Raw genomic sequence first — 129,108 nt, 5'->3', positions numbered from 1 at the left:
GTACTTAGAAGGCAGAGGAGATGGTGAATGGAGTAGAGCTATCACCTTTACTCTTCCTTTTTACATTTTGATTCTGTGCACCACTGAAACATACATAGGAGCCGTTGGCTATATTCTTTCTCAGACCACTCGGAGCAAAAGTAATAGGTGACTAGATAGAATATTTATTTGACTAGTAGTGTACAGTATTTTGTCACAGTATTTTTTGATATTTCTACAGTTTAAAATGATTACATTCCAAGAGCCAAAGTACAAAAAGAATGAAAAAAAATCATGGGAATTATGAGAGAAATTATACTACATATAAATGATTACATAATTACTTTGTACAATAGTTCTTAGAAAACCCAGTTCTAAGAAGCAAAGATCCAAATAGCAATTGATCCATGCACGTGGGCCTCATTGTTATGAAAGTCAAAGAGAAGGAAATTGATACCTTGTTTGTATAAGATCAAGTCAAGGAAAGTTGCAAACAGAGAGAAATGAGAAAACTCTACAATTGGTGAGATTAAAGGGAACTGAATAAACTTTGAAGGCTAAGGGAAGCTTAAATCTATAAACAAAAAAAACTCAGGTCACAACAAAACCTCACAATTAAGAGAAACAGTATTAATACCAGTAGAATATTACTTTATAAGAATACACTTGGAATAATTTTCTCCCTGATACTAACACAAACCTTTAAAGGTTCTTTATAGAAAAGAGACACTACTTTTTCTTGCAGAGCATGGAATCTCTCTGCCAAGAAACATGGGATAGACATATGCCTGTTATTTAGCAATGACTGGAGTAGTTTTCTTTTGTTGATGTCACACGTGCAAAAACCATGAAATCAGTTGTGTGTCTAAAACAACCCTTGCCCAGCCATTTTAATGTTACAGCAACCAGCCATCTTCCCCATTTTTTTCTGACAAAAGATGTTGCTTCTTACTTAGGTAAAAGTGAATGAAGTAACTCTTTGTATATGCATAATAGTACATGTTTATTTAAAATACTAATACAGCTCCATTCAATGTTTCCAGGTAAATTTACAAAAACAAAGTAAAATACTAATTCAAATAAAACATAATTTAAAATATGTTAAAACAAAGCAAACAAGCAAAGCAAACACACCCCCCCCAGCACTGTTTGCGTCAGATTAATTTTCTGGGCGGGAAATTCCATTCATGGCCATCACAATCAAAGTTATCTAAAATTACTATACCTTTCAGACTTTGGATAGCAGGGAGACCTGGATGATAACTACGTATGCAGTTTTTTGTAGCAGCAAATATTCTTAAAGTAACTGAGTCCTGAGTTATACAGGGTTTAAAGCACCAGTGTTTTAAATTAAATTTGAAATAGACTGGTAGCTAGAGAATTTCTAACAGCATTAAGTGCATTAGAAATATAATTGTCTCTCTAGTTTTTGAGATTTAAAACAAGATATTGATGTGAAATGTATAAGAAATCTAGTATCACTGTAAATAAGAATAATTGAATACTCATGGTTTTAATATTCCAAAAAAGAATTTTACAAAATGTGAGCGCTAGACATTTTTGGTGTTTCTTGTTTGGAGGTGAAGAGAGACATCTCAAGTTTGCCAAAGTATACATCCATCATTACCAAAATATTTTGCTGCATGGGGAACGAGGAAAACAGCAGCACTTGACTGTCCCTACTCTGCTTCCGAAATCCCTCGCTGTGGTATTAAGGGAACAGGGAGACACCAGACTCGCACTTCATCATCTGTCTTTCTAATAAGGGAGCAGGTGCTGTTTATCTGCTTTAGCTTTGTGTATCTGCTTTTCTGCCTGAAATAAGTCTCTAGCCAGACACATTAATGGTTTCACCCTGGGAACCACTACAGAGTGGAAGTTTGAGTGTAACTGCTTCTGCAATGGGGATGTCCATTTTTCTTTTTTCTTTTCTTTCTAATCCAGATAATGAAGACAATATAACTTCATATAACTTTTTTATCCTGAGTGCCAACTACTACTTTGCTTACCATCAAGTATTTAGGTAAATTTAAATGCTGCTTTCAAGGTAAATGGCTAATATCCTTCTGTATGCTTGTGAAAGACTAAAGACTGCAAGAAACTGGTGCAGTTCATAGATTATACTCCACTTCCTGGTTACCTCACTAGCCAACAGCCCCCACAATTTTGCATCTTATGATAGGCAATTTCTGTATCTTTGCCCTAAGTGAATGCATTCTTGCAGTTCCCACCCCTCCTTTGTTATCATAGTCCTCATTTAAATACTTGGTTCACTCCATTCATTCTTTGCAAGTAAGTTACATGTGGCACGTATGTTTACATCCATGTTAACTCTGAGGATGGGTTTTTTGTATGATCCAGAACACTGCTATTTCAGGATCCCATTATAAAGAGAAACTGAAAATTAATAAGCACTCCACAAGTGATTCTGCATTTAAGAAAACCTTATGGTCTCCTGTAGTACAATAGCATTTCCTATTACATTTACATAGGTAAAATATGAACAGATGCACGTCTTTAAAACAACCATATAACTGGGAGGCTTCACTGAGTTGTACTAGAACATGTACACAAATTTTATTATTGCATTCTTTAACACAGAAGTTGATGAGAGAAACATTAATTTCTCCATATAAACTTAATTTCTGGTTACATGCAGTTGTTTCATTTTTGAGAATCACATTACCGACGTTGATGACTCTCCAGTTATGTAGGCAGTCTGCTATTTTAGCAGAGTTTAGTTCACAATGATTAATTCATCCCTTAAATTTTCATGTTATGCTTTTATATTGTTAGTATTCCTTTAAACATACAACTGGTAGCACACTGTGACTGATTTGGAACATCCACAATTTCTAAGATACTATTACATTCATCCTCTCTCAAGTTTTACACAGCATGTGTATAGATACATATTATAAATACTTGTAAATAAACACAAAGTATGGTAATTTTTTATCCTTGAAATCAAGAATTTTTAATTATGTATGTTATTTAGATGTGGTCTTGAATGTATTGAGATAGTTGTCAACTAAAATAATTTTGTTTTCATTCACACACACACACACAAAATAAAACTAAATTGTTACAAGATTTCAAGCCTCCTGAAAGCATTTTCTTCCACATAAGGATTTATGAAGAAGTAGCATTTATCAATAATCAAGGCCAGTATTTCCCAACCCAGTGCACCCCAGATGAGTGGAATTTCAACTTCCATAATCCTCAGTTCAGCATATCTATTAGCATTTAAAAGGTATCAGTTTGGAGAAGGCCACTCTGAGCTATTTTTGATTCTGTTTCTTGTTCACTCAGAAAATATAGTTGAAAGAGCCATCATTATTGCCAATGTCCAATGTCACTAATTTAGACCTAACTGCAAATGCTGAATGTGAAAATAATCCTGATACGTTATCCTGAAGCTGAATATTAACATTTTTAGCATGGATTTTAGGCCATTAATGACTTCTGTTTAAGAGGACACATGCTGGAAAAATCAGAAACATGCAGTTCTTGATTCCTAATGTATGAAAAACAGGAAAAGTCAATAGTGGATATGAAAGACACTGGGTTCTTGTTATGTTTTTGTTTTATTGCTGTTGTGAGCCACCCAGAACTGTGTTGTAATATAGGCTGCCGTAAGATCTTTTAAATTAACAAACTAGAAAAGGATTGTATACCCACTCCTTGTTTAGCGATCAAGTTCCGTTCCAATGACCAGGTCCTTAAGCAAAATGTTTGCTAAGTGAACATGTGACTGTGTGTGGGGGGGGGGAGGGAGGGAGAGAAAGACACTGCAGAGATCACTGGTTGATGCTGTCTTATTCAGATAAAGTTGTCATATAGCTACATTAGCGTTACTCTCCGGCATACGTTGTCAGGCATAAAAAATTTGGTCATAAATGTGTGCATTGGTTGGAAAACAAATTTTTTATTACCGTTATATTTGCAAATGGTCACTAACTGAGGTAGTTGCTAAACAAGGAGTGGGTGTAAAGGAATCCACAATTCTCCCACTGAAATTATGAGTGACAAGTGGACATTTTAGGAAACAGTTGATAAACACTTTATACAGTACTTCTGAATCTGTTTTCTAGAATTATACAACAGGTGATTTACATGTGAAGAGAGAATTCTGTCTTCAGCTTTGAATACCGCTCTGCAATATACTGGTCAGGCAATACTAGGCAGATTTGCTATTTTTCCATTCCTAAGGTATTCTTACATGTTTTTTGTTAGCAGCTGATTAAGATTGAAAACTAAATTAGGAGACTTCAGAAAAACACTACTTAAAATAGTTTGCTTAGAATTTTTCATTCTATTATGATTTATAAAGGTCTGAAGCTTTGAAGTTAGCTGTCCAACTCTCATCCTTTATTTAGCTTTCCTTGGGCTAGTGTTTAGGAAAGCAAACTATTAATCCTATACATTTATACAACTGTATGTAAAACATTATTTTTCTACCAAAAGCTATAGAAAGACCTAATAGCAGTGACAAGAAGAACATGAATGAAAATTACTGAAAATGACAAGGTAGCTTGTATGGTATGAATGAAACTTGACAATAAATTTGGGAATATTAGCGTTTCAGAAAAGTCTGTTGCTGCACTAAGAATGGTTAAGAGAGAGGTTAAGGAGCTTTCATTCACCAGATGATCATGTACCACTGGAAGATCTGGGGACTGTCCTGGAGTCACTGCTTCTGTTCAAAGAGCAGGTAGCTGTTGTGGCCAGGAGGTCGTTGGCACAGGCCCATCTAATGCACCAGTTGCACCCATTCCTAGAGTAGGAGCACCTTCAGTACTTATGCCCAGTCACCTTACAAATGGACTACTGCAATGCACTCTAAATTGGGCTGCCCTTGAAGACTACTGAGAAGCTACAGCTGGTCTGGAATGCAGCAGCATAGCAGTAATGGGCATGCCATAGTATGCCCATGTGTCATCACTGCTTTGCAAGCTACACTAGTGACCATTTGGCTTCTGGGTGCAATTCAAGGTGTTGGCTATCACCATAGGGCCTTGTTATTTGAGGGACTTCCTATCTCCAATAATTTCTGCCTGCCCAATAAGATTGGGCAAAGTGGGTGCACACCAGGTTCCTTCAACAAAATGATGTCACCTATCAGGCTCTAGAAGCACATTTTTTTCTGTCATGTGCCTATCCTTTGGAACAGCATCCTTCTGGAGATCTATGACTCCCAGCCTGCAGTCATTCTAAAAGTCTTTGAAAACCTGGCTTTACTCCCAGGCCTGGGCTAGGATAGTTGTCAAGCCTCTGTTGGTTACCTCCACCCACCCCCCATACATTGGGCTTGTTTTCCCCCCCATGTTCTCCCCTGTGTTTTTTTGTTTCACACTTTTAAAATGTAAGCCACCCAAAGATGTCTGGGAGTTGGGTAACCTTTAACTCCAAAAATAAAAAAATAAATACAATTGAATTCTATGTATTCATGTACCTTCAAGTGTGCTTTGAAAAGTTGGGTAATTCTCAGAAGATTTGAAATGCGCATGTGGAGATAGAGAGTAATGGAATTCCAATTATAGGAGCTGAAGTCTTTTCATGTGATGTTAGATGTAGCTCAATAACAGGTAAAGTACTAAAAAATGCACACAATTTCTAAAGAAATGTCTGAATTTCTGGTTTATCTCTCTCTTAATTACATGAGGTTTGATGGGTTTTTTTAAAGAAACAAGCCTTAACAACCAATCAGAATCAATGACTGGTGTTGTTAGAAGTGCCAAGATACTAAAGAGCAATGAAATAGCAGCTTATATAAGATAGAAGGAAGACAAATAGAACATTAAATGTAGTTCGTCTCTCTTTAGATTTTGATAAAGGAAATGCAAGGCACCCCATCAAACTTAACTTCTGTTCTATTTTCTTGCATTAATAATTCATTTACATTATGTTTTTAATGTTATAGCTGTTTTTATTTTTTTTCCAAGTTAATTTTTTTGCATAAAATATGAATAATTAATTATAGAATACAGATAATAACTGAGTATAGTGTTATTTATACAATAGAAACTGGAAGCTCTGTGATGATTTAGATAAATTAAACCTTTAAACATGAGACAAAAAGTTTATATCAATGTTAAATATGAGTTCTAAGAAGTTGATGAACATAAGGTTGCTTAAGTTGTGCAATTAATGCTACATATGACATTGATAAAAAAGTTGCAAAATGCATTATATTATTTTATAATATAAAAAGGTTTAGATCTTTAAGCTTAATACTTAAGTCTCCACTGTATTATTTACTGTTATTTATGAATATTAAAACAAAGGAAAAAAGAAAGAAAAAGAAAAAAAGCTGCTTGGAAAAAGTAGATAGATATTTAATCCCTAACTTCCCCCTTCTTTATACTTCGACTGATTTACAATATAATTCATTTATATTCTTCAACTGAACTGCTTTCTTCTTATTTATATCCAGATGACTGAAAATAGTAGTATGATGAGCTCCTGCTCTGCATTAACAATTGCAGGGAGTCCTCAGTTAACAATGGCAATTGGGACTGGAATTTCCATCACTAAGCAACACAGTCATAAAGTGCGACATCACATGACTGTGCTGCTTAGCTATGGCAGTTCCCGCACATCCAGTTGCTGTTAAGCGTGACATCACAATGGTTGCCATTTGTGCCCTCCTGCCAGCATCCCCATTGATTTTGCTTGTTGGAAGCCAGCAGTGAAAGTCACAAATGGTGATCATGTGGCCACAGGACACTGCAAGGTCATAATTGCGAGCTGGTCACCGAGCACCTGAATTGCAATCATGTGACTGCAGGGATGCTGTGAGAGCCACAACTATGAGGATCAGTTGTAAGTACCACTCTTTCAGCGCTGTTTGAAGTTCAAATGGTCGCTGAACAAGTGGTCATTAAGTGAGGACCACCTGTACTTAATACTGAAAAATAAATGTCTGTGCAACTATTAAAAGAGTTTATTTTCAATTAATGATAGGATTGTGAAAAAAGTATTAAAATTTGTATTTCCCAACAAATAATGGTATTCTGTATCATATACCAAACTGGGGTGGACCTATTAAGTATTTGGTATGGGAGAACACCAGGAATGTCAAAACTGTAGGGTAGACTGAGAAGTTGAAAAATATCCTGGAAAAAGATAATGGCAAACCACCATTATACTACTGCCAAGAAAACCACATGGACATATCTATGTAGTCACCAGGAGTTGAGCTTGATCCAAGGTTGTCTCTGTCTTTAAATAAAGCATAACAAATTATTCCTCTGTCCATCAACTTCAAATGGGAACTCCTTTTGAAATTAATGGATTTGCTTCCCAATGATTATGTTTATGACACATTGCTTGATAAATTATTCACCTCAAGATCTCATTTTAGTCTCTGTTCATCAGGTAATTTTTATCTAGAAGAAAAAATGCCAAATTGGAAATGGATACATAATTAAAACTCATTAATTTTACGATTATTTTTGTACTTAGTGCCTAAACAAGTGATAGCTTGAAAAAAGGTTAAAGACTTCTATTGCTTTATTTTACTCTAGTTCACTGCACCTAACATTTGAGAACTTGGTGCCCCTTTCAGTTCAGTTCAGAACTCAGGGCAAGAACTTAGCTTGCTAATGCCTCTGATGACACTGTGACCATACAATGCGTTACTGTAGCACTGGTTTAATGACTTTAAAAAAAAGTGAAAGAAAGCATTATTAAAGGGTTTTTGAGAATGGAACTTACTAGTCAATCATGTAATGAAACAAGAAAAAAGTAGCACCATCAGAAAGTAATGATAACATTTAGGGCATTTAGAGTGGTGCTTTCTGCTAAGGCAAAACCACAACTGAATATCAATTAATCTTATCATTCACTCTGCAAAGAATACATTTATATATAAGTAAAAATGCTTGACCTTTTGGATGAAAAAATACAACTAAAATCCAATAAAAGAGGCAGAGGCAGCAGATTTCAATTTTAAAACTGTATATGTTTTGCAGTTGCATAATACGTTTATGTAAATACACTGAACAAGCAAAGAAATAACCTTTGAATAAAAATGCAGCAATTAAGACTATCAAGGAAGCTTCCAATACAGATAAAGCAGCACTTGAGAGGCTGCTCCTTCTTATTAGTGCATGGATGTGTATTGTTAGGACAAGGACAATCTTAATGCATTGATTACTAACGCACATGCACATTTAAAATACTGTGTTTGAACTGCCCACCAGGGATACACATATCTTACTGTATTTTGTTTATATGTGAAATATATCTCTAGTTTTTCAATATTTTTTGCACTGAAAACCTATGTTTAATATATAACTGGTAACATGCACTAAATATTAAAGGCACAGTTCTTTAGTGATATTTTAGTTTAGTAAGCCTATAGCACAGTATAAAAAGAAAATACTAAAATGATTATTAGAACAAGCCACCACTAAGATCAAACTAAATGTTCTCAGAATTTCTTCAATATTCTAGGGGAATTTCAAAGATATAGTATATAAATATACAGATTTATTTTAAATTATTTGGTTAGAGATCAGTTGATTAATTGCCTAACAAGCTTTAATGGGTAGATAACCCCATATATAATTGATTCCATAAACAACAGCTGTAGGAGTTAAATCCCCAAAGACAGCAAAAGTACACAATAGAGCCAATAGCAATAATTGATTTTTCTCCACAAATATCTTGTAAATCTTATAATGAAAAATAAAGTATTCTTGCTATATAGTTTATTTTTGGTATATATTTTATATTTATATATGATCTTTATTTAACAGACACATAACAAGCATTTGGAAATGAGCTTCATATTTGAAGGTACATGAATCTGTTAGTGTTCTAATGAATTGTAAAATAATTAGAATAGACTTCAAGATTTCTGGTATATATTTTAAAACCTGGTGACTTCTAAGAAATGGGTTAGATAGAATCAGTTCATACTATATATATAAAATCTTAATTTAGGATAAGAGGTAAACTAGGATAAGTATTTGGTTATACTAATATATCTATACCTAAGGAAAAACCAAAGTGAAATCAGGCTTCTTCAAGCACTTGTTTGGCCTTGAAAATATGCAGGTTAGTATGTAATTTGATGGTGAAATCTGCAGGAAAACATTATTCTACTCATGCTTTCAAGCAATCTGTTTCCTAGGTATGTAAAACTTTGGAAATATTTCTTCTCAGTTAGGGAACGCTTCACTGTCTACAGAAAATGTTATTTTTATTTATTATTTCAATTTTGAAGCCAGAGCCAGTTTGGTCTAGTTAGTTAAGGCTCCAGGCTAGAAACCAGGAGACTGTGAGTTCTAGACCTGCCTTAGGCATGAAAGCTGGCTGGGTGACTGGGCTAGTCACTCTCTCTCAGTTCACAACATCAGGCTTGGGTGACAAGCTGGTTGGTCAATTCCTATTGTAACCAATAAATCAACATTTGATCTGGAAAAAAAAAAAAAGAGGAGACCCTGTACCTACGGAAAAAACCCTAGGAAGGAGGGGAAAAAAATCAATTTTGAGGCCGCCCAACTCTGGGCAGCTTAAAAGTAAAATTTAAAAGAAAACAAAATACTTCAAGATGAAAAAAAAAAAGAGTTAATTAGACTGTGTGCCATAAATCTCAACATTTCAAAGTTTAAGTTCTATGCAGAATCAGATAATTGATCCAGCAAACTTTATCATCCTTATTTATGTAGAGACTAAGGCCTATTAAGAGGAGTCTTAGGAACTCATAGGCCCAGTAGTTCCCATTCTGTGGCCCTCCCAAGTTTTAGATGCTGTTCTACTCTTCTCCCAAAGTTGCCACAGAAATACAATTTTAAATGTGACAAAGATATTAAAAACAATGAAATAATCATATTAATTATATTTAATTAAATTTAAGTCAACACTTGTCCTGACCTCACCTTCTTTCTGGAATGCAGTCACCTTTCACTAAAAGGTCATAAGCAACCTCTACCTGAAAAAGATTGTCTCTGTTCTATACACACTACAAATGTAATATCTGAATTATCTCTTCAAAAAGCTATCCATATGATAACTGATTCTTTATATATTTATTGATTCTATATAGATTCTTTATATAGAAAGTCCACCCAACTATTTAGAGAATGAAGGAATGAAATACACTTGAAAACATTACAGTGATCAGGTAAATAATTCTTCCTAAATTAACCATGATTTATAAATATGACTGCTCTTTCCCCTTGCTTCCTTCCTCCACTTGTATGTTAGCTCAGATGCTTCAGTCCTAACGTGTAAACCCAACCAAGACATTCTGACTTAATACCAGATACAGGCAGTTTATGAGGCTGAAAGAGATCACTGAAGCTGATGCAACGAACAGATTATATTACTAATCATGTGAATAAATTTAAATCACAAGAGTCAGTGCAGGACTTCCGTGTTACTTTGCTATTACTGACAGTATGCAGTAGAAACTACTGATATATGTAACACCAGTATAAAATATCATAATGTTCTGTTGCATGATACCACAGCTAAATGGTTGACCTCTGGGCCAAGCCAATCATTTAGCCAATCCTTGGAAAGATTGAAAAATGCTGAAAGATTTAAGATACACGAATGTGACAATTATTTTAAAATGTTTAAAATTTATCAACCTTTTGTAAAAGGTAAAGGAGTTTTGGATTCACTTCTCCTTATTTAACTGATAAAGACCAACTTTTTTGAAAAAGCTTTCTAGACATGTTAGAACAGTTTAAAGAATGATTCTGAATTGATTCTGAATATAAAATATCTCAAAAACTAAGCAATAGATATTTGAAATTATTTTCTATGGCTCAGTAACTTGAGACTTACGATACAGTACTGTAAAGCTAAGAACTAGATAAACTTGGCTTGTTTTGTTCTTTGAATTTATTGGATAGAAGTGTATGATTTCATTTGACCTGCCCAGAGAACACTGAATAAGCATACAATATAAATTACATAATAAACAAATAAATAAAATAAAGGCCTCTTTTCCCTCATTTCTGTTGCTTTGAGAGACATTTTATGACTTACAGAAAGCAATATTTTAATTCAGGGTTCCCTTCAGAAACTTATGTTAGTAAAGGAAATCCCCCTCTTCTCAGGGGAAAAAAAACAACTTAGTCTTGATTTAAAAGCAGATATGCTGGACCAGGAAACATCAGAAACACTTTATTATATATTAAAGTCTTTATCATTATAACTTCTCATAATATTGGTTTACTCTATGCTACAATACACTGCTACTTCTTTAAATTGTCACAAAGTTTTTTGTTCCTTCTGCTTTTCTAGTAACCACAGTGAAATAAGGTAGGCAATTGCAAGAGGCAAAAGCGACAGCATGAATCAATCAATCATTCTTTTCACAGGTACATCATTCTATAAATTGTAGATCACCTGATCTACATATTGCATTCACAAACCTTGTGAAGAGAAAAAAAAATAATGTAAAAGAAAATGAAGAAAAGCTAATTTTGTATATCTGATTATGTAATTTATTTATTAAAGTAAGAGATAATGCTTCCAATTATGCGTAGTTTGGTTGTTTTAATACCTAACAACAGCTTGAACTATGCAGTTTGACTATAACAAAGATTTTATTGGAGAACATGATAAACTTCTTATTGTATACTTAACAAATTTAAGAATCTACACTTGCAATCAAAGATACTTAGTATTTTATTAAATTCACTCCATTTGTTCTTCCTTATAAAATGTGAAAGCTCAGAAATATAATACATTCCAGTTAAAAGATAAAAATAAAGAACAATAATTTTTAAGAAGTTACAGCAACAATCTTCACTTCACTGCTTTGTACAGGATTGTTTTTGGAAATACATATTTCAATGCACTAATATAATAGTATATCTGAAACCAGTTTTGTAATCTTTGGACTAAATCGAATGTATTAAAACTGGACCTCTAATGGTATGTAATTATTAATATTACATATTATATATGTATGTCATTTTATTGTAACATCAGACATATTTTACAGAAACCTAGACCCAAAAATATCCATTTTACTTATGAAAGTTTATAATTCAGTAGAAACCTTTTGTAAGAAAAATTATCAGAATTCCAGAGAAATGCTTTTGACAACTCAAGTCTTGAACAACTGTTTAAAGTATATACTGTACAGCAGTTTGCAACTTTTCACTACTGTAATTTCTCTAGATTAAATCAGAGGTCCTAGAAGCTGAACTGAAAAGGACAACCAGTTGCTACAAAGAGAACAGGGAAGCATAATTGATTCTTGCTGGACTACCTAAACATCTGGTATAGAAAGTTAGGAGTTTTGTAAAACAGCATGGGATATAGGGCAAAAGGGCTGGAGAGGGAAGTGGAATTGGCAACAAATTTCTCTCTTCATTCTACCTTCAGGATCCTCTAGTGGATCAAAGTTCTTCACAAAAAGGCTTATTATCCCATATATTTAATAGTTTGCTGCTGATATCCTATTCATATTAGCAAAGCAAACCCCAAAAAATTAGGTGCCACAAATTCCCTATTGCAAAGCAAGCCATAATAGCTGAGATGTAATTACTTCTGCACTGGAAAGCAAACCATGCAATGCACAACTGTACGGATCCCAACTGTTAGTAGGACTTTAGCAATAGACAAAGTATTTAAGCCAACATTCTTATCTGTGGCCTTACAGAACTATCACATGTATAAGTACGACATAGTTACATACTATAACTTAGACCACTATCATGTTTTGCATGATGGATCAGGTATTAACAGGGACACGAGAGTTCATTAAATTGTGCTAATAAGTGAACACGTCCATTCATGTACTTTATTTTCTGAAGAATATTAAGAATACCCTACTTATGGAAATCAATCACTCAGAGCATTAATAAGCAAATATAAACAATATTTAATGCTATTTTATGATTAATATTTCTAATTTCTTACAAAAGATAATTATTTTCTTTATAAAGTAAGCTGTTATCCTTTGGCAGTACTATCATGGATGGGAGATAGTAGGTTTCCTGAGACTACGTTAATGATAGAAAATGTGAGATGCTCATCTTTAGAAAACCAAAACAAAATATGTCAACAACAGATTACCATAAATACAATATGATTTTGTAGAAAAAAATCACTATTATATTTTGAGCAGCCATTTTAATTTAAAAGGGACAATGTTATTCATATAAAGCATGCCTCATTTATAAGAGAATTGGCTCACAAAGAATCATCTCATCACAATGAACCAGTGCAACTAAAACAAGAATGACAGAAATAAAACAGTTCAAAAGCATTACTATGCAAAGAAACCTGGAAAATCTTACTGAGATTAAACCTGGAAAATTTTACTGAGATGCACTGCTAAATTATATTGAAAACCAGCTAATAGAATATGGTTATACTTCAGAACTAAATATCCCCAGTAACCTCAATTTGGTACAATACCAAAATAATGCTTAACCTTCTGTAGAAGAAAAAATAGCTTGCATACAATACAGTTTTAATACAGAATAAAAGTTTAAATGAAAAACTACATTCTTCACTTAGATGATTAGTATTTTTTGATACAGAATTATTTTTGTATATGAATTCAAACAGAATTATTATGCACCATATAATACTAAAATAGTAATTACAGCAGGACAAATCTTTTCAAAGTAATTTTAAATCTTTCCATATTAAATAATGAAATATACCCTCAATCTGACTTAAACATAATTTGTTAGAACAAGCTTATTTTGTATCCATACGTAATTATAAAAGCAGGTAGATACATTTTAAAATCTATTAGCACAATTTCCTAGAATTGCTTTTCACATTCTGTATCCTAAATACAAGGTTACAGAATATTTTATTAAAAGTAAATCGTTACATAAAAGAACAATGGAAGTAAAATTTGTATTCAATATATATTATAGGCAAATAGAACCTAGACTCAAATGGAGGCCATAGAACAGACCTGGCTATGTCACCAGGCTGGGGGTCCCAGGGAACCGGAGACCTCCTTAGATGGCTCCACTGTGGTTGATCTTTTTACTCCTTCCTCCTGGTTTGCATATTTTAAAATTTTGATAATATTTTATTCTTAATGACTTTTTATATTTTTATCATGACTATTTTTTATGTATTTGTATTTGCATGTATTTGTTGTTTTATTGTTGTATGCCACCCAGAGTCACTTTTTGTGAGATTGGTGGCCATATAAACGCGATTAATAAAGAAATAATAGATCAGTAATACAAAAATGATGGATATAGTGGGTCTATTATAGTACCAAAACTAGTTAAAATGTTACAAAAGTAACATTCAAAATATATGTAACTTTATTCTATATTATCATATTAATCAAGGTACCATGAATGCAATGTTTACTTTCTTTCACATATGCAGATGCAACAGCAATTGTGTTGGAGTAGCTACATACAATAGTTTAATCTTTCTATACATATTTTAAGTTTTTCTAGTGTAAAATGAAGCTGAAACATTATTGCTATAATTCCTGTTACTACAACAGTTTCATGCTTAAACAGGCATATATGTAGTAACTGTTTCCTTTTGTGGGCCCAGTTCTGAGTAACTTGACCTGTAACTTCATCTTTAAATCATCATAAATAAAACTTAGACTGCAATACTATAGATGCAGTTATTAATTAAATGCTATATAGCTTGTATCAGTTAAACAGCTTCAGTGATCAGGAAAAAAGAGCATTTTAACCTAGTTTTACTATCTCTTAAATATACACTTATAAAAATTTTCTGATAAGTGGCCTTTAACTAAAGTCAATCAGTTATTCCAATGGCTACATGTCATTCTTATTGGAAGCAGAATACACAAGAAGTCTTATTTTCAATCTACAGTCATGGATTTTTCACAGAACCAATAGGTACTGCTATGCTTTTGAAAGAACATAAATAAGCCTGCTGTCCTACTATGAAACAAAACAGGTCATTTTTGGCAGATTAAATCTATTCATTACTTATATACGGCATGAAAGACAAAAAGGAAATGTGACTATTAAGCTTGCTTGTACTGAGAACCTTCTGTTATTGATCCAGCTGTAAATTATCTCACCTCAAATCCAACCATACTTCCATCCAGTTCCATCCTTCTCAATGTATTCATTTTTATAAAACTGTATTGTTCCTACAAAATAGAGGGATAGCCCACCATCTCCCACGAACTGGCAGTGACCAGGAAAAATACTGAGGCTAAAATTAAGCACAGTTCATAACAACAGGATATTATCCATCATCTCAACCAGAGAAAAAACAACAACAAAGGACAATTTACAAAAAAACGCTTAGCAAAACTCGTCATTTTTTTATTTGTCACTCACCCCGATTCTCCCACTCATACTGAGGAACACTCACACAGGAAAAATATATATATATATATATTTATATATATACATATATAGATATATATTAATACATGACACGATAACTTACAAGCAGATGGAAAGCTGTATCATTTAAAGGCGGCAAGGAGGGACATGAAAGCAAGAGAGCCTGGCAGGACCCTGCTCAACCTTCCTCCCTCCCTCTTTCCAAAAGGCCCTGATAACAAGGGCTAAGTGGAGCTCCTCATGCCCGCCTCACCCAGTGAGGCCTACGGTCCCTGGGGGCATTTTTGCCTCATTTGGTTCCTATTTCGGCTACATTGAAACTGAGCAACTTCCAGCGCCACCGCCGCCAACGGGCCTCTTCCCCTCCCCCTCCCGCGCGAGGTATCCCTCCGCCGAGGCCTCCCAGCTCTTCACAGAGAAAGCGCCTTTCTGCCGAGCGAGCTTACCCGCCCACCCTCCACCCCGCCTCTGCCGCTCCGACATCTTCTTCCCTCCGCCGTTCAGCCGGCACGCGAGTGCTTCCCGCCCGCCCCAGCGCGCCGAGGACCGGCAGCCAAGCCCTTAGCGTGAGGGGGCGGCGGCGGGGAGGTCGAAGGCGACGCGGCCCGGGCTGCGTGGCCGAGGGGGTGTGCGCGCCCTGAGGGAGGGGGCCGGGACTCTTTGTCGCGGCGGAGGGATCGCGCTCGCTGGCGCTGAGGCGAGCGGGTTGGAGCGGCGGCGGCGGCGGCGGCGGGTTTTGCTGCGAGTTGTTGTTTCCTCCTCCTGCCCGGGGCTTGAATGGTGGAGCTCCGACTCTCGTTGCTGCTGAACAAACCGTGACAGCTACTGGGGGAGCGCGCTTCTCAGCTCGCAGGGCCCCGTCGCCGAGGAGCTCGGCCTGAGCGAGCCGGGCTCCTCCGCTCGCCATGTCCGGGGACGGCGGCTCCAGCAGCGGCGGTGGCGGCAGGCACACGGCGGAGCTGCGAGCGGGTAAGTGGGTGCCGGGCCGGGACTGCCGCCTTGCAGGCCGCCTTGCCTCGCGCCTCGCCCGCGCTTTCACGGTATGTGTGTGTGTCTCCCCCCTTCTCCCCCTCCCCTCTGCAGAGCTTTATTTCCTCATCGCTCGCTTTCTCGAGGACGGACCCTGCCAGCAAGCCGCGCAGGTAAGGATTGCCGCCGGGGCCGGGCCTGCGAGTGGGGATACTTCCCTTGCTCTGGCGGCGCTGCCCCTGACCCTCTCCCCCTTTTTGTCGCTCCTCCAGGTCCTGATCCGAGAAGTCGCCGAGAAGGAGGTAAGTGGTGCAGCGCCTTCCCCGCGTTTCTTCCCTTGCCCGCCCGCTTGCCGGAGTGCCAGCGGCTGCGGCGGCCTCGCCTCCTCCCCCCTCGCCGGGGGGTGGGCAGGCGCTCCGGGGGCTGTTTCCTGGGGGGGAAGGGGTCGCTTTTAGTGACCGGGCGATATCTTTTTTCTCCCCCAGCTGCTGCCCAAGCGCACGGACTGGACTGGAAAGGAGCATCCTAGGAGCTATGAGAGCCTAGTAAGAGAAGCGGCCAGGCGGCGTGGTGCGGTGTGATGTACTAGGGAAAGTTTGCAAGCAGCCCTTTAAAAATTGAATTTCCCGCAATTTTTTTTAACAACTTAAAAAAAAAAATAAGGGCAATTTTTAAACTCCTGGTTTCTGCCCGCGAATAGGCAAGTTTGTTTTGTTAGTCAAGCAGGTGCTGTCTCAGGAGTCATCTGTCTGGGGTCCTGGAGTTAGGGTAAATAATAATAATCCTACTAATGCGAGAGCCGTAGAGTTACTATGCTAGAAATAAAGGTACGTCATGGATGTTGTGCAGGGAGAGCAGGAGGCGGGAGGGGAGGAGCGAATAGAGAGAGCTTGCGAGAGCCAACTAGGCCTGTAGGAGCGCTCTCTTGCATGCAGTCCTAATTCACATACACAATAGGGCTGTGCAATTATTGAGGAATTATAAGCAGTATTTATAGACGAAATCTCTCTGTATTCCGTTTGTTATTTTGCTCAAAAACAAAGCAAAACATGTTCCAAGAAAAACTGCTTGTCTTAACACTGGCTGATAGTGTTAGTTATGATTGCATAGCTAACTCTGAGTTCTGATGGGAGCAGAGTATTACTCTTAAGCTGATGTCTTTTTAACAAAAACAAACATGAACTGTTGTGTTGTTTTAAGGCACACTTAGCTTGCAGTATGTAGAATGTTCTCTCTGATCTGTACGTGGTTCTACTTATCAGTTTTGGATAGAGACATTTTTTGCTTTACATTTAGGAAGGAACTTCTATGGAACTAAGGTAGAGAAGTTATAGATCTGTGACAGGCTACTGCTTAGGATAGTTTTGAGGAGGATTTTTTGGTAGTTCAAGGCAGTTTTTACTGGCATATAGTATCTCTTTCTTTCTCTCTTTACCCCCTTTGCAGGAGAAATGGCAGGGAGTTTAGTTGATTTTAAATGAAGGGAAAAATCAAAAGGCCAAAAGCAAAACATCTCACTCACTTGTAGAGCGGGCAGGAAAATCTGATTATGGCTTTCTCAGCACTTTTTTCCTTGAATTAGAATTAATCCCATGTCACATTTTTAGACAAATTTTATTTCATCCTATATGGATGACCTATGGGTTGGATCTAGACTTCTTTCTGCCCACAAGAATGAAGAAAGAGAAAGGCAACTTTGGTTGATTATTTTTTGTTTGGTATACCGATGCCACTTTTGACGTCTTCAGAGGATCCCTCAGTTTTTTAGCGATATATGGGACAGCAAATTGAGAAAGACAAGTTTCTCTCAGGATTAACATGTAGGACAAGCTTTGTTGCGTTAAAAGTCCCTAGCCTTACTAGATTCGCCCCCCCCCCTTCTGATTCACTGTATTGCCCTTGTCTGACAACTGGAAGAAAGCAGCCCCAAACTACTAGTTCATGCAGAGGCAAAATGATCTGACACCTTTGAAGACAGATACAGTGTTTCTGCAGCAGAAATCATTGGGTAATTTAATAATCTCTGAACTATAGGTGCAGAAAAATTCACATTGCAAATTTTATGCTAGTAAAGGCTGATTGTAGGATATATGGCAAGGGCAAAAATTATGGAGGTAGTTTAAGTGCCTCCTTTCGAAATGGGCATCCTTTTCACAAAAGCTTTTAATCTATTGTTTGTGACAGTGGTTTCCTGTGAGCTAAGTTTGGGCATTGTTGGTAGAAAATACTTGTAGAACATGAACAATTTAGAGCTGCTTGCTAAAAGTAAGTAAAGTTAGAAGGATTGTGTTTTATTCTGCATTACATTTCAAACTTAAAGTATGAAGTTAAACTATATGTTTTTCACACATTAGATTGTTCCAATTTTAAGTGTTGTATAATTTCACAGTAGACTAGAAGAGATAGTTTTTGAATTGTCCAGTGATAATGCTACTTGAATAGGATATGTAGCTATAAGGAATGCAAGAGGATCATTGCAAGGTAAAGTTTATGTGCAGCTGCTTACATTTTTTAAGCAAGCATTTTGTTGGGTGTTATCTCCATCAATTTCTGAAACCAGTGGTTGCTTATCATAAGGGTGTTTATTTAATAAGGCATACATTTTTATTTTATTTACGGATGGTATTTTACCTCTGTCTAGATGGCTTGGCCTGAACCAAGCTGATTGCAGGGTATGTGTTAATGTTTATTTAAAACTTAGCTTATTAAGAATTATTAGAGCAAAATGTGTGGCTAAAGTTATATATTTAGTTTGATGGGTCAGAATTTGTACATAGAAGCTTTATCTTTTACATTTTTAAATGCATCTTACAGAGCCATGCGTAAATGCTGCTAAAAGTGGTCTTGAATCTTGTTGAATGATAGTTTTATGCACCATTAAAGAGACATTGTCAATCTCTATTCTAGCATAATTTTTATCATTTATCATTAGTTTAGTGCTGAATTGTGCTGTTTATGTTAAATGTTTATATCGGTTGAACAGCATTTTTATTTTGATAATTTCTTTCTTATACAAATAGCATGTTCCTGAGTATAAAAATCAAATGAAGGAGCATGTCTTGCTTTTTAAAAAGATGATTTCTGGTTAGCTAAGATCTTTACTGGTGTTTGGACTGTCACAAATGAATCAGTAATGTGTTCTAAGGCAGCAGTGCCCAGCTCTACTAGCAAACTTTAGGAAAGTTAAAAGGATGTTGGTGTGCTATGTCTATTAATTTCTTTTCAACTGTATAAGTATTTTACTGATCATATTACAATGAAATCATATTACAGAAAAACTTAAATCTTAGTATGTTACCTAAATCATTGATAAGAACCAGTGAATTCCCAGTTATGTCACTGGGGCTTTTAGGATGTGAGGACAATTTTTAATTTTTTTTTATTATTTTAGATTTGAAATCATAGAAATCTGCCAAATGAAACAGATGTAAATACAAGTTGTTGATAGATGTGTGTCATTTCAGATCTGAATGATTTTACTTAATTTTTTTTTTTTTTTTTTTTTGCCCAGTGACCTGGTTCACATATCATGCTGAGCCATAATATGACTTCTCTGGCTTGGTATGTTGTGGAATTCAGCCACTATAATTTGTAGCTAGTGGTGTAATGATTTTATGTTGTGCAGTAGTTTTGCCCTGTAAAGTTCATCAAAAATTGAAAGAGTTCTAATTTTTCTCAGGATTTAGGCACCCATTTTTCTCCTCAGTGCCTCCCAAACTTGGTATGACCACCCACTCCAGAACATGTTATTTTTTAAAAATAAAAGCAGAATAGAAATAGAAGCTCAAGGTGACATACATGGCACTTCTTTCTATAATTATTCAGGTCTTCGTATATCATAATTGTAGGGGCTGAAATTCAGAAGGGATTGTACAATGTACCAACAAAAACTGTCCATTCTTTTTTGAAACATTGGAGAAATTCCACATGCACTGGAGTTCTTCTGTCTGGAAGAAGTGTTAGATAAATAGTTGCATGCTTTTAATGCAACATCTACCATATTGATCAGTTTTTCTGTTCTTCAGTAGGCAGTAAATACATTTTGCTGCCTGAAATCTTTCTTGAGACTGGGTACATTAATGTGGTGAAATGAAACTAATGCAAAATAAGCTTTTAGATAGTGTTATCAAAGTTAATTTTATTACATGAAATTCAAAAAGTACAGTATGATAGTTGGTGGGTACCTATCAATAATGCTATGAAGAGTTTACAGAATTTTGTTACTGCGTATTATATTAGTTGGTTTTCAAACATTAAGTATTTGCAAAATAGATCCACTCCAGATGTATTTGGTATTTCTGTGGAGCAAATATGGGAGAATCATTAAATGTTTTCATACTTGCTTCAAGAGGCTAAATGTTCCAATTTGAGAACGGAAATCCATTTTGCTGATAATTCTAAATGTCTAAAGGTCCTTTTTTTTTGTCCTGGTGGGCATATTTATAACTTTCAGAAAGCCATCAGTATCCTAACAAAATGGCTGCCATAATGGGGCTGGAAAATTGGTAAAGACTAAAAGAAAATAAAGCTAATTATAAACTTGAATTCCAAAACACTATTCTTTTGAAGAACATGAACCAATGAGACCCAGAGCCAAGTAGTTTGTCTGTGCATCTGAATATGAACAGAGCTTGGGTATGAAAGCCAAAAATCAGATCATATAAAGCCGAGTAATAGACACACCCAGGCAAAATATGTACTACCACAAAAAACCAAATATGACTTTTATCTCTAGTGGCCCACAGAGACAAAACCTAAGTATACCTCCAAAGGCTAAATGTATACTGCACAGACATAGTCTCCTCCCCATTATCATTTTTAACCTTTCAAGATGTTTTCTACTATTTCCCAATGTACCTTGTTTTCCATGTACATTTCAAAGCAAAAGGCTTGTTCACACCCACCTACCTTTTTTATATTCTAGAATTGTTTCAGGCTCCGTGTGGGACCTAGTAGCATGACTGGAAATAAACAGCTTTAGACTTGTGCTTTACTTTGATGTATTCCATTTACCACCTAGTTGTTTTAATTCAAGAAATTTAAAAAAATGTTCAGGAACTCTATTAGGATCAAGGGGGAAGTGCAAAGATACAGTGTTGCCCATATGCACCAGGTTAAGTCTATGTTTGTGAATTGGAGACTTGTTACATTTTATATAATATTCAATGCTGTTAAATTCTTTACAAAGACATAAGTTACATTGTAATAATAGGAAATTATGGAGAGTATTTTACTTATTTTATTCTAATTAAGAGAATAAAATACTGCTATAGTTCATTTTCCTCTCACACTATGATAGATTAGTTCTAAGTATAGTTGTGAAATACTAAAATTCCATATACATAAATAAGTTAGCAGTACTTTTTTCTGTTAGAGGAAGTAGGATATAAATTAAATGCTGTAACTCCCTATACACTTTTAAAATTTGAAGTTTCAAGAGATCATTTTGACCATATTTTGAGAGGACATGTAAAGAAGAAATAATTGTTCTCTCTGGGTCTGTGAGTGGTATTGGCTCTACAGACATTTAGCTTCAATTCTTATTTAACTTAGAACTTTTCTAATAGCCAGCAATTTTTGTTTATAAATAAAAATAAAAAGGTAAATATATTATCACTACAATCCTACATGTCCACATTATTTAGAACCCATTTCTTGTAAGATAAGACAGTTTAATAGTATGCACATACCATTATTTAGTTTTTCTTGAAAAGTTGAGCTTTGAAAATGGTTAACATTCTGAATGTAGTATGCACAGGTAGAATGTTTCCATATGTAAGCCATTTTGGTCCATACATTAGATTAATATGCACCTTGATTCTAATATCTATGGCCTAATGTATTGAACTGGCTGTTGAAGTCCACTTAAACATTTGTCTAAGTTCTGGCTAATTTTTTTTCCTAATAAAACATATTTGTCTTTGAAAGTAATGAAAAACTATGTAACCAGTTCCTGCTTTTCATTGCTTAGGTTAGGCCTTCTGAAAGCTTTTAATTGCTTTCCTCCTTAAGCAAATTTGTCTCTGAAATTAGGTCTGTATGGTTCAAATTGGGGCTGGCAAGCCCATGGTTTCTTGTAGTCCTAAACCTCTTTCTTTGAGAACCTTAGAACCCCTCTTACTATTGATGCCAAAATATTGATCATGTCAGTTGTTGTTTTGAAGTAGGAAAAAATGCCTGACCACCCACTACAGCACAACCAACATAAGCTATGAAAAGGATAACACTGCCATACATCAGAAACATCTCAGAAACAACCAACAGACTGTTACAACCACATGGCATCACCGTAGCACACAAACCAATGAAGACCCTCCTAAACATCTTAAGTAAACCAAAAGACCCAGTAGCCCACAAGAAAAAAAGGGAGTCATCTACAACATACAGTGTAAGGACTGTAAAAGCCACTATGTAGGACAGATAGGCAGAAGACACCATGAACACCAACTAGCAGTCAGAAGACATGATGAAAACTCCTTAATCTCACAACATGTGGACAGGTTCAGCCATAGTTTCAACTGGGAAACTGTCAGCATCTTAGACCAAGGTAAATCCAAAAACTCAAGGGAATTCCTGGAAGCTTGGTATTCAGACAAGTCAGCCGTCAACAGGCACATAGAGATAAACATTTAAACATCATTCAGAAGAGACAATAAAAAGGAAACAAAAAGACTAGAATACCTACTCACCAGCAGTCAACACCTGGAAAAGTAGGGATTAACACCAGGATTAGCACCAGACAAACAAGCAGTAAACAATACCCTAATCAGAGAATTATCAACTCAGACAAATAAGCAGTAAACAACAGCTTTTTCCAGCTGGCCATTTGCTTACTGTGACCATTTGTTTAGCGACCATTTGAAGTTATGACAGCACTGAAAAAGTGACCAGTTCTTGCACTTACGATCGTCACGCCATCCCCGTGGTCACGTGATCAAAATTCGGGTGCTTGGCAACTGGCATGTATTTATGATGGTTGTAGAGTCCCAGGGTCACATGAATGTCATTTGCAACCTTCCCAGATGGCTTCCAACAAGCAAAATCAATGGGGAACCACGTGATTCACTTAACAACTGTGTGATTTGCTTAACAACCACATGATTCACATAATGACCACAGTGATTCACTTAACAACTGCAGCAAAATGTGTAAAATTGGGTGCAGTCATGTGATGCCTTGCTTAACAACTGCACTGCTTAACAATGAATTTTCTGGTCCCTATTGTGATTATAAATCAAACACTACCTGTATGAATGTGGATGGGAAATTCCTCTTTCAGTTTCCAAGATTCTGTTTTTATCCTAGATTGGTATTAAAGATACATTGCTGAAACCTGTAGCTTGTGCTATCTTGGTCATGCCCAACTGTGAAGTTGTTTATTTGATTGTATGAACCCAACTATTATGGTTTATGAACTGGTATATAGCTTAACATGTTATATAAGCTCAACCAATTGTGGTTTGGCTGGTGTGGGTCTTCCGGGCTGTGTGGCCGTGTTCTGGGAGTTTTGTTTCCTAACGTTTCGCCAGCATCTGTGACCGGCATCTTCAGAGAGCAGGAGCACAGACAGGAGCAGTTCTCTCTGTGCCCAGAACTGCTCCTGTCTGTGCTCCTGCTCTCTGAAGACGCCGGTCACAGATCCTGACGAAACGTTAGGAAACAAAACTTCCAGAACACGGCCACACAGCCCGGAAGACCCACACCAGCCATCATATTCCAGCCGTGAAAGCCTTCGACAATACAATTGTGGTTTATTTAAGTAATCTAGTCATTTTTTCTTTTGGAGCTGTGTGTTAGAATTATTGATGTACTCTGCACATTGAAATATGTTGGTTATCTTTAGTTGCGGGTGGATACCCTCTAATTGTGCTTTTCGTGGCCTGTGAGCCTGGTAGGAGCTGAACCCACTTTTCCTCAGTGTCTAATTGAACAGTCATTAGCTGGACTTTGGAAAAATATTGTTCAGCAGGGTTATGGGGGGATTGGGATGTAATGAAGCTCCATAATCACTATTCCTTAGGCCTAGAGGTTACCACTGCATTTTATCTATGAGAGTTGAGCAGGGATGACTGCAAAGAGCAGTAAGTATAGCTCTCCTCCCCTCCCCTCCCCTCCCCTGTACAACAGAAGGTCTGTTGGTGTGGTCATAGCATGTTATGGTCATGGATGGTTACATTAATTCTTTTAAAAGGCCCCCCATTTTTTTTTTTAAAGTACTTCTTTACTCCAGAACAGTGGTGGCAAACCTTTTGGGCTTGGCGTGTCAAAAATTCAGAAAATGTCTAACTTGACTCTGCTGGCATGTCACCCCCTGCCACCCCAAACAAAAGACAAACAATTCTTTACATATTCATTTATTTAAAAAAAATACAGTCCAATCTTGTATGGTGCTATGTATTATATAAAGAAACATCAAATAATTACAAAAACGAAATACGAGTAAAACAAACAGTTTCTTTGGTAACTCAAACAGGGAGAATAATTGTTGGATGTTGGTAAATGCTGGTGTATCCCCCAAAACATTGTGGTGTGTCACCTTTGACATGTGTGTCATAGGTTCACCATTACTGGCCTAGAACAAGCCGTGGAAGCTAATAAGAATCAGGAATAGAGACTAGAGCCAGGGGAGGCCTTTAACTTCTTCCCTAGCCAGAAATGGGCATGGATGAAACAGTGTGGAAGGGTGTGTAGAGTTATTTCACTTACAGATTTCAGCTGGCCTGGCACTGACTTTTTCCATTCTCTCTTGCTAAAAGGTTATGTTCAGGAAGAAAGAATTAGCCTAGAAAACAGAAATATTTGTCTAATAAAAAATTATAATATATTCTAGGAAGAATCTGGCTCAAGAGAAAATACCAGTGGTCAACAAATGACTGTTAAATTACCTAATGTGAATATTGAAAATAATTGTCTAGTTTCTTGATCTGAAGAAGTTATAGGTAGACTTGCTTCTTATTACAATTACTGACATTCAGCCTTATTAGGCTAATAATAACTATTACTTATTAATTCAATTAATAATAGGCAAGCAGTGTAGTTTATCTTATTCTTTTATAATGAAATTCCAATTTTCCTTTTTTTTCCCCCTGTACATTTCTCTTCAAAGCTAGTTCTAATATGGCCAGTAGGGCTTGTCTACCAGCTTTTCATTTTGTGTGTGTATACGTTTATCTGACATAAAAATATTAATTGAATTTATAAATCAAAATGATCTGTAAAATGAGGAACCCCATTTGTAAAATTGACTCCTCATGTGACCATTCTGTTTCTCATCTACGCAGAAACTGTATATAAACTTACATGTGCATACTCTATAATAAGTCCCATTGAGTTTAATAGTTCCAGCTGCTTTTATGTTGGGAGTGCATCAGTTTAATACAGATTCTCTTTTTAGTAGCTCTTTTGCAGTTTGAAAAGATGCAGAAGAATGATTTCACAAGCAAAGTGCCTTACTGATTTATTTGTATTTGCCTAATTTATAGTATTCCTGTTCTTCAGAAAAAACTTACTCCAGAAGGCATGGTAGAAGAGAAAAAAGATAAGGGAAGGGAAGAAAACAAGTAAATGTACTGTATTTTTAAGGTTTTTAAAGCAGTTTATTTTGTAGTTTACAAGAAGAAAACTTGATACTTCACATTCTTGAAAGTCTAATGATGTTACAGATGGCCAAATTCCTGCAGTATTCTTGACATCTAAACTAGCAAAAGGAATAATTGAAAGTTTGCTTTGGGTAGCAAAGATTAGATTTTCCTGTATTGCAGAGCAAAAACTACTTCTTAGCAAGAGTCAGTGGAGTGTAGTTCCCCCCCCCCCCCATCCTTCCCATGGCAGTATTTTAGAGGAATTGTAGTCTTTCCTTCCTATACTTTTCTATATCCCTATCCATAGGGGCCATTCTTATCTCTCTCCACTTGGCTTTAAAAAGTGAACAAGTGTACAAATGAAATTTCTTTTAAACCCCTGATTGATACGTGTGGAAGAGTCCTGAGATGTGTTGAGAATGGCTGTTTCTGTTATATTTTCATCCAGATGTGGCACAAAAACTACCATTGTTGCTGATGCCTCTGCCTTTAGAGGGGCTGCCATCACTCTCATTATCTTTGCCCGTCCTACAGTTGTTTCTTTTGATGCTGGCAATCAGAGAATGCTCTGGGTTTTTTTTGACCACCTGACAAATAGTAGATTAATGGATGTTGCAGTATGACTGCCTAGGTAGCAGATGTGCACCAACAGTACTTTAAAGGCTATGGTTGGCTCTATCACTTTTCACTCTATACCTGACTTTAGTTAGCAGCATCAACCAGGAAACAATATCCTGTATCAGATCTCTTTCTTTCAAGGTTGGAATAATGACAGGAACTTCAGTAGAGAGGCATAAAGCTTGGCTTTGGTCAGAAAGTCAGTCATTCTGGCCAGTGGAAAATGGAGCTCTTTCTTTGTGTTCTGTGCAAAGTCATCAGTGTGCTAGCAGTGTTTGTTTGGCCTAAATATTTCTGTCCAGCATTTTTTCAGCAGTGTGCATCAGCTATTGCCGGCTACGTAATGCTCCAACTTACAATACTGTCAGCTTTTTTGTCTTTATTTTTGTCTTTGGAACCAGTGTCTTTTGAATTTGCTACTCCTGGTTTTGCTTAGTTTTCTGAAATGAGAACAGTTGCATCAGGATATATTCTAGTGTTTTTGAACGTTGGTGTGGGAGGCCAAATTTCTCTTATAGTGGTCAGCTGGCATGTCCAATATTGGTTGTTCAAGTGGTAAGTCCTTTAGACATGAAAGAGGCAATTTTTTAAGTAAAGAAGTAGATTCTTTAAAACCTTGAATTAATGGGGGGAAATCCCAGAGGGAAGGGAATTCAGGAAAAACAAAACAACATGGAAACAGGAGGTATATTATGCAGTGCTTTAAAGATACAGCTGTAGCTACAAATGTCTTCCATACTCCTATGCTTTGAGGCCTAGAGGAGTATGGGAACAGAAGCCTATGAGCAAACAAGGACTGGGTTCTTCATTCCCTTGTGAACAGTCAGTGCCCTTGGGAGGAGGAGGAGGAGGAGGAGGAGGAGGAGGAGGAGGAATACTATTGCATTCAGAAGTTTTACCAAAAAGCTTGACAACTGTGTATGGGAATTTTTGTGATGTCATACTATCAAAAATCTTACATGAAAGTCTTCATGTTATGTAATTTTGGTTGTGTACTTTATGAACATTTAACCATTTTGTGTATCTTTTAATAGAAAATACAGTTTTTCTTAATGTTTCTTTTTTGTGGAAAAAATATAGAAAATACTGAAGGACCCCCCCCCCGCCCCAGTGTTTTCATAGCAGGCAGATCTTGATTTCTATTTCTCTTGTAGTTGAACGTGTCTCTGTTGGCTTTCTAAATCTTGTGCTTTTACCACAGGAGTTAGGATAGCTCTTCCTCTATGCTGGTTATTTTTGGGAGTATGAAAATCTGTTCAAAAGAGACCTCTAGTTCATTTCTTGACTATCTGCCCCTAAATTTTGAAAACATGAAGGTTACTCAAGGAAAGTTGTGGTAAAACCTTACTTGATTTTATCAGATTGAGATAGGCAAAGTTAGCCTCTGTGTACAGGAATTTAAATTTGCAGCTGCCAAGCCTGCTTGTCCTCTTAACAACTCTTTCTTCTTCATCTGATGGTGCTAATTCCAATTGTCATGGGTAATATGATAAAAGTTTTTTGTATTCTTTTAAAATGTACAAATTCTTTGCATTTAATACATTGTACATACAGTATTCTCAAAAGAAGTTACTTTATATGCTGAATGTCATGTGATTTTTATACAACAAAGAGTTTGTGGTACTGTTTCAATGGGCTTAAATGGGAACACAGTGAAAATGTTGCAAATATATATTGTTCAATTCTTAACTAAAAATTTCTCAATGTTTTAAAAAAGTAGCTATCTTGAATGAACTTTACCTAAGCTTATTTTCCTCTTAGTATTCATTCAAATTAGGTTTGATCGAATTGAGTCATTGGGGCATGCAATTCAGTGAGTAAATGTGAGGAAAAAGTGCTTGGAATGCAAAAGATATAAGAAAGGGATAAAGATACCAATTAAAACATCTGTTAGGTGTTCCCTTTTGCTGCAATTCTTCTACGTGGGAGAGCTTAACACAGCCAAACTCTTAGGAGGGGAAAGCCCTTAAAGAAAAGGCATAACACTTCTTGAGCAGAGAGTTACTGATTATAATGTAAACTGTCTTCACTAGATATCTGATGCACTTGGATAATTACATTTTCATGTGACAATTAAAATAATAATGAACATTTTTATCTGGAGAGAAGGGTTGCATTTTCTTGGATTCAGAATACATTAACCTCAGAACTCTTATGTTGTTGGGAGAAGATACATGCAGATGTGTACACATTTTTTTTAATATTTATTTTTACATAATTATTCAGTTGAGGAAACCATTTGTTAAAAGAATATCACACCAAATATTATTCAATGTATATAAATGGCATAATGCCAAAGGGGATGAGAAAAAATAGTTTCTACAGAACCATATTCCAAGCCGAATTTTCTGAATACAGCTAGAATCTAATTAAAATCTTCTGTGATTTCTGAAGCTTACATTTAAGGGAACTTTTTGCACTTGAGGTTTTGTATGGAGAACCAGTTGTAAAATAAGAAGATGGCATTGAATCTAAGCTACTTATGAAAGCATGGGTACCCACAAGAGGGAAAGACATTCCAGTATTACAACACAAATTCCACCCCTTTTGTAATTACATTGCAACCTAACACATATATAAGAGGATGGAGCTTGTGTTGTGACGTCACAATGCAGATTTTTTTCACTTCAACAACACCTTGCTATTTTTTACTTTTTTAAAAAAAGTAATGACTGTAATTTTAAGGAATAGCTTGAATCTAATTCAATGTCCTGTTCCAAGTATGACTAAATATGGCTCCAATCAAATATTTTTGGAGTAAGTTTCACTTTTCCTTTATACTATTCAAGTACACATTAAACAATGGCTCATCTGTGAATGGAAATCTTTGTATAAAACTTAGTTTTAAGATGTTATACTAGTCTGGTTGGGGTAATTATTTTTCCTGTGCACATAGTGCTATAGTGTTAGATATTATTGGGTAAATGACAGAAATGTGTGCATTGGATTCTGTTGAATCTCTAGTTGAATTGGTCTGTTTTGACTGAATCTAGTATAATTTCTATAAGGCAACCTGAATTGGTTTAGAGCCTTGACATGCAGAAAAGAAGGCAATCTGTTTGCAAAATCTTCTATTGTTTGTGCTTCTGTTTATAACATCAGGATGAGGAAGAGAGAGGAGTAAAATGACTGACATTTATCTTCTAATCACAGTTTTTTGCAGCTCCTTTGCATATAACTAACAGGGACATTTAAAAAAAAATAGAGAGACAGAGAATCCCTATTGTTCATTCTCAATGGCTGTACTAAGCTAGTGGAAGATATTAGGTGTCTTGAAATCAAAATAATTTGTTTTAGTTGATATAACCATCAGGTTCCTGACTCATGTGGAAGCTAATATGGCTTTTCTCCTGCAGATATTAATGCTGAACTCACCAGTGTTAAGAGGAAAACAGATGGCATTAGATGACATAAATGGGTGTATGACATTTAATTATTTCAAAAACCACTGAAGTGGCCCTCTACATATTGTTCTCTAGTTTGGTATGCTTGTTTGCTTTTTTGAAGGCACTTTTACAATATCTGCCATTTTCATTGCTACTAATAACTTTTTTTACCACCCCAAGTTAGAAACTCTCTTATTATAATCAATTACCTCCCTTTCTTCTTAGCTGAAATTCAGCAGGATATGTCTCCTCAGAAGGGGTAGATATGCCAGCAGATATTGTCTAATTCTGTCCAAAAAGCATACAACTATTATATATATTAGCAGCTAATAATATTTTAGAATTTAAATGAAAGTAACTTTAAATTCTAGTTCACTTGTAAGTGGTTATGCTTCTGTTCAAAGGGCACATTTACAATATATAAAATTTTCACAAGCATTACCCTCCCAGAATCAGGCAGAATTAACAACCCTTGTCCAGTTATTTTAAGACTCCCTTAAAAACTCTCACCTGTCTGAAATTTAATACAGTTTATCTGTAGAGGGGGAGGAAGTTTAGCCAGCAGATGTCACTTCATTCTGCCAAAAATCCCCCACAATGATATATATACTTTAATCTTTCAGAGAAAAGCTTTTTTTTAAAAAAAAATAAGTGTGTGTTGCTTTCTCATGCTAGACAATGGAGGACAAAAATCTAACCTCAAATGAGCTTCTGAGTCAAAGGAGGTAGCCTTTGATTTAGTTAGAGTAAAATTCTGCTTATTCACATTGGGTCTAATTGAAATTGCCTTGTCAACACACAGTTTTAATCATAGTTTTATATTCCAATCGTTACTGTAACATATGAAATGTATTTTATATTAATTTATTCACCTTTATAACTTACCCTTATATAACAGTGTATTCCTTGTGCTCATTGTCAAAAGGATTTAGATTGAATGTTGAACAGTGAATTTTATTTTCAAGAAAACAATTTCTGAAATATTACAGAGGAAAGCAAGCACTCTTGTATTATGTAGGACTGTAATTAGTATAGTGTAATTACTTGGAACGTGTATTATAAGCTAGGAGCTTCATAGTTAAAATTCTGCCTTTTCCATGAATTCATTAGATGGCTCTTAGTAACTCATTTTCTCTTACCTTCAGTCATTTGTCTATAATAAAGGAATGGGAATGCTGAGGTATCTTCACCATTTTATAAAGATTATGTATATTCTTTTAATTATACAAATATTGTCATGTTATCGTATATTTGTTATTACTTTTGTAGTAATTCAAATTAAAAAATGGTTTTATACTTTATGAACAATTTAAAATCATGGTTTTTAACAAATTTAGTCTATAGCTTGTTTAAGGATATGATGTTTTAAATTATTCTCTCTCTAGCTGAATAGAATAGAAATTACAAAAACAATGTTTTGAGTGCCAAATACCATATTTATTGGCGTATAACATGCACTTTTTTCCTGAAAATTTGGGGCTGAAATCCTAGCTGCATGTTATATGCTGATACTCAAGCAGCAGGGCTGGGAGAGTGGAGCCTTCATTTGAGCCAGGGCTGTAACTGGGGCAGCTCCGCAGAGCAGGAGGTGAGCAACAGGCGAGTGAGCGAAAACCAGTGCTCCCCATCCCTCGCACTAGTGCCTGAGCTCCGCAGAGCAGGAGGTGAGCGGTGGGCGAGCGAGTGAAAAGCGGTGCTCCCCATCGCTCGCGCGAGCAAAAACTATGTTTCCCATCGCTTGTGCTAGTGCGCAATGGGGAGCACCGGTTTTTGCTCGCTCACCTGCTGCTCACTTCCTGCTCTGTGGAGCTCAGGCGCTAGCCCGAGTGATCTGGAGCACCAGTTTTCTTCGTTCGAAGAGGTGCTTTTTCTTTCATATTACATATTTACCTTGTAAGTGGTATAAATATTAATAAACAAAAAGTTCGGAGCTCCCTTTATTTTGCTTCCAAGTCATTTATTTTAAATTTAAGTTTTTTTACTCAAACTTCCTTCTTAAAGTTAAGGTGCGTGTTATATACCTGTGCGTGTTATACACCGATAAATACGGTACTTGTCTCATTTTCAAGAATTTTTTTCACGTTAAAAAATGATAGTAAAACTTTGTACTTTTTTTTTGCTTGTTTATTAACAGGTAAAATACTATAGACACTTGGCACCTGATCATCTCCTGCAAATATGCCATCGGCTTGGACCTCTTCTAGAGCAAGAAATTCCTCAAAGTGTCCCAGGAGTCCAAACACTATTAGGAGCTGGAAGACAGTCTTTGCTCCGGACAAATAAAAGTATGAGTATGCAAAAGCAAAAATGGCTTGATCGTCTTTTTCACTGTATGTTTCTGTGCTTATATTTGTCTTTTATATTTAAACAGGTTGCAAACATGTTATATGGAAGGGTTCTGCTCTTGCTGCACTGCATTGTGGGAGACCTCCAGAGTCACCAATAAATTATGGCAGTCCTCCTAGTATAGGTAGGAATGTTATTACATAAGTGTAGAATTTTGCCAGTGTAACATTGTATCTGTGACAGTAGTTTTTAGCATGTACCTATTCCTGTGTAGATCTTAAAAAGTTTGTATATGTTAGATCTGATTTTAGGTTTTAAGAAACAGTCTTAACCAGAACTGACTGGATATTTCTGTTTGTATTTGCAAGCTTCTCTTTATGTGTCTTGGAGAATTCAGTATTGCCTGGGAAACTTATAGACAAGTAGCTGTATTGTACATCTGAGAGGCTTTTTTGCTAGTATCATATTCCATGCTTCTCAATCAGCATTACTTTCTAGTGATTTCTGTGGCTTATTTTTCCTTCTACCTGCTTTCCTTCAGTGTAGTTAAAATTGTCATCCCTTTTTAGTCAATAAAATTTGTGTCTAGGGCATGGTTGGGCTGTTGAAGAAGCTGATCAGTAGTCAAAAACAGTGTCTTGGACTGACTCTGGACCAAAAGTCAAGTTTCAGTGAAACAGGCATATAATATATCAACATTTGGTAATGACATGTTTACAAAACCTGGAGTACAAAACTGAAAACTTTTAAGCTTGGATTGTTGAGTTATTTACAGGCTATTAGAGAAGTCCTAGTAACATTCCTATCCATGATCAGGAACTAACTCCTAGATAAATATTTTCTCACAAGGAACCCTGCTTTTTGCTCCTTAAACAGGAACTTTCTATACCTGCCTGCTGATTGAGCCTATATTCTTTAAACTTAACATTGTCTAGGACTCAGCTTCTTCTTGGAGTAAGAAAAGTAAACTTTTCTAATTTGGGGGAAGTAGATCAACTCCTGGTCAATCCCAGTATTTTCAAGATTACATTTTTCCACAGGAAATTCCTGATTCTCCAAAACTTTTTCAGAGACTAATTTATGTCTTCCCAACAAATGGAAGAAACTGGAAAATAATTGGGGTGTGTTGCTTAATTACTATATTTGTCTCCTTATATCCTCACCTCAGCCATTGCTCACTTCAGTTTATACAGCATAAATTGGCTGTCTAATATTTTTCTTCCCAGCGCTTCCTTTTAGGTGGGTGATCCCTAAAAACAAATAGGCTCAACTGCTCCTGTACTTAGAGATAAGAAAGATTGGAAGAAGGCAATTGGAGGTCATTAGTTCATCAAAGAATTAATGTCTTTCCCAACTTGCTGACAGAGATTCAAATTCCTTTTCCATTCCATCTCTGTCTTTAAAAACTTCCTTATTGTGTATTTTAAAAATGTATAAACTACTGTGTGATTTTATCCCAAAAGAAGCAAAGGTGATCATTCAGTATCATTGCTATATACATGTAGTCCTTGATTTAAGACCATTTGTTCAGTGACCATTCAAAGTTATGGCAGCATTCAACGAATGGTGGTAATGACTGGTTCTCAAAATTCCAGCCATCCTAGCACCCCTGCGGTCACGTGATTGTAATCTGGATGCTTGGCAGCCAGCTCACACAACTGTTTGCAGCACCCTGTGATCACATGATCTCCATTTGCGACCTTCCCTGCCGGCTTTCCCAGAAAGTCGATGGGGAAGCCAGTAGGGAAGGTTGCAAGTCACTGGAGTAAGTCTCCCCCACCTGCTCACCTTCCCCCAACCTCTCTGCACTCGTGCCGCGCCAGCCACTCACCCCATGTGCCCTCACTGCGCCTCCTGTGCACCTTCCCTGAGCCTTGCCGTGCCTCCCTCACTACTTACACACCCCACGCACCCTCCCCAAATCTTGCCATGCCTCCCTTGCCATTCATGAACCCCTGTGCACCCTAGCTGCACCTCCTTGCCACTCATGCACCCCTATGCACCCTGTGCACCCTCACCGCATCTCCTTCACCACTCGCCCACCCCCAAGCAGCCTCCCTGAGCTTCACCATGCCTCCCAGAACGCCTGCGCTCCCTCTCGCTCCTTCCCCCACCTTACCTGCCTACCGGTTTGCTTGCAAGCCAACTGGGACTTGTAACTTCCTGCTGGTTTCCCCATTAACTTTGGTTGTGGGAAGCTGGCAGGAAGTTGCAAGGAGGTCCTTGCCTAACAATTGCTGCGATTCAGTTAACAATGGCAGTTGGGACTGCAGGGATTGCCATTGCTAAGCGCGGTTGTGCTTTACGACTGCATCACTTAGCGATAAAAATTCCAGTCCCAGTTGCCATCGTAAGTCAAAGACTACCTGTAAAATGTGTTCATAGTCATGTCTCTCTTAATAGTTTTGCAGCATGCTGGATCTCACTAGGGCTTGAGCAGACTGATTCTTTTCTATGCCTCAAAAGCTCCTTTGGTGTTAATTTGCATGAAGGATGAAATATGTTACGTGTCCTGAAGTAACAATTTTGATGTAATTTATTATTTTAACATGCAATAAGTAATTGTCAATTAAAAAGCAAACTGTTTGTCCTGCTTAATAGCCTACCAGAAATTTGTGGTAAATATGTTGCTGTTAGTCTGCTTTGGAGATGATGGGTATGCAATGATATTATCTGAAAGAAAATTAGGCAACATAGAATGACTATTTATTTATTTGCATTTATGATACAGAGTTGAAATCCTGAATTTGGCTTCTCTAAATATTTGAAAATCTGTCTCTTTACGTGCCTGGGTATATTCTGTGTTTTTCATTAGAGACCACATTTTATACCACATCAGCAAGAGGGTAGATCAGTTGCATATACATAAGGAATATCACTAGGAACAACTCCCTTCCAAAGGAGGTCAGATTAGCTCCATTCCCTACTGGATTTTGACATGTTTAACATTATTCTTTCATTAAACTTGTTGATACCTATGATACATTTTAATATTCTTTTGGTTTACTTTAAATATGTTACTTTATGTCTTTATTTTGTTCCCTTTTATTTCAAAAGTACATTGCTTTTGGGTCCAACAACGTAAATTTTTTTCTGAGTCCTGGTTGAACTGTTATGAAGTTGGTTTTTTATCTTCACTTTTTTCAAAACAATTTTCCAGTTTGCAAGAAAGATTAAATCTTAGTCACTGTAAGACTAAAGGAATGAAAGGCTTATTTATATATCTGAAAGATTATTTCTAGGTCTAACGTAAGAAATAATAGTTTGAAAATGATCTTTGAAAGAAACAATAATGTGCAGAGGAGAATTTTGACATCCCTCCCACAAACAACTTTTTGGTATCAGCAGCCACTTTTATAACACCCATATTTCCTTGTTGACATACTGTTGGTAGTGGATTTTGCAGAATTGTTAAATGAAGTGTATGCCAGTTTTCCTCCTCTAGTTTTGAAAACATCAGGCCTTCATTTTGGAGTTCCCCCAGAACTCTAGAGTAGTGGTTCCCAATCTTTTCTATCCCCCACAGCCCTAGGAAATATTTGATTAATGTTTGCATCCCCTACAAAACTAATATCACATTTGAAGATGAAGAAGTCTAATTTCTAATGTGGGTGAACAAATTGAACTTAAAAAAATAAGTGAGTGCATAACTCAGTGCATAAAATTGTTGACCCCCTGAAATTCTATCTCGCACCCCCTGGGGGTTCGGGCACCCCAGGTTGGGAACCCCTGCTCTAGAAGAATTGGATTACAGGTAATCCTCATTTAACTACTACTCATTCAGCAACGGTTCAAAGTTATGATGGTGCTGAATGAGGGACACTTATAATCGGTCCTTGTAGTTGCAGCCATCGCAGCATCCCCACAGTCACGTAATTGCGATTTGGGCTTTTGGCACTTGGCTTGCAGTTATGATGTTGCAGTGTCCTGCAGTCATTTGATCACCTATACAACATCTTCCAACAAAATGGATATCCATGCAACTTTATCAAAAAGTGCCTAACCACTCAACCTACTATAACACAACCAATACAAGCTACGAAAAGGGTAACACTGCCATACATCAGAAACGTCTGAGAAACTATCAACAGATTATTACAACCACATGGCATCTCTGTAGCACACAAACCAACTAAAGCCCTCCAAAACATCTTAAGCAAACCAAAAGACCCAGTAGCCCAAGAAGAAAAAACAGGAGTCATCTACAACATACAGTGTAAGGACTGTAACAACCACCAACACAGGCAGAAGGCTTGCAGAGCACATCCATGAGCAGCAGAAGACATGATGAAAACTCCTTAATCTCACAACATATGGACAGACTTAACCATAGTTTCAGCTGGGAAACTGTCAGCATCTTAGACCAAGTTAAATCCAAAAATGAGAGGGAATTCCTGGAAGCTTGGTATTCAGACAAGGCAGCCATCAACAGGCACACAGAGATAAACAACATCTACACACTATTCAAAAGAGACAATAGAACGGAAAACAAAAGACCAGAACATCTCCTCACCAGCAGTCATCACCCAGGAAACACCAAGGTTAACACCAAGATTATCACCAGACATACAATCAAGCAGTAAACAATACCCTAATCAATACCCTAATAATCTGGAACTACCAGAGAGAAAAAATAAAACCCACACCTCCACCAACACTGGCAGGGCATGCCACAGTATATAAACAGAGAGCAAACCCCATTCCATTCTAGCACTGAAGATGTTACCTAGCCGGGTAATGAAACCTTGTTTGCAAGAAAACAACCAAGCTCAGAGAACCCCAAGGACTCCACAGGGTAGACTGTATATATCATTCTGAGATATTTTATTTATTCTTTCCTACAGGCCACTGAATGCCAGGAGTTGGATAGCTTCTAGGGCTAATGCATTGTATAGTCAGATAACGTGTATTTCTCCATGAGTTCAGCTTCTGATAGAGAGTTTGAGCCCCACAGAAAAAGATCTGGCTGTGTATATCTGATGAGCCCCAATAAGGAAGAAACAGGTCATGTACTGCCTCCTGGTGGCCAACAAAAATGCAAACAACATCCAGAAGCTGCAGTGGTATGGGCAATACTTATGGGTAAACCTCAGTACACTTGTGCTACCCCTCTGCTCTGCTTTCAGTGGGCTTCTGGGTGCAATTCAAGGAGCTGATTGTTGCCTATAAAGCCTTTAGATGTCTGAATTGGGAGAATTATTAATACAAAGATGACTACCATGACGGATAATCCTGCCTTGGCTGAACTGAATAGGTTTAACTAACCATAGTACATCAAGCTCAGATATCCAGAATTTTTGTTTGTAAAAATTTTTAAGTAGAATGTTTTGATTTTTTTTATTTAATCCTTGCACATGGCAGAAAAAGGTGGGGAGAAGCATGTGTAAACTCATAATAGTTTGTGCCCTTCTGAATTATGCTTTAGGTTATGTCTGAACAGTCCCTTTAGTAAGAGAACAGTTTTGTTGTTATTGTTGCTGCTGTATTTATGTGTGGTTTTAATAACATCCATATATATATTTAATTATATCAGAATTTGCTATACAAATTGAACTAGGGAGGATTCATTGAAATATGTCTGCATCTGTAGTATTGCTCTTAAAAATTAAAACTACTAGCTAAGATAGTTAAAATTAACTTCTTAATAGCATAAATATGCCATTGGAGCTACTCTGTTTTAATCAATTTTGAGGCTGAACAAAAATGTTTAAGATTTTTAGAAACAAATTAAGACATGGCAACAGTTTTATATTGTATGACAGTCTGGAGTGTGTACAGAACACATTATGAAATCAAATATATTAATTGTAGGGTATTCAATAATGTAGTGTATAAACCATTGATCTGTGACACTGTAGTTTGAAAGAGTGGAAATGTGAAAGATCATTTTGCAAATGGGACGTGTCAAAGGCACGCTGCTTATTTTTAGTGAAGATAAAGCAGAAAAAAAATAATAAATTGATGCAACCATTTTAGAGAATAACTTTCCTGAAATTAGCAGAATAGTTTGTCTTCAAATAGTCTTAAAGCTAGGAAACCCTTGATTTTTCTGGTTTTGGTAATTTTTATTTGGTAAATAAAAAAGCTCTGATTTTGCTCAGTGTCCTGCTAAGGTAAGACAAAGAGTGACTATGATGGCTGCTTTGCTGACAACAGAGTCCAGAATAAATTGAGTGACATTAAAGCTGGTGTAATAAATGAAATATTTTGATTTGCTAGTAATTATGCACTATTGTTGACATAAATATTGTTGGTCATATGGAAGAAATTATTATCATATATCACCATGAAGTAATCTGGAATTCATGGCTTAAAATATAATGTGAACTAGCAGTGTGGTAGTATACTATATTTGTTTCTCATTTTACACAAGTAATTAAAGAAAGCAAGGAAGGGGAAATAGCTTCATTTTGTCTTATCCTAGGATTATGTTAAGTGTGTCCAAAGAAACAGAGTTACACAAGCCAGCAGAAAACCTAGTTTATGATCATAATACAAAGCTTAGACATAATATATAAGTACTGCTTCTTGGTGGTTTATCCAGTGACGCATAAGGTGAGGCTGAATAGCCCACATATACTTGTTTATTAAACAAGGTGTTTTGGCTTGACATGGCATGCAAGTCAATAAATAAAAACCATTCATTTTTATTTCCATTGGCCAATGTCTTTAAAACAATAAGTTATAGTAATTGGAATGGCAGTATAAGAAGCAGGAGAAAATACTATGGTAATATTAAGCTCCAAATGCCTTGACAATTCAAAGCATTATACAGGTAGTCATCAAATTATGATGGTAATTGGGACTGGAATCTTTGTCACTAAGCGATGTGGCTGTAGAGTGCAACATCATATGACTGCATTGCTTAGCGATGGCAATCCCATTACCGTTGTTAACCAAATTCCAGCTATTGTTAGGTGAGGGCCCACCCTTATCCAGGCCATTTCTGCCTTGGTCCCTCCCAGCCCCAAGCTTTGGTAAGATAAGGGACTGCCTCCCCTGCCTCCTCTTCAGTTCCCCCTACCTGCCTATCTCCCCCCCATCTCTGCCCTTTTGGCTGCACTGTACAGTGGCACTCCTTGGTGGTGGTGGCACTGGGGTGAAGTAGAGGCCCAGGGCCCTCAGCAGTCTCAGTCAGCCATCACTGCCTTTGGGCCTCCACTTCAGCCCCAGTGCTGCCGCCAAGGAGTTCCGCCTCAAGCCCTGCGCCACGGCCAACCACCATAGTGCAAAGCCCCTGCTGCTCTGTGTTTCGCAGGCCCTGCTGCGCCCAGCTGACCTTTGCTATCTTCTGCTGCTGATGAGGCACGCCCAGTCTGGCCCTATGCAAGGCAGCTCCAAATAGCGATGCTTTGGAAGGCTTCTGAGGCTATCTGAAACCTTGCGAGGAGGCCATGCCCACTGTTCTCCAAACCACACGTGCTGTTCTTGCGATGCTTGGGAAGCCCTCAGAAGCTTTTCGAGGCTTTCTGAAGCATTGCAGAAATGGCATGTGCGGCCTTGCAAGCTTTCAGAAAACTTCAGAAGCCTTCCAAAGCACTGAAAGAATGGCATGTGCTATTTGGAGAATGACACAAGCGGCTTCAGGAAGAAGGCCTGGTGTGGCCAACAGCTGCCTCTGATAGGGCCAGCCAAGTGTGCCTCATCAGCAGTGGGAGGAAGACAGCAAAGGTCAGCAGGCCCTGCAGTGGCAGGGCGGTGGAGAGGCTGGGGCTCTGACCTGTGGCGCTGGGGTGGCTGGCTGAGACATGAGGCTTGAGGTGGCACTCCTTGGTGGCATCGGGGCTGAAGTAGAGGCTTGGGGGCAGTGGTGGCCAGCTGAGACTGCTGACTGTCCTGGGCCTCTACTTCAGCCTAGTACCACTGCTGCCACCAAGAAGTGCCACTATACAGAGTGCCAAAAGGGCAGAGATGGAGGGAGATAGGAGGGGGAGTTGAAACGCCCCGCTGTTGTAAGTGTGGGTGGGCTGCCAAGCACCCAAATTTTGATCACGTGATGGGGGGGGCGCTGCAGTGGGCATAACTTAAGGGACTGGTGTAAGTACCATTTGTTCAGCACCTCTGTAACTTTGAATGTAAAAGAACATAGGAATTCATATAGGGAAAAATATTTCCTATTAAGTTGTCTTGGACCTGATCAAGTAGAGCAAGAACTAAATTGTCACATTTTAATTAGCTGCATTATTTTCCTGAACTATACTCAAAGGTACTTTCACATTGCTGCAGTCTGTTTAGAAATTGACACCTGTTCGTAGTCCAAGTTTTCTTTGCAGGGATGGCTGCTAATAACTGAATATCTTTCACTGTGAAAGAAATACATCTGTCAGATCTCTGTGATTTCTCAAAGTGTAACAATTTTTCTGTTTGTTTCCATTACTAATTGTTGAGTAATATGGGCTAGAACTCTTTTGTATCAAATTCTGAGACTTTCTGCTTTGCACTTGTATTTGTTATATTCCAACACATTGCAATTATAGCAATATATTCTGCCTCATATGAACTCAGAGATTTGGGGAAGATGAGATGCTTTCCTAGAATGTAGTCATGATAGATCTTCTTCGTAATCTACTTAGGTGGCTCATTGTAATTGTTCATTACAAACATAATTTATTTCCATGAATTATGCATTGGAGTAACTGCTTAAATCTTTATTGATATTGCTTAACAAATATTATATCTGTTTCTGAACATATATCTGAATGTATCATACTTTTTTTATAGCTGAAACACTCTTTTCAAGAAAGCTTAATGGAAAATACAGACTGGAACATCTTATTCCAACTGCTGTGTATCAGCATATGAAAATGCATAAGCGAATCCTGGGACATTTGTCTTCAGTATATTGTGTAACATTTGATCGAACTGGTAGACGAATATTCACAGTAAGTGCAGATTCATGACAATATTTAAAAGCATAGCCTTGCAATGTAAGAGGAGTAAAGGGTGATGAGTATGAATTAACAAACAAAATGAAGAAAGAAAAATAGATTTATTGCTTGTGAAACCAACAGAAAGAGGGAGGGTGTAATAGATGTGAATTAGTAGAATTGAAGGATATATGCAATGAAGGTATAGGTTTAATTAAGAACAGAAGGGCTAAAATAGATATAAAGTATGAATTGGTGTCATCTAATTTGTTGTGACTCTGTATGAAAATAGGAATCTATAGGTTGGTGGAAGTTGCAGGTTATGCAAATAGTGATAATGGAAGAGTTGGGATGAGTTTGGGGAAAAACTCTGCAACTCTCTGAATGAATGTGATCCAGGAGAATAAATTAGGATTAGTTGATATGAATGGATGTGAGGAAACAAAATGAAAGAGTACAGAAAAAAATGATTGGGCCGTTCAGAGACCCAGTAATAAACGTGAATGCTGATTTTTGGTCATGAAAAGGAATGAATCAAAAGGTAAGATTGATCTGATTCTTCATAATGAAAGATTGAGGAGGGGTTCTGAATGTTGGACAGACCATAATTTGGCAGGGTCAGGGATGCACCTCTGGGAAAAATAGATATGGAAGAAGAAAAAGAATGAAAGAACCCAGAGTGGAAGAAGAATGACTGCAGGAAGAGAAAGTATGAATCCTTTGTGGAACAGTGTTAGATAAATCTCCCAACAGAATAAATGGAAAGTGGACATAAAGGGAAGAGGACATGGAAGCTGCTTGAAAAGAATTATTTTTAATGCCACAGTTGTGTGTAAAAGTATGAGAAATGTAAAAAGAAGCTGTGAGAGAGGGGAAAAAAAACAGAATGGATGCTGTAAAAATAAGGATGAAGGATACCTTATAGAAAAAGATATCAGCAACTGATGAACTCAAAGCAAGGAACAACTACAGTGGGGCAAAAAAGTATTTAGTCAGCCACCAATTGTGCAAGTTCTCCCACTTAAAAAGATGAGAGAGGCCTGTAATTTTCAACATAGGTATACCTCAACTATGAGAGACAAAATGGGGGGGAAAATCCAGAAAATCACATTGTCTGATTTTTAAAGAATTTATTTGCAAATCATGGTGGAAAATAAGTATTTGGTCACCTACAAACAAGCAAGATGTCTAGCTCTCACAGACCTGTAACTACTTCTTTAAGAGGCTCCTCTGTCCTCCACTCGTTACCTGTAGTAATGGCACCTGTTTGACCTTGTTATCAGTATAAAAGACACCTGTCCACAACCTCAGTCACACTCCAAACTCCACTATGGCCAAGACCAAAGAGCTGTTGAAGGACACCAGAAACAAAATTGTAGACCTGCACCAGGCTGGGAAGACTGAATCTGCAATAGGCAAGCAGCTTGGTGTGAAGAAATCAACTGTGGGAGCAATAAGTAGAAAATGGAAGACATACAAGACCACTGATAATCTCCCTTGATCTGGGGCTCCATGCAAGATCTCACCCTGTGGGGTCAAAATGATCACAAGAATGGTGAGCAAAAATCCCAGAACCACAAGGGGGGAACTAGTGAATGACCTGCAGAGAGCTGGGTGCAAAGTAACAAAGGCTACCATCAGTAACACACTATGCCACCAGGGACTCAAATCCTGCAGTGCCAGATGTGTCCCCCTGCTTAAGCCAGTACATGTCTGGGCCTGTCTGAAGTTTGCTAGAGAGCATTTGGATGATCCAGAAGAGGATTGGGAGAATGTCATATGGTCAGATGAAACCAAAGTAGAACGTTTTGGTCTAAACTCAACTCGTCGTGTTTGGAAGAGAGAGAATGCTGAGTTGCATCCAAAGAACACCATACCTACTGTGAAGCATGGGGGTGGAAACATCATGCTTTGGGGCTGTTTTTCTGCAAAGGGACCAGGACGACTGATCTGTGTAAAGGAAAGAATGAATGGGGCCATGTATCGTGAGATTTTGAGTGAACACCTCCTTCCATCAGCAAGGGCATTGAAGATGAAACGTGGCTGGGTCTTTCAGCATGACAATGATCCCAAACACACTGCCCGGGCAACGAAGGAGTGGCTTCGTAAGAAGCATTTCAGGGTCCTGGAGTGGCCTAGCCAGTCTCCAGATCTCAACCCCATGGAAAACCTTTGGAGGGAGTTGAAAGTCCGTGTTGCCCAGCGACAGCCCCAAAACATCACTGCTCTAGAGGAGATCTGCATGGAGGAATGGGCCAAAATACCAGCAACAGTGTGTGAAAACCTTGTGAAGACTTACAGAAAACGTTTGACCTCTGTCATTGCCAACAAAGGATATATAACAAAGTATTGAGATGAACTTTTGATATTGACCAAATACTTATTTTCCACCATGATTTGCAAATAAATTCTTTAAAAATCAGACAATGTGATTTTCTGGATTTTTTTCCCCATTTTGTCTCTCATAGTTGAGGTATACCTATGATGAAAATTACAGGCCCCTCTCATCTTTTTAAGTGGGAGAACTTGCACAATTGGTGGCTGACTAAATACTTTTTTGCCCCACTGTATGATTAAAAGAAGCAGAAAGAAAATACAGAAAACTTTTGATGGAAAAAAAAAAACTAAAAAAGAAGCCTCTATCAGAATGAACTGAGTTAAAAATAAAAGAGATGAAATTATTTGGGATGAAAATGAAGTGATGGACTGCTGGAAGTGGTATTTTAGGGATTTGTATGGGAATTATAGTGTTGTATGTTTGGCATCTGAGAAGAAATATGTGAAAAGAAAAATGATTAAAAATGGTAAGGCTGCAGATATAGGCAGGATAATAAAAAATGTTAAAATATAGTGTGCTTTGGTTAAGGAGTGATGTGCAACTTGTTTAAGTTGCAAGTTGTACGAAGATAACATCTATGCCTCATTTTTCCCCCATACAAAGGGAAAGGGTAGTAAGAGTGAAGTGTGCCTGGGAAGGTACAAAATTCTGATTGAAAGGATGTAAAAGGCAACAGTGAGCAAAATTTGGAAAATACAGTGTGGCTTTATGCTGGGCCGTGTGTTGTGCAGACAAGATCTTTGCTCTTCAGCACATCATTGAGAAATGTATGTATGTAAGAGAAATATTTGATTTAGAAAAAGCATATGATACAGTGAATAGGCTTGAACTGTGGAACATTCTGTATAAAAACAGTATTGCAGGTTGGTTGCTAAATGAAGTAAAAGCAGTGTGTGGTGGGACTAAGCATAATTGAGAAGAGATAAAATGCTTAGTGGATGCTCAGTGCATTGAGCAGGGAGTAAGACAAGGGTATATATGTGATATCCTGTTGGTAATTAAGTGATGGACAGATGTATGAGGAATATATGCGGTGACATTAGAAGTATATTGGTTAGGATTGTCAGTATATGTCCACATTTATATGCAAATAATGCTGTGTTCTTGGCTATGAACTTGAATAATTTGCAGTGAATTTTAGTTAGATTGTATAATTCAGCAAACAGTATGGATTTGGTAATTAATGTATCAAAGACCAAAGTAGCTGTGTTTGAGAAGAAAAAATGGAGTGAATATATGACAGAAAACTAGAGCAGGTAAAAGAATTTGTGTATCTTGGGGCAATGTTTGTTAAAGATAGGAAGCTTTTGGACAGATGCCAATTTAACAGTAGAGGCCATATCCAGTTATTGATTGATTTGAATGAAGCTGATTTTAATTTTAATTGTATTGATTTTATTATTGTGTTCTCTGGGTTTTTTTTATATAATTTTAAGCCTCCTTGAACGCTTATATAAGCAGAAGGCAGGGCATAAATTTTATAATTAAAAATAAATAATAAATTGTTGTTGATATTCATACTGAATTGGGACAAAATGTGATGACTTTTCCTCCAAAAGGGTTTCTCTTGATAGCAAACATCAAAACCTTGGTATTTGCTTTCTGGAGAAAAAAATTCTGGAACAGTTTAGTAACTTATTGATTTGCTCTGTAACTGAGGCAGGATGATTAGACATACAGAGATTACAATATTTTTGTTGACAGTTTAAAATTATAAACAATATGTTCTGAGATTCAGTGCATCTCTTGGGTCTTCTTTATTCTCCTTAAAAAACACTACTTCCTCCTCCCCCATACCATTGGAGATCACTCTTAGTCTGGGGAGAGACATAGTAGGCTTGGACCATTTGCTTTGGATGGTTGAATTAAATGATGGTAGTTATATTGGCAGATGAAGTTGCTTCATGCTTGCATTTTCTTCTGCAGTAAATGAGAGGAGTGCTTGAAATTGCTTTATTTTAATTTTTACCAGGTATCATTAAGATAGGTAAGCCATTGCGACATTTTCAATAAAGAATGAACATGACACTGAAAGAAACTGTATTAGGCATAGTAGTACTGTCCAATGAAAGTTAGAATTAAAATGTACACTCTGTCTGAAAAGACTTTTATGTTATTCTTTATTGAGCTGCTTCCTACTTATCTGTGGAGAATGTATAAATAATACTAGTGCTAGGAAATCTCTGCCTTAAATAATGCAGAAAATTGTTTCCAGTCCTTGGACAATGCATCTGACAATTAATGCAGTATTTGAAATTAACGATGTTGCTCTTTCTTAGTTTTTAGCATATATGTAATAGCTGTAATGAGCCAGGTCAGCTTTATATAAACAGCTTTTCCTTTTCCTTTCACATGATTAGATTTGTCAGATAAGAAAATTGTAACTCTTAAGGCATTTAAAGTGCTTAGTTCCAAAGAAGAGTAAGCACAGCATTGCTGATACAGCAGACCTTTATTCATGTGTTTTTTTTAACGTTCTCAAAAGCAGGAGAAAGTCTAGTATATTGTGAGAGTTAAAACTGTGCTATACAGTATACATATGGGGGATTTCAAGTAATCTTTCTTACTCATGGGACTTCTTGGATCCAAGTGAGTGTTTCTAAATGAGGATTTCATAGCCTAGCTAGCCTTATAAATAAATACTGATGATTAATCTGTTTATAGGGTTCTGATGATTGTCTTGTGAAAATCTGGGCAACAGATGATGGAAGGTTGCTTGCTACTTTAAGAGGGCATGCAGCGGAAATATCAGACATGGCTGTTAATTATGAGAATACCATGATTGCTGCAGGGAGCTGTGACAAGATGATCAGAGTGTGGTGTCTTCGAACATGTGCTCCTTTGGCTGTTCTACAAGGCCACAGTGCATCTATAACATCTCTACAGGTAAGATAGATTAGTAAGATTTAAGATTTTGGAAAGCAAACTGACCAAAAAGGAAGTACAGTGGTTTAAGCTGCCTGATTCATGTTCTTTTTCATTTGCAATGCTTTGACTAGTTATGTATTTAAATAAGGCAAGCTTGTCTTTGATAAAAAAAAGATAAATGCATTAGATCTAGATACATTTATGATTGAATTACTTGTTGTTTTTGTTATTGTGAAAAAATAAAACCAGGGAAGAAGGCAAAATGTATCATCATACATTAAAAAAAAAAAAACCCTGTGTGTATGGGAGAGAGAACTGTTGCAAGGAGTTTTTTGACAGAGCATTACATTTGGTTGAAACTAGCTTTTTATAGAAGTGGTGGTAATGACATTTCAGTATATTCCAGATCATTTGATCACTCATTTCCTTGCTTGCTATAAATCAAAGAATTACCAAATAGCTTTCTTTGTTTTGCAGTTTTCTCCCTTGTGCAGTGGCTCAAAGCGATACCTGTCTTCAACCGGTGCAGATGGCACAATATGTTTTTGGTTGTGGGATGCTGGCACTCTTAAAATCAAGTTAGTTTATATCTCCTGTTCTTGTAAGAAATGAATGTAATATTTTGAAAAATTGAAGTTGCTTTGTAATGAGCTTTCAAAAGCTAGAAGTTTTTTGTTTTGTTTGCATTTGTCTGTGAACATGAAATATTGTATCAAAAACAGTTATTTAAAACTTGTTTTTCTGTGAAAAGAAAAATAGATATTTCTGATTTATAAGTTTAGGATTTATAAATGCAGTTGGCCATGTATTGAAACTAATTGTGTCAATTATTGTGTCATATTGGTTACTTCTGTGTCTTGGAAACACTAAATGCAACTTGATTATTAGTAGGGCTGTGCAGCGCTTCAGGTATGATATCCAAAATATACTTTGAAGGATGTGCAGTATGAATGTAGTACCAGTCTCCAACACCTTAAATCAGCTGCTTTTGCACTCCCACATGATCTATTATATCTGTTGCAGATTGAATCCTAAGCACTTTATAGCCTACCCTTTCTCCTGAAAACTTCTTGATGCTTAGCCAACCGTTCAACACAGCTAAGTAGCAGCACATAGCTAATCTTGGTTGATCTTGAAAAGCTAAGCAGAGTTGGATCTGATTAGTACTTGTATGGGTGATTATCAGGAAATAGCATAGCTGTTGATTAGAAAAGGAAGTCATATATTCTGGAAAAAAGTATTGGTAACCACTTCCATTTTGTTGCCAAGAAATCTATATGGACGTGTCCATGAAATCGTTAGTTGGTCTTAACTCAAAGGAGACTCTAAGTGGAAATCCATTAATTTTATAGTTTAAATTATTTTCAGTTTCTTGAAAATGGTGCAGTTGTGTTGTGTAAAGGAATGTCAGCTGTATGACCATAGGTTTTAGATTGTGCTGATAGTTTAGAAATACCTTAATTACAAAGCAATACACTCATACTATGCATTCTTGTTCAGGATATATACTAATTATGAAATAGGCTATGTCTGAACCTAATTTAAATCAATGATTTAAGTCAGTACACTTTAGTTTTCCTGTAATAGAGCTCTTAAAAGGTTTGGTATATGTCAACAGGTGTTCAGAGATACACAATAGATAGATATACCAGAGATTATAATGAGGCTGCAGTTCAACAATGCATACCCTTTGTGGATGTCCAGGTATATAGTTCAAAATTTTTATTACATGTGGCAGAAGCCTATGGGGTTTGAGTTTGATTCAACAGGAATAAATCAAGATGGTCAATGCCAGTTGGTGATGTTGACCTCCCCTGCTTCAGCAAGGATGAACAGAAGTGTCTTCCACTCATAAAATGACTTCAAAATCCAAACCAATTTGATTATAAAATATACTTTTTTGAATCAGGCCATTTGCTATGTAAATAATATAAATTTCATTGTGCCACTTAGCATGAATGATAGACAATTCTAAAACAGAAAGATTTGAGGGAGGTTCTCATTCAATTTCTCTCAGAAATGTTCTTTCATATTTATAGTTTAATCTTTTAATAATTACTGTGTAAATCAGTTAGCATTTTAAATTGCTTTTATATATTATATATTTTTAAAACTTTGCAGTCCAAGACCAACAAAGTTTACAGAACGTCCAAGACCTGGAGTCCAAATGATCTGCTCTTCATTTAGTGCTGGTAAGTTGCATAATTCCCCCTCCCCCATATTAATGGTATTACTGGTATATAATGAAAAATGTATATTTGAAAAATGCCCAGTATGATATTCATATTAAATGGCAACATTCTTAACTCATGCATAGGCAATTTACCTGCATTTTTGATAAATTTATATCCTACCTTTCTTCTGAGAGCTCAAGGCGACATACATGGTACTCCCACATTTTTCCCACAACAACAATCCTGTTGGATAGGTTGGACCAAGAGAAATTTTGGCCCAAACTCACCCATTGAGTTTCCATGGCTGAGGGTGATGAATCAGATTGTAGTATAACACCTTACCTTCTGCAACACACTGGCTCTCAAACATATGGTGTCCATGAAAGCTTATAATGTATAGAATTATGTAATAGTGTCAGAGTCCATTTTAAATGTTATATTGAATCCTAATACTTATTTGAAAATCTGTTGTGTAATAGAAAATAATTTTCGGAGGAGTCACATTCTGTTTCTTCATGGTAGAAGCACCCTAGAGCAAATTTGGGGAAATAGATGCATGATTGTAATAGAGAGCCAGTGTGGTGTACTGCTTGTTGCAATTAAATGGAACTAATGCTTAAAAAAAAAAAACAAGATGTAAAATTGTAGTACTACAGTAATTCTGCTTAGCAAATTGACAGTGACATTTCTTTCATTTTTGCTTTTCTTTAGGTGGAATGTTTCTGGCCACTGGAAGTACAGATCACATCATTAGGGTTTATTTCTTTGGATCAGGTCAGCCAGAGAAGATATCAGAGTTGGAGTTTCATACTGTAAATACCTCCTCAAAATTGATTAGCTATTTGTTTAAAGTAAAGTAATAACTTATAGTCATCTTGTTAATTTTTTTTTGTTCACACAGGACAAAGTGGACAGCATTCAGTTTTCTAATACTAGTAACCGGTAAGCAAATTATTTATATAATAACTTCATATTTTTCTCCCACTATGTTTAGGAAAACTGTACTGTTACATACCTACGAACATTTAACATGCTAGTTTAATTATCAAGTTTGATTTTTTTTTTAACCTAATATACCTTGAGCAATTGTTTTGATTTTGCATTCTGCAATGTACTTTATATTGTGTAGAACTTATTTTCTGTTAAATGTACATGATATTGAGCTTTAATTAATATTTGATAGCATTACTGTCTGATTTTAGCCTCAGGCTTGTTTATGAAAAATATATTTATCACTACATTCCCCAACCAACTTTGTTTCTGAAAGGTCTGATAAGAAAGCCTTGATTAATTTCATTGATACTTTCTTTATATTCCTGTATGTATATGTAGGATTATGCCAAGCTTTGAAAGGTGCTTTGATTTGGGAAAGCTTCATTAAAACCACACAATTAAAGTAGAAATCTATTTTGAAGTAATAAATCAGATAGCTACAAAAATATATGAAGATTTGAGACTTTTCAGTATGTCAGGAGTTGCAGTAGACAACGTAGTACATTGTAACATCATTTCTTTATGTAAAAGTTGCCAAGGAAATTTGAATGATGTTATGAGTTTTATCACCTTGTTAAGCCCTCTTCCCACCCAGCCTCTTTTAAGCTAACATTGCTTTGGTCTTCATTCACTTTTTCAGCTCTCAGCTTCTTTTCTGTGGCCTGTTCCAAATCTTAATTTTGCTATCCCTCGGGCTAATGGAATAATATGCTTCTGTGGTGGTCTTGCCACACAACTGGGAATTTAATTTAGCTCTCAGCACTCTGAATATGGGTTGAAGGCTGTTCAACCAGGTCTGTGCTATTGGGTGAGGCCTCACTTAAAAATTTGCCATGATTGGCCAAGGTTTACGTCTTCTGACAAGGAGGGAATGGATGCTGGGGTTAATCAGTGAGCTGGCTTGACCATTTACTTTTTTTTCTTTTTTAAGAATAGGGGTAGCAAGGTAGTGAACACTACTTTCTTTGTGCCAGCCTCTTTTTCTTTGGATTGCCTATCTTTGTGAGATGATTTTCATGGTGCCATTCTACTTCTGCTTCTAACATAGAATATTACCAGTAAATCATAATTGCACAAATTAATTTTAACAGTGATGAGGGGATTCCTCCCAAGAGGTGACTTGTCAAGTCAACCAACCCAAGTTATTAATAAAGAAGTTCTGAGGGTGAGCCTTGCTTTTTAACCAATTGTGTCAGGCCTCCTAGGACCTCATAAAACTTATTGATTGCACCCTACTCCATAAAAGCAAGCTAACGGTCACTATTCACTATCATGCCTAGCATGCTACCCCTGCAAAGTAAGTGGAAAAGAACTTTTCAAATTGTTTTTGAAAGAGTTTGTTTTTAATTTGGAATCAGGCATTTGCTGCGTTGTTTCAGCACAATTTAAATTCTTTGCTGAACAATTTTGAGACAGTTTATTTTAAAAGAGACACGGGGGAATGTTTCCAAATTTATTTCAGGGAAACTTAGAAGATAGCAAGCTAAAATATGGCACAATTAAAGTCCTTTAACTGGTATTCAGTCATGCTGTACTTTATGTGTTGGTAAACGTACAAATATATATTACGTCAGATATATCTAACTATGAACCATTTTTAAAAAAATGTGAAATGGAAATGATCTCTGTACATGTGTGTAGATATATATATGCAAGAAATACATATTAACCGCATCTGAATATGTAAAACAAATTAAGCTATTATAAAAACAAACCAGTAGTAAAAACCATAATAAGTAAAAGCAACAATACTACAAAAACAGATTGATAATAACATACTCTATAAAAAACACATTGCAGATTCTAGAGTTTATTAAATGCTTAAATAAATAGTAATACCTTTGACTAGAGTCTCAAGGTCATCAAACAGGACAATGAATCACTAGGCAAGACTATTTCCTAATCAGTGTTCCGCAGCTTAAAAAAAAATCTTGTGTGTTATAGTCTCAATTCTAAAACTGAAACAATACTGGATAGGATCTCCAATGAAGGGCTAAATAGTAGGGTAGGTATATTTGGAGCAGGCAGTCTTTCAAGAAACTTGGTCTCAAAGCCAGGGTCTGAAAAGCTGTTGAGGGCTTTATTGACTAACACCTGCACTTTGAAATATACTTAGAAAGAAATGGAACCTAGTGATGATGCTTACGAATTGACATTGAATTCTGTTGCTGCCAATTTTTCCAAACTACCAGCAGCTTCACTGTAATTACTACTTACAAATTAATCTAAAAAGCTTATAGATGCTGTCATGTGGGTAAATACCAAAGACCATATCTAGTTATAGCATCTTACCAATTTCATAAATTACACTTTTTTAATTAAAGAAGAATTTTAATTTTTAGTTACCTCATATGTTTCTTAAATCTTTTGTACACAGGCTCACTTTTTGGTACTTGCCTTGTTTATATTAGCTGCTTTTACTTGCTATCTTTCTGCCAGGAGCTTCACTATCTCATGCCTTTTAACTTGGATTTCCTTTTGTTCTAATTCCATTCATTTGGTGTAAAATTTATGAACCTATAAATTAATTATACTGCATAAGTATTGCTAGACTACAATTTGGATTTCTATGATCAGTTTTAAATGTTTTCAACATATTATGCTGAATGAGCAATATTATGTTTTCTCTTTTTTATTAGATTTGTTAGTGGAAGTCGTGATGGGACAGCACGTATCTGGATGTTCAAGAGAAGGGAATGGAAGAGCATTTTACTAGATATGGCTACCCGTCCTTCAGGGTAAGTTATTTTTGTATTTACCTACATATAATTTCGTTTTCTGGTATTGATGTTAAGGTAGAAATAACTTTGTGGTAAGGGAACAAACTATGGCTATTTCCAGAATTGCTTCCAGTTTTGAGTTTGTAGTTGGTGCAGTGAACTCCTGGCTTTTGGGAAACAATATTGTTCTCTTGAAACCATGATGGGTGAGATGGGGACTCTTAGAGAGCTGGAAAGATATGTAGATGAGATTTTCCAAGATGTAGTAGCTTTGTTCAACTTTCAGAATCACAGCTCCCTCACTGTCATTTCAAAAAGAAAGGAAATAGGAAGGACCCAGGGTGTGAACTGGAGTTTACTTTCACTTGTAGTTAATTATATCTATCTATATTTTACTTGTCTAAACTGAAAAAAAAAGAAGAAATGGCTAGAAGAGGTCCTTTGGAGCAGCTGTTAGACAATAAAATAACTCCTTTGTTTACTCCAGTCAGTGTTTGCTGAACTAGGAGCTAAAGTTAAGTCCCTTGAAAAAAAGATAAAGAATCAATTAAGATGATTAACTTTGAAAATGAGGTGGAGACTGAATTGAACGTGGAATTGGAGTTCAAAAAAAATGTTGGACTATGAAGGTGGTATGAATAAAGAAGCTGTGGATTTAAACTTGGATGTAAGATGGCCAAAGGATGATATGGAAAAAGATGCCAGAATGGAAGTACAAATGGAATCAACAGATGTCACAGTGTTCAAAGGGGACATACAAATAATGTATGAGTGATTTGGAAAGATTTGTTATCCTGGACTTGCAAAAGGAATACAGTGGGGCAAAAAAATATTTAGTCAGCCACCAATTGTGCAAGTTCTCCCACTTAAAAAGATGAGAGAGGCCTGTAATTTTCATCATAGGTATACCTCAACTATGAGAGACAAAATGGGGGGAAAAATCCAGAAAATCACATTGTCTGATTTTTAAAGAATTTATTTGCAAATCATGGTGGAAAATAAGTATTTGGTCACCTACAAACAAGCAAGATGTCTAGCTCTCACAGACCTGTAACTACTTCTTTAAGAGGCTCCTCTGTCCTCCACTCGTTACCTGTAGTAATGGCACCTGTTTGACCTTGTTATCAGTATAAAAGACACCTGTCCACAACCTCAGTCACACTCCAAACTCCACTATGGCCAAGACCAAAGAGCTGTTGAAGGACACCAGAAACAAAATTGTAGACCTGCACCAGGCTGGGAAGACTGAATCTGCAATAGGCAAGCAGCTTGGTGTGAAGAAATCAACTGTGGGAGCAATAAGTAGAAAATGGAAGACATACAAGACCACTGATAATCTCCCTTGATCTGGGGCTCCATGCAGGATCTCACCCCGTGGGGTCAAAATGATCACAAGAACGGTGAGCAAAAATCCCAGAACCACAAGGGGGGAACTAGTGAATGACCTGCAGAGAGCTGGGACCAAAGTAACAAAGGCTACCATCAGTAACACACTACGCCACCAGGGACTCAAATCCTGCAGTGCCAGATGTGTCCCCCTGCTTAAGCCAGTACATGTCTGGGCCCGTCTGAAGTTTGCTAGAGAGCATTTGGATGATCCAGAAGAGGATTGGGAGAATGTCATATGGTCAGATGAAACCAAAGTAGAATGTTTTGGTCTAAACTCAACTCGTCGTGTTTGGAAGAGAGAGAATGCTGAGTTGCATCCAAAGAACACCATACCTACTGTGAAGCCTGGGGGTGGAAACATCATGCTTTGGGGCTGTTTTTCTGCAAAGGGACCAGGATGACTGATCTGTGTAAAGGAAAGAATGAATGGGGCCATGTATCGTGAGATTTTGAGTGAACACCTCCTTCCATCAGCAAGGGCATTGAAGATGAAACGTGGCTGGGTCTTTCAGCATGACAATGATCCCAAACACACTGCCCGGGCAACGAAAGAGTGGCTTCGTAAGAAGCATTTCAGGGTCCTGGAGTGGCCTAGCCAGTCTCCAGATCTCAACCCCATGGAAAACCTTTGGAGGGAGTTGAAAGTCCGTGTTGCCCAGCGACAGCCCCAAAACATCACTGCTCTAGAGGAGATCTGCATGGAGGAATGGGCCAAAATACCAGCAACAGTGTGTGAAAACCTTGTGAAGACGTACAGAAAACGTTTGACCTCTGTCATTGCCAACAAAGGATATATAACAAAGTATTGAGATGAACTTTTGATATTGACCAAATACTTATTTTCCACCATGATTTGCAAATAAATTCTTTAAAAATCAGACAATGTGATTTTCTGGATTTTTTTCCCCATTTTGTCTCTCATAGTTGAGGTATACCTATGATGAAAATTACAGGCCCCTCTCATCTTTTTAAGTGGGAGAACTTGCACAATTGGTGGCTGACTAAATACTTTTTTGCCCCACTGTATATTGCATCAGTGAGACTGTTTCTGGGAAGAGTCAAAGAGAAACTACTGGAGATGTTTCTGGGGGAAGACAAGAAGATGATGGGGAATCAACTTGTGGGACATTATATGAAAAGATTAAAGTTTAAGCTTTTTAAAAGTAAACAGAAGGTTTACAAAGTGAATTTATTGGACTATGGTTAGCATATATGCTGAGATTCTTGGTAGTTAATAATGGGATTGATTTTTGTGACCAGGATTGAATGACAGTGTTTTAAGGATCTTGGTATAAAGTTAACTAAGGTTAAAATATATTTGTTATTAAATTTATGGAATTTCTGCTCTTATATATGACAGTAGTAGTAAGGATTTTATATGCATAAAGGTAGAAGGCTATGACTTCTATAATTTTATTTTTATATATGATAACAGCAGCAAGGTTTTTAAATGCATAGAGGTGGAAAGATAAGACATTATCTATAGTGGAAGAATGGTCTATGAAGTCGATGGAGTTGGCTGAGATAGTGAAATTGATGGGTTTGGCTCAAGATAAGACATTGTGTAATTTTAGTGTTAATTGGATTTTTTAAAACTTTTTGTGGGACATAGTAAAATTATGTTGTATGGGTCTGATAATTAGAAATAATATGGGTTAATATAAATAATGGAAGTTATGTTGTAAATTTAGAGTTTGATGTTTATTACTTACATCTGTTGCAGGGTAGATTGGAAGTCAATTATTTTTTTCCATCTTTTTCCTTTCTGTATTTTGCTTTTTACTATTTTCTTTTTTTTCCAATTCCTTCTTTTTTTATTATTTTCTTTCTTAATATTAGTTTTGGTTTTTACTATTCTTTTAAAAAAATTAATAAAGTTATTATTTTAGAAAAAGGAAATAGGAAGGACCCAATATGAAAGGGCTTTTAGTTATGGATGATTTAGATACCAGTAACCCAGAGATAAACCCATTATGATTGTGTCAGTTTCATGGTGATGTGAAGGATGCAGATATCACATACTGCTTAGATAAGATGCTGGATGATGCTGGGGAGGAGGCAGTGGTTCTGTTCCACATAGGCACTGATGACCCTGGAAAATATAGTTGACCAGTTCTCAAAGCCAGGTTTAGCCTGAAAAGTAACAGATTAAAGTCTGCCAGGTTTTCCAGAAATGCTACCTGTTCCACACATTGGGCCATAGACAGTCAGAGCTCACAGGTCTGAATAAATGGATAAGTCAGTGGTGCCAGGTAGAGGGGGTTAGATCAGTTAGGCACTAGAGAACTTTTGGTGGGGGGATAAGTCGAACCTGAAGTGGAACTGGAATGCTGATAGAGCTTAGGTTGCCTGGAGTGGAGATTCAAGCTCAGCATCAGAATTCAGAGTGTTCTTCTGAGGAAAAAGCCCAGGAAAAGTTGCCCTTGGAAGTAGAGAAGACAAGAGTAGGCAAGAGCATCTTGGTGCTTGGTGGGTTCCTTTGGTTGGAGCAGGTTGGGGCTGTACATTGCACATTGCTATTGGATCCTGAATATAACATTAAAAAAAAAAACTGAAGGAATTTCCAGCATATATGTCTAGTTCAAGAATATTCAGAACTCTTTTTCTACATTGGAGTGGAAGGAAGTATTGCTGTTCTTTTGGTGTTACTTTTGAAGCCCTCTCATGCAGACTCTTCCAAACTGAATCTAAACAATTTATATTTTAAAAACTGAAATAAAAATAGCCATATATTTAAAAAGACAAATTAAACAATAGTGTACAGTTGGGTTTTTCCCAGGTCCAGAACCTGAGCTCTTCTTGTCTGTTTTCTTCAAGTTTTACAAAACTGGATTACTGTTTGAAATGATTTAGACCTGATTTCACGAAAGACATATCTAACACAGTCAGATGTTTGTGCTACCCAAAAAATTATAATAATGCTACAAGAGTCAAATAGGCATGTAGCAATCAAAAGATTCAGTTGTTCAAACAGATAATTTGGAAACTAGTTTTGCTGAACTCTTACTGAGTCAAAGACAGACCCCTTTGACTTGGGTCAGAGTCAGATGCAAGATTTAAGAAACTAAACCTTTTCTCTTTGATATCCACCAAAAGTTGATCATGCATCATCCTCTCAGAACTATTATGCCTACTGGGCTCAGAGATATGACTGCAGGGTTTTAAATCTAGCTTTTCAAAATTCTTTTTAAAAATACCCCAAACCAAAAACTGTGTCAGGTGGGATTAGATCACATATGGGACATAATTGCTTTCTGTGAGGATGATTCCTGCCCAATTTCCAATATAGGCATTGAGTTTATGAAGGAAAGTAGACAGTTTTGGAGGATTCAAAAAAACAGGTTTAACCATGTTTACTGTTTGATGAATAATGCTGATGAAAATTGCAGTTATAGCAGAAGGGTCCTTAAGTAAAAAAAACCCTGCCAAATTATGGAAGGATTAGAATATGGATTTTGGAGCTGTGATCTCTCCTGATTAATGGCATATTACGATTAGAATTTCATTCCTCTTTCTTTCCCCTCTCTGAGGAGAAATAAATAATGAAAGTAGTACATTTTTGTAGACATGGAACCTGCTGTCCTCCAGTACCTCTATGAAGGAATGAATGTGCTAGTCTTGCTTAATTCTCCTTTTGTGATCTCTTGGGTTATGGGGTATAGTATTTACAAATCATAAGCCCATGGTAGCAGAAAACTAAACAGCTTCCCCACTTTGACCCATATGAGCCAGTAGGATTTGCAGGGTTATGATGACTTTTCTGTCCAGGAATCTCTTTTATCCTGTTCTTAATATCCATAGGCTTGTTATATTCATCAACTTAATCTTTTAAAATAATCTTTAGATATATTTTGGAAGTTTTCTTACAGTTGTAATGCTCCTATTCTCTGTTAATTCATTCATTGTAGACAACCCCTACAAGGAGTAGAAGACAAAATTACAAAATTGAAAGTCACTATGGTGGCATGGGACCGTCATGACAACTCTGTTATTACTGCAGTTAATAACATGACTTTGAAAGTTTGGAACTCCTTCACTGGCCAACTTACTCATGTTTTACTGGTAATGAGACAATAACTTCAGTTACTTTCTGCAAATAGCCCTGTCTTCCTATGGTATTGATAATCTTCAGTTAAAAACTAGGTGTTTTTACTGTAAACTTAGTATAGAATTTAATTTTCAAAATATTATACAGAAAAGCCTTGTTTTTTAAAAAAGAAAAGCATATAATAAACACATTCTTGAGCTTTTTGCATGATTTTTTTTGCAGATTTTGATAAACTTTAATCAACAGTTTAATGTATGTGTGCATGTAAATAAATATGTGTGCATGTAAATAAATAAAAACAATACTTTTTAAAGATATTGTATATATTGGAGACAAAAGCTAATTTACATGTAATGATAAACTAGCATTCTTCAGAATTCTAGCTTATTGTGATCAAGTAAGTATGTTAGTGTACACTGTTCACTTGATTCTTCTTGGTTGTTCCTGCTAGCAGGAGTAATTATATGAATCATGAAGCCTTGATAGTTGTTAGCATTGTATGAGAATCCCTAGATTGGAGGCCTGGTTTCAAGTTCTGTCTTTTTAGTAGAGAAATTGGCTAGAGATTGTGGTTTACATGATTATTAAACTATTGATAGATTTCCTCTGTTTGCATAGACATTCCTGCTGGTAGGACAGCCAAATTGGAGTGGTTGTGCATTTTACATCAGATTATAGTTGAGGATTCAAAGAACATTCACTACTAGAAATCCTACTATTTAATTATATTCTAGTAGTTCCTACATCTGAAGTTCCTACAGTACTTGCTGAACTGAACAGCATTTTGTTGCTTGAAATTTGTATATTGCAAATAGCAAAATCTGACAATTGATCGTTTTTTTCTATACTGTATTATTCCTTCTTATTTGTTTGTTTGTGGTTCTAGTAAATTGGTTCCATATCTTCAACTAAATTTTATTTTAAAAATTATTCTAGGGTCATGAGGATGAAGTGTTTGTCCTTGAAAGTCACCCTTTTGATCCCAGAGTTCTTTTCTCTGCTGGCCATGATGGAAATGTTATAGTATGGGATTTGGCAAAGGGAACAAAAATTCGCTCTTACTTCAATATGGTAAATATATTATTTATATTAATGATATTACAGAAGCTTGTTCTATCTTTTATTAATTTAATACAAAATGATAGAATTGTGTGGTAAATGTTTAAGCATTCATAGGAATTTGTTTTGTAGCTTTATTAATTTAAATGTTTTGAATAGGTGATTAAACATCTCAAATTATTAATAACAAAAATCACAACAATAAAATTTAATGCTGTTCCTGTTTGGAGCTCCTCTTTATCACCTGGGTAATAATTAATATATCTGAGTAGTTTAGAACAGCTAGCTCTAATTTTGTGCTCTCCCAGAATTTCCAGAATATCTGGAAGGTGCAGATTGAGGAATAATGGCTTCAGATTTTTCTTCATTCGTATTAGTTGATCTTGTGTGGCAGCCCATCCTGTTATGTATATTTAACCCCCAGACTATTCAGATCTGGTTTATAGCTTGGATTAAATCTGAACAAATGTAAAGACATCTTGGGCCTTCAGAAACAAATTAGGAAAAAGGTGGTGAAGTCCTCCCCCATCCCTGTCCAGTAGGTGATGAGGAGGAGCTTCATAGTTTTGCTCATTTAGTGTGAAGATCAGAATGGAGTGTCTTCATTCAAGGTGCACTTCAACCAGTGATGTTTATGATTAACCATAATTAATTATACAGCATATAATCAGAAAACTACAGTTTAGCATTTCAGAGCAAGTCAGGATCTTCAACTATCTTAGGAATCTGAATAGTTTGGAACAGAGGTGTTGTAGAACTTGGATCCAAAGTGAGCATTTTCCTGAGCCCATGCAGCTGCCTTATAGTTCAGGAAAAGATGTAGCTCTTTGAAGGAGTTGTTGACAGATACAGCGAGGGTGCCCACACCAGACCCAAAGCGTCTTTGCTTGCTTTAGATTCAAAGACTTCACACCTCTGCTTTGGAATTTGATAGCCATTCTTTTATGGTTTAGATGGGTCTAGGATATTGTAGGTTGCTTAGGCTTCCTGGATTTGCCACTGCTTATGCAAAAAATGAAGCAAATTAGCTCAATGTGCAGACAAAAAAATAGTTCATACCATGGTTTATTAAGCTAAGATATGATAGACATAGTCATGTTCTATTTGTCTAGAACAATTTTATTTCTAACAGTTATAAACCCTGAGACATAAAGAATCAGGACTATGTATCCCCTTTCTAGTTTGTACACATACTACTTGTGTCTTGATGAATTCCATATTTAAAAGTGTGTTGAAATGTTATAATTTTTTTGTTTAAACTGTCTTTGGATAGTACACTATCTACTAATTCAGAGCAAATGGGTTTTTGTAAATCAAGCAGAAGCTCAGACTTCTGGTGCACAAGGTAATTCCCCATCTCATTGTTACTGATGAAATACTTTGCATTTTTCATTTTGTTTTGTTTTGTTTTTTGTTGAGACATATATACATATGAATAGGCAAAACACAAAAATCTGTATTTTTAATCATAGGATTTTGCTTTTACAGAGTGTGGGTGTTATAAATTTGGTGTAAATGTAGCAGACAGCAGTACAATTTGTGGAAAGCCTTGTTTTAGACATGAACTATTCAACATTTTGATTGCTAATCAGTACTATTAGCACATTAATAAGGAAGCTTGTGAGATGTCACTTAACCTTAAGGCTGTACTCCTATTTAAATTCCACATAGAGGGGAGGCCTTTTGCATTAAATATTTACAGTAAAGATGTCCTAAAGGGAAGCTTGTATGCCAGTGACTAAATGGTCATAACCATATGGTTTTCTTGGCAACAGTGTGGAAGAGGTTTGTTGCTTCTCTCTTTATAATCCTGCATTCCCTGTTAGTCTCTCCCATCCAATCAGTAGTGTCCCCATGCTCTTGCTGCTATCATCAGAATGACAAAAACAGTTTTGCAAGCTCCACCCCTTTGAGGCAGATGTGCACATAACACAAATAGAAAGGAGGCTTGCGCTGTGACTCTGCCTATGTTACTCTGGCTCCCTTGCCTTCCCCCGCATGGAGCACTGCATCCAAGTACTATCCAGGCCTGACCCTGTTTCATCTTTCAAAGTCAGCCAGATATGCCAAGTAAATGTGCATTGTCTTCACCTGCAAATGTAATATGAAGTTGAACTTATTAAACTGGGCAATCAGATGTATTTTCTGAGTAAAATTATCCTGTTTAAATAAAATTTTTAAAAAAACTGTAGTCCTTTACCACCTCACTTAAAAATAGGAACTCTGAAATATGAAGTAGAAAAATGTTCTTAATGATTTTTTCCATGGAATCTACACTGTCAGTATAGATTATTATAGAGGAGAAATATGCTTCACGAACTCATCTGGATGCAAGTCATAATGTATCTGTTGACTTTAGATCAACTTTGCTTGTTTTTAAAAAGTTTCTTCGGAAGTGGATTCTGTGAAAGGGGCCACTGTTTAAGAAATAGCAAATTTAATAAAATGCTTAGAGTCAAAGCAGATAGGTAGGCTTTTGAAATATGGAGAGCAGAACTACATTAAAATGTTGCCCTTATAATGGATAACTATAACCGTATATTTTACTTATGTTAGTGGCAGTAGAATAGATTAAGCCTGCAATATTTCTTAAGATACATCTTTTATATTTTAATTATGGCTTTACAAATAATTTGAGTTATTGCAAGCTTTTATTTTTTAAAAATTTGAACACTTCTTGGTTTCTTCACTGCTTTTTATATTTGTACACTTATTCATTAGATCACGTTATAATAATGTTTTCTTAAATTTCAGTGTAGTAAGTCAGTAATAGTAGTAGTCACTATTTATTACATTTAGAAAAAAAACCAAAGTAAATAGTTTACATATATGAGATGCATTCAGTCTTAATAAGCTGAGACATGAGTAAGCTTCCTGTATGTAGACCTCTTCTCTTCCTTTTGTGTGAATATGTGAACAAAACAAGAATTTGTTTGTTTCTTGATTCATGTTGTGGGAGAAGAAAAGGAGCTTGTTGATATATCAATTTTAGTTTCTAAACATGACTTTAAGAACCTATCTAAGGAGTGTCCATAAGCAGTGCATTATTACTGAAAAGGTGCTCCTCCTGGACTTTATTCACCAATCAGTATAGAAGATATAGTGAGGCAATGAACTTGGTAGAAGGCAATTTCTTACCTTGTAACTCTTTTAATATGAGAAGAGCATGTTAAGGGGGATTTTATTCATGCGAGAAGTTAAACATTTTCATTTAATTTTTTTCATCACAGAAAAGTCAGGGTGTACATAATTTTAAGGGATGGGGAGAAGGCCCTAAACCTTTCCTATTATTCTGCATCTCTATTTAATATATTGTGTACAAGTTAGGTCCCAATTCAAAGTTTTAAGTTGTGTGACAGATTGGACTGGGAATTTTTGGTGCTTGTTGCAATTTTTAAACTTCATATTATATATTAGTGTAGTATAATGAGACCTAGCTGCTGCTGCAACATTTTTGCAGACTTTTTTTTCTGATTTGCTAGGATTAACTCCAGAGTAGGCAGAAAAGCGCATATAGCCTTTATACAAAATAGGTGCACTGCAACAAAACCAACATAATTCAGTTCCTGTCTTTTGTTTTAGAGAGGTAGTGAGAGAAAACAAAATCCTTTCATTTTATTGATTTGTTGAAGCTGTATTGAAATAAAGTGATGTATTTCCTCCAAATTATTAAAAAGTAGTAAACTAGATACAGCCTGTCACATTGCATAAGATGCTGTATAGAAGGCCTATCTGACCATCAGCAGCACATTTTCATAGGCAAAAAATGCTGCAATTGTAAGGGCTTTTTGAAAGCCCTGGTACACAAGAAAAAAATCCAAATATGTCCTATTCTTCCTATTTGAGATTGTGCATGCGTGTGTGCGCGTGCGTGTGTCTTTGAGTCATTCTTGACTCCTGGCAACTACACGGACAAGTCTTGGAAAGAACAGTGAATAGGAAGTTTTTTCTAAACCTGTACTGTGTTACTTGGAAATCAGTTCCATTTGATAAAAGTAGAAATATGGGCAAGTAATGTCTCTTTGTTACTTTGATTTTTTGTTTGTTAATTTGAAGCACATCTAATTTTGTTGCAAACTTCTATATATTGAGATATAATCTAGGATTATTAAGATCATAAAGTTGTAAAATATCTGGATCTGATAAAATATATAACCTAGCACTTTATTTGCTCAGGACCTTAACTTCATAGTCAGACATAGGATTGTTTATTACTCCTTTTTTCTGGGATTTTAATGCTCAGTTGTTAGATTATTTGTACAAGGAAAACTTTATTCCCTTTACATGCATTTCTGCTTCATAGCTTTTCCATAGATAGGAGGAAGAGATATTTGCTTACTGCTACCAAACCTTTTTGGCAACTGGGAATATTAGTAGAGTGTTTAGGGTATGAAAGTTCAGAGTGGTGATTGGTCACCTGTGCTTGATTGACAGGTTACAGGGAAAAACAAAAACCCATTTGTTCTGGATTAATGGAAGTGGAAAACAGAAAATAAGTATCAGGTAAAATTCTTTTTAAAATATTTGCAGTTCTTTAGATGAGTTGCAAGCAGTCAAATATAGAACTTGTATTAAACTGAATAAACAACTAGTTCAGCTATGTACGTACCATCTTACTGCAGCTGGAAACACTGGGCAAGTGTAAATTATACAGAATTCCATTTCTTTCTACTAGAAAGGCAAATAACTATTAATAATTGAATTCTGGGTAAAGTTTTTGATTCAGGTATGCAAAAATCAAAGCAAAATAAGATAAGGCAACTGTTCTGCTAATCAAGGATGGATTTTTCCCCCTCTTATAGCTTTTTATTTTAATAGTCGATTAAATAGCCTGATCCTAAACATGTTTACTCTGAAATAAGTTTAGTGAGATATGTTTACTCAGAAGTTAATTCGATGAGTCTTGTTTATAGTTATTGACCTTTGGTTTGCTACATAAATTAACTATGTAATGGAGAATACTATACACACCCATAGACCCAACACATCATTCCCCTTCAGGGTAAGCAATATTATGCAAAGTGCAGAAAGAGAGTAAGAAATGTAAGTCTAAGAAATTGAAGGCATGAGATAAGAATATGAAATGTAGCTAAATCTGGTTTATACCAACACCATTCATGAAACTTCTCTGTGCCTTCCTATTTTTGTAAATCATCCTTACTTGTACCACCTCCATATACCACTTCATACATTGCCTTTTGTTCTTTGAACTTCTCACCTCTTTCTTTTTAAGGATTAACTCCATGCATCCATTACTTTCTTGGTGTTCCCCTTCCTCTTGACTTATTCAATCTTAGATACATTTTGTCTTCGCTGTTTACTGAATAAAGTATAAATATACTCAGTTAATTTTCAGGTTTCTTAAACTATCAAGAAGATACCAAATATAAACATAGTTTTCCAGATTCTGGGTATTTGATTTCATTTACAAATAAAAAAGTGAATGATAAGTTGATTATTGTTTCTATCTAATAGGATGCTTCTTTTTAATAGGTCATGTCACATTTTGAAAATGGGATAGATTTCTAGTATTTAGTACTAAATTTGTGTGCTGCTGTATTTCAGATTGAAGGACAAGGACATGGGGCTGTGTTTGACTGCAAGTGCTCTCCTGATGGTCAGCATTTTGCATGTACAGATTCTCATGGACACCTTTTAATATTTGGATTTGGTTCCAGTAGCAAATATGATAAGGTATTGTACAGAAAACTGCTTAATCTATAGTTTTTGCATAAGAGTTACAAGCTACTTTTAACCCATTGACCATATAGATTTCCAGTATGACTGAAAGTTATATTCAAATTCTGCTCCATTACATTCAAATGAAATCTTAGTGTTTTTTCTCTTATAATAAATGGCTCAGAAATATGCTTTTGAAGTTCACTGACATCTCAATGCGCTTTTGTTATGTAATGTTGAAGAACAGATATTAGATACGCTGTACCGTTAGAGGAATGTTTGGTCATTGCTTTTAGAGAGATGCTATGTCCTAGGCTGGAGATGGGCAACCTAATGTCTTTCAGATGTTTGGGAGTTAAATTCTAATTAATCCCAGCCATCTTGGCTTAAATCTAGGGATTTGGTAAATTGTAGTCCAAAATATCTGGAAGTGCACAGATTGCCCATCCCAATTTCAGGGTAGAACTATTCAGGGTAGACTTTTAAGGTTTTGTTCCACCGTATCAGATGAACTATGTGAACTCAACTGTTTTGATTTAATCTCTAACTGCTGTTGGTAGAGCAGGCATTTTTCACCCTACCCAAATGTTTACAAGCATTCATCTGTTCTATTCCATTGATCTGACCACTTAGAGACTCTTCAGTATAGAAAAGAAAAAAAAATAGTTATTTTGTCTCCAATCTCTCCAAATGCAGGAATAGTGTAACCAAAGTTCTTTCATCTTCTGCTCTACTTTTGGTTCCTACTGAATATCTTTCTGCACATTGGTGCAGATTTTTAGGAACATTCCTGTTACTTGGTCCCCCCCCATCTTTTTTTCTCCTTTTCTCAAAACACTTTGTTGATCTTCCTTTTTCACCTATTTTTGTGTATTCCTTCACCTTTTGAAAAGAAAATCCTTCTCATTGCACACTCTGACCTGTCCAGTTGTTCCAATATGAAAAGCTGCTTCAGGAGTCTTTTGACAAGAAAGTAAAATATTATTAGAATCCCCATAAAACAAATTGGGTTATCGTTTCAAGAGAAACTTGTCATATGTTCATACCTCTAATTTGAAACAAATGATAGAGGATCTTAGGTGCTTTGTTGCACGTCCCCCAATTTTGCCGTGAACAGAGATCTGAACTGCTTATCTAATATGGATGGTGCTTTGGTTAATCTAAATTCAGAGACTCTCATTTCTCAAGCCTATCAAAATGTCAGAACATTGAAAAAGCAGTTCATGTCATGTAAAAAAAATACATAATAGCCACCAAATGATGCAAAAATAAATACATTTTTTTCATTTCTGAGATTGCTTTTAAAAAAATATCCTGATTCAGAACAAAATCAGGACGTTTTTGGATCAGGTGAGAACTTTTTCTGAGATTGCCTTTCTTTTGCAAAGACAGTATGTTCAAAATATAAAGAAAGGAATTACTTAATGATATTTTAGGAGCTTCAAAAATAAAAAGAATTTTAAATACTTTCACAAACTGATCTATCTTCTCCATGCAGAAATAAGATGATTGGAAGAATCAGGTTCCAATTCTAAATCCAAACATCCTCTAGTAACTGAGCTCCAGTCTGACTGAGACTCTGGATCCTCACCTTCTCTAAAGGGGCAAAAATACATAAACAAACAAATAAATTCCCATCTACAAAATCCTTCCAACTTCAAAAAAGAATCAAGAATCAAATCCTAATCAGGATCTCTCTTCTGCCCTCAGTTTATGAAGAAGAATAATTGTCTGAGTGAGTTATACGCATAGAGGATTTTAAAAATTTTAAATTGTTTAATCATACTCATTTTTTAACTTTTGTTATCCAAAATCACATTATCCTTATATATGAAATGTCATTTTCCCCATATCTTGGAAACTGTATTTTATTAAGTGCTTTTTAATGGCATAGTTAATTCGGAATGGGCTAAATCTCTAAAAGATAAAAATAATTTTAAAACTCTATTTTGCTTAAAAATTCTGTAACTGAGGAGAACAGGGCATAGAGGAGCTTGAGGGGTTTTCTTTCTTTCTTTTTTTTTGTTACTCCTAATTTCATAGGATAACTAATGCATCTGTAATAGCACTGACCAAAATTAAAAAACCTGTATTTGATTATTGCTGTTTAAATATGCCAACTCTGAACTACAAAAACATTTTTAGGGAGCTAGTCCTACCTGTAATTACACTGAAAACTTTGAAAAATTATAGCTAATTACAGTTCATCTGAACTATTAGGTGTAATATAATTTGTTACTAGAACTGTTATAACACTTGTATCAATGAACCATATTTTTCTTGCTAGAAATAATTTTCCATGGTATGCACAATTCAAAGTTTACCTAAATCCAACAGCTTTAGAAAAGGTGTTTTTTTTTGATGTACAGATATTTCATTTAATTATTCCATTATAAAATAATTAAGATGCTAATAATGCTTTTAAAAAGGAGTTCACATAGGAACAAATTTTGCTCCTAACCGAGTATATATCCTTATGCAGGATTAATATGTATGAATGTGTCATTATGGAGAAGTAAATTTCATAGTCTTTGAGGACCATGGCTCCCAAGTACATAATTGCAGCTTTAAAAAACTGTTTTATAAAACAATTGTGTAATTTATAATTTTAGTTGCTACACTGTAATTAGCACAGTTTTTTGAACTGATGGCATTCTGTATTCATTCAGTTCTCCCTGAAAATTAGATGTATTTGGGGACATTTATCTAAAGCAGTCCCAACTTACAGAGGTGTAAGACAAGGTTGCATATTAGCTCCATTATTTTTCAATCTATATCTAAATCTGATAATTCAAGCGCTTGGTGTTTCAGCCCATCATCCACCCATTTTGGCTGATCATGCAGTTCTAGCACTACTGGATGCCAATGATGTAGTTATTATATCTACTTCACAAGTGGGAATGAGAAAAGCGCTTAGGGCACTAGCTTTATTTTGTACTGAACAAAAACTATCAATAAATTATTAGAAAACCAAAGTCTCAGTTTTTGCCTGATACTGTCATAAAATCCACAAATGGCAAATAAATGGAACTCATATTTAACAGGTATGGACCTATAAGTATCTTGAAGTGCAGTTCCATGCTTTCTTATCCTGGAATGCTCTTTTTTTTTTTTTTTTTTAAACTGGGCAAGTGTCACACAGCGTACCTCTACAGCTATTGTTAGATTTTACCATTCAAAAGGTGCCCGTTATATCCCTGCAGCTTGCAAGGTCTTTCAAGCTAAGGTAGTCCCTCATCTTCTCTATAGCTCCCAAATCTGCTCCTTTACAAAGCTTAATATTATTGAAACTATTCAAAGTAAGTTTATTACAGACATATTGATGGTTCCAAAAAGTATAAAAAATGCTATCTTGCATGTAGAAACAGATGTAGTTTCATTGGATGCTAGAGCATGGTTTCTTCTTTTTACCTTCTGGCTAAAGTTAATTCTACTTCCAATACATTTGGCCCCATTTTAGTTTTAAATTTTCATGGCTTTAAAAAGCCCTAGATAAAATTCAGTTGCTGGGTTTCTCTATGGAAAGTCTGTGCTCATTAGGTTTTGATGATGCTAGAACCACCTTTAGACAACAACTTTGGGATACAGATTTCCTAACAAATTTAAATAAGGTGTTACACTCCAATATTTATTATTTTCTTCCAAAGGGGTTCATTCCAGCTTCCTCTTTATCATTCATTACCATTTTGAAATTTTGTAAGGCCTTCATCTTAGCCAGGTTGGATGCTTTGCCCTTAGCAGTCCTTTTTGGACGTTTTAAGGGTATCCCTATGTACCTTTGGTTATGCTTGTGTGGCTCAGTAGAAACGCTAAGCCATATGCTACTATACTGTTCCCTACGTAAGGATTCTAGACAGACCCTTATATACAGGTAATCCCCAGGTTAAGAACACCCAGTTTACAGACAAGCCATAGTTAAGAACGGAGCCTACTGTAGCAAAATTCAAGTTAAATGCACAATAATTTGAGTTAAACAATGGTTTGAGTTAATTACACAATACTACTTATACAGTATTATACAATAATACTGTTCCGGCTTACATACAAATTCGATTTAAGGACAGACCTTGGGAACAGAACTCGTTCTTAAACTGAGGACTACCTGTATCTGATCTTGAAGAAATTTCCAGGTAGGGAGTGTGTTGTCTATTTAATGTTATTTCTTTTGGATAAGGACTCGAAAATATCCTCCCAAGTCACCCAGTTTTGTGCAACTATCTGTAAGATACGCCACACCATTACTTAGGTTTGGAATTTCTTATAATAATATTTTATTTTTATTTATTTTAGTATCTCTGTTCTTATTTATTTTTAGATCCTATTATATCTATTGTTTTTCTGTTATATGGATGGATGGATATATGGATGTAATACTTCTATTAGATATTTTGGTTGTATTACGCCTTAGGGCTGTAATAAAATTTATTTGATTTGATTCAGTTCTTAAATCTCATCTAGATTTAATTTTAAAAGAAGGTTATCTATGAAAAGTCATTTTAGCAATATGCAACTATTTTAATGTTGATTCAGAATTATATTTTGTGAAGCTTTCTTTCAATTATATATAGTCTATAATTCTTAACAAAAACTTTATTTACAGATAGCAGATCAGATGTTCTTTCACAGTGATTATCGGCCTCTCATTCGTGACGCCAATAATTTTGTATTGGATGAACAGACACAACAGGCACCACATCTCATGCCACCTCCATTTTTGGTTGATGTTGATGGTAACCCTCATCCATCAAGATTTCAGAGATTAGTTCCAGGACGTGAAAACTGTAGAGAGGAACAGCTTATTCCTCAGATGGGGGTAACTTCCTCAGGTATGAATAACTTCTAACTTTGTATGGTATCTTACAGTTTTCCAGAATTTCTGAGAGAGGCTTTTTAGCATTCTTACCATCTGCAATTCCAAGGACATAAGAATATAATACAACAAATAATATGTTTTTCTGAGTTTATTCCTGTATCCTTTTTATTTTTCCTTTCCAAAAAAAGAAAAGAAATAAGAGGCATAGTGCCATGTGTGAGATTTGTTTGCTTGTCCATCCAGTTAATCATCTGAAGATCAATAAGTGATAAAATTGGATCTATTTTCCAGCCTTCTTTGCATTTTTAAATGGATCAGTGATAAAATGGCAGTTTCTCATTCATAATCTCTTATGCAGTTTTTATGAAAGAGAAAACTAACACAATTAATTTAACTAAGTATTCATTAGCAGTATTAAAGAGGGAATTATTTGGGAACTTGTGCTCATTTGCTCCAGGCATAAATGTGCAAATAACAAATACTTGATCCATTAACATTTTAACATATAAAGGAATGAACACTTACAGTTGTAGTGGATGGGTGAATTTGTGTCTAAAACTATTCTCGCAATTTTCACTCATTCAGGAACTGTTGAATGACATAAATTACTATACATTATTGAGAAACTAATTATTTTTTAAATAGATAAAGAGCATGTATACAAGCTTAAGTTGGCCAAGTGGTACTGATCTCTTAAAGACGGAAAAGGAATGTCATTTTATTTACAGACTCCTGCATCCCACTCCCTGAGACAAGCTTTCCCAGAACTTCAGTTTCAGACAGTGCCAACAGCCTATTTGGATGGAAGATATAAAGGATTACCAATTACACACCGTTTATTCATTTGTGATAATTCATGGGTGGAAGATCTGATCCATTATGTATTACATTGCAAATTATATCAGGAACCCAGAGCTAGATTTATTATGTTAACCCAACTGAATCAGTCCAGCATAGAAGAAAAAAAATCTATTTCCTGCTGACTGATGTAGAAGAACATGTAACAAAACAAGTTGCATTGTTTGCAGTGGCCTGAAGGAAGATATAAATGCAGATATTGACAGATAGTGCTGTTCGTTTAAGAGGGGATGAATTGAACTGACAGATTGTTGTAATTTTATATGAATTCTGCTAAAAGCTATGGTTGCAAATAAATGTATTTAACATTTGAACACTTACAGTTTGGACTTCATGCACTCTAATGGACTTCATACACGTTAAATGCATTTTAGATCCAAATTCTACTTTTTACAGGACTGAACCAAGTTTTGAGTCAACAAGTTAGTCCTTTGGATAGCATGATACAGAGACTTCAACAAGAACAAGATCAGCGCCGGTCTGGAGAGGCTGGAAACAGTAATACAAATAGAATTGGCAGAGGTAAAAACATTCTTCATTTAATTAACTTGAATAATATAATACAGTGCTTTTCAACTTTGGCAACTTTAAGATGTATAGACTTCAACTCCCAGAATTTATGCTGTCTGGGGAATTCTGGGAGTTGAAGTCTATACATCTTAAAGTTGTCAAGGTTGAAAAACACTGATCTAATAGATTGACATGATTTTATCATGGAAACATAGTACTTGAGCCTAATAATAATGACATTTAAATCATTTTGCAATAATAAAATATGTGTATGTTAATCAGGAATTTTGCTCACAAAACCTTTAGGCCTATGTAATTAGTAACAGCTTTAAATTTCCTCTTATTTACTCAATACCTTGTTTTAAAGTGTTCATTTCTGTTTTGTTTTCTATATTTAGGCTCAGTAAATTCTACCTCAGAAGTACATTCACCACCAAATGTGGGGTTAAGACGCAGTGGACAAATTGAAGGAGTTCGACAGATGCATAGCAATGCCCCAAGAAGTGAAATAGCAACTGAACGGGACCTGGTAGCATGGAGTCGAAGGGTTGTGGTGCCAGAACTATCTGCAGGAGTATCCAGGTATATATGAATCTAATGGTGTTATGTTTGTAAGCTTGCATTATAAACATAAGTGATGCTTTATACTGAATGAGTCCATTGGCACGGCATAGCTCTTTACTGTTTCAGGCAGATTTTTTTCCAGTCCACCCATAATGCTAAAGACTCCATCGTTGAAGCCCCTTCAAGCAACACCAATCCTAGAGACAAAAATCTGTGTAACCTGATTTCTTTCTCTCTGGGCTTAAATTTAGTCTTGATAAATATTCTGTTAACAAGCACAAAATTAATATTAGACTTCACAGTATGCTTTGTGTTTAAATTGATAGAACAAGTGGTAACAAATATATTAAATTAAGAGCAATTGCTACAGATACATTTTTCTTTCAGTTTGGTGTGAGGATATTTCCAGGAATAAGTTAATAACCCCTGTTGCTCAAGAAGGCAAGAATCATATGTCCTATATTTTTATTTCTAGTCTTAGACTTCTTAATTATTTGTCCAGAATAGATCTTGGGTATTTGACTCTTTTCTTGTAACTACTAATCTTTTCTTTTTCTGATTGTATTTTCTATCAGCTTTTAACTTTCCGGTGCTCCATTTTTTAAATAAATTTCTCCTTAGCCTCATTTCTTCCTTTGTTTAGAGCTCTGACAGGAAACTGACGCATGGAATCAGCCGTCCCCAATATCATGCCCTCTACATATGTTGGCATTTCGGACTAGAAGTTGATCATCTTAACTACAAAAACAAAAAAAATTAAAGATTTCTGAAATATTTGTTTTAAATAATATATGACTTTAACCTTGAGGTTTTGATGGTAAATGTCTATTCCATCTGCACTAAGACTATGATCATTCATGTTCTCATGAGCAGGTGGATCTAGTATGTATTACCAAAACTTGGTTGGGCAAAGGCGCAATGTTGCCCAGTCTGAATCTGTCCAGGATTTCCTGATCTGCATGGTGACATGGTATTATCTCATATAATAATTAGGCCCAACACATTCAAGTTATATTTTTTTTAAAAAAATTCTGGCTGTTTTTATTGTTTTTTTATTCTGCTTTAATTGTTAGCTGCCCAGACTCATGTATATGAGATGGGCAGCTTATACAATTATTATATAAAGTTATACATTAGACTTTGCTTTTGACTTGGGGCAGTTATGCAGAGATATGGATATGACACAGGCGTTACCATCTATCTGTTTTTTGTAGTCTGGTCATTTTAGATGAGATTAATTGGGAAATTTCCCAGAAATTTCCCAGTAATAATAAACTGCGTGAACAGTTGGGAGTGCTGCTACTGTACCAGCCTCCCTGCTGCGTGGCAGCCTCCCTGCCTGAGCTGCTGGAGGCCGTCTCGGGGCTGGCAGTGGAGTTCCCCAGGCTTATGGTTCCGGGGGACTTCAACCTGCCATCCCTGGGGCGGTCCTCTGAGACAGCTCGGGAGTTCATGGCTACCATGGCAGCCATGGCCCTGTCTCAAATTGTGCGGGACCCAACCTGAGATAGTGGCCACATGCTGGATTTAGTTTTCTTGTCTGAGCAATGGCAAAGTGATCTGAGGGGAGATGTACAGCTTACCCCGCTGTCATAGTCAGATCACGTCCTGGTGACCCTGAGTTTCTCCTATGCCACTCCCCTCCGCAGGGAGGCAGGACCCATGTGATTGGTCCGCCCCCGGCGCCTGATGGACCCATCTGGGTTTCAGAGGGAGCTGGGGGATATTCCCGTGGACCTGCTGCACGGTCCACCGGAGGCCCTGGCTGCTGCCTGGAATAGAGAAGCAGCCGGGGCCTTGGACAGGATCGCGCCCTTGCGACCTCTCTTGCCACGTCGGCCCCGACACTCCCCATGGTTTATGGAGGAGTTGAGGGTGCTGAAGAGGGTTAAGAGACGTCTAGAGCGCTGCTGGAGGAAGACACGGACTGAATCCGACCAAACACATGTTAGAGCCACTATTAAGGCCTACATTGTGGCGATAAGGGCGGCGAAGCGTCAATACTTCTCCGCCCTTATGGCGTCTGCAGAGTGCCGCCCGGCAGTCCTGTTTGGGATCACCAGGTCCCTCCTTGGTAAGGGGGATGTGGTGGTTCATTTGCAGGGCCGCACGGAGGAATTTGCAGAGCACCTGCAGGATAAAATCGCTTGGATTCATTCCAAGTTGGACTCCGAGCATGGTGCAGGGTCTGGGGAGATACCAGTGGATCGTTCTTGCCTAGTTAGCTGGGAATGGTTTGATCCTGTGGTTCCTGAGGAAGTGGACAGGATCCTCCGGACTGTGAGGACCACCACTTGTCATCTTGACCCATGCCCCTCTTGGCTGGTGAAAGCAGCTCGGGAAGTGACATGTGGTTGGATCCAGGCGATGGTTAAGGCATCCTTGCAGGAGGGAGTGTTTCCAGCACCCTTTAAAGAGGCGTTGGTGCACCCCCTCCTCAAGAAGCCCTCTCTGGATCCTACTGTACTGGACAATTTTCATCCAGTCTCCTACCTCCCCTTCTGGGGAAGGTGGTTGAGAAAGTGGTGGCTTTGCAGCTCCAAAGGGTCCTGGAGGAAACGGATTATCTGGACCCTTATCAGTCAGGTTTCAGGCCCAGCTATGGAACGGAAACGGCATTGGTCGCACTTATGGATGATCTCTGGCGGGAGCGGGATGGTGGTAGTGCGACCATCCTTGCTCTCCTTGATCTCTCAGCGGCGTTCGATACCGTCGATCACGGTATCCTATTGGGACGGCTCAGGGATATGGGGGTGGGTGGCACAGTTTTGTGCTGGTTCACCTCCTTTCTCCAGGGCCGATCCCAATCGGTGGTGATAGGGAGCGAGAGGTCCCATCCTCGGCCCCTTATCTGTGGGGTCCCACAGGGTTCGGTTCTCTCTCCGCTCCTTTTCAACATCTATATGAAATCGCTGGGTGAGATCATCCGTCATCATGGGATGAGGTATCATCAGTATGCTGACGATACTCAACTATACATCTCCATCCCTGGTGAGATAAGTGATGCCATGACTGCCCTCTCACGGTGCCTGGAGGCTGTGAGGGTCTGGATGGGGAACAACAGGCTCCAGCTGAACCCTGGCAAGACAGAGTGGCTGTGGGTTACTGGCTCCTTTGTATCCGGGACATTGTCATCGTTGATCTTGGATGGGGTAGCACTGCCCCAGACAGAACCAGTGCGTAATTTGGGGGTCCTCCTGGACTCACGGCTCCTGCTCGAAGAGCAGGTGGCAGCCGTGGCCAGGAGGGCTTTTTCACAGCTTCAGGTTGTGGACCAGTTACGCCCTTTCCTGGATCGGGATGCCTTGCGAACAATCACTCATGCCCTTGTTATCTCCCAGATAGACTACTGCAATGCGCTCTACATGGGGCTACCCTTGAAGAATATCCGGAAGCTTCAGCTGGTCCAGAATGCGGCTGCACAAGCAATTTTTGGGGCCCGAAGAAGGACCCATATAGCACCTCTGCTCCGTGAGCTGCATTGGGACCAGTTTGCTTCCGGGTCCAATTCAAGGTGTTGGTTATCACCTTTAAAGCTCTACATGGCATGGGGCCAGGTTACCTGAAGGACTGCCTCGCCCCCACGATCTCAACCCGTCCCACCCGATCTCACAGGGCATGCTCCGGATCCCCGCACTAAAAGAACTTTGACTAGCGGGGTCCAGAAGGCGGGCCTTCTCTGCTGTGGCCCCCGCCCTTTGGAACATCTTGCCCCCGGAGGTGAGACAGGCTCCCTCACTCCAGGCCTTTCAGAGGGATTTGAAGACCTGGCTCTGCCATCTGGCCTGGGGCGGGGAGGGAGGATATTAGAAATGGGGTTGGCTGGCCCCTTAGCAGTCTGTGGCCCCTATCGGCCTCTTGGATTTTTTAGTTTTTTTATTTTTGTAATGTTTGGTTTTTATAACTTTTAATTGTATTTCTGATTTTAGTTTGTTGTAAGCCACCCAGAGTCCCCCGTTGTGGGGAGATGGGCGGGGACAAGTCAAAATAATAATATTAATAATAATAATAATAATAATTATTATTATTATTATTATTATTATTATTATTATTATTTAGTAGGTAGTTTGTTGTTCACCTTGTTAGCCACAGGAAGTGACCTGTGGTCTTGATGTGATTGTTCCTGAATGACCTCCTTCTGTTTGCTGATCCTGGTTGGCTCCTTGATTTACTATGGAACTCCAGGAGAAGCAATGCCTGGAGTGCTGGTGGAGAAATATGAAAAGTTAATTTGAATGAGCATGGGTATGAGCCCAAGATTAGGCTTGCGCTGAGTTAGTAAGGGAAGTGGTGCATTCATACTTTTACTTTATTACATTGGCTGGCTTCTGAAGTAGCCACTTTCAGGGTTGCCAACTTCTTTTTAGGGAGAAATGAACAAGTAGATTTCATGCCTGGCTGTTGTGAGTATTTTTCATATCATTTTTCATACTCTTGAAGTTACCTGACTTTTCTTTCTTTTATTAAAAGGGCTCCTTTTCCTGATGGTTGGTAGATGGTTAGTGGCAGTGCCTCTTTGAAGGAGAAGGTGATACCGTTGGACTTGAGAGTGGTACATCATTTCCTTAAAAGGCCCTCCCTGGATCCAGCCATATTTGACAACTATCTTGCAGTAGCCAGTCTTTCCTATATGGGAAAAGTTATTGAGAAGGTGGTAGGAACTGAGTTACAAACTACCTTAGAAGAAGTGGATTGTCTGAATCCCTTTCACTCGGGGCTCTAGCCTAGGCCTGGGATGGAAACTCCACTGACTATGCTGGTTGGGACCTGAATTAGTGTACTGCTTCTGGTTCTATTGAATCTCTCAGTGGCCTTTCATTCTGTCAACCATGGTGTCCTTCTGAATCACCTGCAAAGGCTGGGAATTAGAGGCACTGTTTTACAGTGGTTCTTCTCCTTACTTATTGGGTAGTTCCAGTCAGTGGTTATAGGGGAGGAGAGGCTGAGTTGGTGACTCTTCAGTTGGGTGCTGTAGGGTTCAGTTCTTTCTCCCTTATTTTTTAACATCTATGTGAAACCACTGGAGGAGATAGTCTTTTGGTTTGGGATGCATCATCAGTATGCTGATGATGCTCAGTTTTACATTGCTACCCTGGGCCAGGTGATGATGTTATAGAAGTCTTAATGGTCAGCCTGTGTTGTCTCTCAAGGGGTTCCCCCATCTTTTATAATGTTCCAGAGGTTATTTAAGATGGAGCTGTTCTGGAGAACATTTGGCTGTTAGTATGTTGACACAATCTTTTATTGTTTATTTGTTATCTTCATCAATGATTCTGTCAGTGTGTTGCTAGTATGATGTGATTATTTTATTATTGATTTTAATATTAATTTAGTTATACTATAGATGCTTCCGTTTTTGTTATTATTTCTAATATGTGGGTTCTCTGTGCTAAAAGAAAGGGTACTTTGGGGAACATAATAGCTTAAGACTCTGAAATGTATTTTGCACTGCTCAGTTTTATAGGTAGAATTACACAAATATATTACCTAGGGGTAATAGGCACAGTTTTTCATATTTAGAGTGGATTACACAAAATATGATATTTTAGAATTGTAGAAGCAGCCCTTGTTGCTGTTTGATTTATGTAGACATAATTATTACAAAGTTGTATATTCTCAAAGAATTTTGGATGCAAATGTGTGGCTCCTACCACAAGAATTAGAATAGTGCATGTAATTCTGATACATTGAAGTTAACCTTAATGCTTGAATTTCTGTCCTGTAGTAGGCAAGAAGAATGGCGAACAGCAAAGGGAGAAGAAGAAATAAAAACATACAGAGCAGAAGAGAGGAGAAAGCACGTTATAAGTCATGTTCCCAGAGAAAATAAGATACCATCTTTGCCCAAGGTAAGCAGTGCACTCTTGCCCATAATGCAAAGTATCATAAACTTGAGAGCAAACAAGCTGGATGTGTTTAATTTGACCTCAACAGTTCTCCTGCCCTGCATAAACTGCCGGCTCCATCCCACTGCCTCCTCCCCACCAGACCCAGTGAGTTCCCTTTGGCAGACGAGACTTCACTGCCCTGCCGTGCTTGCCTCTGCTTCAACTCCTTCCACCCACTTATATCCCCCCATCTCTGCCCTTCTGACCAGCCTGCACTCCATCGCCACCACCCCCTGCTGCCCCCAGCTGACCTTCACTGTCTTCTTCCTCTTGCTGCTGGCCTGGGATCCAGGCACTGGGTGCTGGTGCGGCCCTGGGACACACACAGCAAGCATGGCAGGGCAGCAGAGCCTTGTCTGCCAAAGGCAGCTCATGGGGCCTGGCCAGGGAGGAGGCAGGATGGTGGTGTGCATGGTGGCAAAAGGGCAGAGATGTGGGGAGATAGGTGCATAGAGGGAGTTGAAGCACACACTGCAGTCGTAAATGCAAGCTGATTGCCAAGCACCCAAAGTTTGATTACATGACTGTAGGGGTGCTGCAATGGCCATAACTTTGAGGACCAGTTGTGACTACCATTCATAACTTTGTAACTTTGAATGGTTGCTGAACGAATGGTCATTAAGTGAGGACTATCTGTAGTAGGAGGTTGCTTCTTGACTTATGTGAAAACTTTTTCATATGTTACTGATTGATAGGCTTGCATCTGTTTAGTCAGCTATTGAAAGTTAGGTGTTTTCAAACTCTGTTCCACAGAATTCTCAAGTTGTGCAAGGACCTGGTGGGATTTCATGAAAGACTAGGAGCAAAAAGAAGAAAAAAGTTCACTTGAATATAGCCAGTTTTCTATCATTAGAACTTTGCTGCTTGATCAGGGGTTCCAAGAACAACAAAAATCTGCAGCCTGAAAAAGTTTTAAAGGCCCTGAGTAGCTCTTAGGCTTTAAACATCTTTGCTGTCAGGTTGGAAAAACCCTTCAATTACCTGTGGTATTATTTTAATTCTTATTCATAGTTACAATTTAAAAAGTGGTTAAACTATTTGGGACAATAGAAAGTTGTAAAATTTTCTACAATCTTAGTACTATCAGGCTGTTTTTTTTATTGTTCAAGGAATTCATTCCACTATAATTTGTATGTTGTCACAAATATTTATGTAATTTTATACTTGTGTTTTGGTCTTTTGGGGGGTGTTTATTGAATTCTAACCAGTGACCATTAAGATTGTAATATTAATATAAGAGTGTATAAGGGGGAGCAGACTTAGTTTATCTAACACCTTTTCATCTCCACTGGTGGGCAGTGCCTCTGTAGTGTTTCACATAAAATCTTTCATAGTCCTGAATAATATTTAAGGTGTGATTAATAGCCATTTTGTGTGTTTACAGAACCATTCACATGATCATGTATTAGATGTTGGTGATTCGAAAAAACAACAGGCCAACCAACATAACTATCGAACCAGATATGCCTTAGAGGAAACTGTCAGGCCAAATGAAGACATTGAAAATGGAAGCAGTTCCTCGGATGTAAGAATTATGTTATGTTTCATCTTAAATTACAGTAAACCCTTGATTCAGCAAACCTTGGATTAATGGACTGCAGATATAATACATCAACCCCAAATGCATCAGACAGGAAGCCCAATTGATAAATCTGGCAACCAAATAATAGATAATAAACACAGTTGCTCCCTGGTTTACAAATCCTACATTTGCTATTTAGGGAAGGCATGCAGTAGCTCTTTCTCCACTTGGTATAGTGATCTGCATGACTTAAACCTACTAGAGCAGCTGCCTGTGACATCCTGTACCCTGAATCCAAGAGCAGAAAACATTGGTGGATTTGGTGTGCTATAAATATGGACTGCAGGAACAGTGTGAGACAAATATTGCTTCAGAGGGATAGACAGGCTTGAAAAATAACATTCGGATTTAATAGATTTGGTTATAATGGAACTCCCCCCCCCCCATTAATCCATTAAATCAAAGGCTTTATGTCTCTTGTGGCATATGTGTAACTCTCAAGCTTTCCCAAAGCTCGGTCTGTTCTTTTGTACATACAAAGTGCTATTTTGCCTGCAAAAACCTGATTATCTGCAGTTGATATATGCAGTTAGCAGTTAACATTTTGTAGTTAACTTGTGTAAGGAGAACTAATTATCTTGGATTTACACAGTGAAATAAGGTAATATATAAATATGAATTTTGAATGAAAAATGAAATTTCTGTACCATTTACATGATGTTATAAGTTGGATTCAGAACTGGACATGACTGTGCATTGAGGAGTTCTGATATGCTAGATCAGGGTTTCCCAAACTGTGAGGTGACCTCCCTTGGGGAGGTGCAGATGGAGTCCAGGGGAGGTGTGAATATTTTTATTTTTTATGTTTTTATTAAAAATAAACATTGTATTGTTTCCATTGTTCATTTGTGTTCATTTTGGTGTTTGGAATTTAGGGGAGGTGTATACATTAAGATTACTTTAAAGGGAGGTATGATGACAAAAATTTAGGAACCCCTGCCCTAGCTTGATTGCATGCAAAATCATTCATACTCCTGAGGTTACTTGATTTTCCTTTCTTAAAGGGAAGGAAAGGTAAAGAGGGATGATTTTCCTAGGTCTGTCCATAAACATGTAGTGCTCGACTTACAACCACAGTTGGGACTGGAACTTCCATCGCTAAGCATTGCAGTCATTAAGTGAGTTGTGCCCAATTTTATGATCTTTTTTTGCCATGGTCATTAAGTGACTCATGCAATTGTTAATGAAATCTGGCTTCCCCCATTGACTGCTTGTCACAAGCCCCCTGGGAAGGTTGCAAATGGCAATCACGTGATCCTGGGATGCTGCAGCTGTCATAAATACATGCTGGCTGCCAAGTACTGGAATTTTGATCACATGACCACGGAGGCGCTGCAGTGGTCATGAGTGCAAGGACCTGTCAGAAGTCAGTTTTTCAGCACCGTTGTAACTTCAAACGGCTGTTCAACGAATGGTCGTAAGTCGAGGACTACCTGTATTACATACATTAAATGGTACTTGAACTTTTTCAGAAAAAGCTTTTTAGCAAATGTTCAGAGAAATTTTGTTTACCTAGTACTGTGCAGAGGGAAATCTTGCTTCCTTTAGCAGGTATTTATTTATTAATCATGTAATTGGCCAGGTAGTTATGGTGATTTAAACTAAAAATATTGTAAGTCATAAAGCTAAAACAAATCCCAAACAGTGTAAAAGAGAATACAGCAGTCTCATACAGTATGAAAAGACCAGTGCTATATGGAACAATCTACTGCCGGTTGAAAACAGCAAAGAACTCAAAGAAGGAGTTCCACAGGGAATACTTCCCCTGAAATGGGCATTTTATGTATTTCATGTTGTAACAAAACCCTTGGCACTTACAGTATGTTACAGGCAAATTTATATCAAGAAGGTGGCCCTTCAGATACTCTGGTCCCAAACCACTTCAGGTTTTCTATATTAATTATGTTTGGAAACAAACTATAAGCTAATTATTTGTTGTGAGTCTGTGGCTAGTGATTAACGTAGCCACTTTCCAGTGTTTGCCTTGATCTTACTAAGTTTTCAAGAAAGGTGTTTTGTGGTTATTTTTTGTAATTTCTTCTGGTCTACTTTACTGTATTTTGTTGTTTGTATGTTGTTTTTTTAATTTTTAGTGAGCCACTCAGAGTGGCATCAAAATTGAATGAAATAAATAAAGTCACTGAATAACTGGACTCTTAATTAAAAGTACTTATTGCTTTATTAGAAGAATTAGAAGTACTTTATTATTTTTAAAGAAGCACGTTTTAGCATGTCAGAAGAAATGTCTGAGTATTATATTGCTCTTAGGAAGGAGAAATGGTTGTTGCCAGTGGAGGAACATCAGAAGATGAAAGAAAAGCATGGCATAGTGATGGTAGTTCTAGGTAAGTAACTGAATATTAAGGAACCATGCTGTTTAAACTTAAATGTTTGGTAAGATATGTGTTAATTGTTCTGATTCATGCAAATACTTTGAGTAAAAAAAAATAAAATGAGTTTAAAAAACCTTTATGGAAGAAAGAATCTGATAAAAAATGAAAGACTTCATGTGTAAAGTCTTTCAGTCACTTCTTTCCAGTGGGAGTTGCCTCATTTCTGTCCAACTTGACAGTAGGAGGGTTCTCTGGAATGACTTTTTGTGAGGAAGGAGAGGGCCACTCTTAAACTCCCTCCAGAATATCTCTAGGATTTAGTTTTGATATATCATGCATTTTCATTCATTGAAAAATAGTACAATCTAAAAACTTTCCAGAAAAATATAGAACAATATTGACTTTGGGTCTGATTTCTGTTGGAATGAATGAAGAAACCAGCATTTTTCAAAAGGTGTTAGAGTGATATATTTATAAAGCTTATAAACCAGAGGAGACGTTACACCACAAATTGTAAGGTATTAGTTTTGTATAGAGGAGAAACTGTAGCTGTACTGGACTATCATAAGAAATAGTAACATTGATTCCAAATATTTTTAATCTATATACTTTTCAAGCAGACATGAGTTGAATCCAAAGATGTCCTTCTAGATAAAATGTACATGAAAATATTGTTTTGCCTGATTATGTAAGGAAGTGTTTCTTCTATAACTTTGACTTTAGTGGAAATCCCAGAAACTACCTATTAATAGCAACATTTGGACTTTGCGCAAAGGTTCGTGGGATTTTGCTAGTTGCTCCTTTTCCTCAAAATCTTTTTTTTCAGTGGTTTAGTCAGACAGGGGGCTCGTACACATCTTTGAGGGAAAAAGGTCCCCTCTGCTATATTCCAAACTATTTTTCACATTCATTTTTGCTTAAAAAACAGCTTGACATGTAAATGTTTTCTTTTTGACAGTCCCAAGTTCAAAACTCCCTTCTTGGGAATGTAGAACTAATAAATAATTAGAGCATCTGATGAATTAAGAGCATCAAATTAAACTTTTATTATTAAGTAATTCTTGTTATGAATATTCTAGTTCTGTCCACCTGGTTTTATGTTTACGGTTATACCTTATGGTTCTGTATGACGTTTCAAGTAGCACATTTGTTCATGCTTTTCACCTAAAATGTTTATACTGAATGCATTCTAATTCCAGAATAGCTAAGACAGAAGTCACTTGTTTCATCTTGGTATAGCTAGCTAGTTTTTCAATATCATCTTGAAAGTAATACTTTTTGTGATGGATATTAAACTTGCATGTAAATGCATATGTATGTATTGATTAATTTATTTGACTCCTAGTGATTATTCCAGTGATTACTCAGACTGGACAGCAGATGCTGGAATTAATTTACAACCACCAAAGAAAGTTCCTAAAATTAAGACCAAGAAAGTAGAGAGCAGTTCAGAAGATGAAGAGGGTCCTGAAAAACAGAGACAAAAACAAATCAGAAAAGAAAGGAAGAAAGGTATTGAAGATAAAGATGGTCCACCATCTCCAAAGAAAAGGAAACCAAAAGAAAGGAAACAAAAGGTTGTACCATAATTATCAAACATTGTCTAACTTAAAATGCTTCTTATCAGTAATGCTTATTTCTCACTAATGTTAATATACATGAATTATACTTTTAATGTATAGGGTTATATAGAATCTATCAGAAGCTATAAACAATCCACCTTCCCTTAAAATCTCAGGGCAGAGAGATACAGATGTTTTATTATGCCCCCACGTACAGGGTTTTACATGACTTACACACATACACACCTTTCTTGGAGTTTTACACAGTATATATCCTGTGTGGTATTTTCAGTTACACTGACCACCAGGAGGCAGGCGCCATGTGATCAGTTAAGTGGTTAAGCCAAGAAAATCATCACAGAAATAACAGTTCCCTGACAAACCTTGCTAAGATGAGGTTGGGGATGTACTCATATTATTTCATATTGCATGGCTTTCTATGTAACGAGATGAGAAAGTATCTGTCTTTTTCCCAGTTTTACTTTAAACAATTTTTTTTTAAAATCCCTTTGGCCTTGAATTGCCTAAAACAAATTAAAACTCCTGAATGTTAAAATATCCATCCAGCCCAGCCATTCCTACCTAGCAACAAGCTCTTGGAAGTCTATACAAATTTCAGCAGTTTAGAGCTCAAAATAGTGGTTGGATCCAGCAGTTTTATTCCATTATCTTGAAACACATAAATATTAGCACTGTGTTTTAATTAATTTACTATATTTTGATTTGTCTAATAACTGGAGTTCTCTGAGCAGATTAGAACATTATTTAAAACTTTATAAATATTTTAAAAATAAAAACAGTAAAAACAATGCATTAGTAATACCACAGCTAGTAAATTATTCTGTATTTTATTTTTAATCAGTCTAGTAAAGTCCATCTGCATGAAGGATAACGTTCTAAATTTAATCACTGGAAGACTTACATGTGTTTCTGGAATCACTATAACTTATGTGAAAAAGGGGGGTTATTTCTACAAATTTTCTTTTTCATCTTCCATAGTCTTCAGGGTGTCCCAGTTCCCAAGTGCAAATGTCTGGGAATGCTGGGGACTAAGATGGGAAATACAGTTCTTTCAATATGAACTCTGTCCTCTTTCTAGAAAAAAAAAATTATATAGTAGTTGTCCAGTTGTTAGTCAATTAATGTGAGGGATGCTGACATTTTTATCAAATACTTACACTAAGTTCACATTTGATGGGTATATTTATTTTGCTAATAGAAAATTGATTGTGGTGATTGAATATGCATGAGCCTTGTGCATACCCTCTTTCCTACTCTAATGTGGCTGCAAGAAAATTATTAGAAACCTTTGTTTTCATTTTTAACATGATGCAGCTGATATTTGTGCTGGAAAAGGAAAGAGGAGTACACAGACCTGAGGTTTGTTCCTGTATTGCTAAAATTGGTAATTCAGATGCTTTTGAGAACAGCTAAGTTTAAGCAAAAGCTTAAAATAAAATAACAAATGCTAGAGTTTAATTTAGATAGATGTGTGTGTTTCTTTAGAGGTTGGCTGTGGGTGTGCTAGCGGAAAATGGCTTGACATTAGAGGAGTGGCTGCCTTCAGTGTGGATTACAGATCCTGTTCCTCGACGATGTCCGTTTGTACCACAAATGGGAGATGAGGTACTTACTTTTTCTTTCATTTTTATGCATCACCTTGGGCTGCACTTTCATGGTCAGTTTATTAAATTTCCACATTAAGAATCTCTCTTTCTCTCCCTCTGTCAATCACTTTGGAGTACTGTAATTTAGAAAACAAACCCTTATACCTTCATTTTAAACCCTTATACCTTCATCTTAAATTAGGCTTTTCTATTTCCTTTTTCCTTTTGTCAAATATCTTACCTATTTGCCTTCTGTCATCACTAATTTTCCTTCTGTAATTTTCCTTAAAAGCAAGCAAAGATTTTCCCTCTTTTATTTCATTCTACACTTTTTCTTTTTTTTTTTGGCCTCTTTTCTCTGTTGGATGGCCCCAAGGAGTGTCCCTCCAGCAAACATCTGGACAGAAAAAGTAAACTAAGAATTATAGAATTATAATTGGGCTGGTGTCATGGACTAGGAGCAGGGAAACATAGGTTCAAGTCCACCCTCAGTTGGGTGACTTGGGCCAGTCTTAGTCTCTAAGCCTGACCTACTTCACAACATTGCTGTTGTGGGGAAGAATGAAGAGAAATCCCAGAGTAAGCTGCTCTAGTGAAAAGTGGTCTATAAATTAAAGAAAGAATTATAAATAAGAAGAATTGCCAGGAAGGAAACTGCAGCCTTTTGTGTTGTTCCAAGGAAACTCTCCTATGCATTTTCTCTTTGTTGAATGTAAGAAATAGTAGGGAGCCATAGGCAATCATACCTAAACCTGCTAATCTCAGCAAGGTTGTGACCTGGGATGCTCAATTCACATATCCTAGGCACCTTCCATATTGGATAGGCAAGACTCAGCACCTTCTAAAGATGATTGCCTGTTTGAGAACTTTTCATAACATTAATGATGTTAAGAAGTAATAATGTTCCAAGCATGAAACTCAAATTTAATTAATTATACCAGCCCCTGAATAGCACAGAGGGGCCTTATAGGCCCCATTTGAGTTTTCTTCAGCTTTTCAGGACATTTGTAATAAAAAATTCCTAATGCATCACTGGATTGTCAAGCCTCTCTAGTTTTCACTAAGTGTTTCAAAGAAGCTATTCCCATTTCTGAATGTTCTTTGTTTTTCATTTAGACGGATTTGGAAAAAGGCTAAAAGAAATGATAATTATGTGATGCCTTCTAAAGGTTTCCAAAGCAGGGCATATATGTTTCTTTATCTTCCTTCCTATTTGTTATATTTTCTTCCTAGAAGGGACTTAATTCCAAACTTCTGCTGGAATCAAGAAATCTAACTGGCTGGATTGTCACTGTCTGTAAGGAACAACAGCAATATAAATAAACCCCAAATACAGTGTTCCCAGGGCTGGTTCATAAAATGACATCAATGTTTTTATCTTTACTGTCCAGATTTGCCTAAATATTTATTTAAAATAAAAAATTGCTAAAAATTCTATATCTTATATTAATAAAAGAATGATGAAAGTTCTTGTAACCATTCCAGTAACCACCTTGTTAGGAGAATGATAATTGAACCGAAAGTTTGAGATACTTTTGAGATTTAAGTAAGAAATACATGAATTCACCTTGAAATAAGATACATAGAGCCCTCCAAGTGTCTTCTGAATTATTATTTTTTGCTAGAGATATATTCCCCAAGGTGCATTTCCAAATCTAACCTAGACGGTATCTTTTGCAAGTGATGCTATTCTAGATTCAATGTAATTTTCTATCAGTGCTGTAGAAGTGAATGGGATATCAAGATGTGCTCTCTGGGTTAAAGTTCTGGAGTGTGGATATTGCCAGTCTATAACCAACTTTTCTTTTTTCTTCAAATAGACACTTTTGAAACAGGGATTTCAGAAGTGCCAAAGAATTATGGAACAAATCCAGATATTTGAAAGAAACAATAACTTCATAGTCATTAAGGCTAATGCCCAAGAAATCCAAAAAAAGATAGGCAGCAATATAAATTCCTTCAGAATTTAGTGGTATAAGCTTCCTAAACTTACTTCCTTTTTGGAAGCTTTGCTATCAGCTTAATGAGCTCTCAATTGATATCTGTCTATCTGTGAAACAAAGTTTGCTCATATATCTTTCTATATCTAGAGAAGCAAAATAAAGTAACTCATATTATCCACTCTTAATCACTTAATAGGGATACAGCAATGAGGGAATTGGAGTGGAGCTTTATTTAGTTCTCAAGAAATCTGTACAGTATTGCTAGTACTATGTGAATTTCCTGATCACCATCCAAGAAGCCTGTTGCCAGTGGGATTTTATGGCTTCAGTACACTTCTAGATAAATCTGCAAACTCCTGCATTTTCTGTGTGTGGTGCTACTGTTCAGACTTGCTTCAGCTTCACACATCTTCAGGACATTGGTAGCCATTCCAGTAGCTTTGCTCCAGCTATAAAATATTCACTTACTCCCTTACCTTGCCAACTTCCTTCTGTAGCCACTCTTTTTCTTAAAAGCAAACCAGGAACTCTAGGTTACATTGGCATACCTGTAAAATAAAATATTTTAACGTATTGGTGGCACTCACAAAGTACTATTACATTTCAGCAGTCTCTCTCCCTTGCGTTCTCACCTCCAGAAAGGGCTAGAAAACTGCAGCTAACCAGGTTTTCCAGCTCTTAGCCAATATAATGGACCTGGCCTGTATCTTGGGTATGAGTTATTTTGTGCATTGAAATTCTGTCCTGATACAATCTTTACTCATTATCTCTGAAGTGGCTGATTTTTTAAAAAGTGAGTGCAACTACCTCAGGAGCAGGTTAAAATCCACAGACCACTATAGATACTTCCAACTGATCTGAATTAACTCCAGCTTTATCCAGTTAAATTTTCTTTCCAGGCACTGATCTAACACAACTGCTTCATCACTTAGCACCAAAAGAGAAGAAAAAGCAGCTCACTGATACCATGAATATTTTTACATAAACACCAATCCAAACATGAGAAGAGCCACTGCAAAATAATTCCACTCATGTCAAACTTGGACAGCCAATTCAGAAAGATAACTCTGATCAAGGGAATTGAACTCAGTTGTGTAAGACACACCTCTTGTCTCTCTCCTAACAGAGATGGTCTCACAGGGCAGTTAAGACTGACTTGGGTGACAAACTGCAGTGTGTCAATTGCAGTATCCTCAAATGCACAATAGCTGAGGTATACCAATAGTTGTTGGCAGACACTTTCAGGAAATGTTGCTTAATGAAGAGACTACTGGTGGCTGTTAGGATTTGCTACTACCCACTCTCCCTTCCTAGTGCATCTGCACTTCCAGGTTTTTACACAGGTGTGTTAGAACCCATATCTGATGCCTCTCACATTAAACAGAAAAAGAGTTCATTTTACTCTCTGAAATAAACAGCCCTTTAGGACAGGTGACCACTCACAAACTGTTAGCCCCAAAAGCTGATACTTCACACATTCATCTCAGAGTTTTTGTTGAGTCACCTGAGTTATTTTATGCTATGAACTGGCCCTCAAAACAACTGAGAAGGAGCCAAAAGGAGAGGGAGTAATTCTTTAAAAAATTAAGCTTTTTAAAAAGTAGGCTACGAGTTGCACTTCCCAAGTACTAATAGTATGAATATCTTTGCATATCATGTATGAAGGAACTTTCACAGAGAATACCAATGTTCAGCACTCTCTGCAAATTATCTTACAGTGGTCCATATACTGTGAGTCACTTCATTCATGTTGCTGAAGTCTTTCCAATATGTGTAACTGACCAAGTAAATAAATAAGTATTCTAATATATGAGCTAAAGTTAATTAAGCTGTTTAGATTAACATTGACAACACTGATAAATTGTGTCTAGGAAATTGAAACGTAGTTTTATCCATAAGGTATGTTTGTTCTGATTCTAGCTCTATTGGATAGAATGTTTTTAGAGGGCTTTCCTGTATCGTACAGAGATGTAAACTTGAATAGCATTGTTAATATTTTACATACAATCAGAGATCAGTTGCACAATTTGGAAACGTTTTTATTGGATATATTTGTAGATCCCACACAAATATCCCAGTTATGTGGGTGATAACTTGGTCATTGGAGCTAAAGAAGACGACACACTATTGCTTCATCGTTGTAGGTAGCTTCTAAGCATTGTAAAATATGACAGAAATAACCCTTCTGATCAGTCAGTGGTCACATTTTAGGATAATTTTACTTCAGATGTTCTGTGTGCTAATAAACATGATGCAATATAAAAATATAAATTACAAAATGCTCGGACAATTGAATCTTGGTTTATTTCCAGTTACTACTTTATGTCAGTAATGAAAATGTGCCATAAATAATGTGCTGCTCTAAACAAAATACAACTCCAAATGCATATTTATCATTGTTATATATAAAATGTATGGATTCTTGTTCAGAAAAGGTACTTTCATAAGATGCTACTGAGGATTCTAACATTTTGAAAAGTTAATTGGCAACAAGTTATTTTTAATTATTTAATTATTATTTTTAATTGAAACATTGAAAAGATTGAAAGTGGATCAATTGAAATTGAAAGACTGAAAAATAACTCTGGTTTTGAAATAATACTTTCAGTTAGAGAATGTTAATTTTTTTTTAGATTTACAGATATTTCATGCATTAACTCTGGTGTTTAATTTCTTAAGGTTTACTATTTCCGGCAAGGTCATGAAGCATATGTTCTAATGGCAAAGAAAAACAAAATATATAGCATTAATCCTAAAAAACAGCCATGGCATAAGATGGAGCTACGGGTATGTCTCCTCCTCACTCTTTCTTTTTACATTCTTTGTCTATATGTAAAGTTGAGATCTGGTACATTCTTACTTTGGAATAAATCCTACTGAACTAAGATTTAACTTAGGTGGTACCATGCATAGTTTCAGCCTTTAAATCTAGCTATATGTGTACTTGTAAATACAGTACACTGTGTTTAATGGTAATTACCTGATCATATTTGAAAGGTCAAAACAGTAAGATAATAGACCTATTACACTGAGCTACAAGTGGTCCTCATTTAATGACCACTCGTTCAGTGGCCGTTCAAACTTATGAAGTGCTGAAGAGTGGCAGTTACAACTGGACCTTGTACCTACCGTCCTGCGGTCACGTGATTATGATTTGCAACCTTTCCTGCCGGCTTCCCACAAGCAAAGACAATGGGGAAGCCAGCAGGAAATCAAAAGTCACAGGTGAGGTTCTTGCTTAACAATCTGTGTAGACTTCATTTAATGATGGCAATGGGAACTGTCATTCCTAAGCGGCACAGTCACATAGTTTTTCGAATTATGACCGTGTCACTTAACAATGGAGTTTCTGATCCCAGTTAGTGTCATTAAATGAGGACTACCTGCATTTCTTTCTGCACCGGGAATTCAGAATAAACCTCTTGTTCCTCAACTGAGAACCACAAGAATGAGCATAATAGTAGTCCATGCTGACTGCTAGCAGCCTGCCAAATTGCAGAAATAAAGGATACAGATTATTTTAGAAACATTTTTGAAAACTGTTACTTTAGTAACTGTATGGAGGAAATTTGTTTGCTGTACTGAAACTCAGGTATCCTTCCTTTGTCTTGTGCAAGTAGTAATTAAAAAAATATGTGAGAAAAGATTAGTGTTCTATTTGATTATACCCTCCAGGGCTGCCAGGTAGACAGATAGACAAAAAGAATTCCAGTCACACTGCTGGCATAATTTGGCATGCTTTGCTGTAGATTACCTAAGCATTGCAAACACCCAGTGACATCAGTAGCAGATGTGTTTACAGTTGGGGGATTTTGTGGGGGGCAACATATTACTGACTGGCTGCTAAAACACCCAGAGGTTACAATTTCTGCTTGGTGGATGAGAATATTAGCCAGAGGGGGAAAAAAAGGAATAAGTGCTATTGTCCAGGAGAGAACCCTTTCCTGCCTACCTGCAGTTATGTACTAAAACTTTAACATCACAGAAAAAAAGAGCCCATTCTGAGTCATGAACTGACTGTTGCTCAGTGAAGGAAGTCCTCTTTTTACAGCTGAAATGTGAAAAGATGAACAACTTCAGAAAAAGGACACGTAACAAGTCCAAACATGACATTGTAGCAAAGTGCAGCATGGACTACATCAAAGTGTACAAGCATAAGCAGTGTACATACTATATGAAAGCTTTGTCTAGCATAGCTTCCATTCTGGTTCTACAGCAACATGTGGCCTCACACTTGTCATGTAAATAAGTAGCTGCTTGAACAAGAGATAGGTAGAGTTCCACAGGGTCTTGAAGTTGGGGGAGCCTGGCCTGGCATTGATCTAGCATCTGCCTCCTCTTTATACATGTGGAGGACTAGACCTAGTACTAAAATCAAGCCTCTCCCTTAACCAATAGATCATAATTTGGTTCTCTTACTAGCCCTATGTCTCTGACTTGTCTATTTTCAGGCATGGCTTGTTTGAGTGTTTTTTTTTTAAATAGAATATTAGGTTGGAGCTAATTTAAGACTAGCTAGTCTTAAACTGAGAATGGGTGGGTTGAGGTGGGCAAGCTGCTATTTAAAATGTATCTGTATGTGTATGTGATTGTGTTTTGTGATTGTATGTGATTGTGCATGTGTATGTAGCATAAGACAGTACTATCAGTACCAGTTATATATGCGACACTTAAGTAGAAGAATTAATTCTGCTAAATAACTAGGCAGCCCTTATTTAGAGAGGGGAAGTTTTCTGGCAGAAGGGAAATGTTGTTTGAAATTTAAAAGGGGGCCAAGCAAAGGGATGGGATGGAGCAATGACTCTTTTGTTTTAGTCATACACTGCACTACATTGCTTTAAAAGTGGATAAAAAGAGAGACCATACTTGAAATAAAATGGGGTTGCAGGTATAGTGGTTGCCTCAGGTAGGGAACATATTTTCAGCAATACCAGTAGCAGAAGCACCAGCTTTGAGTCCAGTCAAGTACGGGGTCCCTTGTGGAATTCTTAGTTTTCTTTTGCCCACAGCTTTCAGGTCTGGAATGGCTCCCTCAATACCCCATACACAAAAAGGCTTGCTGCTTCATTCTAAAACTCACCCCATTCAGCCAAAGTCAAGGGACGTGCTGTCCCAGCCTACGTAGAAAAATGCAGAAGATTACTCTCCAGTTTTTAGGCTGAATACAGCACCACAGTTACACTCCCTGGAATTCCATTGAATGTTTGTAATGAGTATATTTGGTCTTTTTTTTTTTTAAGTGTTTTATCCTAAGCCTGAAAAATTTTGCACATTCTTATAAGGAAGATATTCATAGAATACCCTGCTACAATTTATATTTACTATGTTTGAGTTCTGTTTTCAGTCTGATTAGGCTCTGAGAGAAGTACAGTACTGATATTGTACAAAATGATCGGCAGCCACCATGGTAAGAGCTGATAAAACATAGTGCTCATCAACCACTCTTACTCTATTAATTGTTTGGTTTTTCATTTTAATTCAGAGATGTAAGTTATCGGAACCTCTCTTCTCTCCCCCCCTCCTTTTTTTCACCTGAAAAGCAAGGTAAATTACTGTCAATATTTTTTATTTTTGTCTTAGGAACAAGAGTTGATGAAAATAGTTGGAATAAAATACGAAGTTGGGCTGCCTACACTTTGCTGCCTTAAACTTGCTTTTCTTGACCCTGATACGGGTAAATTGACTGGAGGATCATTTACAATGAAGTAAGGAAAACCCATGATCGTATATACCATTTTATTTAAGTTTCTCTCTCTCTCCCTCTCCCTCTCTCTCCCTCTCCCTCTCCCTCCCTCTCCCTCTCTCCACACACACACACACACACACACACACACATACATACCTTTGTAACACATTTTATGTACATTTAAACTAAAATATATTTCTAAAATTAATCTATTAGCTTAGTACATTTTGCATGTAGGTTTGGACATTTGAGAATATCTAGTCATACAGTGAGAGTTTCCATTGCTCTGCTTGTCCCTTCCCCATGCCCTAATCCATTTCAACCCTCCATGATAGACTAGGAAGAGAATCTGATCTGGCAGTGATAGCTAAATGGGATAAATGTAACTGGGTTTATTTTATTATCCACTAAAGTTGACAACATGATATCCAGAATACTCCTAAATGATTCCAGATACCCCCAAATTTAATAAAAATTATTTTTATTTTTATTTAAAATGCTGAAATCTTATATAAGCTCAGGGTGAGATTACTGAAATCTTTTGGAATTCTGGAGGATCATTTTGGGGAGAAGCAGCTGGCACCTAAAAATGTTGCCAAGTCCTTCACTTTAGGGGAGACACAACTGGATACTGTCAATTACTAGTTGATGATAAAAGTGTAATTGGCTACATTGTTTATTAAAGCAAATAGCTGAAATGTGCTTTAGGAAACTTCATTTGATTGTAATCTATTATGCCTGTCTGCCAAGATAGAGGGAGCTCTCAGCAGAATGGATTTCTGCTCTTCCTCCAGCCCTCAATACTCCTGCTTTGGGGGATGAAAAATCTTTGAAAAGAATGGAAAACAGAAATTTCCACTGTTGCATGACTAGAAGTCCACTTATACAACATTAGATTTTACCTACAGTACTTTTACCTTATTGTGCAGAATATTTCTGCTGAAAATGTATAACTTTGAGGATAGAATTAGAATAATAGCTGGCTTGAGAACTCAAGTTTGTGAATGGTCAATGAAAGAATAATAGGCAGAAAAAGCCAATTATTTCTACCTTCAGTTGATATCTATAGACAGGGAATTCTTGCTGAAGAAAAAAATGGCTGCTAGCCAAATTCTGGATGAGAAGTGACAGATGGTAAAAGGTTAGCTATAGTTTCTTCCTTTCATCCCTCCACCCCCCATAAAACAACAAATGTAGCTGCTTTTTCAGTACTGAACTTTGCTACCAAACATATGCTTAAGTTTAAAAAATTGAATTAAATTGAAATTGTTCCACTGTTTCTTCTTAAGTCTCACTTAGAATGGATGTGTTCTCCAAAATATTTAGTTATAAGATAAGTAAAGCGTTTCTCATACTATTTCATTTTAATTATATCTAGATACCATGATATGCCAGATGTTATAGATTTCCTAGTCTTAAGACAGCAGTTTGATGATGCAAAGCACAGAAGATGGAATATAGGTAGGTGCCTTAGAATAGAATTGATATCTCACTGATTTCATGGTCAAAATTCCCTCTGATTTTAATAGAGTATGTGATGACTACTTTTTGCAAATATATATGTTTGGATCCTCACGGTCTTCCATCTATTGAAGTTTAGACAACAAGATTAAAAATGCTTGCTATTTTGAGAAATGCTTGCCATATGAATTTGCATTAAATTCCCAAAGTAAATATATTCTTGTTTCCATTTGTGGTTCTTGGATTATCATAAATAGTAGGCTGTTGACATACACATTTAGATTAAGTAGTATATATTTTTAATATTTTCAAACATAAAATCTATGGCACTCAGATATCACAATCATTGGAGACCCCAGTTGGCTTTCTTCTTTCTTCTTACTCCTTTAAATTAGCTTTTTAAAAATCAATTAATTCCATAAAGGTTTTGACCTTTAAAGCTCTACATGGCATGGGACCAGGCTATTTGAGGGACCGCCTCTTCCCAATTACATCTACATGTCCCATCAGGTCAAGCAGGAGGGATATGCTGCGGGTCCTGTCTACTAAGAAGTTCCATCTGGCAGGACCCAGATGGCGTGCCTTTTCTGCCATGGCCCCCACCCTTTGGAACATCATTCCTCCTGAGGTGAGGTTGGCCCCATCCCTGCTTGCCTTTGGGAAAGCCCTTAAGATGTGGTTTTTTCATCAACCTTGGAGATCCAGTGGTGAGCCTGCAAGGTGGCTGAATGATGTCAAGTGACTGTTCTCCCGCAATCTTGAGTTTTTTTGTTTTCTTTGTATTCATGCTTGAGTGTTTTATGGTTTTTTAATTGTCATTGTTCGTATGCTGCCCAGAGTCACATTTCATGAGATGGGCAGCTACATAAATTTGCTAAATAAATAAATAAATAAAATACTTTAAAATTATGAGTATGTTTAAAATGCCAGTTAGCTATGTAGGAAAGCCAATAATAAACTTTTTCCTAAACAGTTTTTGATGTGATGTAAATGATATTTTAGAGGAAAACGTCCACTGACTTTTGAGCGTGCCTGAAATAAATCTTTAGTTTTTAGCTAGTGATCTTTCCATTCAGATGCCGCAGGAATAGGGTATGTACTCCCCATGCCCTAGTTAGTATGGCCAGTGATAAGGGATGCTGGAGCTCTAATTTATTTATTTTTTATTTTTTATTTATTTTATTGGATTTCTCCGCCGCCCATCTCACCCACAATAGGGGACTCTGGGCGACTTACAAAAAACATTAAAACTATAAATACATCTAAAACACAGAAAACATCCAACATTTAAACAATACTAAAGAAAGGAAGATCCAAACAGATGGCAAATCAAGCTGCGGAGAGCTGGCCACTACGGGGCTAGCCATCCCCCTGCTTGAAGTATTCCCTCCCCACCCCAGGCCAAGTGGCAGAACCAGGTCTTCAAGGCCCTTCGGAAGGCCAGGAGTGAGGGGGCCAATCTCACCTCTGGGGGCAGAATGTTCCAAAGAGCGGGGGCTACCGCAGAGAAGGCCTGCCTTCTGGACCCCGCTAGATGGAATTCTTTTACTGAGGGGGTCCAAAGCATGCCCTCTCTGTGCAATCGGGTGGGACAGGTTGAAGACATAGGGGAGAGGCGGTCCCTTAGGTAACCTGGTCCCATGTCATGTAGGGCTTTAAAGGTGATAACCAACACCTTGAATTGGACCTGGAAGCAAACTGGTACCCAATGCAGCTCGCGGAGCAATGGTGTTACATGGGCCCTTCTTGGGGCTCCAAAAATAGCCCGCGCAGCCGCATTCTGGACTAGCTATAGCTTCCAGATAGTCTTCAAGGGTAGCCCCATGTAGAGTGCATTGCAGTAGTCTATCTGAGAGATAACAAGGGCATGAGTGACTGTTCGAAGGGCATCCCGATCCAGGAAAGGGCGTAACTGATGCACAACCCGAAGCTGTGCAAAGGCCCTCCCAGCCATGGCTGCCACCTGCTCTTCAGCAGGAGCCGTGAATCTGGGAGGAACCCCAGATTACACACTGGATCTGTCTGGGGTAGTGCCACCCCATCGAGCACCAAAGATGACAAAGTCCTGGATACAGAGGAGCCATTAACCCACAGCCACTCCGTCTTACCAGGGTTCAGCCGAAGCCTGTTGTTCCCCATCCAGACCCTTACAGCCTCCAGACACTGAGAAAGGGTAGTCACAGCATCACTTACTTCACCTGGGATGGCGATGTATAATTGTGTATCATCAGCATACTGATGATACCTCATCCCATGGTGGCGGATGATCTCACCCAGCGGTTTCATGTAGATGTTGAAAAGGAGCGGAGGGAGAACCGAACCCTGCGGCACTCCACAAAGGAGGGGCTGAGGATGGGACCTCTTGCCCCCTATCAACACCAATTGGGATCGGCCCTGAAGAAAGGAGGTGAACCAGCACAAGACTGTGCCGCCCACCCCCAACTCCCTGAGCTGTCCCAACAGGATACCGTCCGTGGTCAATGGTATCAAAAGCCGCTGAGAGATCAAGGAGAGCAAGGATGGTTGCACTTCCACCATCCCGCTCCCGCCAGAGATCATCCATAAGTGCAACCAATGCCATTTCTGTCCCATAACCGGGCCTGAAACCTGAGTGAAAAGGGTCCAGATAATCCGTTTCCTCCAGAACCCTTTGGAGCTGTGAAGCCACCACTTTCTCAACCACCTTCCCCAAAAAGGTGGGAGGTGGGAGACTGGACGAAAATTGTCCAGTATGGTAGGATCCAGGGAGGGTTTCTTGAGGAGGGGGTGCACCAATGCCTCCTTGAAGGCGGCCAGAAACATTCCCTCCTGCAAGGATGTAGTAACCATCGCCTGGATCCAACCACATGTCACCTCCCGAGCTGCTTTCACCAGCCAGGAGGGGCATGGGTCAAGATGGCAAGTAGTGGCCTTCACAGTCCCTAGGACCCTGTCCACTTCCTCAGGAACAACAGGATCAAACTGTTCCCAGATAACTGGGTAAGAACAGTCCCCCAGTATCTCCCCAGACCCTGCCCCATGCTCGGAGTCTAACATGGAATGAATCCGAGCGACTCTGTCCTGCAGATGCTCTGAAAATTCCTCCGCACGGCTCTGCAAATGAACCCCCATATCCCCTTGCCAAGGAGGGACCTAGTGATCCTAAACAGGGCCGCCGGGCGGCATTCTGCAGATGCGATAAGGGCAGAGAAGTACAGATGCTTCGCCACCCTTATTGCCACAATGTAGGCCTTAACAGCGGCTCTAACCTGTGTTCGGTCAGATTCAGTCTTTGTTTTCCTCCAGCGGCACTCTAGACGTCTCTTAACCCTCTTCAGCACCCTCAACTCCTCCGTAAACCACGGGGAGTGTCAGGGCTGATGTGGCAAGAGAGGTCGCATAGGCGTGATCCTGTCCAAGGCCCCAGCCGCCTTTCTATTCCAAGCAGCAGCCAAGGCCTCCACTGGACCATGCAGCAGGTCCATGGGAATATCCCCCAGCTCCCTCTGAAACCCTGACGGGTCCATCAGGCACTGGGGGCGGACCAGTCACATGGGTCCTGCCTCCCTGCGGAGGGGGGTGGCATAGGAGAAACTCAGGGTCATCAGGACGTGATCTGACCATGACAGCGGGGAAAGCTGTAAATCTCCCCTCAGATCACTTTGCCATTGCTCTGACAAGAAAACCAAATCTGGCATGTGGCCACTATCTCGGGTTGGGTCCCGCACCATTTGCGACAGGCCCATGGCTGCCATGGTAGCCATGAACTCCTGAGCCGCATCCGAGGACCGCCCCAGGGATGGCAGGTTGAAGTCCCCCAGAACCATAAGTCTGAGGAACTCCACCGCCAGCCCTGCAATGGCCTCCAGCAGCCCAGGCAGGGAGGCTGCTACGCAGCAGGGAGGCTGGCACAATAGCAGAATTCCCAACTGTTCGCGGGAACCCAACCTAATAAACAGCGTCTCACAGCCAGAAACTTGTGGAGCAATGCCCCTGAAGGCCACTAGAGATTCCTGGATCACAATAGCCACGCCTCCTCCCCTGTCCTGGCATCTCGGCTGGTGCCACACCGTGAACCCAGCTGGGCACATTTCCGAGAGGGGCAGCCCCCTGGGGCCCAGCCAGGTCTCGGTAATACATGCCAGGTCAGCCCCCTCCTTAGCGATCAAGTCAGTTATGAGGGGGGCCTTGTTGTTAACCGACCTGGCATTAAGCAGCAACAGCCATAAGCCAGGGCCCCTACGAACCTGCTGACCAGGACCTGGGAATGAGCCAGGAGGGCCGGAACATGCCACCGGTGAGATATACCGGTGGCATCTTCCCCGAAGATGGCCCGCCCTGCAGCTCCCACCATGCAGCAAAATCTGCAGAACCACAGTTTAACTTGCTGTTTGTTCAGAATTGAGCAATTCAGTTTGTCGATTTACCTTTGAGGGCAAGGCTCCTAGATTTCAGCTAATGTTAAAGTTTTAAACATTACAGTGTATTAATCTTGCTTTAATTTAAATATGCCAGGGTTTCCACTTTCAACTGAAGAGTTCCCAGTCTTCAATTTAGTTTCACAACTTTTCTTTGAGTTGGTTTTCTCCTCATTTATGTTTCATAAACAAAGTTTTGACAAATGAAATGCTAAGCTTGTTGGATCAAAGCAAAAAAATATGATTCTTGGACATTATAATAAAAACGAAGTTTGAAAACCCAAGCTCAAAGATCAAAAGTAGAATTACCCAGTAGTATTATACAGTAATACTAAATACTAAAAGTAGTATTATACAGAATTAAAATAGCTTTTTCATAACATACGGTGGACTTACCAATAGGACTGTAGTATCATATTTCTGCATAGGCACAACATGTCAGTGGAAAAATTGCTATTGAATCAGATGCTTTGTCAAAAAAAAAAAATCTGTTGCAAAATTAACTATATGATGACAAATTATTATGTATGAATTTCCAGCTATGTCCTGCCCGTCTGTCTTGTCGATTCTAAAATTATATCCTAAGCAAATTATTGTCAGTTTTTAAAAATCTGTTTTACCTCTTTTATTTAGAGGTAAATCTGTTATATTCCTTTGTATTTTAGCTTATGAAAAAGTGAAGGCTCTAGAACAAAGAGGAGTATGGGTAGTAGTCTCAACATGAGAGAAAGACTTTACATAGTATCTTACCTTATATTCATAGGCACCTGGTAGAAGCCACAAACATGCAAAATGACACAAGTACATAATTCATGTTGCGCAATAGTGTCATTGACATATGTGCTGTCACCCTCATTCCCACAGATTCTGGTGCTTAGGAAATGTCCTCGCCTGTTGAAATAATGTTTCTGGACCAAATCTATCTCCTTTTATAGCATATTTGAGTTTATAATTTTATGACTCTTTGCTTGAAAGTTTGCCAGCATTTTACATCTTCTTGTTCATTCAGTTGTTGTCAAACCTATATTAAAAATAGGTTGTAATGCATATAAAAATGGTTAATGATATAGTTTGATATGCCTGTCCAGGTGATCGATTTAGATCAGTAATTGATGACGCCTGGTGGTTCGGAACAATAGAAAGTCAAGAACCTCTTCAGCCTGATTATCCTGATAGCCTGTTTCAGTGCTACAATGTCTGGTTAGTATGTTTGTAAATACAGCAATATTTATTTTCTCCTGTTTTTAAAATTCAAGTGCATTTAACTGTAAACTGATTAATGTCATTATTTGATACCTACTGTTTAAAATTGGGAAAATGTATTATCAATAAATATTTGGATAAATAATACTGCCCAAAATGTTTTTTTATCTTTTTTTTTTCTTTAAGTTGGGACAATGGAGATACTGAGAAAATGAGTCCATGGGATATGGAGCCTATTCCAAACAATGGTATGTGTCTACTTTCTCCTAGATGTACAGAAAAGGGATACAGAACTTACTATGTGCAGATGTGATAAACTGGAAAGCTGATTATGCTGTAAAAGAAGAGAGAACTAGTTTTGGTTAGTGAAATGACTGTTGAATGAATTTGGGAAAATTCAGTAATTACATTTTGTTTAATGCTTCTGGTTTTCAGGACTGTTGGGTTTCATTGGGCCAAAGGTATTGTGAACTCTTTAGAAGTAGTAGGAGGAAAGCAATAATGTCAATTGTTAAGTCTCTTTTTTGTTTCTTTAGATTAGCATGGTTTACAAATTGCCTAAAAGGTGTGAAAAACCACACTTATGAATGGACTGGGGTTATTAGTTAAACCAAAAATTGCATGTCCTGTATTATCTTTATCTTCATAACAGCATGTGGTGAACCTTCCCAACTTTGTTGTTGGAGAATGAAAAAGAATTGTTACACTTCTGCCAGGATACTGTCTTCAGTTCCAAAACTGTGAGGGAGGTTGGCCATTTGCCTTGGCAAATATGACAAGTGAAACATAGAAACCTGTTCATAAATAGATCACTAATTAAAGCAATATCTACATTTTTATAGAAAGAATCCATTATTCAGTAGCTCATATGTATAAGTGTGGGAACTATTGTTATAAAGGAGCAGTGGTTCATTATATTTCTAAAGAATACTTTACATTTATTTAATGTTGGGAGATGTTGCTATCCTCTTTCCCAACTACATTTCTTTTTTGCCTGCTATTATTATGCGTCAGGCATAGCTATTAAGGGATCTTTTTTACTCAGAAATGATGAACTGAATTTGGCCTAAGGATCAAATCCAGCTCCTGTGGGACCATAGGAATATGATAACAACCTTTGATGTCATTTAAACTTCAATCCTTGATATTTATTTCTCTGGAGAGGTCACAGGGAGCCATTGCTCCCCATTTTCTCTCTAGAGAAATTTGATTTGCATGTGCCTTCTGCAAGTGGGGAAGATGTGCTGCAGAAATCTAGTTCAACAAGAATCTCCCCAATCAGGTAAGTTGTTAGACAGATCTTGCAGGCTTTGCACAGCATATACATTACCTTTCCCATGTTGCTTCTGCTAGGAGCCACCCATCATGATTCTTGATTGGGAAATGAGTAGGGAACTCCTGCAGATTTCACATAGTGAGTAAATTACCAAGTAGAGAAACACACAAACTTGCTCAGCCAGAAACACCTTGTGTGGTCCATTATTAGGAACAACACTGGGCAATCTCTCCTTCACCCATGGGAGAGTAAGTTTGGGTTTGGGTAAAGCAGATCAGATCCTGCAGAGAACAGACAAAATCTGGAAGCCATAGCAATTGTGTAAGTGTGGTTTTGGAGATGAGAAAGTGCTTCAGTTGGGCTGGGCTGGGCTGGGCTGGGCTGGGCTGGGCTGGGCTGGGCTGGGCTTGGCTGTCCTGACAAAGTGGAGATCCTCTTTCTCTTGCTATGAGAGACTAGGAGTATTTTTAACCTCTTAAACCAAAGTCTTCAGTACCTAAAACCAGATGCCAAACTTTTTAGCAATACTGTTTAACATATTTGTTTGATATTGGGATAATTTGTTCAGGTATATTTCATTCTGTAATTACTACCTTGTAAAGCATACATATTTTAAAATGTAAATACATAGCATAATTTGTATAGCGTTTAACTTTGTTGTTGCTCTAGTTTAAAAAAAGCATAGTTAAGTTTTAATTTAGGAAGGGACAGTTTCCTGCTTCAAGGCCACATGCATCCTAAAACTCCCATTTTCCAGTCTTTGAGGCTCCCTCTAGTGGCAACACCATTTTTCATGGCATAGTGTGGAATATCAACAGTGCACTTTATATCCCACAATTTTGAGTGGGAAAGCATGCAATTTAACTCTTCAATCCATGCTCAAAACATATTAACTGCATTAATCCTTCTCAAAGTTTCCCACCTTTATTTTAACATAAAAGGGTTAGTTTAAATTATACGTTAATGGAAGAGGCTGGATAAGGGAGGGAGGGAGGGAGGGATGGATAGATATAATGATATATATAGATCTATGTATGCATTATCTATATATATATAGAGAGGGAGAGAGAGGGATAATGCATATATAGAATGCATTATTGTAAATGCATTTACAATAATTATTTCTATAACTTGGCTGTTCTTGAAATAATATTGTGCTCAATATTAATTATGGCATTGTATTTTCTTAATTGCTTATTTTTTTATTAATAATTATATTGCTATTATACCTCATGCTTTATTTCAGCTGTGTTTCCAGAGGAACTTGGAACTAGCGTTCCTTTAACTGATATTGAAAGCAGATCTCTAATATACAAACCTCTGGATGGCGAATGGGGTTCCAGAACTCGTGATGATGAATGTGAAAGAATAATTTCAGGGATAAATCAGCTGATGACTTTAGGTAATAATTTTAGTATGGAAGAAGCAACACACAAAAACACACCTCACATGCACCAGATCTCTAAATAAATGTTTCAGTATGAACACTTTCAAATCAAATTTAACTCCTGCTAACTTACATGGATGATATTCATGCAGTTTTCTTTGCATGATGAAGTGGTTTGCAATTGCCTTCCTCCAAGATCTAACCTACATCCCAATGTAGCCTTCATCCCTGGAAGTTTGTCCCATCCAAGTACTGGCCAGGGCTAACTCTGCTGAACTTTGTAGATCACCAAGGTTGGCTAAGTGCTACCACCTGGGTGAGCAAGTAACAATTTTTCTTGTCTCAGTTATAAAATCTAAATTTGGCTTCTATGTCTAATTTCTTATTGAAATCACTTACTGAAGTAAAAATTATAATCATTTTTAGGACACATTTCCATTATGGTGATCACTTTTATGCAGAATAATGACATTCATGAGACACTTATTAAAATTCAGATATTTGCACTGGTCATTAAATATATGTTTGCTTAATGCTTTTGTTGCTTCAACATTTATTTATTTATAAAAGCATTGTTTTTCTGAAATCTAATAACATTTTATTGTAGATATTGCTTCTGCTTTTGTGGCACCTGTGGATTTCCAGGCTTATCCAATGTACTGCACTGTTGTTGCATACCCCACTGACCTCAGTACAATTAAGCAGAGACTGGAAAATAGATTTTACAGGTTTGTTCTAAGTTCATTTTATTCAAATGTTGCTTATGCCATTTCCTGTTTTATATAAGTTAAAACATTTATGATTGGTCTACAGCACAGGTTAACTACTATAATATTTGCTACAATATCACTTGGGAGTATTCTTGACCTTGTATTTAATATTTTTTATTTCCCATGTGATTTAGCTAGTATCCATTGATCTTAAAAGTGATGTTCTGAAACTGCTTGAAAGTTGAAAATCGGTAGAAGGCTGTTTCAGTGATTCCACTAAAACTCTAGAATTTCATTCCTAGGGAAGCCTGTTGCATTTCCTCATTAATGACTTTCCAAAAGCTGATGAAGACCAGTAATTTTAATATGTTCTTTTAACTTGGTTTCCCTTCCAAGTGTCTTCAGTATGTTAACTTATATTACCAGGTTATTATCCTGAAACTGGTTTTTGCCTTAAGGTTTAGTAAAGAATGTTTATTAAATGGTAAACAATGTATTTGAATTGTAAAGTCTGTTATTGCTTGTTTGCTCCCCTAACCTTCCTAGAGGAAAGCTGGGTTAAAATGTTTTAAGGCACTTCATGAATTTTATAACTAATAGTACTTCAAGGACACTTGAAGTTGTTTATATTTGCACATATGTTTCTTCTTGTGGCTACCAGAGAGAAGGGTTTTAGTGCTGGTACTTCAGATAGGGAATATTCTCAGTTTACCAGACACCTGCTTTATTGTCTTTTCAGTGCACATTTTTCATTGCAAACTTTTTATTTTCAAATTTTGTTCTTTCAGTTTTTATGTTTTAGGAGTTTTCTAATGATCTTGTATGTCTGGGGAATAAGAGCAATATAAAGACACTCTAAATAAAAGCATATAGCTACATTTTACCTGGATTTCCTAGTTTCTACAGTATGTAAATAAAACTGTACCCATGTTCTAGGTTTTTGGTAATGGAAGGGAAACAAAATAATTTATTAAAGATTTGTGTCATGGATTACTAAAATTGTTTTCAAAGTTACAACAGTGTAGAATTTCCAGTGTATAGTAATTCTGCTAATGCTTTAGCTTGCATTGATTTTGCACACACTCGTGTTATTTATATCACAAGCATTGTCATTAAGCATTGCAAATTATTTGTATTTTTTTTAATTTCAAAGGCGACTTTCTTCCCTTATGTGGGAAGTTCGGTATATAGAATATAATACACGGACATTCAATGAACCAGGAAGTCCAATTGTCAATTCTGCCAAGTTTGTCACAGATCTCTTGCTGCACTTCATGAAGTAAGTTAATAAAGTTCAGAGAACAAATTTTAATAATACATTTTAATTTGTGAGATATATATATGTATGTATTTATAGTTTATAATATTTATGTTTACAAAGGAGAGAATGCACTGTTAACTATGCTAGTGAATACTTTGGGTATATTAGCATTTGAAATACTTGCAGACAGGTAAACTAAGGTAATTCATGCCAGGCCTTAATCAAAGGCATTTCTGCTTCAGATTTCTCTCTCACAGTCAAGTTCAGAGCCTCAAGAGATGAATTCTTGTCCCCTTTCCTCCAATACTAGAGAAAAGGGAAGGGATAGATACTGCTATTTATTCATTCAATAGGCTCCCTTGACTCTTTAATATACTCACTATAATCAAATAATTACTTGGTGGCTGTCCATGATCAATAACCAAGACTGTTATACAGATTATTCCACTTCCATCACTATAACTGAATGAATACCAACTGAATTGGATCACATCTTTGGCTTGAGAGATCTAGTATGAATTGCTATAGTAGTATGCTTTGTCTTCTTGATGTTACAGGTTAATGTTTTGTCACAAGTTCTTCACTGAATTTCTTACACTCAGCAGATTCGTTTTTTGGTGTAGCACAGGCCCAACAGACACACAGTACCTACACTACTGTTCTTCCTGCCCTTAAAGCACAACTTTCTGAGGCCATCTCTATATTACACCCAGATACATAATGACTATTGCTCTTTGCACTCTTATTTAATACACTATTTATCATATTGATGAATAGTACCAACTCAGGTGAAGGATGAAGATGCTGCCTAGTGAAGCATTTCTTGAACTTCTTGAATCAGTAAGTTGCACACATTTTCCACAACTGGATGCAAATTTGCAAATAGTTCATCTTTGCTGCTCCTACAGCCACTTCAGCTGTTCACTTCACTTTTCAATATTTGTAGCTCAATAAAAGTTGGTAATGGCAGATCAAGCTTTAGGTGGAGTAACTGCTTCTTTTGTCCCCTATTCTGAAGGACTGATAGCCTTCAACTCTGTAAGTTATGCATACTATGAATCATATGCTTTGGGGCATAATGAATAATTAGATATTGATGAATTAACTCCTGGCTTTTTTTCTTCCTCTCCTGAAGTAGCTTTCATTTCTTCACAGGAGGCAGCTGTTAGAGATTAAAACCCATTGTTGTCATCAGAAGACTTCATGTATGTCTTAGTAAATACGAAGAATCCATTTGGATTCTGTCTTCCATCACATACTAGCCAGTGTGTCCATGTCAGTGGCATGAAAATGAATTTATGCAAATGTGTTAATAAGCTGTCTTCCATTCTATTTAAATTAAAAATTATCAAGAACTTTATCACATCTCCAAATTTCGTGACCCTACCCTCAATAGTGTCATCCCCAAGCAACACACTTGTAGCCAGTAAAAATAGCATGTTATTCCCATGGGTAAGGTCAGGAAATAAGAGTAGTAATTTGCAATGTGTAAGGAGCTCATTAGTATACTATTTCCAGGTTGCAAATTACCAAGCTTACATGATTAGATACTAACGTGTTTCCTTCTGTAAATTCAGTAATACAGACAAACTTGCTAAGATATATACAGAAACTTAAATACTGCTTGCCACACTGAGAATTGCATTTCTAAAATGAAGGCCATTTCTGTAGCTTTCCACATGGTGACATACTTACGAAGCAAGACTGCTTATAGATCTGCTGTACAAAGATGAAGGTTCATTAAGTATACAGGACTGATATTTTTCTAAATTGGGTTGCCAATAGAAGTACAAACTATTGGGATCCAAAGAAGGTAAGAATACTTTGGATCTGGCATGGCACCCTCTCTCTACTTTCAGCAGCTCCTTAAGGAATTTTTTTTTCTTGGGTTTGCAGGGTAGCAATGCAGCCTCAGGAAATAATGTGTTTGATTTAAAGAGGCTATGACAGATAGACCACAAGGTTTTTCTGTTACTTGAAAATCACATTTCTGACTCTTACAAGAAGAATAGCTGATCAGCCAAGCAGTGGCTTTGACTACTGTCATTCCATAGTGGAGACTGGAATGTTTGTTTGTTTTTTAAGTTACATTGGTCTCCAGAATTATAGACAGTCTTCAGACTAACTCCTATAGCTTTTAAATAAAGCTTTTTTTTAAGTTTGTTTTTGCTTAAAGTTTTGCTTAAAGTTTTGATATCAATCAGGTGCTTCTTTTACCATTCTTTCCTAAACTCAGAAATTTCTTTATATGCTCTTAATGTTAGGTCATAGTATTTTATCTTCATAGGACTTCTACCTTTAAAATGTATAGATATTTCTTTTTTTGTTAAAAGGGATTATGAAAAAAACCCAGTTTATTTTCACTGTTTGTCAAAGAGAAATCTTGCTACTATTTCCATTTGCTAAGCAAATACTTCTGAAGATCATTCCTAGTTACTTTGGCAATATTATTAAGGGTGTCCTGCTACTGGAACTCTTCATACTTGCCACTTGGTTGTTATTGGCTTTGTTCATTCACCGTTATTGATTGGATTTTTGGTACCATAAGAGTACCTCTCTTGGAAGGACTGTGCCTTATTTAGTCATTAGTTAGTACCTATCTCTCAATTACGTTCTAAACAAATATGAAGACTTGGTTACTTCTCTTTGGTTGTGTCTTTTGGTGATTGTTTGCAAACTCAGAAATAGCCTGCTGCAGGTATATTAAATCCCTTTTTGTTTGAAAAGTTATTGAAATATAGTTTTTTTTTTTTAAATGCTGTAGTACACTGGAGTAGAAAGATACCCTATACAGTAGTGGATCCAAATAAGTCCATTAATCTATGGTATTTGTATTGAACAGGGATCAGGCTTGTTATGATATAATCCCACTCTATAATACCATGAAGAAAAAAGTGTTGTCCGATTCAGAAGAGGTAAGCTAATTCAATATGCAATACATTTTTAAAAGAAAGTGGTGATTTTGTTCCTATATTGTATAATCTACTTTTCTGTTTTTCAGCTCAGTATTGTCACCTAAAATTGTTATTGATAATAGAAATAAAATACAAAATTTCAATGCAATATAAAATGCTATACTGGAAAGATGTCTTTAGATGAGAATGCCAATTATTTGTCCGTTATAAATATATATGCTTATTTCCATATATAGCTGTCCCAAATCTGGTACAGGTAGTCCTTGTTTAGCAACCATAGTTGGGACTGGCAACTCTGTCACTAAATGGAAAATCACGTGACTGTGCTTATGATTTTACTTCAGCTTTCCTTTTTCCCCACTCCCCCCATCCCTTGGAATGCTCACTCTATAATTAACAAGAAGGGAATTAATGTTTGTATTTACATTCATTGGAGAGGAAGCGATTACAAGAGAGTAAGCAGGCACACGCTGGGAAATATACATAGAAGGGAATTGAGCTAGCACCGACTGCCTAGTGCACTCCTACTTAGGAGGCAAACAAAAGCCAAAGGTGTGAAAGTGATTTAAGTCTTGTCAGTTACAGGCAGCAGCTGTGAGCTGGCTAATTAAGGTCACAGAGCTGAGCTTGTTAACTTGCCATTAGCATATATTGGGTAGGTGCTGAGGAGGAAAACCACTCAGGAAGAGTTTGCTTGTATAATCAATCTCTCTGTTCTGTGAGATGGAGAAAAGAAAAAAAAATGGGTCAGGCACAGGACAACTTGTACTAATTAACTGTAGTGGCAAACATGTGACTGAGAGAGAGATGCTACAAAGGTTGTAAACGCATGCCTTGTTGCAAATTTATTTTTTCAGCACCGTTGTAACTTGTAACTCGTGTTGCTGCACGAGGAAGTCGGTAAGCAGCAAATCGGTAAAACCTGTATTACTTTCGTAAGCTAAGTATATGAACCCTAGGGATACTGTCTGCAAGCTGATTTCAGGCAATCCCATCATTCTCAGATACAGAGTATAATGTACATAAAAGCCACATCAGTTTGGAACAAAATACAAACATATACAAAGAAAAGATTGAGCTGAGACTCAAATTAATACAGACATTTGTAATAATCTTAAATTTTAAAATAATGATTGATTTTGTAGCAATTCCTTAAGGTTGTCTATAAACATTTTTAAAATAATTTTTTTTTAATCATAGAATCTTTGTAACTCAGAAATGGCTTTAATTTGGCATATGATTTTTAAAATTGGCCCTATAGCATCCCAGAGAGTTAATATTGAGATTGTTTATATATGATTACAAGTGGAAGAAACCTTCTGAATGTTTATTATAAGGCTGCAGTTTTCATTTTCACAGTATCATATAGTCAGTCATTGCAGATGAATTATGAGCATTATGATTCTTCATGATGGTATAAAGAAAATTAGATTAGTACCAAAGACTCCAACAATACATTATTTATTTAAAGTCTAGGAATGCATTCCTTTATTTTGTTTTGTTTTGATCACAATGTATTTTTTTTTCCTTTATGAATAGGCCTTGCCAAATGGATTGTATAATTTGTGCTTTTGTGGTACTGACATTATATACACACAGAAGAGAGAAATGCTGGATCTAGTAGCATCAGCGGTAGCAAAATATGGGCTATGTCCAGTGATGGGCAAGCAGAATTTTATTGTGCAATGAGATTTTCTCTCCAAAAATGTGTGACACCTGTTTTCACCCACCAGATAAAAAATAAATAGGAAGATGAGAGGGGGAAAATTTGTTACATTGACAGAAGCCATTTTGTCACCAAACATAATTGGATTACAATCAATAGGCTGTGCAGTTGCTATGTATGTTTTATCACCCAGTAAGAGGGCAGAAGTACATAGTTTTTGGATACAAATTTAAAAAGGAACTATAAGTTTGTGTCAAAGTTATATATTTCTCAAATACCTAATGTTTTTACATCATATGATGGATATTTTGTTGCCCAAAGGAAGAAGAGAAAGATACTGACATGCCAGGAACTTCCACTAGAAAGAGGAAGGTAACTTTTGTTTTAAATCTGATTTCTGATTTGATAATGTGCATTTGACAAAGTATGGCTCTGTTCGCATAACATAAATGACCCAGCCATTCCCTATCCTAGTCATTTGACTATCTTTATGTGCTAAGAGCACAGTACATAATAGCATTGGGAGTGACCTCAGAAGTTAATCCTTGCTCAGTGTGACTCAGAAGCATTGTAACAGATGGCTATCCAGCCTCTGCCTGATGAAATGCCTAACAGAGCTTGGGAACACAGAAGAGGCAGCAAGACTGTTAACAGAGAAAACAGGGCCGTTACAGAAGAGATTCTTGAGTCCAGGGGAGGATAGAAGTGTGAAATAGAGACTCAGAGTAACTCTGCCTTAATTATACTAGCTATAAGTTGTGTAAGAGAGTTGCTTTAATAAGCTTTCAAGATCCTAGTTTATTATCCTATTAGCGTTAAAGATATTCTCAGAAATCCAAGTGGTTCTTGCTTTCTGAGCTTGCTGGCCTTGCGGAGCTTGATGTTTCTTTTTGAAGATGCCCAGTAAGGCAACCTATTCTACTGGTTCATAACTCTTATAGTCAAGATATTCCCCCTGATATCTAGCCTGAATCTAATTCTCTGTAGTTTCAGTCCATTGGTTCTGGTCCTGCCCTCTGGGGCAACAGAGAATAGCATGTTTGCTAACTGAAGACTGCTGTTGTATCTCTCAGTCTTCCTGTCTTTAGACTAAACATAGTTCCTTTAATCATCCCTCCTAGGATCTGGTTTCTAGTCTCCTCATAATCTTGGTAGCTGTTCTCTGAAATTGCTCAAATGTGTTGATGTCTCTTTTATGCAGAACCTGACACACTATCCCAAGAGGGACATAACCAAGGAATAGTAGAGTGGGACAGTCTGTAATCTGGACCCTGTGCTGCTTTTAATACAATCCAAAATAGCATTTCCCATTTTAGCAACTGTATCACACTTTTGGTTCATGTTCAACTTGTGAACCACTAAAATATGTAGATCTTTTTCACATGGACCACATGTCCATCCTATATTTCTGCCTTTGATTTTTTTCTCCCCAGATGCAAGATTTTACTTTTCTTCTTATTTGAATTTCATCCATTTTAGCCCAGTGTTCAGTCTGGTCTTTTTGAACCTTCTCTTTTTCTTCTAGGCTGTTAGCCACTCCTCCCAGTGTTATATAATCTGCGGATTTAATAATCATCCCCTGAATTCTTCTATCTAAGTTATTAACAAGATGGGTGGTGACAAATTTGATAAATAAATAAAAAATAAAAAAAATAAAAATTTTAAAAACCATGGGTCTCTGGCATTCTCCTCAATACTACAATCTGATGTGGAACTACTTACAAATACTTGGTAATCATGAGACAAGGTATCTCAAGTCAGTTTTCCGGCAACCAAGTTTTTAGTCATTTATCTGCTGTAAAGGAGGTTGGGAGGCTGTCACTTTAAAGAAGAAATGTGTGATGAGTCAGCACCACGATGGAGAAATTTTCCAGACACTCTAGGCCTGAAACTCAAAGGCAGGTTTTTACGGTATCCCCAAAGAATTTGTCTCATTCAGAAGGGACAGCTGTGTAATAAATAGTTCACATGACATGGGGAGAGTTAGTAAAACTACAAATAAGGCTGAGTCTATTTTAAGCTAAATCTAACCTCTTCTGATTTAACTGGCTGAGTCAGCTCACTTTGGAATCTGCATGACGTACATCCCCACTCCCTGTCTATGCATCTGTGTCTCTTCCTATCTGGTCATATTTATGTGTGTTTTAATCATTATAAAGACTATTTAATTGTTATACTATTCCCCAAATGATAAGTTGGAATCTCAGCAAGGGAATGTATAACAAGAGATAGCAGCAAAACATAACAAAATCTATTTGAAATTATCATTACAGGATCATCAGCCAAAGAGAAGGCTGCGTAACAGAGCTCAGTCATATGATATTCAGGCATGGAAGAGACAGTGTCAGGAGTTGTTAAATCTGATTTTTCAGTGTGAAGATTCTGAACCTTTTCGCCAACCAGTGGATCTTCTTGAATATCCAGTGAGTACTGCAAATAATTAGCATTATACTGAAACATTCCCCTTAATAACCTGAAGTAAAATGGCTATCCAAATTTTTAAAGTAATCAACAGATATTTAAATTTGAAGAATTATTAGGTCTTTTACAGGTGGATTTTGCTCTTGGACTTGCATTAAAGATTTGTGATTTTTACAAAATATTTACAATAATAGTATAATCTTATATTTTTGGTATTAATTATTATTTACACTTTTTTAAAAAGGATTACAGAGACATTATTGATACACCAATGGATTTTGCAACAGTTCGAGAAACGTTAGAAGCAGGAAATTATGAATCGCCAATGGAGCTGTGTAAAGATGTCAGACTGATCTTCAGCAATTCCAAAGTTTATACACCATGCAAAAGATCAAGAGTATGGCTTCACAGTTTATGCCTAAAATGTATTAATATTACACTATGGGGGTGTGTTTATTCCTGGAAATGTATTTGATGTGGATATTAGGAGTGTAGAGAAGTTCTGCAATCATGTTTGGATTCTTCTAGGGATATTTGGATCTCACGTGATACCAGGTTCTAGAGCAATATTTGGAAAAATAAAACTTCATCCTTTCATAATCTAGCACAGGAAAAACACATTGCAAAAAGCTAGAGACAAGGGATGAAGCATACCAAATTCCATAGAAATTAATGCATATGATGTTAATTGTTTTGCAATAGATTTTGATGAAATTTGCAATGATACTAATCATTTTGGAGGAAAAATTGTACAGAGATAGAATGGAGAAAAATGCTATTGCTATAGAATGTGATCCTTCCCAGAATATTGTAGGTTTTCTGGAGAGTTGAGTCAGAAACTGAATTATTATCAGTCTTACTTTTTCATTATCAATTGATGAACATGATACTGTGAAAATAATGGATAATACTACATGACGTTCTGCCTGTGATTAAATGCTTCTGCCAGAGTTCTACTGTCAGAAGAATGGGCAGTCACTTACCAAAGATGAAAAACCAGGAAATCATATGAATAGAGTAAGAGAAAAGCAACTTTTCATCTTTTAGATCCAAATGATCACCTCTGATAGTTAAAACGGAAATGTCTTCCTTCTTGTGAAGATTTCTTTTTAACTTCCAGAATCTGGAACAGTATTCTGCTCAGATATTCTTAAATTAGATAGTGGTAGTTTCTGAGTCTAGTTTTCCAGTTCAGCCACATTATGTGTGCTTATATTCACCCATTCTCTGAAACTGCATTGCTTCATTAACTTTATCTTCAATGCTGAATTCATCTAAATCAGAGTAATTAATATGTATGAAGTTACTTCTGAATTTTAGGTATCAAAAAAATTAAACCTGTGATTAGGTCAGGTGAGCTGCTTAATACAATATAGTAAAAACAGTCATGCAACTGCTCAGAATGATTGTCATTAATAAAGCAAAACCACATGGAGCATATGTTAAAGTACTAAGGATCTGTCAACCCCAAAACTTCTTCATATTCCAAGATACTGTGATTAGGTTGACCAAGATGGCCAGTATCATTCTGAAGTATTTCCTTTGCTGTTGTAATAAAGCAAATATGTATTAGTCTTAGGTTGACTTGTTGATGCTCTTAATTGCATTTTTGCTTTCTTTTTGATGGTGTGAATTTATGACAATTTAGAAATAAATATTAGGTAAACAAAAGAGATTAAAAACCAGTTAACTTCCTTCGTTGCATTTTCCAATATGGTCAAGAACATTTGTTTTATTAGCTTATTTTTAGCACAACTTAGAAAGTGTTTAGGTCAAAATACTGAAGTATGCAGGAATGCTTCACATTGAAATGTTACAGCCCTGAAATGCTCTGTTCTGATCTGAGATGACAGTTAACTCTGTCAAAAATTATCCAAACTCAGATGAGCTACTGCAACTGTAAAATAGGTCAGATTGGTCGTTCTTGGCTTCTGGCACTGTCAGAATGAAGTTCAAACACTACATTTGGGGTTGTAGTGGGACATTTCAGGGTGAGAATGTTTTGAGCTTGGAACATATTGCACATATCTAATTATTAATGTTTACTTGAATCATTTTACATTAATTCCTTTATACAAAATTATTCTATATACTAGAGTACTGTAGCATTTTCATTTATTTTAGCATGTCAGAGTTGAATGCAATGCTGACTGAAGTACGAGCATTTGAACAAGAAAATAGGGCAAGGCTTAGTATATGTGTATTTTATTTATGAAATTTCTATCTCACCTTTTCATTATTGAAAACATTCTGACAACTTCTATTGGATTGAATTATATTGTGAGGATTGTGAGGATGTTTGTAAGGGTCTCTTGAGGATGTCATATGATATGGATAAGATCACCCTGTTTTGCTATCTGTGTGCATGGAAGTTGGGGGCAGGCAGTAGAGAACAAGGAACTCTTGAACTCAATTTTCCATGCACAAATATGCCCATTTGGTCTTTTTTGATGTATGCATCAATTATAAATGAATTTTATAGGCAGAAATTAAAATTGTATGCAACTGTTTAAGATTTATATCATTATTACTTGTTTAATTTTTTAAATAGATTTACAGTATGAGCCTGCGCCTGTCTGCTTTCTTTGAGGAACACATTAGTTCAATTTTATCAGACTACAAATCTGCCTTACGCTTTCATAAAAGAAGCACAATTCAAAAGAGAAGGAATAAAAGAAGTAGAAGCAGTTCTCTTTCAAGTAGTGCTGCATCAAGGTATGATACAATTCTTTCAGTTGTATCTGAATTGTCTCAGTATTTTTAATACTTATTTCTGTAAGCCCTATATATTGCATAAAAAAAGTGATGTCATTTTACTTTCTTGAGCAAATTCAGGGCTACCTCCTATTCTCCTTCTCTAGTTATTTAGGTACTACTATCGTAGTAGAGACTTTGAAGGAGAGAAGGGGATCTTTCTTCTTAGCAATTAAGCATGCTTTCATACCACAACCAGCATTTCTGTCCATTGACTAGCTAAAAGCTCAAATATACAGACACTGTTGTAAATACATTTAGGATGATTGAGTAGCAGAGTTCAATGAGAAGATGGAATTGTTTTGAAGTTGTTCCAAGTGATAAAAGATAATTTTCAATCTTAGCAGCATCAGAAGGGTAAAAGGCTACATGATAGAAAGAGCTTAGCCTGATATCTTAAGCTTATGAATTACATTCCAGGGAACCCTCCTTAGAGCATTCCAGTGACAGGGAATGACAACGGAGATGATTCTTTCTAGTTGCTGTTACCTACCTTGCAATAGCAGGAACATCCAAAAAGGATGGATTTTTTTGGACAAACTTAATTCTAAGCAAGATATGGGACAGTCCTTTATATACTTAGGACTTGGACCTTTCAGATATCTGAGAGCATTTTGAATTCTAAGGGAAAAATTAGAAGAGGGTAAACTAGACCACATCTAAATTAAATCTTCACTGGAGTTGCTCATGGATGAACTTAGTTGATGACCAAGGCATATTATTAATATTAATAAATACATATTGTTTTTATTTTACTCTATAAAATAGCATCAGTTATTGGACTTGTCATCTATTTTTAGTCCGGATAGGAAACGAAGATTAATAAAACCGCAGCTGAAAGCTGAGCCCGCTACCGCACCTTCTTCTTCTGCACCTGCACGTTCAACGTTATTGAGAAACATAGCAGCTCAGATGAATGGAAAAGTAGTTGACTCTGCGACTTTGGTCCGAACAAGGAGTACTAGGGCAATAACAGAAACGACTATCAATGAACAACCTTCCACTTCTTCAGGTGGAAAGCCTATAACTTTGAAACCTAGTAGTACTGTTACATCAGGGAAAACAGGTAAACTAATTGATTACATAATTTTAATTCTAAATTTGCATTACCATGATTTCCATTGTAGAATCAGCATTTTTAGCACATGGATATATTCATGATACTCAGTTACAAGGGAGTTTTTCTTGGAGATGGTAACCTTCTTAGAGAAGCTCATCAGGAGCCTCTTTAAAATAGTTTTGGTTGGGACATTTATTTACCTAGACTGCCGCTATTGTTGCTGTTGTTACTAGTTATTTGTTAAGGGCTTTATTTTTTCTTAAATTGCTCCCAAAAATCTGAGCCTGAAATATATGTTAAACATATAATGTAATATATTTTTGTGCTACTAATGCTTTCTCTATGGGTTAAAAAGATTTTATGTTTGGTTTGTTTGATACTGTATTTCCTCTAGTTAGAGAACATGGATTATATAGACTATAAAGATATACCAAAATAGTACAATACATTAAAGATATGCAGTATTTGGACCTGAAGTGACAGGTGCTTCTGATCTGTCATGGGCACCCTCACTGTACCCGTTGTCAGTTTCTGAAAGGAGATGTTTTTCTGAGCTTGCACAGTAGCTCAGGAAAATATACATTTGAATTAAGGAGGCACTAACACCCTGTCATTGCCTCCACATATCTCCTGAACTCAAATGATTTCATGAACTTGCACAGCTACTAAATGAGCTCAGGAAAAGGCATAGCTTCTTTAAGGAGCTGCCCACAGGTACAGCTAGAATGCTAGATTCGAAGCACCTTTGTTCACTTGGGATCCAAATTCTACATTCTATCACAATACATAAATAAAAAAAGTGTAATTACGTAAAGTGTGAAGCTTTAGTAAAACTTATGAAAAGAGGATGAACAGGTAAAATAACAGCTCACTTTGTATACATTTTGTACATATTCCAAACTGAAAATATTAATTTATTAGGGAGCAGGTATATATTAGAACCTAATGAAGACTTTTCCTCTTTTTTTTTTTTTTTTGTCTAATAGTACTAGAAAATTCCACCAAACATTCCAAGAACCAGAATGTTTTATCAGTCCCTAATCAAACCAGTTATATTCATAACACTAGGAATAATACTGCAAGAGAAAATTTAGAAAAAGATAAACAAATTAAACGTAAACCAAAATCAGTTATGGTCAGTCCACAAGGTAAGTTTGTTTGAATTTTTTTGGTTTGATTATTATTTGTTTACTTATAATATCTATAATTTCTCTGGTACTTTATGCATTTATTTACTGAGCTTTACATGCCACTCCAGTTGAAAATGACTGTGTAGCATACAACTTTTAAGTCCAGTGTACAAATTAAAAAATATAGTAACAAAATGCAACAACACCCAGACTGAAAGGAGAAATACCACAAAATGGTGCTCTCCTCTCCCAGGCCTTTGCAGGTGATCCAGAAGGATACATGATCAATTACGACAAAGGCCACCAAGACATCCAGAGTCATACTGTCCATTTCTGTCCTGACACAGGTCATCCACAAAAGCAATCAGTATTACCTTGGTTATGTAACAGCCTGAAAACTAATTGAAAAGGGTCCAGATAGTCTATTTCCTTCAGGGCCTTTTGTAGCTGCAGTCTTACTGCATTCTCAGCAATCTCCAAAAAGGGGAGGTTGTCAGCCTTGCCAGGTAGACCAGACAGGAAACATGAGCAGATAAGCTAATTCTACTTTATTGTAAAGCTACATTAACAGAATCCTGCAAGTCTGAAAGTACAATTCTCCCTGTTTTCTTTACAGCCTGAGAAATGGGGGGGGGGGGTCCCTTCTGAGCCTCTTGCTCCACCCACTATTGAGCTGCGAGCTATGCTGTCTCTTGTCTGACCATTCCCTAGGCAGCATCTCTTCGCCCCATCTCCCAGGGTCTTTCCCACATACCATTGCAGGCTGGAGATCAGCCAGTAGTTGTCCAGAGTGACTGGATCAAGTCATGACTTTTTGAGGAGGGTATTCACCACTGCCCTTTTTCAAAGAGAAGCAGTACCATCTCCTTTCTCAAGGATTCATTAACTGCCACTCTGACCCAGCCTCCCGTTACCTCCTGGAAGTTTTCACCAACCAGAAAAGACAGGGATTCAGATCACAGGTGGCAAAATTGATGCTCCAAAGAATCCTGTCCACTTCCTCAGGATCAACAGGTTCAAGCTACTCCCAGATCTTTTTGCAAGACATGGTCTCAGTCACCTACAAAGGATTTGCAAAATGAACCTAGTTATGAAAAAATTTATCCTCTACGTGCCTGACAGATTCTTCACCATGACGTAATAAAGTTTTCTTTTGGACAATTCTTCCCTAAAAGGGATTGGGTTGTTTTGAAAAGGGCCGCTAGGCAGCAATCTCTGGACACAGTAAGAGTGGAGAAATATTGACATTTTTCCATTCTTATCACCATGAAATAGGCTTGAACATGAGTTTTTAACAGTTTTAGTCATATTTTTCCTATCTTATGCCTGTGGCATTCTAACTGCCCCCTCTCCTGCTTCATCAACTAGAGTTCCTTGGTGAACCAAGGAGCTGTCATGGATTGAAGAACAGGGAGAGGCCACTCAGGTCTAATCTGGTCAAGAACAACAGTCACTTCAGTATTTCAGAGGTCAACCAAGGTGTCAACAGAACTGCCCACCAGGTCATCTGAGAACTCCCCAAGTGTCTTCTGGAAGCCAAACATATCCATCAGATGCCTGGGGCCAACTGGCTGGATATATCAATTCCTCTTGTGGAGGTTGGTGGCACCAGTCTGCTCCATAGTAAACAGTGTGATCTGACCGTGACCAGGGACAAATGTTAATGTCTCCCAACATCAAATTACTTATCTGCTCCAAAGTAAAAACCAGATCATATGTGTGGCCTTCTATATGCTCCAGATTCATTATGACTTGGGAGAAGCCCATAGTTAGGGTGAACATGAACTCATGAGCTGTCTCTGACCCTTCCTCCCAAAAGCACTTTAAAATCCCCCAGAACCTGGGGGCTCCACTGCCAACTGAGCAGTGAGGTCAAGCTGCTGAGGCAAGGATGCTGCTATGCAGCAGGGGAGATAATATAACAGCAGCTGCCCCAATTTGTTCCTTGAGCCAAACTTTAGAAACAAAGCCTCACATCTGGTTATCTGTGAAGCAGTGTCTCTGATTGTCTGCAGAACCTTTTGCATGAGAGTAGCCATGCCTCTTACCCTACCCTGATACCAAATCCAAAATTAGGTGGGCACATTTCCAACAGAAGGATTTCCTGCTTTACAACCTCCCAGGTCTTAGTAATTCAAGCCAAGTCTTCCCTCTTATCGTCCATAAGTTCAAGGATGAAGATAAATTTGTTACAGAGAGCCTTGGCATTTGGCTCTGTTAACCTGGCTCCTGAGATCCAGAAGGAGGGATTGGTCTTAGATATCCAATCCCCCTTCTTTGAGTGCAGCCTGCCCCTACCTCCCTTCATATCTCTTTCTGCCCATCACTGCCCTGATCTTCATTCCTTCCACTCTTTCCTCTTCAGGGTTACCTAATGGGCTCCTCATTGAATATCCTCCCTCTTTGCCTCTGTTACTCTCTATTAGATACAGATCTTTCACAATTCCCAGATCCCTCAAGGGGCTGCTCTTGACACTATTACTCAGCAACCATATTGACTTTCAGCTGTTTCTCTCCACTTACTCTGCCTCAGCCTAAAACTCCAAACACACTCCAGTCCACCAGTTTTCCCATCAAATCTTGCTCTCACCTGGGCCTGGATTCTCCAGAAACTGTTCAGCCCCCCCTTCTTACCCAGAACAAGGCATTCCTATTTTTTCTCCCTCCTGTCAAATACAACAGCTCTATTCTTTTCCAAACTTTTTTTCCAATATTCTGTCTTGTCCCAAGCACAGTTCTTCCTCCTAATATTCTCAGATACAATTCCCACCAGCAGTCCCTGAAGCACCCTCCATCACACTTCATCATCAACCCTTCTCTCCTCCTCCTCCTTGAAAGTGACAGCAGCTCAGCCATTGTCATGACATAGGACTCAGGCAAGTGTCCAAATGTTTGACCTCCTCCTGCTGCCTGTATTGACTTGCTGTGGGATGACCCTGAGAAAGCAGTTAACATTGTCTTGACTAATCTTCTATCTTGTTGTCTCCTGGGTACTGCAAAACAACTCTCCCCATCTACTAAACTGAACATGTCATTCCACCAGAGATGATGCTTCTTTTTTTTCCCTTACTTCTACTACTCTCCAACACACACCCCCCAAAAACAATTATTACTTCACTTCTGGCATCCATCAGCTCCTTCAGCTGGTTGGACACCACCACTACAGAAATCCAAGGTTCCACTAGATCCACTAGTGTTCCCAACCACTGTCTCTGCCATGTGGTTTCCATTTTTCTCTCATTTCTCCACTTTTCTTTGCAATAACTCTTCTCCATTCTCCACCCCAACAAAACAACTCTTCCCATCTACTAAACTGAACATGTCATTCCACCAGAGATGATGCTTCTTTTTTTTCCCTTACTTCTACTACTCTCAAACCCCCCCCCCCAAAAACAATTATTACTTCATTGGTCCATGTTAACAAAGAAGTAAAAAGAACCCTAAAACATAGTTCTTTTACAGAATAAAACAGTTTTCTGTCAAATGTTAGCACATCAGCTTAAAATTATTACTGAATCATAAATACACCAAGTTTAGAATAATAATGATAAATTTTTAATAAGCTATTAAAACAAGCAAGAAAAATGAGTTCTACATGAGAAAATTGAAAATGTTTAATAGCTTTTATTTCATGCTCAGGTGACTAGTTTCCTGAAACAATAAATATTTATTTATTTATTTGTCTATCAAATTTGTCACCACCCATTTCATTAAACGATTCTGGGCGGTTAACAAAAACAATTAAAATCAATTAAAATTACAAAATTACAATAATAAATACAAAATAAAAAGATCCAAAATAATTGGTGATCACTCAGGGAACATAATTGAGGTGCTAGCCACCCCTAGGATTGGGTAGAGTTATTATCCCCCCATACAAGCTGGCAGAGCCAGGTCTTCAATTTTTTCTGGAAGGCCAGTAGTGTAGGGGCCTGCCCCACCTCTGGGGGGAGAATGTTCCAAAGGGCAGGAGCAACGGCAGAGAAGGCTCTCTTCCTGGGCCACGCGAGTTGACATTCTCTTGCTCATGGGACCCACAGCATGCCCTCTCTGCCTGACTGGGTGGGACGGGTTGATGTGACGGGGGTAAGATGGTCCCTCAGGTAACCTGGAGCCATGCCATGTAGGGATTTAAAGGTGATAACCACACTTTGAATTGGACCCAGAAGCAGACTGGGACCCAGTGCAGCTTGCGTAGTAAAAGTGTTATATGCACCATTCTTGGGGCACTCAAAATTATCCATGCTGCCACATTTTAGACCAGCTGTAGATTTTGGATACTCTTCAAAGGTAGCCCCATGTAGAGCACATTGCAATAATCTAGCTAAGAGATTACCAGAGCATGAGTGACTGACTGGAGAGCCTCCTGATCCAGGAAGGGGCATAACTAGCATACCACATGAAGGTGGGCAAAGGCTCTCCTGGCCACGACTGCCACCTGCTCCTCAAGCAGGAGTTGTGAGTCCAGGAGGATCCCCAGATATGCATCCAGGGCAGTGCATCCCTGTCCAAAACCACAGATGGTAAATCCTTGGATACAGAGGGGCCTCTATCCATAGCCACTCTGTTTTACCAGGGTTCAGCTGAAGCCTGTTGCACCCCATCTAGACCCCCACAGCCTCCAGGCACCGCAAAAGGGTGGTCATGGCATCACTCACCTCACCCAAGATGGAGATGTATAACTGGGTATCATCAGCATATTGATGATACTTCATCCCATGGTGATGGACAATCTCAGTCAGTGGTTTCACGTAGATGTTAAAAAGGAGCGGAGAGAGTACTGAACCCTGGGGCACCCCACAAAGGAGGGGCTGCAAGCTGGACCTCTCGCCCCCAATCAACACCGATTGGGATTGACCTCGGAGGAAGCAAGAGAACCAGTGCAAAACTCTGCTGCCCACTCCCAGCTCCCCAAGTTGACCCAAAAGGATATCATGGTCAGTGGTATCGAAAGCCGCTGAGAGGTCATTATAATTTCATTTAAATATTTCTAGAACATAAAATATCTATTTTTATAACTCTGGCATATGATGTTGAAAAACATATCACATTAGTAAAAAGTAATGAATATGTTTTCATTTTCTCAGCTTTTCATTTACATTTGATAGTCTGTTTCACAGTATACTTATTCACTATCTGCATTTGGAGTTTAGCAGCTTGATCACTCCAGTTCTATATTTTAACTGTTAATTTAATTAAGGCTTTGCAAGTTCTCTGTGCAGAGAAAATGGCTGATATAAGTCACTTACATGTCACTCTGTTATAGCAGATTGCAAGAATAATGCAATGGCTTTGGCCTTGGGAAGCATCCAAGTAAATGGACATGGGGAGCAATCTTCAAAACCTATGTTTAAGAGGGGCCCTGGACGGAAACCCAAGATTGAGACCAACAGTAGGTGTGAAGTGGTACACAAGAAAAGAGGGAGAAAACCAAAAACCCTGTTACTTGCTCAACAGAAACATTCAGAGGAGCATACAATCCAGACTACAAAAGATTTGACAATAGAAGAAGCCTCTGTTTCCACCGCATGCAATTCTGTCTCTGAAAATAATGTGAAGGAAGACTTGTTACAAAGAAAAGGGCGTGGTGGCAGAAAACCTAAAAGAAAGCCACAGGCACAACAGCCAGGATTCGAACTTACTTTTTCTGCTGATCCTAAGATTCAGACAAGAAGCAGGAGGAAAAAGACAGATGGGCCTATTGAAGAAGAGACTGATGAATTTAAAGATTCTGAACCTCATATGAGAACTAGAAACCAAGGTAGGAGGACAGCCTTTTACAATGAAGATGATTCAGAGGAAGAACAAAGACAGCTGTTGTTTGAAGACACTTCTTTGACTTTTGGAACATCTAGCAGAGGCAGAGTCCGAAAGTTGACTGAAAAAGCAAAGGCTAATCTGATTGGTTGGTAATTTTGGCATTTAAAAATGCTAATGAATACGTACAGTTGAGGAATTCATAGACCTAAGGATATCTGCTTTCTGCTGCTATTTACAGATGAGAATATGTTCTAATATGATAAAATATAGACAAAAACAAACTGAAAATTTCTTTGAAAGAAGTATGTATTTTAAACAATTGCTATTTATTGTTCTCCAGATAGGTTATGCATTTCAATTCAGTATGTTCAGTTGGTATAAATGAAATTCTTGATTTCCAGAAATGTTACTGTAATTTTGAGCAGTACATAACCTCTATTTGAATAGTAGAATTTTTAATGTAAAGACTGAGAACAGAACTCCTATTTTTGAATGAGCAAGGTACAGTACATTTGTATAGATTGTAGTAACTGTATTTGCAAGATGATAGAATATGGCAGTAAATGCCATAGAGAACAAATCAAAATTACCAAATTTGCTAATTAGGTACCATTTATTCAATAGTGATTGGGCACACAGTTTTATACAAACACAGTGCAGATTGTTTTATCTAAGTTCTGCCAGAGAGAGAAATCACATATATAGATATAGAGATAAATATATATATCCACATTGGAAAAAGTTTGACTAATATGTCTAATTTTTCAGACCTTCATTCTCGTACCAATCATATCTCTGTTTATTGTGCCAAAGACTGAGAACCAGAATAGAGAAAAACTTTTAGTATCAGTGCAGCATGATATTTTCAATTATATTTATCACTCCTTGTTCAAAATATACATTATTCTGGAAAATTACCTCTACTGGTACATTGTAATAAAAGCAGTTAATGCACTGGTAGGATCTTTTCACAAATATTGAAACAAAATATAATTTGATTAAAGGGTTCAGTTAAGCTGCAGGAAAAGTGAGATTCTGATGTTTACGTTATGATCAGATTGATTGTTTCTACGAATTGTGTTAAACTGACTAAAATTATTTTCAAAATAAGTGTATGTGTATGTATATATTGAGTATATACACAAGCACATAAACAAAATTACCCAGGTATAATTTTCTTTCAGGACTTTTTAGATTGCTCTAGAATATTAAAATTTTTAAATGTCAAACTTTAAGGGGAAGATTGGTTGTTTTCCATTATTAAAGATTAAAAGGCCAAATCACTTTTTATGCAATCATGTTTTATACAGTGTTCTCATTGCACATTGTTTTTCTGCACTTTTTACAGTATGCTTAACCAAGCTGACATGAGTCAATATATCCACCCTAAAGGAAAATCCCACTTTATGATTGTGCCTTGTATTCTATTATTTTGTGCATCTTTAGTAACCTTAAGTTGTCTATTGTAAATGATGACTGTATGACTTAGGGGAATGTATTGCTGTATGTACTGCTATGGGGGAAAAAAAACTAGTTATTTATTTGTTTATGGTACATTTACTTATTTTATACCTTTTAAACCTTAATACAATTTTTATTGTTTAAAATCATAGTCCAATTAAAAATACATAGTAAAACAGTTGTATGGTACAAAAATGTAACCACGCTTTTACTTTAACATTCTTGCAGGAAATGGGACATGTGCAAAATATGGCAATTTAATTTTGCTTGATTTTATTTGGAAATACATTCTCTAGAAATGCAGATGTACAGCAGTGTGTTGCCTGTTCCAAAGATGCTTGGTATGGTCAACTTTTGACAGTACAATTTGAAGAATAAGGAACTGAATCTAGGCTTCTATGTTTCCACCAAATTCAGTGTTTTATCCCTCCAAATAGATTATTGGCACTACCAAAGATTGTGGTATTGATCATCTGCTTGATCTTACATGCAGTTGGAGAACTGTAGGTAGTTTTAGTCATCAGGGCCAAATCTGCAACAGCCTTTTGTGCAAAGGAAATTTCAATTAAGTACAATTCAGCACAGATACATGAAAGTTGCTTGCTTGGAATGCTAACGTATCTAATATTCATCTTGAACCTCAGCCAGTTATGTGGCAACTCAATTTTAAAATAATATTTTTGATTTAACCACAAAAACTTAGAAGTGTAATTTTTTCACATTCTTTTTAGCTAATCATCTTTATAAGAATTCTTTAGGAAATGTGCATCATGTAAGAACTTGTTTCCCTAACTTAAAAAGTAATAACCATTATCATATGGCATTTTTAAAAAGTCTCATACAGAGCTTCATATTTCCAAATTGTGATGTTTTGGGCAATCTTCATATTATACTGGCACAGGTCTCTTTGTATATTTATTTTCATTAATGTTTTAAAGAATCGCACATGCATATTTTAATACTGATTTTTAAGGGGGTTGGGCTTTTCTACATTTTTTAAAAAACAAAACCTATATTCTTGGTAAAATTGGAGGCATTAAACATGAAAGTATGGCAAGTTATCCACAGAGACAACTTGTTTCACAGATCACAATGAAAACATTGATTTTAATTGTCCATTTTAAGATTCTGTTGCAGAAGGCAGGCAATTTAAATTATCTGATTTTCTGATATTATCCACACTGTAATATAATAGAAATTTCAGACCAAACAGGAAATTATTGATGTAGTTGCATTTATCATTAGGTCCTACTTGGCATGTTTATGTTGGTATAATTTTGGGGAGTAGAATAGTACATATAACCATCACAGGATCTGAAAAGTATACTTTTACAAATAACAAAAATGAAAGTCTTATTTGTAACACATAAATATTTCCCTTTCCTGAAGAATTTATTGCAGTAGTAAGAGGTCCTACTGACTTTATTTTTTTCTAATATTATTTGGAAATTTTGTTCAAAAAATAGTATCTACAGTACTGTAGCTCTGCTACTTTCCCTAAATAAGAGTAAGATTGCCTTGACTTGACTTCAGTTACTTTAACTGATTTGGTTTGACTGATTTGCAAGATTCTTACTGTACCAACAAAAACATTTTTCATTTAGCACATATATAAGCAATAGTTGATGGTTCAGTAACTTGTGATGATCTATAATAAAATGTATTACAGATTATATTATCTTTAGGAAAATATATTTATTTCTTGGCTCATTTACATACAAATATGTACATACCATTTCTCTTGGTAATTATGGATATTCATACAAGTGATTATCTTACAGACTTGACGGTAATAAAAGCAAATGTTCAATATAACCTGATACAGCTTCTGATACGGCATGGACCATTAGTTTCAAAATGCTAGCCATTCAATTATTTCAGTGTTAACTAATGGTTAATACGCTGTGGTGTCTAATAGAAAAGCATTCCGCATTCATTGGGAAATAACTTTTTTTCACTTAAAAAAATGGCAAACCTCCAAATTTAATAGTGAAACATTGGCTAGCAGGCTTGAGTTTTGTTTCCCAGCAATTAAATTATAGTGATAACCAGCCTAATACTGGATATCGAACAGTCACTATTGTTGGTGAGAAGTAATGAAGCTTGGAAAGAATTTGTCTTCCTATAATGAATTGATTGCTCTAAGGTACATTTGCACACAAGGTTTTGTACCATACTGTCAATTTTATCAGTGAATATTTCTTTGAAGTATCTTTGAATTAAACATTCTTTTACAGTCATGCTACATGTATTACATATCAGCTTTTAAATGGGCGTTTATATGTGTATATACACACCAAAATAGGTCACGTGCTATAATACAAATGTTCTCGAAGTACCAACTTAGGGTTTCAGTTACACAAGCTTTAGTATGTCTGAAATAATTTTACAAAAGACCCCATCAAAGCCCCTTTCCCAAGGCTCTTGGGTTTTGCTTTCTGTAAAGAGAGCTGGTTCCAGTGTGCTAAAGATGATGTCACCTCTGCTCTGACATAAACCCTCTTCTCCTTTGTGTACTGCATCCAATGAAGGTTTAGGGCACAATCCAGTCCACTTCGCATTTCCATTTTACATCAAGTGGCATACAGAGGCATATGCCCTGATCCACTCCCCCCCCCCCATCTGCAAAACTCCCACAAGTGAACAGTTCAGTTGTGGGAGTGCTGCATAGGTGTAACAGGAACCGACTGGATCGGACATTTATTCTACATTTTTAGGTATCTGTTCATCTTGCACTTCAATATAATTGGACCTAAGGATTCATCTGATAAAAGGGCTGTTCAGTTTCTACTGTAAATAATGTACATATATGTTTATATTTTAAAAAGATGTACATATATGATGGCCAAGTCTGAAAATCATTTCTAATATAAATCACTGGTATTGCATTTTTAATGTGTTACCTTTACATAATTTGTATTTAAGTTACAATTGGATATAGAAAAACTTTTACATTTTTCATGTTTTTGTTTTTGGTTCAGAACTCTTTGAAGAGAACTTTAATTTTAGAAAGGTTGAAAGTTAAAATCTAACATTATTGTAAACTTTTTAAAGTGCTGGTGTTGGTTTATTAGTGGTTTTTGTTGTGCAAGGGTAACTAAGGTATTGAATTTGCCTGTTGTGTATGGTTCAGAACAGTTTCCACTAGTGGAAGAGTTTCTACATTTCTGGATGGGATATGATGGGATACAACTCAATACAGATTTTAAAAAATCCAAATGGGATAGGGTGAAGTTTGAAGATACTAATGGCATTACTTGTGGAGTTACAAAAGCCAAGCCCCAAATCTGTTCTAAAATGTATAATTTTAGGAGCCATTTCTGTTAAACAAAAAGAAATTAAGCAATGGCTTTTTTTTTTTTTTTTTTTGGCATAGGTAGGAAATACTGGGTTTTTAACAACTTAAATACAAATAAACACATCAAGAAACTGTGCTGTGATAGAAAATAAATTGTTGACAAAATGCTTGCTCTAGAAATTTTTACATATGAAATATTTGCACAGAATTTGTACACTTGCACAGATGGCATTTAACATGTACATATCAGACACACCCCTAAAGAAACAAGTTGTCACACATTATGTTACATTTTTGGACCATTACTGCAAAAATCTGAAAAATTTAAACCTGAAAAATCAGTAAACAGGATTTTTTTTTTTTTGGAAGTAAAACTTTTGTCACTTAAAATGTGAAATATATAAAGTAGAACAATTTAAGGAAATTGTCTTGGAACATTTAGTTTTAAAACTGACACGTTTAAAGCTATGCTTATTTTGTACAATATGTAAATCCCAAATATGTTTTATAACACCTTTAGGTTTTCTCAAGGTTAATTTCCCCTAGAAATCTCCTTAATCATGTTATAAAGTGCAGTCTCTCACCTGGATGAACAGTGCCCTTTCTTTTTGTATATATTGATTGAAACTTTTATTGTTATGTGAAACACCTATGTTGGTTTTGATGAATAATACTTGGAATCCTTTTATACAAACTAGAATGTATGTGTAAGAATTACTGTCACTGCAATGTAGTAACAAACCTATTTTTAAATAAATAGAAAACTCGTTTTTCTAAGTTGTGTTGATTTCTGTCATTAATGAAATTCTTGCAGGAGGAATAGAATCCAGATTTTGCAAAAACAGAATTGTACTGACAGTGGAAGAATCAGAGTAAAAAATTTTCCCCTTCATGCTGCAGACCTAGCTAGCACCACCACCGCCTCCACTACTTTGATGGAGTTTGAAAAATGAAAAATGTAAAAGGGAACAACATCCAGAGAGGGTTTAAAAAAAAAAAAAAAGATGGTAGCCGTGACTGAAACCTCGGCATTTTGCAACACCCATCACATGCACAATGCACTTTTAAAAAGGGTGGGGCTTTGATCACTGTCACCATCTTGACTTTAACACTCTCCCTCTGCTCCCTATGGAGCCCCTGAATGGGAGATTCCCCCAGAACAATGTGAGTGGTAATGCTATTAGATTGAATGGGAAAATTGAGGGAACCACTCTGCCTCTGCTGTTACTTTAATTCTGTCTGAGCAGTCTGCTGGAGGGACAAATGTGAGTCCAATCTATATTATTTCTCATTATTCCTCTTTTATATAAAAGTATACACATCAATAGGTGTAACTTTTTCACAGAAACGCTAATACAGTGTATTAATTTAACTGCTAAATAACCCAGCCATAGGAGATTAGAAATAAGTAATTCCAAATACATTTGTTTCTGTAGGTTTGTAGAGTTTTCTTGTGTTGGATACTACCAAATGAAGAAAAAAAAAAAGGAAAGGAAAATTCCACACAAGCCAAAAGGAGGAAAATTGCACTTGCTGTTAAGTTTTTTAGGTTCTAGGTATTCCTTAGAACTTTACTTACCTAACTGAACAAGTTTAAATCTTAAAACTTGCCAACAGAGTAACACAATAAAATCTAGCCTGCACACAGTACAATATTGTTTTGTAATATTTTTTTGAGTCGAGTTTTGCTAATTACTGTATAATCACACCCATTTTGTTTTCTTGGCAAAAATACAAAGTGTCTGCCATTGCCGCCTTATAATAATCTTTGTATTTCTTTTCTCCAATAATTAGAGTTTGGAAGATTCAGGACTTTTCATTATTGCAATTCAATGTAACTTTTGAAAACAATTGTTTTTACTTTTCTCAGCTTTATTCTATGAACTAATACTTTTCTGTGGTACCACCATAGTATGGATGATACAGACTGATGTTAATAATCCAAGAGCCAATATACTTTCAAGAAATTACAATTTGCCTGCCAGGTGAGTTTTGAAAGGATTATTGGTTGTGGAATATGAATTCAAGTTTTCCTATTCAGTTCCATCCTTAGTATAACTCTACGAATAGTCCAATTAGTTGGGCTGTTTCAGGAATTTTCCTGTTGAGGCTTTTTTTTGGTACTTCCCTAAAGTACAATCTCCCAACAGCTGAGTTTCCACTACATGCTAAGCCAAAAGCAAACTACCTTCTGGATTGGTGCAACATATATTTTAGCAATGTTCAGACATTTTCCTGAACAAAGTGCACTGGAAATATGTAAGGAGCAAATCATGCCTGTAATACGTCCTGAGGTTCAGGGTCTTCTATAATAGACATCTGTACATTCAGCATATGAAGATTCTTTTCAATCTTAGCACAACTGGAAGCCCTGTCACAATTGTGTGGGTGCCTGTAAATACTTTCATTTGAAGATCTTAAAAATCCTGCTAAAAATGTTTCTATTGAGTGGAAGAGTCTAAGTAATTGTACAAAATTAATTTTTCCAAGATAATTATTTTTTTCCCATTAAAAAGTGGGGGGCATTAATCTAAAACTATGGATATGGAAGAATTTGGCTATCCAGGCTTTCCCATCCATAGAATATCTACTTTTCTTGCTCCTGGCTCAGAAACTATCAAACAGCACAGAACAGTTCCTACCCTCAAAATCACTGGAAAAATCTAAAATTTGTTCAGTATGAGCAGAAGCTTCATCTGTGAGTCACAAACTACATAATACAAATACACATCTGGAGTTTTTCTTATATGGAGAACTTGGGGAACAATGTTTCTTTTATTAGGCACTATAGGTTTACATATGCTGAGCCAAGATACTTAAACATGGCTTGCTAAATGAGTCATAATGGCCTGACTCACACTGTATTCAACATTATTTTTCAGACTAAGGCAGTTCTAGAATATTCTCTATACCATTTTTATTACTTTAGTTGCACCCAGGAAGTTTATCATATCTAACAACAAATAATCATTCGTGAAGGCAAAATATTCCATGCTTCAATAATCCCCCTCCCCAATTTTGCAAATACAACTCAATTTCCTGGATTATGGTAAATTGTGATTAAGGAAACTACCATAAAATTATGCAAATTAATCTACAGATTATCTTTTTACTGAGCCAACTGGATTGACATTAAGCAAAATCTATTAATTACTAGTATGTGTTCCCTTCTCCTCTTCAGTGTGTTAAGTCAAATACACCAACACAATTTGGTGGCCCAGTGTAAAGAGGTTAACCAATCTGGTTTTGGTTATAAGGCATTAAGAAAAACAGACTCCTTAACATTGCCTTGAACAAAGCCTAATTGTAAACAATTTCCAACTTAGCGATAAGAAACCACAATGAAGTT

At 37.0% G+C, this 129,108-nt stretch overlaps 1 protein-coding gene and 1 pseudogene across 2 annotated transcripts; one reads left to right on the top strand and one right to left on the bottom strand.

Moving 5' to 3' along the window:
- Positions 1 to 15,751: 15,751 nt before the first annotated feature.
- Positions 15,752 to 126,379, top strand: PHIP (PHIP subunit of CUL4-Ring ligase complex). 2 transcript variants are annotated; one of them, XM_088137893.1, is made up of 40 exons: positions 15,752 to 16,247; positions 16,362 to 16,420; positions 16,520 to 16,549; positions 16,733 to 16,792; positions 31,967 to 32,117; positions 32,204 to 32,302; positions 40,840 to 41,000; positions 45,988 to 46,209; positions 46,669 to 46,769; positions 48,313 to 48,383; positions 49,077 to 49,177; positions 49,267 to 49,307; positions 51,998 to 52,096; positions 57,376 to 57,529; positions 58,452 to 58,586; positions 64,140 to 64,268; positions 68,854 to 69,079; positions 70,321 to 70,446; positions 70,833 to 71,016; positions 76,724 to 76,847; positions 78,271 to 78,411; positions 80,737 to 80,813; positions 82,147 to 82,378; positions 83,870 to 83,989; positions 88,593 to 88,700; positions 91,494 to 91,618; positions 92,978 to 93,060; positions 98,546 to 98,657; positions 98,847 to 98,908; positions 101,183 to 101,338; positions 101,931 to 102,051; positions 103,187 to 103,312; positions 106,137 to 106,209; positions 108,197 to 108,247; positions 110,149 to 110,298; positions 110,541 to 110,693; positions 112,848 to 113,011; positions 113,851 to 114,116; positions 115,097 to 115,258; positions 120,510 to 126,379. In XM_088137893.1, exons 1-40 carry the CDS (start codon positions 16,184 to 16,186, stop codon positions 121,151 to 121,153), a joined length of 5,463 nt encoding a protein of 1,820 aa, XP_087994019.1. In that variant the 5' UTR covers positions 15,752 to 16,183; the 3' UTR covers positions 121,154 to 126,379. The 2 variants fall into 2 exon arrangements, with proteins under 2 accessions (XP_087994019.1, XP_087994017.1); XM_088137891.1 differs by having other exon boundaries at positions 120,507 to 126,379.
- Positions 93,172 to 97,418, bottom strand: LOC148217050 (uncharacterized; annotated as a pseudogene).
- Positions 126,380 to 129,108: the final 2,729 nt, after the last annotated feature.

This window comes from Python bivittatus, unplaced genomic scaffold (genome assembly GCF_059951505.1).
Source record: "Python bivittatus isolate LINGU-HERP-01145 unplaced genomic scaffold, Pbiv_v1 ctg000020_np1212, whole genome shotgun sequence".
In the NCBI taxonomy this organism is placed as follows: Eukaryota; Metazoa; Chordata; class Lepidosauria; order Squamata; family Pythonidae; genus Python; species Python bivittatus.
Note: the sequence above shows the minus strand (reverse complement) of the source record. Positions and strands in the feature narration are given on the sequence as shown.

What these genes read in the sequence shown, in the direction of transcription:
- PHIP (XM_088137891.1), top strand. Translation starts at nt 16,184, where the DNA reads ATGTCCGGGGACGGCGGCTCCAGCAGCGGCGGTGGCGGCAGGCACACG. An exon ending in CTGCTCTTCATTTAGTGCTG is followed by an intron (nt 48,384 to 49,076) that starts GTAAGTTGCATA and finishes GCTTTTCTTTAG; the next exon opens with GTGGAATGTTTCTGGCCACT. An exon ending in TTCGCTCTTACTTCAATATG is followed by an intron (nt 58,587 to 64,139) that starts GTAAATATATTA and finishes GCTGTATTTCAG; the next exon opens with ATTGAAGGACAAGGACATGG.